This window comes from Schistocerca cancellata, chromosome 8 (genome assembly GCF_023864275.1).
Source record: "Schistocerca cancellata isolate TAMUIC-IGC-003103 chromosome 8, iqSchCanc2.1, whole genome shotgun sequence".
NCBI lineage: Eukaryota > Metazoa > Arthropoda > Insecta > Orthoptera > Acrididae > Schistocerca > Schistocerca cancellata.
The window spans coordinates 322,202,471-322,346,649 of NC_064633.1; positions in this window are offsets into that span (position 1 = coordinate 322,202,471).

Consider the following 144,179-nt stretch of genomic DNA (forward strand, 5'->3'; position numbering starts at 1 on the left):
TCAAGAAAAACACACAAGTGACCTTCAAACGCACTTCACCCTAACACAGATCTCTTACCAGTCAGGATTTCTAGTATGTACGATTCCCGATATTCGATCTTTCTTGATCTATATTGCTTGTGCTATTACGCCACCAGCATAGTCGGCTATTTCATTAACATTATTAATTTAACCCTTGCCTGTGAGTGTAATTAAATAAAATTCACTTTTGTAAACGGTACGCTAAAACCAAGTTTACAATCCGGTCCAAAATTTTCCCTTTCAAGCACAGTAGTTTTGTAGCCAAAAGGGCAGACGAAGAGATTAAACCGATGGCATAACAAGGCTAGTCAATGAAGACCAAAAACTGTTGGATACGGGAAATAATTCATGCACTCGCTAATTTTCGTGTAATATTAATAGGGAATCAGATTAACAACGTACTAGAAATAATAACCGGTGGGAGCCGAGTGTGGAAGTGGGTGCACGTTTGAAGGCCACTTCTGTACGTTTATCTTGAATGAATCGAAAACTACTGCCTACAGGGAAAACGTAATCCAGTATTTAATTTAACTATACTAAATTTCCTGCAAAAGGTCCTGCTCATTTTTTCTGTGGGTATAACAGCTGCAAGTAGCGAGCGATAGAATATAAAAGTCCAGCGCGTGGTTCATGAAGACCAGATATGACATTGTGGGCTGCATAAAACGATATCGGAAGGAGCACCTGAATAACCCTGTTCGAAGCCCGTACAGTCCATAATTGGTATGCCAATCAGAGAGAATCGCCGTGAGGATTCAGGCAATAGTCCCACTGACACAGCAGGTGGAATATACCCGATTTGTAAAACGCCGTGTCCTGGTGCATGAAGTAGTCCGTAACTGCCTGCTGCACATGCTCCTCCGACAGGAATCGTTGATGCTCCGTGGCCTTTTTTAAAGGACCGAAGACGTGATAATCCTACGGGGAGTGATCAGGACTATAGGGTGGGTTCTCGAGTGCCTCCCACTTGATTTGGCTTCTGCGTTACAACATTAGCGATCATGAAGCTGCAGTATCCCTTGTCGCCGTTTCCGGAACGTTTCGCCTTGAATGTATGCCTAATTTCTCCAGTACTGGGAAGTAACTTTCCCCAGTGATGAAGATACCAGGTTCTTGGAAATAAATAAGCGTATTGGTCCCGTTTCGAAGCATTTGGTAATAAGGCGCCTAGTTAACGATCCGCCTTAACTACACGCACGTTGGAAAGACACGAAACTCACACGACGTTGCTTATACGATATAGCAACACCATCAAATAGAAACGTTTTGATCGCTCCTTATATATATGTATGTATATGATTGTGTATGTGTTTTTCTATATGTATGTATGTATGTGTGTATGTGTGTGTGATAGAAGATGAGTGAATATGCGCGTATGCTCTGGAATGGCATCAGGGAGCACGTTACCATTCCACCTTTGTTGTAACTATCACTTTTTACTGTTTGAATATAGTCTTGGAAAATAATGGTGACGACACTGTATTACCCTTTAGACAGGTAGCTCTTTGTCATTGTAGTCGAACTGGAAGCAGAGGTGTGCCGACGTGAGGCTGATGTGCTACTGCGCATCCTGCCTCGTGTAGCGCTGATATCTTGGTTGTACACGCACGTTCTGTAACGCAAGACTCGGATCGCGTACCATTAACTGTACTTGATAACACTTCGTTATTCATATTCACACTTCTGTGGTGATGCTGTGCAGAATGGCAGGGATTATGTAAACCTCTTACCCTGGAAAATTTGCCTTTGGTGACGGAAAATGGTGTTACCGGCGTAGTCTATTATTTACCACCACTAGCCTAGTGGTTGGTAGTCGCTATTGGTTTTGGGCCCTGTCCCGTTAGGTAATGGATCATTTCCTGACTGGGCTTTACGTGGCCAAGGATTAGACGCTCGCAGGTGCGCGAACCACGTTGATGGACTCTTCATCCCGTTTCACTGTTGTCCTAGTCTTTCTGCCTTGTACTCAGTTTCTAGTTCAGGAGCTGGACCTAACTTGTTATCCTTTGTTCTGTGATCTTTAGGACTTTCGTCAGGTCCCATTTACGTAACCATTAGAAAGCTGCACAACTTAGCCTAATGTCTACAGTGTGGATTCCGAGTATTACAAGTAAAGCATTGGTTGGCGCGGTATCAAAGCCACCTGTTGAGTCTGAAAAGCACACATCACTATGTGCATCGCAGGATCTGTCAGACGTGCACCGAAATTTGTGCGCCCGACACTTGCTGCGAAGCCCGTGACACGTGTGAAAATGACATCGTGGTAGGTCTTCGCAGCATGCAGCGATAGTTTGTAGTTATCTCGTGAGGCACAGGCGCTTTTGTTCATAAAGTTGCTTGCTTTGTGTGCGATTGACTGAACTGTCTGTTGATGGAAATGTTTTATTATTTAACTGTAGGATTGCTAAGCAACGAAAGTTGACCTTTTAGGAGTATGTATCTGGTTTTCTGTTGGTATGTGGTTAATTTGTTGGCTGCATGTCATTGCTGCCTCTGGGAGTGGACCTATCTGTCATTTTCTGCCGCTCAGCTCTTGAATTCCCCGACAACAAAGCAAGACGTCATCGGCATGCACCACGAGAATATCCACTTCGTTATCTTCTTCCATATGACACAAGGGAGGTGAGGTTACCAAAACTCAAAATAACGGTCTACAAATTGATCCCTCGGGCACCTTTTAGTAGTTCTTTTTATTGAATTTATCGACACTATGGTGCCCTCCCATAAGAAAAGTTGTTCTTATTTCTTTTCGTGTGTCTGATGTCCGTTTCACAATTCTACTCCTCATAGTAATTGATGATGCCGTAGTGTAATAGGGCACCTGTAGTTCACACGTTCGAGGAAACAACAGGGGCCACTGTAAACTGTAAAATGCGCCTACAGTGTTAATTAACATTGTAATTACGTATTTTTCCTTACATGTGTCTATTCTTTCGATCGTAATGTTAAATGCATTTTCAATTTATTTCCCTTTCTTAAAGCTCACTGATTAAGTCCGTTCCTGTGTGAATGTAACCTTTCACAAAGGAGCCTTGCCTGAACCTTGAGCAATCATGCCTTTATCAAACAAATTGGTTCGTAGCTTTTAGGATTAGCCGGATCTTTATCCTCAAATTATTTTATTATTACAGGTTCTACTAGTGTCAAAGTGGCAGGCATCCCACCCAGTATTAAATAATTGTTCTTAAGTCTGGTTATAAATGGAACAATTTGTACTTTCGTTTTTATTTGAAAACATGAATGTTATCCGGTCCTGGATCCTATCAGTTATTCAATTTAGTTATGGCTAGGACTACTTAATATTGAGCGAACGGTGTAGTCATCAAAGTATTTGTGTATTCAGTGTAGCGCGTACCTAAGTTATCAGTGGAGTTGGTTATCATCTTGATCGTCGTCCTGGAGGAGTTTACCAAGCAGGTACTCTGTTGATTGTCTCCATCCACGATTCATGGATCAATCTTCAGATTTCGCTATGGATAGAACGACTGGAGTTTTAATTTTCTCTATCAGTATACTGTACGCTTTACCCTACACATCCATCTGTAGGTGTTTCTCAGGTAGCTTTTTCACTGAGCTTGTCTGTGCTGATGACGCAGTCGAGCTACTCCGCTGGCTGCCTTGGGAGACCTCTGGTAACCGTCCTACCTCGTCTTGTCGCCGTCTAATATCCGTCAGCTCAGGTGGCCACCGCATCCTCTTCAATGATGTGATGGCAATATTGGGAATACACTCGAGTTGCGTTTTTTGTATTATTTCTTGTAGAACCCGAAACCTTAAATCTATCCTGCCTTTTGTTCTGTTGACAATGAACACTATTTTATTTCTTAAACCTCGCAAGTTCCGCCTTAGCCTCGGGCAGCGCCGAAACTAAAGGCCCCTACTTCGGAACACTGATCATGGCCTACAGAATTCCCATCGACTGCACCAGAAAATGCTCAGTCAATTTCCCCAGTTGGTGGAGTGGTAATGGCACACATAACGTGATGTCACAGAGACCGAAAATCCTAAGTTACGGAACAGTAATAGCGAATTCCATTTAACTGTAACAGTTGTTCAAAATGGCGTCCTCCAGCATCAATGCAGGCAAGGTATCGTCGCACAAAGTTTTGTGGTAATTGTAACATTTACGGAATCATGTGAACTGTGTCACAAACGGCGAGAACTGTTTGACAGAAGATCCTCTTCAGGCTCGGTAGGCATGTCTTGCACAAGAATTTTCAAATGGCCCCACCAAAAGAAATCAAGTGGGGTGAGATCAGATGATCGTACTGTCTACGGAACAGGACTTCCTCTGGCTATCAAGTTTCCAGCGAATGTCTGATCCAGGTGGTCATGAAACTTCAGTCCAAACTGAGGTGGGGCTCCATCATGCTGCATCCGCATCTGTTGACGAATAATAAGTGGGTTATGTTACAGAAACGTGGGTAGTATGTCAGTATACACTGGTGCATTTAAGCGGGGAGGAAACAGAAACGGGCCTAGTATGTAATCGTTAACTGTAATCTGTATTGACAGTTCTTCACAGCTGTAGCGGGGGATTCTCATCGGGCCAAACATGACTATTACGACTATTTAGCATTCCGTCTCTGAAATGGTCTTCGTTCGTGAAATGTAAGTACACAAAGAAGTGAGGATCGATTGTAAGGCGCTGTGAGAACCAATGGCTGAACACGATATGACGTCTGAAGTCAGCAGGAGCCAAAGGAGTGTATTTGCCCTAATACTTGCCACACACTGCTTTGAGAAACATTTATTTCACTTGTAACTGATCGGGTGCTGATTGCAGGCGCCACTCGAGAAAGCACTGCATCTTCTAAGTGTCGTCGTACTGTCATATTAATTGCCCTGTATCACTTAATCGATGAAACAGTCTCGGAAACATGGTGTGATCCGAATGTCTTCTACGTGGATATTTGTTCCAGCAGAATCTCTCCGCTTCTCTCCTACTTCCATTTGCTTGTCCATACACGAAAGTCTTTATTATAGTAGAGACATTAAACAACAGGACTGCTCAGATTGGTACACAGTAAGGCACCTGCATTGGATTAGTTGAGTTATTATACCAGTCTCTTCACCGAAGTGCTCGTCAGGATTACCTACCCTACAATCTCAGCAACAATAGTACCGGTATACGTATTCCACTATCAGAGGTATGAAGTTCAAACACTTACCCCTGTCCATGAAAGCTTGTAACATCACAAGGGAATCACTCTACATGTTAGTGGCTGCACCAGCTCTGTTGCCGCTGTGTCTCGGGTTCTCAGACGATTCCCCACTAGCAGGTTGAGTTACTGAATAAGGAACAAAACCTTCTGGCCCGGTAGCCTCTGTATCTCTGCTGAACCAGACTATTTCCGCATATACATTCACTGTTATCAACAAGTTTTGTCATGAGCGTGGTTTTCCCCTGAAGTTTTCAACATTTGGCTCTACATGGTCAGAGTATCGTGCATATTTTTGTGACGATCGATTCGGTATTTTAGTATCGAAATGCAATGGAAACAGAATGTCCGCTATAAGATTCAGAAATTTTGATGGCCGTTATACATTGCTGCAAGGCTAAAGGTACGTGACATGACAGTGCCGTTCTGCACGTCTGAGCGAATAATGTCTGTCGTATCGAGTTCCAGTCACTCGCTTGCAAAACACTCGTTCGACCTATACTTGAGTATTGCGCATCAGTGTGGGATCCGTACCAGATCGGGTTGACGGAGGAGATAGAGAAGATCCAAAGAAGAGCGGCGCGTTTCGTCACAGGGTTATTTCGTAACCGTGATAGCGTTACGGAGATGTTTAACAAACTCAAGTGGCAGACTCTGCAAGAGAGGCGCTCTGCATCGTGGTGTAGCTTGCTCGCCAGGTTTCGAGAGGGTGCGTTTCTGGATGAGGTATCGAATATATTGCTTCCCCCTACTTATACCTCCCGAGGAGATCACGAATGTAAAATTAGAGAGATTCGAGCGCGCACGGAGGCTTTCAGACAGTCGTTCTTCCCGCGAACCATTCGCGACTGGAACAGGAAAGGGAGGTAATGACAGTGGCACGTGAAGTGCCCTCCGCCACACACCGTTGGGTGGCTTGCGGAGTATAAATGTAGATGTAGTTGTAGTATGACTGACATCCTTCACAGCGCTGAGTATGGCCCTGGTAAACCCGTTGACTTTAGCGTTCCTGGGCAATGTGAATAGCAGAACTGGAGGATGTTAAACCGTAGCTTCAATATGTCATGATCCTGCAGGTGTCGAATACCTTTTTTATAAAAGAGGCATAACGCATGACAGTCTTACAAACAGCCAACATTTAACTGTGCTTTTTTGAACGAGATACTCGCTGTGTAATAGCCCCTTATACACTGGTGTCCAAAATTAAAATAACACACGGAATTTTGCAAAGTCGCGTTTATTTTGCTACAAAACAGTATAAACAGGTGATAGTAAAGCAGAAACAATGTAAAGAATAAGAAACGTAATGAACTGCAACATGCATAACGGTAAACATAAATGTTATGCTATGACTATTTTCATCAATCTCATGTTGAAGCAATAACGCGCATTTTTTCTGCGGAGTTGCTCACAAGTATTCGAGAGTGATCGGTGGATGCCGGCCGGTGTGGCCGAGCGGTTCTAGGCGCTTCAGTCTCGAACCGCGCGACCACTGCGGCCGCAGGTTCGAATCCTGCCTCGCGTATGGATGTGTGTGATGTCCTTAGCTTAGTTAGGTTTAAGTAGTTCTAAGTTCTAGGGGACTGATGATCTAAGATGTTAAGTCCCATAGTGCTCAGAGCCATTTGAACCATTTTGGTCGGTGGATGCTGACGAGATGCAACCCGTCTCCCTAGTGCATGCCCGACATGCTCTATTCGATTCAAATTGGGAGAGCGCGCAGGCCACGCCATGCGTATAATGTCTTCCATTTAAAAAAAAAAAAATCATGAACCACCCGTACTCTGAGGTCTAGCATTATCGTCCATCAATACGAAGTCTTGGTCCACAGCACCTCGCAACAACAGCGCATGAGAACCCAACATCTCATATCCGATAGCAGTTAAATCTTGCTGATTCACCCAAACAATTTGATTAAGAGGTGTTAGAGTGGTCAACATAATCCCTTCCTAAATCATTAGGGATCCTCCACGACATCGATCTATTTCCACAGTGTTTGGGTCCCGAAATCGTGTTCCACATGCCCTCCAGATGCGAATCCTTCGAAAATCACTCTCCGAACAAAATAGGGACTCATCTGTGAAAAAGAACATTGGCTCACTGTTGGACCGTCCAGGCGGCATTTTCACCGTTTCACTCTAAACATTCCCTTCTGTGAAGTCACGCCAGAGGTAAACAGACAGAAAGACTCCAGCAATAGAGACCACTCTGCTGAAGCCTTTTGTACAGCGTTTGCCACGATACAACACGTCCAGGGGGTGCTGCGAAGTCAGATGCCTGTTGCAGTGTAGTACTAAGGCTGTACTGTTGTGCCCTTACAGACAAATAACGGTCCATTCTTTCTGGTGTCATACGTGGTCGGCCCTGTAATGGTCTCCGGGATACAGTTTCAGTCTCTATAAACTGCCTCCTCATTCGAGAAACGACAGAACGATTCTCATTAAGTCATCGGGCCTCATCAGTTTGCGACCCTCCTACTTCCATTGTTCCTATGGAACTCCACAGCAGATATTACGTAGCTGTCTTCTCTGTGCCGTCTGTGTACACAGCGATTGTGGATATGGGGCTACCCTGCAAATACTGCTCCACTTGATAGGTCCCGTGACGTCATTGCTGGCGTGGTTGTCTGTTGATCGGAAAACCATCTTCCGTGCAGAACACAATCGTGACGATATGTGTTGACAGTTTGTATAATTATATCGTGAATTAAACACAGGACGGGGAAAGAGCAATTTGTTGCTTTAATTTTGGGCACCAGTGTACACTGTTCAATAGAGGTGAAGGATCACTTTTCCGAAACCATATTATATTGTTTCCCATTTTGACGCATAAGTTTGAAATGTGTCTCATGAGGGCCTAGAACTTTTCTCTGTAATGGGGCAAAAGCACTGCGTCCGTCGACACTGTTCTCGGTCCGAGAAACGCTTCAAACAAGGTGATGCCACATGCGAAAGAAAGGCCAGGGGTCAGAAGTTCCTGTGAGGTGTAAGGTAGGTTAATGATGCCACATTGGTACCAAATTTCACCCCAACTCCACCCAATGCCACCGTGGACCTGTTACAGGATGGAACGATCGTCTCACCCCCTCTTATTCGTGTTTCGCCATTTCTTTTGACGTCTATGTTATGGATGTGAGAACCACGACTTGCAGCACTCAGATGCACACGAAGAGGCCTCAGGAAGTGTCATAAAGGGCTTAAATGGCTCCATCTCTTCTCTTGAACCCTTGATTCACAGACATTTTGCAGTCGAAGACGAGAGTTCCCAGTGCGATGAGCAATAGGGCGACGTTATTCACAACGCTCGACGCTTTTTGACACATCCCAGCCGATTCACACTTCTCTAAGGATATCGTGATGTGACACATTTGGACTATAGTGTAACGGTTTGCTCTGGCAGACAGGGAGAAACCACTAGGGCAATAGAAAACCATTCAACGAAATTTGAAAGTGATAGGATATTTATGCTTTCTCAGCCATCATGTGGCGTGATGATGGGTGGGGAATTGCAACACTGCCATGTGCACGAATTAAATGGGAAAGGGTCCCTCTAAGCCCCACGGTTTGCAACACCCTCAGTGCCATACACGAACCATTGTTGAACACTTCAGAAATGGTCTGTACAGAGACTTAGACACCCACTCATTTGACAGGCGCTCCACATGTGGAATCTAGGAGGTGTCAGAGGGGTTGCCTGCTCTCAGGCGCATGACCACCAGTGCAGTGCCACTCAGATGAATGGGTGTCTATGTCTGTGTGCAGATACATTTTTGAAGTGCTCAACAACCTTGGATGACACCGTGGGTTCTTAGAGGGGGTCTTAGAGGGACCATCTGCAATTTTATTCAATTTATTTTTATTGCTTTGAACGGTCTCTAGTGGTACACCATGTGTGGCAGAGCAAAAGTTTGCATTTGCGCTACACTCCAAAGCCTCAATCACGTCCAGTGGGGTTGCAGACTCATAGTTTTCTTAAGGAAGGGTTGAACTGCGTGGGAGGGCTGGGAGAGGTGTCATAAGTGTCGAACGTTGTCAAAAATGTCGTCCTCTTGCACCGTGGATTGTGTCGTTTTCGACTGCGATTTGCGTGGGAATCAACGCCCCAAGGGAAGTGGTGTTTCATTGACGCCCTTTATGCCGCCTCCTGACGCCTTTTCGTGTACATTCTGAGCGGCAGTGTGCCTGAAATATTCCCTCCGTAAGTAAGAAAATCGCGTGATTTCGACGCAGGGCGTGGTGGTTCTGAGCTCCATCTCCGAGACGTCAAAGAAAGTGGTGATGGTTTCCCATCATGTGATACTTCCACGGTGGCGTTCAGCGAAATAGTGGTGAAACTTGTTGCCAATGTGGCAGCGTCCACTCACCTTCCACCTCACATGAACGTCTAAGCTCTGGCCTTTCTTTCGCATGTGTCCACACCTTGCTGTATGAAGCGTCGTCGAGTCCGAGGGTAACATCGCAGAGCACCATGTCTTTCCACCAATGTAGAAAATATGTAGGCACCTCTGAGCCAAATTTCAAACTTCTGCATCGGAGTGGGAGACAATTACAGGGTTTCAGAGAAGTGACCCTTTACCTGTGTTGTGGAACGCAGTTCTATTCATTAGGCACTTTACTTTGGAATGCCGGCCGGTGTGGCCGTGCGGTTAAAGGCGCTTCAGTCTGGAACCGCGTGCCCGCTGCGGTCGCAGGTTCGAATCCTGCCTCGGGCATGGATGTATGTGATGTCCTTAGGTTAGTTAGGTTTAATTAGTTCTAAGTTCTAGGCGACTGATGACCTCAGAAGTTGAGTCGCATAGTGCTCAGAGCCATTTGACCCATTTTACTTTGGAATCCCAGCAAAATTATTTGAATGGAATCTCTGATAGGTATATTTTACGGACGAATACGCAGCTTCTGAAGGGGCTGTAGAAATAACAACTCTACTTTGTACTGTATGTACTTGGACTGTCGACGCACATACGTTACAAAGTGTTCGTGAAGGCGGACAACAACTCGCCGCTGAGGGCCCAAAATTCGCAAACTCAAATCAACGTGTTCTTTACTTAAGGGGGGATGTTGATGAAATTGACCAAAAATGTCAACTTTCGATTTATTTTTTATTTGATAGTACAACTCATGGACAATAAGTTGCCAAGTTTCAGTGTTGAAATCGCATCTGAAGTGCCTGAAAATTAATTAAAAGTGTGACGCGTTCACATTAGCTGGTGTAAATATCTACAAGCTCAGAAGGATAACAACCCCTACATTCACAAGGAGAGGCTTCCAAATTGTATCCTGGATCTTATCAAGCCCACTTACAGGTTTCTGGCCGATCCTGCACTTCTCAAAAAGTGTGTTCATGGCAAAACCCAAAATCCAAATGAATCTCTAAATTTACTCATATGGAAATGATGCCCTAAAAACACATTTGTATCTGCTACACATGTCAGAATTGCAACTTATGATGCAGTTATTGCATTCAATGATGGGAACGTCGGGAGGATGAAGGTATTAGAATGGGCTTCGAGATAGGATGGCTCAAATGGCTCTGAGCACTATGCGACTTAACTTCCGAGGTCATCAGTCGCCTAGAACTAATTAAACATAACTAACCTAAGGACATCACACACATCCATACCCGAGGCAGGATTCTAACCTGCGACCGTTGCGGTCGCTCGGCTCCGGACTGCAGCGCCCAGAACCGCTCGGCCACTCCGGCCGGCTCGAGATAGGAAATTTTACTCAAGACCTCCTCAGAGAACTAGATTTACAGTACGTGTTTGCAGCTGAAAAGTCAGTTGAAGACTTGGTAAAGGAAAGAAGACAGACAATAAGAAACCAAAAGAGAAGCCTTGAAGGGACAGACGACCCAAAGTACAAATGTGGTGCCTTCTGAAGAAGTGACGTAAGGAAAAATGTTAGGCTGAACTTTAAATTGCGTTTCCTGAAAAGTTTGTTTTGTTACAGTTTATGTAGCTTTTCCTCAGATTCTATGAATGCTAGAATTATGAAATTTTGAACACATCTTTCTGTAAACCTAATAAACGTTGTCTCAAGAGCAAATTTTGAAATTTTGGTTGTAAACAGAGATATGGGGCAAAGTGCTTGGAATTTTGCGTGAATTTAAAATTGTACGTGTGGAATTATAATTAAAAATTATGAAAATTCTCCTATTTGACCTATAAGAAAAACGTCATGAGAGAAGCTTACAGCATGTAAAGAGATGAAACAGAAATTTTTGTAGAAATCTCTCGAATTCTTTCTGAGAAAAAGGAACATACATTATTTTTTGAAAATAAAAGTTCAAATTTCATTAAAAAGAAGTTTAATATATGTAATCAAAGGATTTTATACGTAAATGTGTTACTTTCATGTAAAGCGTGGTACAAAATTTCATTGCCATATCTCCAAAACTGTGGATTTGGTGCATTTTTGAAATAGTGTATGTTTTTCATCAACGTCCCCCCTTGATCATTACTGATGAAGCCATTATACGTAAATACACTGTCGAGTCACATTAATGTGACCACCTGTCAGAAGCCTGAATGACCACATTTTGCAGCACAGACGCGAGACGTGCAGGAAGAGAGTCAGTGAGGTTCTGGAAGGTACCGACAGGGATGCGAAGCCACGCCGACTCAGTGCCGTGGCCAGCTACGTTACGTTCCTCGGATGAGGATACTTGGCGCGAACAGCCCGATCGGAGTGGTCCCACAGGTTGTAGACTGGTTTTGAATTCAGAGCGTTTGGTGAGCAGGCAAGAATAGTAAACTCATCTTGGCGCTTTCCATCTACACGCGTACACAGCGAGCTGTATGGCACGTGGCATTGTCCTGCTGGCAGATGTCATTGTGCCGAGGAAAAAAAGAAACTGCATATAGGGATAGCCATGGTCCCCGAGGATAGATGTATACTTGTGTAAATGGACTGTCTCTTCCACAAGGAAGCGCTCACCTAGGAAATGCCACGAAAACATTCCCCAGACTGTAACGCTCCCTCCTCCGTACTGGAGCATTCCGACGATTGTTACAGAGTGTTTGCTTCCAGAAGTTTCAGGGCGGGGGTCATCCGAAAACGCCACCTGTCGCCACTCGGTGTATATCCAGTTGCGTTCATCGCTGATGAACAGCAGTCAGCACTTGTGCATGAAACAGGCGCCTGCTGCGGAGGCCAATATGCCGCGACGTTCGCTGGACGGTTGTAGGGATGACACTATTGGTAGCCGCTTGGCTGACGTGAGCGATCAGTTGCTCCAACATTTGCAGGTCTATTCGCCGTACACATTTCCGCATCCATCGTGCACCCGTGCCACCAATGCCTCTACGCCGGTTTTGGATAGTGCCATTTTGCCATTCATGGTATACTTTAATCGCAGTGGCACATGTACAATTTCCAGACTTAACCGTTTCGAAAAAGCTTCCAACCTTGACCCGAAAGCCAATGATCATGGACTTCCGGACATTAGATAAATCGCTCCGTTTCCGCATTGAGACAACATCTGTACAGTTTTACGCGTTCTTCCGACTTGCTTTATATACCCTCCATTGCTATTACTGCGACCGGCCATCTGTGAGTGGTTATTGCACATTTACGTCGAACATAGGCGGCGGTCACATAGATGTGATTGGACCGTGTACTTGCTTGTCAATCTGGCATGAAGCTCATATAACTCTGCTCATAAATATGGTATTTGACCGGTAACTCCTTCCTGAACAGATTTTTCTCTTCTAAATGTAAATGCCGTACGACATTGTTGACTGGGATATCGGACAGAGTGGGTCCAGGGGCCTGTCGGAAAGTGTTCTTCGCACAATGGCCCCTTTCCTTGCGGAGAGTAAGAACACTGTGATAAGCGCATATGTAGCGTAATGTGAGTGTTATGGATGCTGGTGTAGGGCACTGTTGCGTTCGTGTTGTATGATGATGTTGAAAGCAGATAGGTGATACCCAGTACCTGTGCTTATCCTGCTCCTCTGGAATAGCATCAATGGCTCTGCTGAGTTGAAAATTACTATCCGACGAAAGCATCATCTTCGACAGCATCAACGGCCTCACGTCAAGAGACGTTTCGGAGATGTTTGGGATATAATACGGAACTTTGGCCCCGATTTATCAACAGCTTTACGCCACCATCTCTCCTCCCCTTGTCTGTCAAATACTGCAGTGAAAATTTCAACCATCATCAGGGTCCGAAGCGGCTTACATCCAAGTCATGTGCTACCACACTTGAGTGCGTTAGCGATCGCGGCTACGGAGGCGCGTTTTCTCTGCTACATACTGATGAACAGTGAACATGAAATGTACTGGCATTAAAGCTAACAGCTGAAGTGGCAAGAATTGAACTCCTTGCCATATCAGAGCAATTCCTAATTGAACTGCCCCGCTACATCCTCATCTAGGCCACTATGGGTCTCTGCAGTGGCTGGGAGAATCGTCGCCGGACGTAAGTTAACTGTATTCCTGCCAGTTGCTGTAGGCCCGTGAAAGTCCCTGTTTCTAGGCTGTGAGCTATAGAAAAAGTAAGCGATTTACCTTAAGACTGAATTCGCAGCGGGTGAAAAACCGGACACTAACGACAAGCTATTTACGGCTCTAATCCTGATACTGAACAGTCACTGTTGGTTCGGTGGATATCGGTAAGTATCAAAACGATTCTGAAGGTAGGAACTGCAGTGCTTTCTAAGTGACGGAATCCGCAGCGTGTGAAAAGAAGAAATTGGAGCGCTGCGAATACTGCAGACTCCGCCCGATTCGGGCACAAATTGCTTACGGTGAAAGAAAACACGGCGAGTGGCAAAATTTATTCGATGTCCTGTTCATTAACGGTTTGCTCCGCTCAGAATAAGAAACTGGAGGAATATGAAAACTACGAAGTCGGCACGAACGTGGGAGAAAGGAGGCAGGTGAGTAACGATACGTTTCCGTTACTCAGTCCTCTGAGCGTAACGAATTTGAGGAATATGAAGCGGGGTAAGAACTGCATGCGAGGGAGGAAACATTCGAGTTACGACATGTTTCAGACGGTAACGAATCAGTACTCAGTCTCGTGGAATACTAGCTGTTCAGTAACGAATACGTGCGATATGCAACAGTCCTATTGTGAAGCTAGTGCGTTACGGCCAGAGACACGTAGAGACGAGAGAAGCGCGAGCAAGCCCCGCGCTACGCACCAGCCGTCACGGCCCCGGCACTGCTGCTCGCCCGAAGGCGGACGTGCGTCATCTCAGCGAGCCATCTCCTCTACTTAACCTCTGCGTGGGCAGCTGCTGCCAATGGAACAACAGTCGAGACGCCCAGCGCCTATCTGCCCAAGGACACACAGAGCCCACAACAGTTATCTGAGAAAAATAGTCCACTCGACGAATGAAAATTAGGGAAAAAATTCGTGTAGTCGAAAATTTTTCAACCTCCGGAAGCGTAATGTGAGCATGGGGGAATGTTTAACGGTTAATTTTTACGCCTTTCTTGAAGCACGGCCTCAAGCGAAAATGTTTCCCACTACAAAATTAAACTACAGTGCTGGCCATTAAAATTGCTACACCAAGAACAAATGCAGATGATAAACGGGTATTCATTGGACAAATATATTATACTAGAACTGACATGTGATTACATTTTCACGCCAATTTGGTGTATAGATCCTGAGAAATCAGCACCCAGAACAGACACCTCTGGCCGTAATAACGGACTTGATACGCCTGGACATTGACTCAAACAGAGCTTGGATGGCGTGTACGGGTACAGCTGCCCATGCAGCTTCAACACGATACCACAGTTTATCAAGAGTAGTGACTGGCGTATTGTGACGAGCCAGTTGCTCGGCCACCATTGACCAGACGTTTTCAATTGGTGAGAGATCTGGAGAATGTGCTGGTCTGGTCAGCAGTCGAACATTTTCTGTATCCAGAAAGGCGGTACAGGACCTGCAACATGCGGTCGTGCATGATTCCGCTGAAATGTAGGGTTTCGCAGGGATCGAATGAAGGGTAGATCCACGGGCCGTAACACATCTGAAATGTAACGTCCACTGTTCAAAGTGCCGTCAATGCGAGCAAGAGGTGACAGAGACGTGTAAACCAATGGCACCCCATATCATCACGCCGGTTCATACGCCAGTATGGCGATGACGAATACATGCTTCCAATGTGTGTTCACCGCGATGTCGCTAAACACGGATGCGACGATCATGATGCTGTAAACAGAACCTGGATTCATCCGAAAAATTCACGTTTAGCCATTCGTGCACCCAGGTTCGTCGTTGAGTACACCACCACAGGCGCTCCTGTCTGTGATGCAGCGTCAAGGGTAACCGCAGCCATGGTCTCCGAGCTGATAGTCCATGCTGCTGCAAACGTCGTCGAACTGTTCGTGCAGATGGTTGTTTTGCAAACGTCCCCATCTGTTAACTCAGGGATCGAGACGTGGCTGCACGATCCGTTACAGCCATGCGGATAAGATGCCTGTCATCTCGACTGCTAGTGATACGAGGCCGTTGGGATCCAGCACGGCTTTCCGTATTACCCTCCTGAACCCACCGATTCCATATTCTGCTAAGAGTCATTGGATCTCGACCAACGCGAGAAGCAATGTCACGATACGATAAACCGCAACCGCGATAGGCTACAATCCGACCTTTATCAAAGCCGGGAACGTGATGGTACGCATTTCTCCTCCTTACACGAGGCACCACAATAACGTTTCACCAGGTAACGCCGGTCAACTGCTATTTGTGTAAGAGAAATTGGTTGGAAACTTTTCTCATGTCAGCACGTTGTAGGTGTCGCCACCGGCGCCAACCTTGTGTGAATGCTCTGAAAAGCTAAACATTTGCATATCACAGCGTCTTCTACCCGTCGGTTAAATTTGGCGTCTGTAGCACGTCACCTTCATGGTGTAGCAATTTTAATGGCCAGTAGTGTATATTAACTTTCTTAGAAAAAAATTCCTTTCTTTCTTTTTGACTCACAGTTTCCCCGTTGTAGAAGATGCACAAATCTCAGAATATTAAGAATAGTGTTTTATTGGTATAAAAGTATTGTTTACTGTTAAATGAAGTGGATTAAGATCGATTATTAAATGTGTATACCGCATCTAAATGCTGTAGAACCGTTTGAAGGGATAACGTGTGTTCTATGGTTGTTATCTACCCCACTACGTCACAAGAAGCAACTACAGGGTGTTTCGCGAAGTTATACTAATACTTTCCAGTGCGCCTTATGAATAATTGGCAACACAGTGCGAAGACATGCCCAGGGGTGTCTATTTCACATAATGTGCGTTAACACTATGTGGAATACAGATATGAGTTACTGATATTAATGCAAGAAACATATATCACAGAATCTATGTAGATCTGTGCACACCAGTCTATACTGCTAGAGGGGAAACTGATTCTCAGTCATCCTTGACAGCAGCTCTAGCATTCCTGTGGGAAAGGCAACTTTCCCCACCAAGAGTGCTTCCTCTTGCTATACAATATCGCGTGCGCGCGTATGTGTGCGTGTGAGTATGCGTGTGTGCGTGCGTTCGTGCCTTTCCAGCGTAACAATGGAACAGTTGGAGTAATTTCAACCACACAAGGAACATATATGGTCCACTATCTAGAAAAAAAAAAAAAAACCAGTGTGGTCTAGATCACACCTAACACTGCTAAAGATGGGTATGGGTGTTGGGAAACAAAAAGTGTGATGTGTAAGCATAAATACGAAACGTGTGGAGAAATTTAAAAGAAAGTTAGTGGACTTCAAGGGAAAAATATACCTCTGTGTTAAGATACGTCTAGCAATGCTACGAATGTAGGGAGGATGTGGAAGCCTGTGAGTAGTACACCACCGTACTATGTAGTGCACCTTGTTCACAACTGTGATGTCACTTGAGTAGGTCAGTGCCATACTCATGACGCCATCAACATGGCGTCGCAAGCCACGCCACATTAACATGTCAGTAGGTGGGAAAATAAAAATACTGGCAATTATCAGGAAGCAGCTAATCAGTATGTAGGTGACATATTATGTAACTGCATCAAACTATATAATTACATAATAAAATCTGTAATTTTTTCTTATGGACACTGTAATTTTAAATATCGATTGTATGGTTATCAATAGTGACTGGCAAATGAAACCGATGAAACTGTGTTACTACAGTGGTTATAGATATCTGAAAGCTTTATGAATATGTTTGAATAAATTATTGTTAAACTTGTGAAACTAATTTAGTAATTGTAAACGACTGTTCAGCTCACTGCAGACCTTTGTTATGTGTAGCTAGCGTTTACAGTAGTGAACCGACTAAGCTGGGGAACTTTCTTTTCTCCTGATACGTCTGTTTGGATTCCTTGGAGTGCTTTTAGTGGCAGAGGCAGAATGGAGCAGAGGTTACTGGATATTCTGCTATTGTGATGATTGTATAAAAGAAATCCAAGTTATACGTGAGTTTATCGTAACTTTCTAGTGAAAATTTTGCAATATGTTTGGAATCAAGTTCACAAATTGAGGTCACGTGGCTAGGTCACTAGTGCAAGCACTGCATGTTGGCCAGTGGAAAAGCGAAATTGTTTGTTAAATGTTAATAATACTGCTTCAGTGTCAATTCCTTAACAAGTTCTGATGACGGAAAGTATTTTAAAAGTGATTTTCAGTTTCAGAGAGGCTAGATTTCGAGAAATGAAGTCGTGTTAATGCACTCTCTAGTGTGTAGCAAAGATGTGCAATTACGTGCGGTGAAATCGAAATAAAAAAACTTACAGAATGATGTGGCAACAATTTACACAAGCGTAAGTCGTCTCCTAAATTTGATAATTGCAGGTGCAAGAACTTCCGGACGAGTGTGGTGGTCAAGGAATTTCACAACCGTCACAGCAAGAACAATGGATCTGGTTGACAACTTGAGGAGCCATTATGAAACCACAATATTTGAGACATGAAGGAATTGTGTAACTTACTCACCACCATCAACAACATCCTCTCTACTGCTACAACGAAAGAACCTTTACGTATTTAACATTTAGTTATGCGTAAGGGAGAAAAAGTTGCCTCAGTATACGTATTCTATAATTGAATTTTGAACAACAGACATCTAAATTTTTGCAGCTATGTTTTAATGTTACCTAAGAACATTTAAAAGCATTTTTCTTTTGTCGGTTTGAAAAGAGTTAATTCCTGCGTAATATACGTTTTCACAAAATGTATAAATACGAACTGACAATGTCTGATCATAATTTATTAAATTATTAGGGGATTGAACGGCCACTTACTCAAACGTTGACGTAAAATTCCTCACCTTTTTAGCTTATTACGTTTAAATTTCCTTTGGGTCAAAATAATAGAAAACATTAATTATTTTCAATAATTAAATCAAAGTTCATTTTAAGATTATAGCGCGAATGCTACATTTCAAAATACCTGCTAGCATCCATCTTGGTTTCAAACAACTTAGCAATATTAAGAGAAAGCTCGCACAAAATAAATTCAGTTCATACCAAATGAATATTCAGAATTTGTCCCATCAGGACTTGTGACCAATTTAATTATTTGTTTCAGAGGGATACGCCAACGGTAAACTATTTGCGGCTATTATCCTAACACTGCTCATTCACTTCTGGTTTGATGGAGATCGCTAATTATCAAAACTAAGCTGAAAGCAAGAATTATAGGGCTTTCTTTTTATTTGTGTGTGGTAGGTAGAATGGCCGAACCCCATATCCCCACCCTATGCTTTGGAATTACAGACGATTGCTTTTAGTAATAAATTCAGTACAGACTTACGCCCAGTCATAAATAGTCAGAATTGCTACCAGTGAAGTATTTTCCCAGTGAAGATACAATTCTTAAACCCAAACTCGGTTACAGTGACGAAAATAGATTTTCTCTAGATATTCTGTTACGGTGATAATTGTATAAAAGCAAGCCATGTTATACGTTTTCCTGTCACTTGTTAATATAAATTTTATGACATTTGGAAGTGAAGATCACAAAGTAGGGCCACACACCGGGGTAGGAGCAGTTTACAGAAAATTTGTTTCAGATACGTTACTTAATATTTAACGGTAGAAAGAGGGCAGGCTTATACATATATAGCTTTCCAGTGACAGGACTTTACAGTCCGGAGACGGTCATAAAAGACATTTCCAGATTTTGGTAAAGTCCATGACATGTACTAGCAAAACAGTGATAAGAAAACCATTCAGACGTTACGTAAATATCTTTTGGCTTGAATCTACGTGAAAGCAAGACAGAAAAGCGAGCACCGTAATTTAAACTGCAACAAGAAATTTCACTAGTTATCAAGATGAAACCAAATAGTGATACTGTAGCCGGAAGCGGTGTACGTGTGAACGTGGAAGGTTTAGGTAGTGACGCACAGGTGATGCTAGCAACAAAGTGCATAGGCGCTAATGGTGGAGCGGAATTAATAAGCGAAGACAATCTGCTTTAAATTACTGATAGAACAAAACGAGTCACTCAACTTCCAGTTGATATAACTGAACTTGTGAAAAATGAAGTCGATAATCAAGAACTGGATCATAGTGTAGTTGAAGTACAGCTACCATTTGCGTCTGAAATCATGCCAATACTAAAAATGTTGAGTGCCAAAATGCACACTATGAATGGTGATATAAACACTTGAATAATATTGTGAGTATCCCGCACGTGATTTTAAAAACCGTATAGAGGAATTAGAAGTTAGCCGTACCAACATGGAAGGAATTGAAAATTAGCTATTGCCATTGGGGGTCCAATATTACTAACAAGAGAAAAACTGCCTTATGTATTACGAGGAAATAAAGTGAAATAATTATTGAGCTCGGTAAATAGCTAGGTGCCGTAAAGAAATTCAAACTCAGGTTGCTGATCTTAACAGTAGGTTCGATTCCGTAGTAGCACAAATCGAAAAGTCCGCAGCTCATGGTCTAGTGGCTAGCGTTGCTACCTCTGGATCATAGGGTCCCGGGTTCGATTCTCGGCCGTGTTGGGGATTTTCTATTCCCGGAGACTGGGTGTTTGTGTTGTTCTCATAATACCAACATCATTAGTGAAAGGTGCTAGATTGGACTGTATACAGATTGGGAATTTGTACAGGCGCTGATGACCGCGTAGTTGAGCGCCCCACAAAACAAACATCATCATCATCATCATCATCATCATCATCACAAAGCAAAAAGAGTGATGGACCAACTATTGATATTGAAGTGCATGAATGTGCTTCAGTATTACAATCAGAAGTAAAAGTTTGAGTAGGTTTATGCAACCAGCAGCATGAAATGATCAGAACTGCTGCTTTAGATATTCGTAATGAACCTACATCGTTGCCACAAGTACAAAAAAGAGCAACTTTTCTATCCTCAATAGTACACAAGGACAAACTGCTAGGTAAAGAACACAGTTTGTATTCTTTAAAGGAGCAAGGGGGCTAGCATCCATCAGATATCATAAAGAACTGTGATCGAGTCTTAGCGAATGTGATGAGCGACAAGCAGAAAATTAACGTAGTGATTGATGCAAGTGATGCTAAACGAGGTGACTTGAATTTATACTTGACGAATCTGACTTTTACTGAATTCAAAGAAAAGTTCTGGAAACAAAACACAAAACAAGATAATTGTTTTCACAAGAATAACGGATATCCATGGGAGGAATTCCATGAAAGATTTCTGTGAAAGCTAGTGTAGGGGACTGAAGACATAAAAAGGGAAGTCGATCATAATCAGAAATAATACGGGAATTATGGAAAAAACTGCCACACAATTCGAAGAGGTGTGTCTGCTTCCTTGAGAATATGGAGAATGAGAGTTGTTGACATGAAACACTTGACTAACGGAATTACCCGACAGAGGTGGCAGGTACAAACAACAAATCAGTATTATGAGAGGATGTTGTAAAGCCAGTTTTGCTAACCGTGATCAGGGTAGCTACAATAATAACAAACACAGAATGCTGTGGGAAACGAGCAGTCAAGCAACTCAACGGTTAATTAAATGTGGAAAAAAGTTTATGGCTCGTGAGTAACGAAAAGAATGAGTACTCTCAGGTTAGAGTAAGGAGCAAGAGATAAAAACGTTGATATAATGAAATTATATTTCAAACTAGAAACTATCAAATGAACATCACAGGAGTAAAAACTGTCGAAACAAGAACGGAAACGATCATAAGTGAAGAGGATAATGAAACTGATTATCCATCTGAAATATTTGTAGCTCACAAGGAAGACTATGAAGTTGAGGGCCAGTGTATAGATAGGTCGAGACTGCCAATGAAGGGTCATGTTACCAAGGATGATGAAAATAGCTACCAACAAATTGAAGAGATATAAGATGTCAATAAGTACATGGTGAAATGTATGAGTGGTTTAGAGAGGCGAAGATGAGAAACCTGAAGAAGGTAGTGACCAGAACAAGGTTCTGCCGGAAAGAAGGGAAAGTAAGGTTGAGGGAGAGGTAGTGCAAGGTGCAAAGGTGTAGGCAAAAGACGTAGGTGTACAAACAGGACCTCAGTTCAGTGAAGATTGTGATCTGAACATGAGATTAGTGAAAAGCCATCTCCATTTCAGTGTTTACAAAGTCAATGAAGAGGTATATAACTAAGAGTGCAATTCAGGTAATAGTGATAGTGAAAACGTGTCTCTAACGAATAAAAGTGAAACAGTTTTACCTGAAAGTACAGTGGCAGAAGCCACAATTGCTTCCGAAAATTCAGCAGTAATGAAAAGGGAGAGTTAAGAAAGATAAATCAGTGATTGCTAGGTGTGTTACCAACCTGAAGAAAAGGCTAAAAAAGGGCTTAAGGTCAGAAAGAGGAGAAAACCTCCAGACAAAGAGGAAATTTTCGAATTAGGACAGACTTCTTGGAACGATCTTGATGTAGAGAAAGACTCATTATAAAAAAGTAATGAGAATAAACATATAAATCATCGAAAATAGACAATAATTCCAGTATAGGCTTACCAGAACAATTTAGTTGTTCTCCTAGACATTGGTGCTCAGATTAGTGTGGTATCCACTGAATTTTTTGAAATTATTGGGGACAAACCTGGTGTAGAAATTATGCCAGTAAGGAAGGTCAAAGTGATGGGGCATCTAGGAGTGTGAGCAAAATTATTAAGAATCAGATTTTGATTGACTGCAGAATTCAAGGATAGCTTTTTTGCCATGAGCTTTTAATAGTACAGGAACTGAGTGCAGCTGTCACATTAAGCACGTGTACCTCATATAGCAAAACGTTATTATTGATTGTTTTGACAGAGTACTAGATAAATTGTTACAAGTGTATTTTGAAGCAGTCAGTGAGACAGGCAAGTGTCAAGTGGCATGACTAAAAATTATTATGACTGACGAAAATATCTCTTTGGGAAATAATTCAGAATTGTACTGTGTTGGAAAAGAAAGAATCAGGAGAAGACAAACACGATCTTGGAACAATTGTAGAACAAACTGATAAGTTATCAGAAAAGAAAATGGAATAACTATATCGACTGCTGAAAGAAAATGAAAAATACTCTTGGATGTGCTAGGAAGAGTCATAAGTTATGGACATTGATTAGATGTCATTGAATATGAAACATTTTTTTCAGCACCATATACAGTTCTGTTAGTTAAGAAAACTGTGGGACAAAAGGAGATAGGATGGTTGATTGGAACACAATGGAAAGAAGCAATAGTCCTTACAGTAATCCATTGATAATTTTAGGTTACAAAGGTGTTCAAGTGGTTACTGACCCTTGTTTGCTGAATGAGACAGTAAAAAGGGAATCATATCCCAAAAATATCGATAAATACTTCAGAAATTTCATAATGTTCGATGCATCACTACCCTACATTTAATTGGTGGCTCTTGTCAGGCGCAACTGGCATCTGAATCACAGAAAGTTACTGCATCTTGAGTTTCAGGCAAATGTTATCGATGTAAAAGTACAGTCCTTTAGGATAAATACTTCCAAATCAACCGCCTCCGCCAACCGTGTGTAGCCTATCCTTTTGGAACACCGTTAGGTTCTTCGCAAAAATTTCGGCTGAGCTTATATCCGGCTTTAGCCAGCTTTCAGTGCCTATAACAATTTGAGCATCAGTGCTTTCTATTAGCGCTTGGAGCTCTGGTACTTTCCAAAGACAGATTCCAGAATTTACAACTTTTATACCAATGGTTCCTTTATCTACGTTCTTCCTATGTTCAGCCTGAACCCTTTGTGACTGAAGCCCTTCTTGTGTTTTTCCTAGACCCTCTAACCTAAAAAACCGTCCAGTCCACGTCACACAGCCCCTGCTACCCGTGTAGTCCCCTCCTGCGTATAGTGGACACCTGACCTGTTCAGCGGAACCCGAAACCCAACTACCCTTTGGCGCAAGTCGAGGAATCTGCAGCCTACATGGTCGCAGAACCGTCTGAGCCTCTGATTCAGACCCTCCACTCGGCTCTGTACCAGAGGTCCGCAATCGGTCCTGTCGACTATGCTGCAAATGGTCAGATCTGCTTTCATCTTGCAAGCAAGACTGGCAGCCTTTACCACTTCTGTTAGCTGCTCGAAACCAGAGAGCATCTCTTCTGATCCAAAGTGACACACATCATTGGTACCGACGTCAGCCACCACCTGCAGTTGGCTGCACCCTGTGCTCTTCATGGCATCCGGGAGGACCCTTTCCACATCTGGAATGACTCCATCCGGTATGCAGACGGACTGCACATTTGATTTCTTACCCTTCTTGCCAGCCAAGTCCCTATAGGGCCCCATAACGTTGGAGTTCCCAACTACCAAACATCCCACCCTCTGTGATTGCCCGGATCTTGCAGGCTGAGTGGTTTCCTCTGAAATAGGACAGGCGACAGCATCTGGCTCAGTGAAAGTGTCAGCCACAGACTTCACCTGGAACCTGTTTGTCAGACAAACCGGGGAGGCCATATGTGCGGCCGCCTTGGAAGTCTTTCGCCACCTGCTTCGCCCTGGGGCGACCTCCCACTCGACCACAGGTGAGGGGTCAGCCACGGCCAGCCAAGAACAGTGGTGCCCATCCACTGCAGCCTCAAACTGTGTAACCGAAGCCATCAAAGCCTGAAGCTGAAAGCTAAGTGTCACCAACTCAGCTCGCATGCGCACGCAACAATCGCAGTCCCTGTCCATACCAAAGGTTGTGGAAAACTAAACTATATATTTCTGTTGTTTTAATTTGTCTGATAGTGTTGATGGTTTCTATAGTGGTGATACTGGCATACACGGACATTGCTAAATTATGTGAGTCTGGTTGTTGTTGTTGCTATGTTGATGTGTTAAATCTTTTCCATAATCTCTTCAGTTGCATGTACTTATGTTGTTTGTGTACATGTAATGTTACAGTAAGTATATGTGCATTTCTTTGGCTAGGTGATATGTGGGCATACTTCTGTAAGTTATTAATAGGTGTATTCAGGTATCCTGTTTGTGGGTCTTTGGTGGGTGCCTTAGGTTCTTATGTTTTAGCGATTTTGCTCTCACTTTTCTGATTATAAGTGACATGTTTTTTAGAAGTGCTAGTGTATCTTTCTGGTATTTTTGTGTTGGGTCATTAGTTAGTTTTATTGTGTGCTTCTCATTTATAAATTTTATGGTTTGGTTTTTGCACTCATCCTTTATTACTATCATGGTGTTGCTGTTGTCAGGTTTTGCGATGAGATCCCTGTTTTTTTTATTATTTATTATTCTGGATTTTTTATTCCTCATATTTTTATCCTGTCAGTATGTTACTTTTGTTTTCCTTTATTATGCATCTGATTTTTCTGCTGTTAGCTCTCTTGTTAGCCCCGAATTGAAATTAGAGTTATTGTTGCACACTTGTAGTTTTATTGTGTATTCACTTTGTTACTAGCTTCTCAATTGACCTGTGTGAAACCTGTGTGTTGAGAGGTATTTAGATCCTCTTTCTATTAGGTTTAGTTCTTGTCTTTTTGAACTATATGTCAGTAAAGTTGACCAGTAGAATATGGAACGTGTGGTTTGTTTACCTATTGTTTCTAACAAATGCTGGTATGTTAGATTCCATAGGTGCATGTAGTTTTTGTTGTTTTCCCCACTCCATTTCCAGTAGAATTTCTGTGTGGTGTTTGACTCTATTTGTGATGTCGATTAATATTTCTGATATTTTCAGATGGTTTACTAGTTCATGATGAGTCTGAACAGTTCAAGGTTGAGCATGTCCTTCTTGGAATGCAGATATTTAAATTCCTGTTTCAGCTAACCTACTTCATTGTGCTTCTCATGTTGTGTTGCAGGTGATACACTGTTTACAGTAACATGTACGTTCTTAGGTATTATTTTATGAGAGAGACAGATTTTTGTTGAATTTTATGTTGAGTATCATCTAATACAGTTTTTCTGATGTGCTTCTGAATCTGTTGTAGAGCCTACACACAAATGTTTGGCATGGAGTTGAGATAATCATTTAGCGATCAAAGCTCTTTCTCTGGACATGTTTCCTTCCTAATATGTAATAAGGAAATGTGATTCTGTCATGTGCAAACACAATTATCTTTTGCTTGACCATGCATACATGTTTTGGGAAGTTTCTCAGTCTTCAGTGGGTTTCATTTATTATCTGTTAAACAATATACAAAGAATTATTTATATGTTATGAGATTGATCAGTTTTTTTAGACTATAGTATTTACATCACTACACAGGTTGACAGAAATATTAACATGAAGAATTAATATGCATCTTATTATTACATATTGATGTTCATGGGTCTGTTTGGTATATGCAGCACAGCTACAATTATTGCCTCTCAGTATGTCATCTGCAATTAATAAGCATTTATCACTGTTTTGCTACCTAATTTCCCATGATCATTTATGCCAAATATATTACTCATATTATAGTTTTTTCTTTCTATGACACTACTGTCGTTATATTATGTTGTTTTATAAACAAAGGTTCACTATCTTACTGTTTGACTAGCATTTTTGGGTTACTACACTGTTTTTCGAATAATATGTTGAAATCTATACTGTCTGTGATTAGGCTTTATGAAGTGTTGATGGAGAAAGAGGAGCAGACTATGCTTGTACACATGTGTGCTTTGAAGAGCTCGACTTTTCGTGCTTCAACAGGGTGTTTGAGTAGACTTCAGACACTGTTACACTCTTTGTAAGATGTTCACTTGTTCCGCCATCTTGTTCTGTGTGTTCTGGGTGGGTACTACGAAATTTGCAGTGAGATTGGGCTATGGGCGCGTTTCTTTTTTCTGTGTATGCCTGAAATACCAGACCTTAACAATAACTCAACAATGATGTAAACACAGTGCACCTACAGAAAAAATTAACCTTAGAATCAGAATAACACAGAAAATTAAATTTATTGGGCATTACAATACACAAACACAATAACCAACACCAATTTTCCCTATTCAGAAACCCCACAAGCATCACTACAATAATACATCGACAATCAAACTAACCCATTACCCACAAGGAAACTCGATCCTGAAACACACTACACAGCCTGAATAAAGCTCCTCTCAGTCGGGACAGTTACAAAAATGTGCAACAAATAATCAAACACACGGCAGTTGAAAATGGAATCAAAACAATGATACACAAACTAAACCACAAGATTGTAAAAAAATTAAAAGTGCACCCAACAAAGACCAGGAAACAGATCAACACTAACACAATCACAGGCAAATAGAACATAAACACACAGAACACAAACACACAAACAGTAAATCTGAAATAGAAACATCCTTAACAACAAAGTAATGGCATACACTCACCTACAACAAATCACCTGACAGAATAGGCAATTTATTCAAAAAACAGAGACTGAAGATTGTCTGCAGAACGGACAATTCCATACAAAAGAACCTGAGGCCAACTAACACAGACAAACACAACACATCTGGGATCTACCAGTTCATGTGTCGAAACTGTAACCCAGTTTATATTGGACCAACAAGTAGAAATTTCAACAACAGATACACTAAGTGTAGAAGGGCACTTTCTCCATAGAAATTTATAACAGAAGAATATTACAATACACAAAAACCGTCAGTGGAAGGAAAAGAAGTGATGAATGAATACACAGCAGTGTGCAATGGAACCCTGTTCTTAGCTTCAAACGAACGATCAGAAAACCAAGACACACAAAACACACACATACAAACAAACAAACAAACAAACAATCAATCAAACAAAGGCACACAGCCCTACGGCCTAATGTTGCAGCAAAAATAAAATCTCCTTCTTAGAACACAGATCTAGATGGCAGAATACACGTGAACATCACACACAGTGAAACGCTGTATGTTAAGAAGGTTCTCTCAAACACCCTGTACAAGCACAAAGACGCAAGATCTACAAAAAGTAATACATGCATAGCCTGTTCCCCGGCCCCAATCAACATTTCATAAAGCCTAACCACAATTAACATATATCTCAACACATTTTTCGAAAAATAGTAGTGTAGCCTAAAAATTTTAGTCATAGAGGAATCAGGGAGGCAACTAGCGAATCTTTGTTTACAACACCACATAATATAATGACATTAGTGCTACAGAAGGAAGGAAACGATAAAGCCTTATTAGACCTAAAAAATTGTGAGAAGTTATGTAACAAAACACTGCTAAATGCTTAGTAATTGCGTATGTCGTACTGGAAGCTGTGCTACAAACACACATCAAACCTGCGAACACCTGTATGTAATAGTAGGCTATATATTTATCCTTAATGTTAATATTTTTGTCTATACTTCTAGTATATAAATGTAAATACTATAGTCTCAAAAATGTGGTAAATACTATATTGCATAAATTCTTTGTATATTATTCAACAGATAACTAGTAGACCTACTGAAGATGGAGAAACTTCTCCAATTCATGTATGGGTAGTAAAACGAAAGAAAATCATGTTTACTCAAGGAAAGTACTTGTCTGAATTATTTAAAGAATTAGCAGGCAAAGGTGGAATATTGTTACCTGTATAAACGCATATGGTATCAAAGCACAGATAATTGTCTGAAGTTGGCACAAACAAAATTTAATAGCACAAAAACGATAAAATTATGTTGGATTATTAATTTTATAAAGGGGTATAATAATTGAGAAAGAAAAAAGAATCTGAAATCTGGAAAATGTGTTGGCTTTGTCATTACATTAATGAAGTAATCGACTACTTCCATTCAACTTATAGGCATTTTAAGCAAAAAGCCGAAAGTTAAAATCTGTGATTGCATCATGTTTAGCAATTCATTGATTAAGATACCAGAAAGAAGAAAAAATCTTATAAGCTATACCAAATAGTGAAAGTTACAAATGTTATTAACCAAAACAACTGGAAATTTTTCCAGCATATTAGTGATGTTAGAAGTGCTTACAAAATTTATTAAATTTCAACCTTTGCAGGGAGCTACTGCGAAAGCAGGGTATAATAAAATGGCTAGTGATTACTCAATTAATGTGAGGAAACGAAAAAGGATTTCACCAGGCAGTGAGCTACAGTTTTGTGAAAAGTATGCAAAGAGTGGATGGCAGAAAACTAGTTTCAGATCAAACACATATCAGCATATCTTTGACCAGTTATCCTGCAGAGGGCTATATGCAAGTGACAGGAAGGTTATGTCATACATACTGCCATAAGAGTCCCAGGTATTGGGGCATTACATAAAGGAATTTGAGAAGCCATGAATTTGCTTCATCATGAAAGCACAGGCCTTACTCCTAAGGAAATCTTGCTAAATTCAAAACCTAAGAGTATCGGTCAGAGATTTGATAGTTTATTCTCCACGTGAAGTTGTTACCACTGATGAAAAGAAAAAAACTACTTAAAGATAAGATGACGAAACAAGCAACAGCTTGAATTCATTGACATTATAAGAACTTAAAAGATACCAAATTTAAAGCTGAGGACTTCGTACTCATTAACATGTACTTATGAGAACTCAAGTGAAAGAAACCACAAAATTAGGAAATTTATATTTTTATGTCATGGACAATTTAGACTTCCGAATTTTCTGCATATCAATGCTTATTACATGGAATTTCTCAATTCAAAGAAAAGATTACCAGTACAAAATACTACTGACCTAGTTTGCATATAATACAAACAAGGGAGAAGACGATCTACATATGCATGTGCTTGTTTACTCTGCAATTCACAGTTGCCTGGCAGAGGATTCATTGAGCTACCATCAAGCAATTTTTCTGCTGTTTCACTCTTGAACAGTGCATGGGAAAAACTAACACTGAAATCTTTCTGCGAGAGATCTGATTACTCTCATTTTATCATCACGATTATTCCTCCTTATGTATGTGGGCGCCAATAAAATATTTTCACACTTTGAGCAGTAAGTTGATGATTGAAATTTCATGTGAAGAGACTGCCGCAACGAAAAGCGCCTTTGCTTTAATGACTGCCACCCCAATTCATGTATCATATCTGTGGCGCTCTCTCCCCTACTTCAGGATAGCTCAATACGAGTTTCCCTTCTTTGAACTGTTTTTAAGTCCTCTGTCGATCCTAACTGATGCAGATCCCACACTGCACAACAATACTCCAGAAGAAGACATACAAGCATATTGTAGGCCGTGCCTTTAGTAGATATGTTGCATTTTCTCTGTGTTCTACCAATAAATCATAATCATTGCTTTGCTTTACCCTCAACATTATCTAGTTACCATTCCAAATTAAGTTATTTGTAATTGTAATCCCCAAGTATTTAGTTGTATTTACAGTCTTAGATTTGTTAGATTTATTGTGTAACCGAAATATAGCAGATTTCTTTTAGTTCTCATGTGCATGGCTTTATAATTTTCATTGTTTGAGTCAATTGTCACCTTTCACTTGTACAGATATCTTGTCTAAACCGTTTTGCAATTTGTTTTGATCATCTTAAGAGTTTATAAGACGATAAATGACAGCGGCAAACATGAAGAATAGTCTTCTTACAATGTGTGTGTATATGTCATGTTAGAAAAGTTTAATAGCTATATGTGAAATGTGATGGTTTTCCATGTACATCAGATTCAGTAGATATCAAATACTAATAATGAAACTGGAAGTTTCAGAGGAAATTGCTAAAATGTGAATGAAAAGGATAATGAAAGAATTATAAAAGAATGGCAAAAGTTTTTGAACTTCGATTTCTGATTACTAAAAAGACGTTGCTAGAGGTTATGTTACTGTGATAATTGAGTTAAATAACTCTAGTTTACATATGATTTTCCCCTAACTTTCCAGTGTAAATGTTGTGATACATACAGAAGTCACAATCATGAAAGAGGAGCAGGTGGGAGGTTCAGAAGCACCATCGTTGGCCATAATGTATCTCCAACGTTGTGTTTACACAAGATTTGTTACAGGTATACCTTATGGCAGGTACGTTAATTAATATATGACCATCGAACGAAGGTGAGGTTAGAAGCATGTTCAAAAGCATTCAAAAGATCTGAATTTTCTCGCAACATGTTAAAAAGTATATGAATGTCTTGCATTACTTATGAAAATAGGTAAGTTTTAGCTAAATTGCAAAACTTGGCGTCATGTTCAAAACTATATGAATTTTTCAATAGTATCCAAACAATTTTCATTTTACATAGAGAAACCTAAAGAGCGCGCGCACGCGCGCGCGCGTGCATACACGCGCGCGCGCGTGCATACACGCGCACGCACGCGCACGCACGCGCACGCACGCGCACGCACGCGCACGCACGCACACAATACTGGGCACTACACATTGAAGTTTGAATAGTTTGGCTTGAGCCCCCATGTGCTATGGCGCGAAAATATATATATATATGTTTGTTACACTCAGTTTTATTGAGTGGCCCAGAGATGGGGCTAGTCTCAATGTTTGGATACGTTTTTCGTCATAGGGTGCCAGCTCATACCTGTTGTAAACTTAATTTTTAAGCTGAAATACAATATAAAAAAATTAATGCAGGCAGGTTTTGCGGTGAAATTTAAAATATTGAGTGACTCACGTTGATTAATAATTTGCACAAGTAGTTTATTTTCCTTCACTATATTCACTAAACACTTAAAATGCAGTCTGAGGGGCTTTTACGTAAGGACGACAATCAATAACTGACGCTATAACAGTTCACTATAAAATTCATATGTCGCGATCGTGACAATCGAAAGTCTGTTCACAGTTCACAAAATTTACTGTTGTCTGCTGTCCTAAACTACTATATTGCGCTCCTCTTGATCGCTTTCCAACGTCGCTACATACATACTTGTCCCCGAACATGGCTACTAACCCACTACTACCCCCAGATGCGCGGCAAGTCCGGCTCTTAGCGTCGCTCGGCACCCAACTCTCAAAGATGGCCGCCCTCTAGAAACTACTGCCTAACTCAAAACAATGTTTGACAAAATTACGAATATTCTAAAACTAAACACAAAAACATATATGACGTATTGAAAAATATGGAAATTTCCCAGGCAATAACAACTGAACGTCCAGTTTTCTGTATCTGCCACCGTTTTTTCACAAATAATGTTCTTGTACACTGATATTGCTTTTTCTGCATTTTTAATATTAAAAATAAATAAATAAATAAATAAACAAATAAAACTACATACTTAATTACTCATCTACCCCTTTAAACTTCAGAATGCTGCCGCTAGTTTCGTCTCTTTACATTTATTTATTACCAAAAACAGTTTCTCTCTGTCGAATCCCATATTCCGACCTCTCATTCACAAATGTGCACACTATGCTAATTCGGCTATGATTGCTCGATGCAGCTCTACTAGCTACATCCGTAAGCACTTTGTTCATATTAATCGGCCATAGCATTGCCGGGCTTTTAGCTTTTGAAATTTCATAAATTTACATTTTTAAGACAACAATAACTATTAAACTATCATATATTTTTCTGACGCGTCTATATAATTTAGTTTTACATATCTTTCTGCCCATGAGTGCCAACTCGCACCTCCGTGTAACTCTTAGTTTTGTTTTTATCAAATTTTCTCTGGCATATAAATTTCTCCAAGCGTGCAAACACGGCCTTATGCAACCCTTCCTAGCTCGGGTTTTTCCAAGGCCACGTAACACACACACACACACACACACACACACACACACACACACACACACACACACACACAGGTACCTCATCAGTTAACTTCACCTCTCTCTGCTTTATACTTCACAAAAAAAAAAAAATTATGACAACTACCATATCGTCTTGTTAGAAAATTTTTACCGTATGTGCACACACAGCAACAAAAATTATGTAACGGGTGTAATTTACAATATTTCGACAACAGTTTTATTAGGAGGGTGTACACATTTCTGGAACGGAAAACTTAGCAATGAGCATTATAATACTAAAAAATAAAAAAAATACCTTCCTAAGCTAGAGAGGAGTTTATTTCGCCTTCAGTAGCTTGTCTGCCCCGTGCAATGCATACACAACTGCAGCGAGAAGAGAAGAAATGATACAGGTCATTTAGATACTTTTTACACATGACGCCAATTTACGCAGTTTACATGAAACATAACTATTTTAAAAAGCAATACAAGGCGTTCAGATACCTTTGAAAATGGTACAAAAAACTCAGGTCTCTCAGATACTTTTGATCATGCTGGATACATTTTAACAGGCTGTTCCAGTTTAATGTCGGATATTTTAAATACACCACCAACGTGACGTTATATAGAGAGGACGTGGCTTTTGATGTCATGCTTATTGTGCCATAGAAAATGGGATATAAAGGGTGACAGTTTTTGAACTATATGAAAAAAGTAAATTAGTTACAAACTACCGCATGCACACACTTCATTCATGTAAACATCGCTACAGATATTCGGATTTAGATTATGACATGTTCGATATGCCTGTCGTCATTGGCGGTGATGTGGCGCAGACGAATAACGAAATTCTGCACGACCCACTGAAGTGTCGGAACATCGGAACATCGATGCTGTCGATGACCTCCTGAATGGCTGTTTAGGAGAATATGATGGTCAGTCAAGGCCATTGCCCGTGGCGTCTGGGTACTCCAGAGCCTGAATGCGGTCCCCCTCCCCCCCCCCCCCCCAAAAAAATGGCTCTGTGCACTGTGGGACTTAACATCTATGGTCATCAGTCCCCTAGAACTACTTAAACCTAACTAACCGAAGGACATCACACAACACCCAATGCGGTCCCCAGAGTCCTCCCCCAGGATATCAAACGCCCTCCTATTTCGATGGCGTCGAGCTCCGTCTTGCATGAACCATATCTTTTGAAATCCAGATCACTTAAGATAATGGGAATGAAATCATATACCAAAATCTTCACGTACCATTCGGTAGTCACTGTGCCATCAGGGAATATCGCACCGATTATTCCGTGACTGGACATTGCATACCACACAGTCACCCGTTGAGGGTGAAGAGACTTCTCGATAGCGAAATGCGGATTCTCTGTCTCACAAATACACCAATTTTGGTTATTGAAGAACGCATCCAAATCAAAGTGGGCTTCGTCGCTTAACCAAACCATACCAACCATACAAATTTCCATCACGTCTTGCGGCCAATCGTGCGCTTTGAATGTCATAATGCAAACCGTTAAGAATTTATGACGATTTTATTTCATGTAGTTGAGTAACTATCACCCTATACCCTAAAAGACCATGATTATGTCATAGATACGGGGATATGGCTTGTGACATCATGAGTAGGGGACTGAATTGCACAAGAGGCTTCAGAAATGTAAATAAAGCGTGCCGTGTTTACATTGCTGCACTACAGTGGTGTCATACAACAATAATCTGAAACTTCTAGTACTAGTATGTCTGGTATCGTGTAGGATGAAGTTATGTGTTGTATTAAAAAGAATTTTTAATATATTTTACTACATAATTTATATGTTGTATTTACAATTTTTTAATTAGGCCTAAATAAACTACAGTTTTTACATTTTGTAAGTAGGCTGTTTAGGTTTTCTTACTGGTAACGCCACGTAGCGCTCAGTATGAAAATCACTGGCTGTGCTGTGTGCAGTCTGTGGATAGTTTGCATTGTTGTCTGCCATTGTAGTGTTGGGCAGCTGGATGTGAACAGTGCGTAGCGTTGCACAGTTGGAGGTGAGCCGCCAGCAGTGGTGGATGTGGGGAGAGAAATGGTGGAGTTTTGAAATTTGTAAAAATGGATGTCATGAACTGCTGTATATATTATGACTTTTGATGACTATTAAGGTAAATACATTGTTTGTTCTCTATTAAAATCTTTCATTTGCTAACTATGCCTACTAGTAGTTAGTGCCTTCCATAGTTTGAATCTGTTATTTAACTGGCAGTAGTGGCGCTCGCTGTATTGCTGTAGCTTGAGTAACGAAGATTTTTGTGAGGTAAGTGATTTGTGAAAGGTATAGGTTAATGTTAGTCAGGGCCATTCTTTTGTAGGGATTTTTGAAAGTCAGATTGCGTTGCGCTAAAAGTATTGTGTGTCACTTTAGTGAATGTTTGAGTATGTTCAGTTTTGCTCAGCTGTTTGAAAAGCATATAATGTAAGAGGTTTATCAGCACAGTAATTCTAAAATTGTTCTAAGTGGACGTTTCATATGGCGACCCTGTCAGGATACCTCACTGGAATCTCCCGATTTTTTCTTGTAGTTTGTGTAATTAGTGTAGATTTTGTTTAGTGCTAGTGCGTAATTGTAGAGAGAATCTCCTTTGTAGTTGCAGCCTTTCATTGTTGTACAGTAAAACAGGTGTGGCATGCATGTAAATTTGCACCAAGTATTTTGCAGCACCGCTCGCAATTAACTAGATATTATTTTCAGTGCTATGTTAATGTGTTTTTCTGTGTTGTCATGTGAAATATTGTGACAATAATGGCGTGTGAAAAACGTAATACTGGCTCCGAAGTTAACTGAGAAATAACAGTGAAGACGAAAGCAGTGTGTTAACGCTACCATGTAATGAATTAACAAATATTCAAAGTAGTAATTTGGTAATTGTGCATGGGGAAATGGAGCGGGCGGCAAATAATGGTGTAGGCAGTGAAACAATTTGTGAACAGGGAAGCATTATCGATCGATCGGTTGGCAACACCTCGCCTCAGGATTCCGAAATGACAGGACACAATCTTGCAAATACTGTAGATTCAGGTTTTGTTTCCTCACCGTTTTCTCAAATAAGTCAAGACACATTTTCTGCTTTTCAAAATGGGAATATTGCCGGTTCAAATGCACTGCCAAAGAGCACTGAGGAACATGTTTCAGACACCAGTGCACTGTTATTACAGTTAATGCAACAATTCGGACAAAGGCTACAAAAGTTAGACACAATGGAACAACACCAGAGACACACAGCAACAGTTAGACGCAATGGAACAAAATCTTCACACCACACTTGAACAAACACGTGAAGATTAAACTACTGAGTTACATAACATTGAATCGAAATGTCAGAAAGTCTGTAATGACGTAAAAACACAAATTTGTGAGCATTTCCAACCTATTTTTTCGCGGCATGAAAATGCATTACAGAATCACGAAGCAGCCATAAAAGAACTGAAAACTATTGTTCATGAAAATCATGAGACCTTGCAAGCTAAAATTGACTCAGTTGCATCTACCGATTCGGTTATGCAACTTGCAAAAACTCAGGAAAACTTAAAGGACACAGTAGATATTCTGAAAATTGGTTCAGAAAGACACATGGAGGAAATTAGTTCATTATCAGAGAAAGTAGTTGAACTTTTGGATCAGCTAAATAATTTATCTACAAAGGTAGATGATGATCTGAATGACACAAGACCTGTAGCCTTTACTGAAACTGAAGAGTATACACAAATTAGAAAATTTGAGATCAGTTGGCACAAGTAATACAAGAATTACATATTTCAGAGGACACTCGCACTCCAGTACGGGAAGAGGGACGGAGCAACCACAAAATAATAACACAGGGCACTTCGGAAATTATGAAAGAAATTGGCAAGGTACACCGAATTTTGAGATGGAACCGCCGAAACGACGTAACAATGACCGACATGTGACTCGCCGACATGATGATTTTGACTATAAGCGTTCATTACTACACGTAAATTCAAAACATTTAAGAATCTCACAACGACATTCATCCACAAGCATGACTTCATCAATTCTCTCATTGTTTTCCTCCCAACTGGTCATTAGAACACAGATTAGAATTTATGTGTGGCTACTTAGAGAATGAACCAGCTGTAAGAATGCGATCGATCATTCACGATTGCCACAGTGAAAGAGAATTTTACCATGCCTTCCTCTCAGCATATTGGTCTCAAGACCGAGTAAAACATGGCATCATAATGATGAAACATTTCGAACAATCAAACCCATACAGTCCCTCAGAACTCATCCGCATTTGCTTAACCAAATTGCCTGAACGTTTACGACATATTATTTTGGCAGGACGTTGCAAAGACGACATCGAAGCTTTTCAGGGACTCTTACAAGAATTAGAAATTGACACTGACAATCGCGGAACGTGAAAACAGGAACACAACAATTACAGGTCACATCTGTCGCAATTCCGCAATGAAAGAAATAATAACTGGACGCGACAAGGCTATTCTCACAACACAAATCGTGACCAAAATAGACACCACCCGTATGACAATTGTTGGCAGAGTAGTAATAATTACAGGGAAAGATCACCTCTCCGCGGTAGTGACTATCACAGAGACAATCAGAGAAACAGACAATATGGGAACCAAAATTATTTTTATCCAGGGAGACACAATAACTTTAGATGCAACGGTCCAGCACACAGTTACGATTCAGGGAGAAATTCTCCACGACGTGACCGACAAGAAAGAAACCATGGAATCTACCAACATGACGACAGACGATATGATCGTAACGACAGACCTGAATTGCATCAGAACTGGCGGGATTCAAACAGAGGAGGGCACTCTCGGCAAGGAGAATTTGTAGATGTTAGGTCTCCTAATCCCAATAACGACGCGCATGAACAAAGAGACAAACAATGACTCGCACCGCAGGCAGCCACGTACGCCTGCTGGCTCAGACAAAAATAATAGAGGCTAACCTTGAGAAAAATTCCAGTATTCTTTACCGACGTATACCGCGTGATAATTGCGTTGAAGTTGACGCTCTGCGTACTAGGAAGAGTAAAGGTTTACACCAAATTTCACATGTAAAACCGTTTATTGAAAGATAATCTGCTTTTTAACTTTCTTTGCCATAAAATTTTTCACTTCACGCTACTAGTACAATTTGTCACACTGAGAAACTGTTAACATGCAACAATGTTTTGAAGTTCACTATCCAGTCTAGAACCTAGGGAACATATTTAGACAGTATTTACGAGTGCATTGTTATAGTGAACAGACGACACAGTGTTATTGTGTGTGTACATTCTTGCTTGTTAGTTGCACGTAACGACCATAAGGCTGACATACTTAGAGCATGTATCTGTACTGCTAACGAGATTTTAATGCAACATTTCGGTTTACTTGAAAATACATTCTGGATTTAAAGTACTTTCTGAGAGATACCAGATGACACAGTGGTTAGTTTATGTGACAGCTACACGATTATATCACGACGTTACTAATGAGTGACAATTTACAATGTTGCTTTTGCGGTGTATCTGTTTTATATCTGCACAGTTTTTCTGAATTCTTCTGTAAAGTGAAACATGTTTCAGTAGTAACTTTTGTGGTATAGCTACAAGGAGACAGCCTTTTCCGTAGCACAACAATACGTTACAGCACAGTACTTTCTTCATCACAGCAATAAGCGTAATAACTAAGATATCTATACGCAAAGCATTTCACTTTTGTTTATCATGAGGTAAGTACATTGTCTTCTGCAGAACTTAGCTTTCGGAGGACAATAACTACGACACTTCTACAGAGATTATCTTACAGCAAGACGCACATTTAGCGCTACAGGACACGTATTTGAGTGATTAATTTTGCACTTAAATCATTTATTTTTAAAGATATTTGAAGTACAATGATACAAAGGTTTTCTGTGATACATTTCATTCCATTGTTGTAATCTGTAACACCTGAGGGTATAATTACATTAATCATCAGGGGGGTACACATCTACTTTGTGTACCATGTGTTTGGCAAGCACAAGGAGCCCTAGCTGATGGTATTTGCCCGCATCTCGTGGTCGTGCGGTAGCGTTCTCGCTTCCCACGCCCGGGTTCCCGGGTTCGATTCCCGGCGGGGTCAGGGATTTTCTCTGCCTCGTGATGGCTGGGTGTTGTGTGCTGTTCTTAGGTTAGTTAGGTTTAAGTAGTTCTAAGTTCTAGGGGACTGATGACCATAGATGTTAAGTCCCGTAGTGCTCAGAGCCATTTTGATATGGTATTTGCTTATACAACTTCACACATCAGTACCATATTTCTCTAACACACAAATTACACAGTTGTCTGGTCATTTAACTGAGAGATAAACATTATTTTTACTACGTCAGTGACACATGTTTACGCAGTTACAGAGTTGGATTACTTCACACTTACGAAATTGTATTTTGTCTGTACTTTGTGAACTGTTCATATTTTTTCGGAACCATTGTGATACTATGAGAGCTTTCAATTATGTATTTGGTATGAGATCATGATTTTTAAAGTACGTTTGAGGTAGATGACACTACTGAAATGAGCAGAGAATTTTCTTTAGGTTTTGAAATTATTGCAGAAAACGACGACGTTTTTGAGATTTGACTGAAATGTTATGATATTATTACGATGACGATGTGTATTATGCTGTTGAGGTATGTTTATGATCAATAAGCTGATGCTATATGAGGAATTTGATTATGCTACATATTTATAATGATGAAATATTGAAGAATGTCGACGAATATGTGTATGTGTAACAAGGTAAGGAATAAGGAGTAGTGGTTAGGCACTCTGATTTGTGGAAAAGGATGTTGGTAACCAAGAATCGTTCTTTAAGAGTTATGAAATGTGTGTAAATGTGCGAATGTATCACAATGCGGACGAAAATTTTTTGGACACTGTTATATCAATAGGATTTTGTTTCTACAGATTTGTAACGGAAATTCTTGACCTGTGAAATATTTTTATATGAGACTGTCACTGTAGCGGAAACTGCTGTCGTAAATATTTCCATAAGAAAGTGACCACCTGCACGTATTGCGTCCTGGGCACCCAGCTGTGTCAGACACCTGGAGAAAAAGCCAATAGTGTGTGCCTTTTCAGAGGCACAGGTAGAGAAAAAAAAGTGGGGAGGCCATTATCCTCACTATTGACATTCCTTTGTAGAAAGCATCGCAAATATGACACACTCAAACTTGAAAACATGTGATGACACTGTGGAGCTCTTAATTTATGATATTTACTGAAATTCCTAATGAAATGATGAGAAACATTTTACATTTATTGTCTTTCTAGTTGAGAGATTCTTTTGCCTTTGGAGACGACACTTGCCCAGTGACTGACGTTTCATGCATTGCTCTGTATAGGCTATATATATTTGCTCATTTGTTTAATATCTAGTTTCAAGCTGCACTGCAGCAATGGTTAAAATAAAATTTTATAGATGTACTAATATAAATATTTTATGCCTACAGACCCAGTAAAGACTAACTTTATGATGTACTTCAAAAAAACGAAGGAGCACAAAAAGACATTTCCCTTCACAGGAATTGCATACAGAATTTTGTTTTCAAGTACTTGGTAATTTCTTTTGTAGAATAAATTGTGATGCATCACTCTAGTATTAAGATATGACATTGGTATTAGACATGGCCATCTTTAGTGTAATATTTTTTTTGCGTGAGCTTTGTCATGTTTAGATATAAGTTATTACATTTGCTGCTGCTGTGTGCCAGGCATAGTGCTACTAAATTTCACTTCGTATTACTCTGTTAAGCTAGTTTTACTACTGATTTATTTTTGTTGTTGCGGCACATTGGCTCATATTAGTTGTAATGTTGCATTGTTTGGTAATTTAGATTTATTGCAGCTTGCTTTGACAATTTCCATTTTTTCATTGCTGTTTGTATTAATTGTTTTGTGCTGCTGCATTGCCTCGTCCCTTAGTTTAGCATCTGAGCTCAGTAGATTTAAGTTAGCTTAAGATGGGGTAGGCTATATAAGTGAATGAGTTGTGATGAATTGGAAGAAATACACTGAGAAGCTACAAGAAAATGATTTGACCAAAAAAGTATTTTGAAAGAGGATATGAACAAAAAAGTAGGGTTTAGGGACAACAGGTTTAGGTAGGATTTTCTTGGAAATAAATAATGAGGTAAGAAATATGTGAAATAAATACAGAAAGCATGCTTGGATATGATTTTTTGGTGGAAGCAAAGGTTGAAATAAGACGAAAGATCTATGGAATGAAGTTTTGGGTTGGACTGCAGTACCAAATGTGGCACTGAAAACAAACCCTGTCCTTTCCTTTTGTGTTATCCCACTATGTGATTGTGTACCCTTGTGTATTTATGTTCTTCCTGTCTTTATATGTTTATCTGATAAGACTTACATTGTAGAATTTTTCTAATACTCAGCTACATGAACTATGATGAGGAATACTGTTATCCTCAAATATAATTTGCATTAATAATATGTTATTTACTTTGTAAAGATGTTAGACATGATTAATTCTGTTCTGTTTTAATGCTCATGTGTGAAGTTGATGTTTCAATAATTATTCTGAACTTTTATGTATTTACTTATGTCATAATTCCTGTAACACTGATGTATATGTCTATTTCTATTCTTTTGTAAAGCCTGTATTACTACAAATGTTATCTGTTTAATTATGTATTTTGTACATTTTTAATTGTATTCTTATGTTATAAAATTGTAATTGACACCAGTTCATCATATTATTAACTTGTAAGTTCCATTTCACTGCACATGTTTCTGTTGGTCATAGTATATGGACAATATCTGAGAAGTAGGGACTGTTAGTGTTTGCACATGTGTTAATAAATCAGCAAGGGACTGGATAACAGCATTGCTGGTTCTAAGGACAATTCCAAAAAGTTTGTGAGTGCACAAGTGGTGGTTATGGACTTGCACTATTATCCGCAAGACTCTTCAATGGTGATTGTGCACCTGCACAGTCACAACAGATTGCTGCTGGCCATCTCTACAAGGACTGCAGTGGGTCTGCACCTCTGGTGCCCACCAATACCGTAATATCTACCAGGACTACAGTGGGTCTGCTCTGTGATGACCTACCTACCAATATTCTTCAAAACTTCGACTGACTCTGCTGTGGGTTTGCTCTGTTGTGGCCCATTACCTGTCTGCATGTCAAGAGTCAATACTGTCTTTCCGTTGGAAGGACAACACTACTTCTTCAAGACTGCATGGAATTCCACTACTTCCGTATGCATTCTCTTTTACTGTTCAGACTTTGAGAGAAAAAAAAAAAACACTGCAATGTTACTGTGATGAATGATCAGGACTGTCTTTATGGACTGTGAGAAAATTTTAGCTTTTGACCAACATTGTATCAATAAGTGTATGCATTTGATATCTTTGTTACTGTAATTTTGAAAAATTTTATCAAATCATTGTTGGCCACTGCCCAAAACAATTTGTAAAATTTTTTGTGGGGAGCATGGGGGCTATGTAAGTAGGCTGTTTAGGTTTTCTTATTGGTAACGCCACGTAGCGCTCTGTATGAAAATCACTGGTTGTGCTGTGTGCAGTGTGCAGTCTGTGGCTAGTTTGCATTGTTGTCTGCCATTGTAGTTTTGGGCAACTGGATGTGAACAGCGCGTAGCGTTGCGCAGTTGGAGGTGAGCCGCCAGCAGTGGTGGATGTGGGGAGAGAAGTGGCGGAGTTTTGAAATTAGTAAAAATGGATGTCATGAACTACTGTATATATTATGACTTTTGATGACTATTAAGGTAAATACATTGTTTGTTCTCTATTAAAATCTTTCATTTGCTAACTATGGCTACTAGTAGTTAGTGCCTTCCATAGTTTGAATCTGTTATTTAGCTGGCAGTAGTGGCGCTCGTTGTATTGCTGTAGCTTGAGTAACGAAGATTTTTGTGAGGTAAGTGATTTGTGAAAGGTATAGGTTAATGTTAGTCCGGGCCATTCTTTTGAAGGGGTTTTTGAAAGTCAGATTGCGTTGCGCTAGAAGTATTGTGTGTCACTTTAGTGAATGTTTGAGTACGTTCAGTTTTGCTCAGCTGTTTGAAAGGCATATAATGTAAGAGGTTTATCAGCACAGTAATTCGAAAATTGTTCTAATGGGACGTTTCAACTTTTTACTCTATGGCACAAGACTGGGCTGAATAAGTTAGGTAGTAACAGCAGGTAAATAGCTTGTACAAAGATAACTCTGCAGCTAATGCTACCAGTAAGAAAATTACGCAGTTTTATCGTTAAAAATGAAATTCTGTTCAAAGAAATAATAGTTAAACGAAACCCTCAGCTGGCAACAGGTGATGTTGATATACCTCAATGGGGACAGCTGAAAATGTTCTCCGACCGGGACTCGAACCCTGGATCTCTTGCTTACATGGCAGACGCTCTATTCATCTGAGGATAGCGCGACTACAGAGACTTATCCCTTCCACACTTCCCGTAAGACCCACATTCCCAACTGTTCACAACCTACATTCATAATCCAGAATGAAATTTTCACTCTGCAGCGGAGTGTGCGCTGATATGAAACTTCCTGGCTGTACCAGGCGTGAGTCGTGCTTCGGTAGCTCAGATGGTAGAGCACTTGCCCGCGAAAGGCGAAGGTCCCGAGTTCGGGTCTCGGTCGGGCACACAGTTTTAATCTGCCAGGAAGTTTTACATTCATAATGTTCCTAAAGGATATTTGCCCATTCACTCATTACTCGCGCAAACAAAGGTGACGATTCCCGTAAGAGTTCGGGCAAGGTGTGTGCATTCGCACATTATGAATGTTTGTTGTGAACAGTTGCGAATATGGGTCTTACGGGAAGCGTGCAAGGGACAAGTCCCTGCAGTCGCACTATCCTCTGTGCCATCGGCGAGAGAGATGGATAGTGTGTCTGCCATGTAAGCAGGAGGTCCCGGTCGGGGCACACATTTTCAACATGTCCCCATTGAGGTATATCAACAACACCTGTTGGCAGCTTAGGGTTTCGTTTAATTATCATTTCTTTCTAGAGAAGCTGCATGGTCATCATTCGTATCTGTTCTTTCGGAACAGTTACTATCTTCATAAAATTCTGTTCAGTTGTCTGTGATATTTTGAACATGTTGAATTGATATTTAGCGTAATATGGTATAGAAAAACCATTGGCATTCAAAATCGTTTCCAGTCGTATCAGAATGGGTAAATACGGGTCCCGTGTGATTTTCAAGGGAATATTGAATCATTTTTCCAGCGAAATAGTGGCAATTCCAGTAAGGATGGTGAAGATGGATTGCGATCATGCACCTTTCTCTCCAAAGTAGACCATCAAGGTTCAATAATTCTGAGATCTGGTGACTGGTAGCCACTAGAGATGTGAAAACTGATCCTCGTGCTCTCATAACCAGTCCTGGAATCTGCGAGCTGTGTGTACAGGGACAATGTCGTATTGGAACACAGCATCACCACTGAGGAACGAACATTATTCTAAGGGATGGGCCTGATGAGCCAAAATGGTCGCACAGTCTTTGGCAGTCATGCGACCTCTCAGATTAACCACAGGACCCATGGAAAACCGTTATATGGCTGCCCAAACCACTACCGAACCCTCGCCATGTTTGACTCTTGCGATGTGAACTGGACCATAAGTCGGAAGCAGTGTGAACGAAGACTGGTCCAACCAAATGGCTTTCTTCGTATGCTCCATACCCCAGGTTGTACGGTTTCGGCACCGCGTTTCCCTGGTACGGGCATTTGTATGACTGATGTGTGGTTTTGGTATTCCAGTCCGCCTTGCAATTCCTAGCGCCTCCCTCGATGTTGTTTCGGAGCTGACGGGGTTCGCGAGTGCCACGTTGAGTTCTGCAGTGAATTTGCAGCTGTAACCCTTTTTTTTTCCTCCAATTTTCGTCAGCGACCGTCTGTCACAGTCGCTCACGACATACTTTCGCCCGCGTTGTGACTTATCGGATGATTATTTTCCGCTTTCCATGTATGCGATGCAAATCTTTGATACTAGTGTCCATTCAAACATTTCGCCTGACTGGGCTACAGAATGATCCATCATATGAGCTCGAACAATTTGGCCTCGTTAGATGTCATTTATCAGAGAATCACAACTACACATTACACCGTTCCGGCCGCGACTGACTCTTGCAACGTATTGAGGACACCGCGCAGGAGCAACACCACCTGGACTACAGGCCTGCGCGCACACTTGTGACGTCACATACTGATGGCCGGGTATGTATCGGAACGCTCCTGTTAAGAACTCTGCAGCTATACGAACTTCATGAGTTTTAGAGCTGAGACCACATAGGGATTCTCGTGCTCTCCCCTTCTGCATGTCCTTATAATGAAAGTATGGAAATTTATATCATTGCTTAAAGTAACTGAACAAAACTGCCCTATGTTATTTCAAGATGTAAAATTATTTTGACGATTTCCCTTAAATACGCGTTTCTAGGCTTCTTAAATTCTGTTTTTTACCTCAGGAGCTACGTTTTCTTGCAGTGAAAAATCGGTAAATTGCAACAGCAAGCAGACGTTTTCGGTTTTAAATAAAGTAGCTGGAGCTCCTACTGAATTTAAGAATTTGTTTCCCCGCTTATTTTCGTAAATTTTCCTCTCCACTTGAAAATTTTCTGACCTCACACGAAACTCAAATCATTCGACGAAATTGAGCACCTCCTGAGATAATGTTTAATAAATCAAAAATCTCAAAAAAATATTTTATTTCCCTTTAGAACCTTAAACACGAAAAGATTGTTTCTCCTATATCCTTGACTGAAATTCGTGTCACATAGTGCTGTTAATTTAATCACAATGCACTTACCTCGAAATTCTGCTTTCTATACTGCTTAATTGTCGAACACTGAATTTTTTAAGGCAAGTTTCTTGGGTAGTTTACTAAAATTGAAATTATTTCCGAATAGCTGTATATGTAAAACTGAACAAAATCATTCTGTAGCTCTTTCAAATAAAAATACTGGAAACTTAATAATCTGGTAGGAATGATATGGAATACTAAACATTTTCGAGCCACACTAATTAATATAACTATTCTGTATGACAATAGTTGCAAAAATGAGACATTTCACAGCCAGCTTCGTATTAACCTCGCAGCAATGGTCCAGAATTAAGAAAAAAATTGTACTGGTACATGATAGTAACTGATTTTAAAAACAATTGGCAAATGTGGTACAACGGAAACAAATAACACGATATAATTTTTTTGTCATTTACTTACCCTTGGATGATGCGTAGACACAAATTCCTGTCTGGGAATAGCTGCAATCTAGGGAAATCGAAACATATGCTCTTTCATGCCTTTTTGGGATTTATAAAACAGTGCAATCTACAGGTTTGGCTAGCATCCGCATTTATGTTCGAGCATGCATTTGTCGCGGTGATTCCATTTTTTTGTCCAATCACTGTATTTTGCTACGGACAGGAATAAGAGATTAAGGCATAAACGTAGACATACAAACAGTAATTTTCCTCGTCATTAATTGAGAAACGAAGTAGGGAAGGGAATAGCATATACTACCAGGGGTCTTTGAGAGTATGTGTAAATGTAGATGCAGCTTGTGAAACGTGAACTTCTCTTATGTTAACTGATGGTAACGCAGCCGGGTAACGTGCTGTCCATGGAGTAAATGTATCGTCTCTTGCGGAAATTGGGTTAGCTTCGCAGTAGAAAGATTCAGACTGTATTGTACACTTTTATTTTAGGTTGCTGCCATAGCTGTTTCTCGTTTCATTAGGTCGTCGAAAATTCCGTGATGTTTACATGTTGAAACGTAGAGATCGTTACGCAGCTGCATTCCCGTAAGCTATTTGAAGTGTGGATGTAGACTAGTGGTGGAAAGGAAAGAATAGCGAATAACAACTGGAAGAGAAATAAATCGTACTTCCCCGTGAACACGACAGTGCTACGATAGACAAGAGCCGCATGTCGCAGTTAATAAGTCGTTTTGACGAAGGCAAAATTTTAATGAAGGTCAGAGAGCAGGCTGAGAAGGGAGCGAATGCGCTGAATTTCCAGAACACGAAAAGTATGGAATGGTTTATTTTGAAACAGTATGACGCTGATTACGGTCTAGTGTTACGGTCATGTTGCCCCCAGAAAAAAATGATAGTCTGTTAGCCAGGAACGCAGTGAGGTAATGGAGAACTCTTGTTGGAAACTTCTTAGTCGCTCACGAGAAGGCCGGGCCGAAAGGAGGTTTTCTTTTAATTTTGTGACGGCGTACGAAGCTTGAGTGGCTGGTGGCTACCGGAAAATTCTGCATGGCTTCGTAACCACAGAAAGACTTGATAGTAATCCATTTGGAATGCTAGAACGAGTTCGTTCATAAAATGGTTCTCAGTACATGACTGATTTTTATTTAAAGATGTGTAGTACTAAACGACAAAGTAAAGCACGCTAAATTCAGTTGAAACTGTAGATGTCATTTTACTCGACGGAATATACAAATCGTTATAAACTGGATTATGAGTTACTGTTTAAAAATGACGGAAGTGCTGCAAATTTTCTTGCATTTTGTAAAACATTTACGATTAATCAAACAGTGTTCCATGCTTCCCTATAGTTATCTCGTTGCATTTTCGCATATACAAGAGATTTATTGACCTCTACAAGTTGCCGTTACGTGTACAGATTTCTTCATAAACATAAAAGAATGGTTGTTCTTTGGAACACACTGAGAACCTGCCTCAATCCTACTTAGCATGTCTAAAGTATATTCTACGTTGCTATGCTTGACATTTGGTTGAAGCCTTAGAAGTGAAAGTACATACGCAGCATTAGTATTGATATCCTGATAACTACGGCTGGGGAAACGATAGTCGAGCTCGAACAGCAGCCACGTGACATTTTACTGGTGCGGCGCGAGTACAGGCGACACCCGATTGACTACGAACTAACAAGTTATAACTCTGCTTGAAATATCACAATTGCGTGCAACACAGGAGGAAACAGCGTTAAGTCCTACCACCATACAAACTTTTGCTGTAATCCAACAAATGAACAGTAAAAGTTTTCAAGTATTATCTATGGACACACAAACATAAATGGTGATTTTTTAGTAAAGCTAACAGCCAAAGGCGAAAAACTTGTCATTAAAATATTACTTGATTCCTATCCCGCTACACAATGTAGTAGTATTTTTTCTGGTTATTAGAGACTATAGTAATTTAACAAATGCTGCTCAAATGGACATTTAGATAGCTGCTCGCATATTAAAACTGTAGTGTCTACTTCTTCTATATGTGCCGCTGATGTCAGTGTCATTGGGGCGCTACTCCTAACTTCACATCAGACATGCCTTCGAAAAGCATGACTTTCAAAATGATTACAATTCAGTGTTCTCAGAACACGATTTATTATAAATACTCCACTTCAAGTCCAGTACGGTGCTAGTTCATAAAAGTTCTGTCAGATACTAAGTCCAATCTCAGAATAAAATCTTTGCCCTGTTGCAATCGCAGTCTGACACTGTCATTGCCGCTTTGGTCTAGTTTGCGATGAGACTGGAGCTGTAAGGACTACAGTTGAGGACACACCGGAAGACTGTGCTGGATAGCACATACGGTGAAGTCTTGAACACTGAAATAACTCCTGAAATCCGGAACAACTCCAGAACAACTTCTAACAGCTTCTGAACTGCTAAATAAGGTGCAGGGCGGCATTTATGAAATAATGTAGAATGTTATCACATTGGCCGGCCGGAGTGGCCGAGAGGTTCTAGGCGCTTCAGTCTGGAACTGCGCGACCTCTACGGTCGCAGGTTCGAATCCTGCCACACGCATGGATGTGTGTGATGTCCTTAGGTTACTTAGGTTCAAGTAGTTCTAAGTTCTAGGGGACTGATGACCTCAGATGTTAAGTCCCATAGTGCTCAGAGCCATTTTGTTATCACATTTCTGCACTATTGGCCACTACCATGGAATGATATCACTTCTTCGCAGTAGTCGCCGCACGTCTCAATTGGCATGCAACCTAGTTGCCCGTCGTTCGTAACATGAGTGGCGAACCACCGGAATATTGTGGTACTAGCTACGCCTATTCTATGTATATACCCTGTAGCTTTAGGATAGACTATGCGACAGGTTTTCTGACGTAGGTCACAACAAAAATAGCATGTAGAAACGTTATCAGTTTGGAAAACAGATGGTAACATTAAAATCAAACAAGAAACGAAATTAATTGTACCCAATAAAAGTATTGTTTATTTATACGAAATTAATTGCACCCAATAAAAGTATTGTTTATTTATCTGTTCCTGTTTTTACACATGATCTGTACGTAGAAGATATTGCAGCCTGTCTTTCACAGTTTTTATCATTAAAACCCATAGCACATTAATAAACTAGGAAAAGCCGTGGAAATAGTACCAGCAGAAGTCACTAGATAGCGGAGCAGTCGAAATTTCTAGGAAAGCCAAAGATTTCCGGAGCGTTGATGTAAACTAATAGAGCTGTTCGATCAACGTTAAAGCACGGCACCACTCACAACTATTGGCACTTCTCTTCAGCTCCCACCATAGAAGTTAAATACGCATAATGACTCCTCTTGTCCAAAAATAATTGCTCTACCTACCATTCCGAAGAGAGAACGACGCAACGTTGTAAAACGTGAACATAACCGTTGAAACAAATGAGACTAGCTCTTTTAGCGAGTGACCTCGTCTCCTCCACGCTCTCTCGTTTCTTCTGTGTTGTGGTAGACGCACGCTTTGATTAGAAGGTGCGGTATTTTATTCTTGTCTCTACATTTTAGGACTATACATATGTTTGTAATTATCTTGTCCTAATCCATTTCTAATCTGTTTCAGCTTTAGCATGAGACGAGACAACGTGCAAGTCTAAATTTGGTGATGCGATTGATCGACCGCCCTTACTGCCGCATATGTTCAAACTTTCGTGATTAATCAAAGAACCTCTCTTCATTACCTTTTCATGATTAACGAAGTCCGATTACGATTTTTTGAATGCATTTTTATGCACCTCAGGATTGGCGATTCAAACCTTTGTTACTGATACATTCTGTAGCATCACATTATTAATGACTCTCCACCAAAACCAGCTACGCCGACCATTTACTTTTGTTTTCAAAAACGGTTCAAATGGCTCTGAGCACTATGGGACTTAACTTCTGAGGTCATCAGCCCCCTAGAACTTAGAACTACTTAAACCTAACTAACCTAAGGACATCACAAACATCCATGCCCAAGACAGGATTCGAACCTGCGACCGTAGCGGTCGCGCGGTCCCACACTGTAGCGCCTAGAACCGCTCGGCCACCTGGCCGGCTCTTTTGTTTTGTTTCAATGTCTCGTCGTTATAGTAATACTTCTCTCTGAAGGACATAGAGAAGTTTTTTTACTATAAATCAGAGAAGCGTTGTTATAACCTATAGATAACAGTGAACATGTATCTTGTTGTGGTAGTCGCCTGTGAAATGAATCTCTCTTATTGCGAAAATAGTTATGACGAAACTCTATCTATTGTAAATTTCATGGTATTGTGCGTTTTTTGAGTAGTAGAATAGTAATTTGATACAGTGCCACTTAGTGTCGTGCTCTGGAGATTTTCAGGTGCTTCCTTTTACTTTTAATTTGATATTAAAAAGTTAATCAGATTTTTAAAAACAAATGTTTTACTGAGAAACACCAATCACATTCGTACGGAAAAAACAGTGAGAAGCCCAAGTAGGTGAGCAATAACCATTTCATACACTTTTTAACCTGTAGGTACATGTATTTCTGTTTCAGGAACGAAATATAATGAAGTGTTGGGTCATACGAAATGTATATGACAAATGATTGCGTTATCTCCTGTAGTGATCATGTTTGTCGTAGAAACGACCGTTGCGCAATATTTCTCTATATCATAGGCTTTTATCAACTATGTTTTTAACAGGTGTTGCTACTGCTTCTTGTAATTATACTTTAAGCGCTTTAATGGCTTGTTCCTAAGGTAGATATATTAGGAGGGATTCACTCCTCTTATTACGTTTCTCTTGCGGCCACAGAATCTTTATATTGTCTCATCATACATTCTTCCAAAGCATTGTGCAATTTTTATATTTGCTTTTAACACAATTATTCGCACTCATTTAAACTCACATAAAATATTTTCTCATATCCAACTTGATGCACAATGTATTAATGACTAATATGGTATAAAATATTTCATCATAAATTAAATCAAAATAAGTCCAAGTGCATTTATAGTTTAGTTACATTGTTACAAGAAGGGATGTCCTATAATGGAACCAGTTTTCCTTGACCTATTGGCTCCTAGCTCTGAGTTGAGAATGTTTTCCGTCACTATCGACCTTAACGATAAGACAATGCCATCTGCAGTAGCATTGCTTCATTAATTTTGTATGTTGCATTATGCTGTAATTCTTGTTTCTATTAAAAAGCGATGTACTAGTTCCTCGTTTACTGCGGGCGGTATCTACGTTTCATTCTTGGAAATGAATAGGCAAAATTACTGTCTTTGCTTTCACAGAAGCACGTTCAAAAATAAATTGGCACATAGAAACTGCGAAGCTGCATCAGAATACCCCGTGTTTCATATTTCAACTTGCCCGACGTCCTAACACATATTCCGTGGAACGTATAGGCCTCCTTCATATACAGTACAGATTATCAGGTCATTAATAAGTACTTCACGATGGCACAATTTTTTAGTGTAAAGAAATCGGTCGTGTACTTACGTTGGTGATTGTCGAAGATATTTTCGTGTCGCTACTGCAGTGCAGGCTTTCTGGGAGAACCTAACGAACTGAGTCGTACTTCTGTCCTGCGTACACGAGCTATTAAGACGGTCTCACTCTTTTAATGAGCAAGTGGAAAAACCAGCCGGTGCGACAAGAGACGGTTGCTTCGAGCTTCGTTCATGAGTCATGCCACGTACTTGACAGAAGGAACATTTCAGTCAAGTGAAATACTCTTTGAAAGCAGTGATATTCTTATAGACTGATCACTGCTTTTGAGGCAGTTAACTGACTGAAATGCGAGTATGAAAAGGATTACACGTATTAAATACAGAAAATGTGAGTAAGTGCACCAGCCACAAGGAATGAGTATGAAGATATTTTATCTAGTCAAAAGTATACATACACTCATCAAGGGACAGTAATGTGGGTGTGTCTAGGGCTGCCATACATCCTCGTTTCCCCACACTTGTCCTAGTTTCGAGGGCGTCATGGGACGTTTATATACAACTTTCGGCGTTAAATCCGGTCCTTTCTTATGTTTGGAGAGATTCGACTGACTGGAAATAGCTAGATTTTATAAAATCTTAGATTACTCTGAGGTGACAAAAGTCATGGGATAGCAATGTGCACATATATGGTGGCGGTAATATCGCTTACACAAGGGGTAAAAAGGCAATGAATTGGCGGAGTTGTCTTTTGTACTCCTGAAACGGTTTCCGGTGTGATTATGACTGCACGACGGGAATTAACAGACTGTGAACGCGTACTTGTAGTTGGAGCTAGACTCATGGGACATACCATTTCGGAAATCGTTAGGGAATTCAATATTCCGCAGTCTACAGTGTCAAGAGTGTGCCTGGAATACCGAATTTCATTCGTTCCTCTCACCACGGAAAACGCAGTGGCCGATGGCCTTCACTTAACGACCGAGGGCAGTTGCGTTTGCGTCGAGTTTTCAGTCCTACCAGAGAAGCAACACTGCGGGAAATAACCGCAGAATCAATGTGGGTCGTACGATGAACGTATACGTTAAGACAGTGTGGCGAAATTCGGCGGTAATGGGCAGCACAATCGACGTGAGTACCATTGCTAGCAGCCAAACCCGGATCTACGATATTTCCGAACCGAGGCAAAAACTTGATACTGGCGCCCGCTCCTCCTCTCCCCCCTCGAGCGATTGAGATAGGACTTCAAAAATTTAAAAAAAATCAAAAATATGCTCATTTTGTAGCGCACACATCTTTCTGAAGAGTTTGATATATAAAACACTTATGTTCGAGGAAATGTAAGGCATGGTACTTGGTCGTAAGAGTGCCAAAGTCCAGTGCCACGCCTCTTCACGCAACATTCTTCTATCGCACGTCACTGTATTCTGCTCTGTGGAAATAAAATGTGTATATTTTTTTAATGCAAGCCATCAAGCCTTTATTCAGGACAGTGGAAATTAAAATGTCCTGCACTGCCTCTCCTACTACCAGTAGGCCGGTTTGACATCCTAGCCCCCTTACAAAAAAGCCCACAATTTATTCTGGATGGGATTATTTCTGACAGGAAGAATAAGAAAATTTGCACTCTCTATTGCCAGTCAGCTAATAACTTTCTCTTTTGTATGACATAAAATGAAATATAGGAAACACAAAATCAGTAAAGGCAAAAGATGAGCAAGACGGTACACATTTTTTCAGTCGTTAGGTCCCAGCATTTTTTCCTCTCTAATCTTGCTACAGCTTTACACAGCGTGCTTTCCTTTCTGTGAATGAATCTATTATCTCATCGAAGTTCGTCAAACATTTTGCTGCATGAAAAATCTAAATATCGATGCCTAATACTGGAAAAGAAGTTAATACGAATAGCAATCAAGGCTGGTATGGTTTCTCGCTTTGATCACATCTGTTTTGTCACTGTCTGCTAGATAAAAAGGAATAGGCATTTCTAATATTGCAGCAGTTGTAACACATGCTAAATAAGCGCGACTGATTTGTCACAAATGGTCATTTTTATCTACCTCATTTACAGAAATAACACGACAGAACATAATTCACGAAGCACCAATATCAAATGCCTATTATACCAACTACAAGCTAAAAGTTTTATGTTACGAAATAGCTTTACATTTCATTCATACGCTCCCGTTTCTCAAGCATGAGATTTAACAGTGGTATTTGTTACGAAATTTTTATATATACTTAGAATCGTCATACTCCTCTGTGTAATTTGTGTGGTGTCCCCGTTTCTTATTCTTCCTCGTTCTAACAAACAATCTTGTTATCACTGATTCTGTAACTATTCCTGCCATTGTCAACACTTATTTTCCGGTCAACTTAATAACACTACCTTATTCACCGGTTCAGTTATAAGTTATACCGCCATTATTCACCAGTTAGGCGTTATTACATGTTCTTGTAACGCGTTTTCCGCGCTATTCCCAATAGATTTAAGCGGCTGCTAACCGGGGACTGTACAACCGGTCCTTAGCAGAGTAGCGACCTAGCAAAAATTTTCTATCAAAATTGCATTTTCTTGGGTGCAACGAGAAGATAATATGTGATCTTTCCTACCTGTTATTCTTGTTTAACGTTTACTCACACTCTAGGAGTGTGAATCTGTGGATTTCGCTAATAATTAGAACAACGCTTATCATTCGCACACTCAATCAATCACATAAACAAACAGCAATTGGTATTCATCCGATCGGGTTAATTCAGCTCAGGTCGTATAGGGCTGTCCCCTTTTTCCTGCGGGAAACTTTTTTTATTTCTAGATGCGACAGGGATTCACCTGGCAGAGACATCCCGTAGCTATGCATGCATTCAAAAATCAACGTATGATTCGCTCAGAAATCAACTTAGAATGTGTTAAAAATGTTCAAAAACCGACAGGGATGCCTTTCAAAACCCTATGAACAATTGATAGATCAACGTGCGCTGGATGCTAGGCGCTTTCTTTGAGAATATGAATTTGGCGCCCACTGAAATGGCCGCCCAGGGCAGATACCCCACTCTGCTACCCAGCCACTCCCCCCCTGCTCCGGGCCTGCTAACGGCACGGCATCACCTGCAGCGCCATTCGCGGGATCGTGACCATATCGGTGGTACCCTAGACGACTAGAAAGCCGTGGTCGTGTTAGATGAGTCCCAATTTGATTTGGAAAAAACTGATGGTAGGGTTCGAGTGTGTCACAAATACCTCAAGAAGTCCTGACCCAGCTTGTTAACAATGGCTCGGCTCTGAGTACTATGGGACTTAACATCTATGATCATCAGTCCCCTAGAACTTAGAACTACTTAAACCTAACTAACCTAAGGACAGCACACAACACCCAGCCATCACGAGGCAGAGAAAATCTCTGACCCCGCCGGGAATCGAACCCGGGAACCCGGGCGTGGGAAGCGAGAACGCTACCGCACGACCACGAGATGCGGGCTGTTAACAATGCACTATGAAACTTGGTGGTGGCTTCATAATGGAGTGGGCTGTGTTTACATGGCATTGATTTGGTTCTCTGGTTCAACTGAACAATCATTGATTGAAAATAGTTATGTTCGAATACTAGGAGAACATATCCAGCCATTCATAAACCTCATGTTCCCAAACAACGATGGAATTTTTATTGATAACAATGCACCAATTCATAGGGCCACAGTTGTTCACGATTGGTTTGAAGAACATTCTGGAAAGTTTGAACGTGTGGTTTGGCCACCCAGATCGCCCAGCACGAATACCATCGAACATTTATTAGACATAATCGAGAGGTTAGTTCGTGTAGAAAATCTGCACCAGCAACACTTCCGCAATTATGGACGGCTATACGTAGGAGCAGCATGCTTCAGTATGCCTGCGGGGAATTTCCAACGAGTTGTTGAGTTATGCCACTACTCCTGGCGAAAGAGGTCTGATGTGATATTAGGTATCACCGACTTTTGTCACCTCAGTGTAAATTCAGTAAATTAAGAATGACGCAAAGGAAGTTTCGTCCATTTTACGTTAAAAAAATCAGCTGCAACCAGGCTTAGATGCTCTCCTACACACATACTTTTTTACCTCTTTGATAAGAACAATGAGGAAGCTGTTGACAATCTACGATTGAGTGCATAGTGCCATTTATGTCATACTGCTTAAAAATAGTAAACAGGGTAATTATTCATTCAAAAACTTGGAGATGTTGAAAGAACCATGCAATCAGTTGCAAACGTAAATTTATTGACTTAGGCTTCGTCAGTTTCAAAATTCTCTTCTTCAGAAGATATAATTGATCTTGTTACATCACATGCTAATGCAGTACATTGAATAAAGCCAAACGGCAAGTAAGAGCTTTCTTGACGGCTTTAAGCCGCTGGTCATTGTATAGCGTGTGTTCACCGCTCTCCGCTTATTTTGGTGAGCATGTCGTTATCCTCAAAACACTTTCTCTGTATATTAATTTAAAACCGTTTTCCATTGATGTAGCAATATTTACACGTAAAGAGTTTATTCTTAGCATTTCGGCACATCCTTGTAATGTTTTGAACCCAATCTGAATTTTGTAATTTGTTACCTGTTCTGCCTCAGTTGATATTCGTACACTTCTCTAACGCTAAGCGAAAGTTTCTCCGTCAGAGCAATTAGCTTTTAACAACTTTTAGTTCATGTTCCCCATCCCCCCTCTTCCTCTAAGCGTTTGGTTCATTTTAATAGAACTACATAGTACATGCGCAGCGAAATGTCGTTGCTGTGTTACTCTCTCACAAACATTGTTCGTAAACTGTTTAGTGGTAAGCGGAAGCTTCTCCATTTTAGCTATAAGGTTATAATAAATTTTAGTTCATGCAGTCTCAGGGCGTTTCTTAAGCACACATGTTTAGCGGCTTCTTTCCTCAGTGTTAGAGCCTGTTCATTTGGGCAGTTGACTTCTGCTATATGCCATAAGCATATGCATATCTTTATAATCCAAATGCCATCATTGCGTTGTGTTAAACATTATATATATATATATATATATATATATATATATATATATATATATATATATATATATATATATATATCCTCCCCCGTGAACCATGGACCTTGCCGTTGGTGGGGAGGCTTGCGTGCCTCAGCGATACAAATGGCCGTACCGTAGGTGAACCACAACGGAGGGGTATCTGTTGAGAGGCCAGACAAACGTGTGGTTCCTGAAGAGGGGCAGCAGCCTTCTCAGTAGTTGCAGGGGCAACAGTCTGGATGATTGAACGATCTGGTCTTGTAACACTAACCAAAACGGCCTGCTGTGCTGGTACTGCGAATGGCTGAAGGCAAGGGGAAACTACAGCCGTAATTTTTCCCGAGGACATTCAGCTTTACTGTATGGTTTACTCATGATGGCGTCATCTTGGGTAAAATATCCGGAGGTAAAATAGTCCCCCATTCGGAACTCCAGGTGGGGACTACTCAGGAGGACGTAGTTATCAGGAGAAAGAAAACTGGCGTTCTACGGATCGGAGCGTGGAATCTCAGACCCCTTAATGGGGCAGACAGGTTAGAAAATTTAAAAAGGGAAATGGATAGGTTAAAGTTGGGTATAATGGGAATTAGTGAAGTTGGGTGGCAGGAGGAACAAGACTTTTGGTCAGGTGAATACGGGGTTATAAATACAAAATCAAATAGGGGTAATGCAGGAATAGGTTTAATAACGAATAAAAAAATAGGAAGGCGGTTTGTAAGTAGGCTGTTTAGGTTTTTATATTGGTAACGCCACGTAGCGCTCTGTACGAAAATCCCTGGCTGTGCTGTGTGCAATCTGTGGCTGGTTGGCATTGTTGTAATATTCGCTATTGTAGTGTTGGGCAGTTGGATGTGAACAGCGCGTAGTGTTGCGCAGTTGGAGGTGAGCCGCCAGCAGTGGTGGATGTGGGGAAAGAGATGACGGAGTTATGAGAGCGGATGATCTGGACGTGTGTCTATCAGAGACAGTAAATTTGTAAGACTGGATGTCATGAGCTGATTTTATATATATATATAACGACTTTTGAACACTATTAAGGTAAATACATTGTTTGTTCTCTATCAAAATCTTTCATTTGCTAACTATGCCTATCAGTAGTTAGTGACTTCAGTAGTTAGAATCTTTTATTTAGCTGGCAGTATTGGCGCTCGCTTTATTGCTGTAGTTCGAGTAACGTAAATTTTTGCGAAGTGAGTGATCATGAAAGGTATAGGTTATTGTTAGTCAGGGCCATTCTTTTGTAGGGACTATTGAAAGTCAGATTCCGTTGGGTTAAAAATATTGTGTGTCAGTTTAGTGTTAATCAGAATAAGTAAAGAGCGAAATGTCTGAGTACGTTCAGTTCTCCTCAGCTGTTTGAAAATAAAATAACGTAAGGGGTTTATCAGCACAATCATTCATAAATTTTTCTAAGGGGAGGTCTCATAGGGTAAGCTACTACAAACAGCATAGTGAACACGTTATTGTGGCCGAGATAGAAACGAAACCCACGCCTACCACAGTAGTACAAGTTTGTCAACCAGCTCCGCAGAGGACGAAGAGATCGATGAAATGTTTGATGAGATAAAAGAAATTATTCAGATAGTGAAGGGAGGCGAAACTTTAATAATCATGGGTGTCTGGAATTCGATAGTAGAAAAAGGAAGAGAAGGAAACGTAGCAGGTGAATATGGAATGGGGGTAAGGAATGAAAGAGGAAGCCGTCTGGTAAAATTTTGCACTGAGCATAACTTAATCATAGCTAACACTTTGTTCAAGAATCATGTAAGAAGGTTGTATACATGGAAGATGCTTGGAGACACTGGAAGATTTCAGATAGATTATATAATGCTAAGACAGAGATTTAGGAACCAGGTTTTAAATTGTAAGACATTTCCAGGGGCAGATGTGGACTCTCACCACAATCTACTGGTTATGAATTGTAGATTAAAACTGAAGAAACTTAAAAAGGGAGGAAATTTAAGGAAATGGGACCTGGATAAACTGACAGAACCAGAGGTTGTAGAGAGATTCAGTGAGAGCATTAGGGAACGATTGACAAAAGTAGGGGAAAGAAATATATAAAAGAAATATAAGAATGCAGTAAATGAAATAGGCAAAAAGGAATACAAACGTCGCAAAAATGAAATCGACAGGAAGTGCAAAATGGTTAAGCAGAGATGGCTAAAGTACAAGTGTAAGGATGTAGAGACATATATCACTAGGGGTGAGATAGATACTGCCTACAGGAAAATTAAAGAGACCTTTGGAGAAAAGAGAATCACTTGAATGAATATCAAGAGCTCAGATGGAAGACCAGTTCCAAGCAAAGAAGAAAAATCAGAGAGGTGGAAGGAGTATACATAGTGTCTATACATGGGAATTGTACTTGAGCACAATATTATCGAAATCGAAGAGGATGTAGATGAAGATGAAATGGGAGATATGGTACTGCGTGAAGAGTTTGACAGAGCACTGAAAGACATAAGTGGAAACAAGCCCCAGGAGTAGACAACATTCCATTAGAACTATGACAGCCTTGGGAGAGCCAGTCCTGACGAAGCTCTACCATCTGGTGAGCAAGATGTATGAGACAGGCGAAATACCCTCAGACTTCAAGAAGAATATTATAATTCCAATCCCAAAGAAAGCAGATGTTAACAGGTGTGCAAATTACCGAACTACCAGTTCAATAAGTCACAGCTGCAAAATACTAACACGAATTGTTTATCGACGAATGGAAAAACTGGTAGAAGCCGACCTCGGGGAAGATCAGTTTGGATTCCGTAGAAATGTTGGAACACGTGAGGCAATACTGACCCTACAACTTATCTTCTAAGATAGATTAAGGAAGGGCAAACCTACGTTTCTAGCGTTTGTAGACTTAGAGAAAGCTTTTGACAATGTTGACTGGAATACTCTCTTTCAAATTCTGAAGATGGCAGGGGTAAAATACACGGAGCGAAAGGCTATTTGGAATTTGTACAGAAAATATATGGCAGTTATAAGAGTCCAGGGACTTGAAAGGGAAGAAGGATTGGGAAGGGAGTGAGACAGGGTTGTAGCCTCTCCCCGATGTTATTCAATCTGTATATTGAACAAGCAGTAATGGAATCAAAAGAAAAATTCGGAGTAGGAATTAAAATCCATGGAGAAGAAATAAAATCTTTGAGTTTTGCAGATGACATTGTAATTGTGTCAGAGGCAACAAAGAACCTGGAAGAGCAGTTGAACGGAATGGACATTGTCTCGAAAGGAAGATATAAGATGAACGTCAACAAAACAAAAACGAGAATAATGGAATGTAGTCGAATTAAATCGGTAGATGCTGAGGGAATTAGAGTAGGAAATGACAAGCTTAAAGTAGTAAATGAGTTTTGCTGTTTGGTAACCAAAATAACTGATGATGGTCGAAGTAAAGAGGATATAAAATGTAGACTGGCAATGGCAAGGATAGCGTTTCTGAAATTATTTGTATGCAGTGTAGCCGTGTTGGTAGTTTAACGTGGACCATATATAGTTTAGACAAGAAGAGAATAGAAGTTTTCACAATGTGGTGTTACAGAAGAATGCTGAAGATTAGATGGGTAGATCACATAATTAATGAGGAGGTATTGAATAGAATTGGGGAGAAGAGCAATTTGTGGCACAACTTGGATAGAAGAAGGGATCGGTTGGTAGGACATGTTCTGAGGCATCAAGGGATCACCAGTTTAGTATTGGAGGGCAGCGTGGAGGGTAAAAATCGTAGTGGGAGACCAAGAGATGAATACACTAAGCAGATTCAGAATGATGTAGGTTGCAGTAAGTACTGGGAGATGAAGGAGCTAGCACAGGATAGAGTAGCATGGAGAGATGCATCAAACCAGTCTCAGGACTGAAGACCACAACAACTATATAGGGTGTCCCATTTATCTTGACCCCTCTAAATAACTGTTTGTCCAGATGTCAATTACAAAATGTTCCATGCAAATGTTCTTTAGCCGTGAGGGGGACATCAATCAGCATGATTGCCTTCGTTATAGCTTAGTTTTTTACAAAGATATGAACAGTGGTACGACTTTTTTAAATGGCACCCTGTATTTTTTATTCGGTAATTCATTTCGTCTCCGAAAGACCTATTCAAAAATGTATCACAGTGTACCATTCACTGAAACACAACGTTATTAATCGCATAACACAACATTGACTTTGAGCCCGGGAGCACAAACTCGTCCACTTTCTGGAGTTGTCAGAAAACACATGAAAACCAAGTAAAAACATATCACAAAATTGACTTTTACTTTCCTGTACCATTGCCCAGGAGTAGTACATTCAAAGGTGCTCAAAGTGGTGACCGTGGATACCGATTCACTGTTGCACTCTTTGAATGAAAGAATTATTTAGTGCTTCCAGTGTTGCCTGCTGAAGAGAATTACAAACAAGCACGATACGTTCTTGCATGTCCTCTGGAGTTGTTGGAATATTGCCATAGACAATGTCTTTAATGCATCATCAAAGAAAAAAGTTCAGAGGATTTAAATCAGGAGACCTAGCAGGCCAAGTAACTGTTCCTCCTCGACCAATCCATTTGGCAGGATACCTTCGGTTCAGAACACAACGCGCGCGCAAGGTATTATGTGCTGGACATCCATCGTGCTAATACCACATAAGAATTCTGGTTCTTAGTGGCACTTCCTCCAGAAGAGGAGGAAGAATTCGACTGAGGAAGTTGGCATACGCTATGCCGTTTAGACTACCATTGATGAAATAACGGCCAATAATTGTAGTACCAAGCATCCCAGACAAAACTCTCCATTGACGCTGATGTTTCACCTGTCTCAGCCATTGTGGGTTGTCACTGGACCAATAATGCATGTTCCTTGTATTTACGTGTCCTTTGTTTGAGAAGGAACATTCATCAGTAAATAGAACATTGAAGAAGAAGAAGAAGAAGAAGAAGTTCGGGTTGGCGAGGATTTACTGCTGTGCACACTGACAGAACTGTACACGATTCTGGAAATTGTTCCCGTGCAATTCTTGATGTAGGTGTACATGCTAAGGATGGAACCGGTGACGTGCAAGAATACGATGTAAACTGGTTTTAGGAATGGTAATCTCGTGTTCAAGCTGTCGTGTGCTCACATGTGGATCCATAGCAACGGAAGCGAGAACAGTAACTTCGGCAGCTTCGTCTGTGCGAGTGCTACGACGATTGTGTTGTGGTGGGTTGAAACATCCCGTTTCCTGAAGCATCGCAAAAAGACGAGAAAACATCCGTCGGGAAGGTGGGTTCTTGTCAGGAAATCGCTCTCTGTACAGTTGTTGGTTCAAATGGCTATGAGCACTATGCAACTCAACTTCTGAGGTCATCAGTCGCCTAGAACTTAGAACTAATGAAACCTAACTAACCTAAGGACATCACATACATCCATGCCCGAGGCAGGATTCGAACCTGCGACTTAGTGATCGCTCGGCTCCAGACTGTAGCGCCTAGAACCGCACGGCCACTCCGGACGGCTGTACAGTTGTGCTGTATGCGTACCATTTCGCCTACCTTCAACAACAACAACAACAACAATAAAAGAAACGTTATGTCGATGCAGTTTGTAGGAAGGAAAGCCTTTACTGTATGCCTACTCTACACAACTGTATTTAAAAGGACTAAACTTCTGTACTAAATTATCCCGAACATAAGAAAACAGTACTGCAATTATTGTTCTGCTGATTACATTCCCCATAGATGAGTAGTATTCCTACCTTCTCTTCGTTGGTGTACATTCTACTCACACAACTCTTCAACTGACGATGGTTGACGGAATGACGGGTGTGCATTCTACTTAGGTTTGCATTTGTCCTCTGTCAACGTCAGCACGTGGATGTGTTCCATTACCCCGAGTACCTGCAATAAGCGCTGCGAGCGTCAACGTCAATGTTGTGTTATGTAATTAATAACGTTGTGTTTCAGTGAATGATACACTGTGATACATTTTTGAATGGGTCTTTAGGAGACGAAATGAATTACCGAATAAAAAATACAGGGTGCCATTTAAAAAAAGTCATGCCACTGTTCATATTTTTGTAAAAAACTAAGCCACAACGAAGGCAATCATGCTGATTGACGTCCCACTTACGGCTAAAGAATATTTACTTGAAACATTTTGTAATTTGCATCTGGACAAACAGTTATTTAGGGTGGTCAAGAGAAATGGGACACCCTTACATCCTTTCACCTCTACGAGAGCTTTATGGTACAGGCCACTACATTTGGCATTTAATCTTCAAATCTGACATTGCGTGTTGCTGCCGTCTTAAGTCACAGCTTGTGATCTGTGTTCGTCAGCTGAATGATTTATGTGACAACAGCCATTTGGCTTAATTAAATGTACTTTATCGGTATGTCATGTAACAAGTGATTACGCTTACCTTACAATTTTTTTCTACATATCTTATTTCATTGTTTTGTTACAAATATGTTTGGTAACAACCAATGTAACTTTTACGGTTCATTACATCTTCTGAAACTGGCAATTCTAAAATTGTCGAAACCTAGGTCAAGGGTTCCAGTAAACCTTTATTCGAAACTGGTTGGCTGATTCGTTCAACCTCTGCTCTAATTGTTTTGTTTTCTTTATTGTCGCACTTGTTTTTTTTTTCTCTCTAGATTCGTATATAAATAGTAAACTATTCGGCTTCCCTATGGCAACTATTTGTTTTTTCTTGGATGTCATACATTTTGCACCAGTACACACTACAGACAATGTTTTACTGTGTGAAGACATCAAGGTACCTTGATTGTTGTTAAATGTTACCTCCCTTCTCAAGACCTTTGTCATAACTGCAGTTCCAGAACATTTCTCTTTTCTAAGAAAATATTGATCGTCATCTAGCTGATATTCCCTTTTATTTAGAGCTATGCTTTTCCCCACAGTTTTGCTCTTGTACTCCCCTACCACATATAATTCACCCATCTTCTCCTCCCGCACTCTACGCCCACCTCGTCCTTTCCCACCATCTGTCTGTAGGACGTTATCCATTCCAGCTTATAACTATTTTCAGTGAAATAATGTGAACTGCCTTTGCAGTGCCAAATCTAAACAATGTAATTCACATGTAACTGAAACCACATCGTAGAAATTACGAACTATTCACAGAAGGAATTATGCAAATTGAAGAGCACATCTGTAAGTGCACCATCCACATTAAAGGAAGTAGTGTGCAATATACGCAATTGACTTTAATATTTAACTCAAGACCGGATTGAGTACAATTATTTTTGTTACAGCTGTTGGAGTTCTCCACTCCTGGGCTGTAATTCTTACTGTTTTATCGGGACACGTGGACTGAGAACCCGTGGGACATTGTCAGAGGACAATAAAACAATATTAATTATTACACATTTTTCTGTGCAATATACATCTCATAGCTGTGGCCTCAGCGACTGCCCGTTGTTATGTAGACTGTAGCGGAATCTGCTTGAGTGGCAGATTCAGGGCTGCTGGAGGTCATCATGTCAGCAGAAGCATCGGCGGGCGATTCGTGGTGTGGAGGGTTGCGTGTATGACGAACCATAGGTACTTCCAAAACGGGAGTTCGCTGTGAAGAAAGCGTGACCACGATACATGTATAACTGATACACACGCTGCCCTGAGAGTGCTTGGTTTCCCTCTGGTCACCGCTCACGTTGTCCTATCAGATGGACCACAGCGCCGGCCGTTGTGGCCGAGCGGTTCTAAGTGCTTCAATCGGGAACCACTCTGCTGCTACAGTCGCAGGTTCGAATCCTGCCTCAGGCATGGATGTGTGTGATGTCCTTAGGTTAGTTAGGTTTAAGTAGTTCTAAGTCTAGGGGACTTATGATCTCAGATGTTAAGTCCCATGGTGCTCAGAGCCATTTGTAGTATTTTTGGACCACAGCATCAGATACCATGAAGTATGATGCTGTGATGTACGCTGATCCTCACTCTACTATTGGGTTGGTTCTCTGATCTGTACGAATCTGAAGTATCAGGGCAGCTCGTGCCCTGTACCGAAACGGCGATTGTGGACCCATTGACGAATCATCAGTGGTAGCTACACCCCGAGATTCTGGCGTCAGTTATCCGCGGTTAAGGAACTGCTGTCATTGCACCAGGCAGCTACAGTGTATCTGGTACAATGTGACAATACTGGAACAATCTTATTCAAGGTGTTACAATATAATAATCAGAGAACCGAGTACAAGGGACTTCGTCTCCATCAGTCCTTCTGATCGGCTGCTTCTAAGCTAGCTGGTTGGGGTTTTTATATTTAACTGAGGAGAGGCTTTGCTGTGATAGGTCATTCATAATGATTGAATCGGTCCCGCTTTTTATGATTGGTCAGTGGCCTCTGGGTCTGCTACATTTGGTCAGCTGATTTGTTTCAGTACTGTAACAGCTCCATCAGGTTCCTAATAGGTGTTGTTGCATCCTGTCTAGTTCGATTACTCAATGTTACTAGAGCAACAGAAGCAGCTCGGTGTGGGATTGTCTTAAACTTTTCTTCTCAGCTCACTCACACTCACACACAGAATTGTCAGCGTAACACTCTTGGTGGACGACTAATTTTGTCGAAATATTTACGCCTTGTGCCTGGCTTGTGTTGACATATCACAGAGCTGGAGCAATACTGGGCTGTGGGGATGTAGAAAAGCTTTACTCTTCAACTCTCATACTGCGTCAGTGCGTAATGCACCTCCAGGTCCTGGGACATAAAGTCTGGGGAGAACCCACCCTAGAGCAAGCCGTGGCAGAAACACGGAAATGACAAGTCCACGCCACAGTATGTACTAGATTGCCCCTTTGCCTTATTTATACGTAGTAATCGAAAATGCGAGCCCACAGGAAATTGCAGTCCCTAGGAAGTGCAGGGAAGATCTGTTAGAATAAGTACTATTCTTGTGATATGCATTATTTCACCCTCTCCGTTACCTGTTAAGATGGCCGCCTCAGTCACATTGGTCAGTGTTCTTGTAACACATAGCTGTGTTCCATTTTAAAGGTTCAGCGTTCTAGATTTCGAAGTAAAGTAATTGACGCTGTCATTTTGGGTAAAAGGCAGTGCGGCAGCAGACCAGCAGACCAAGCGAGCTTAGGAACTCCATTGGAAAATAAGCAGCGGCATCAGCGTCTACCACAGTATCTGCAGATTTGTACTCAGTAACTGCACCTCCTTCTGCTCCTATCCCTTCTCTATCTTTCCACCATATCCTCCCCTTTCCTAACCACCCATCTCTGCCTGTCCATTTTCCCTGCCCTATCTCTTCTGTCCGCCTCATCCTCCCAGCTCCATTTGCCCATCTCTTCCTCCCCATTATATGTCAGTTTGATCCTTCCCTCTCCCTCTCTGTCCATCTCCTACTCCCCCTATCTCTAACCATATCCTCCTGCGCTTATCTCTGTCCATCCCCTCCTCACCCCTTCCTTTTTCCATCTCTTCTGCTTCTTTTCGTACATCTCATCTTGCTCCACATTGTCTGTTTCCTCCTCTCCTCTCTCTCTCTTTATCCAACTCCTCCCCACTCCCTCCAAATCATTCTCCCCTTTTTCTCTATCCATGCCATCTACACCATCATTCTCTGTCCATCACGTCCTCCCCTCCCTCTGTGTCTTTTTCTGCCTCCCCCGCTCTGTCTGCCTATCTCCTCCTGCTCCCTTCTCTGTCCACTTGACACTCCTCTCTATCTCATTATAGATCTCCTCCCTTCCTCTCTCTGATCAGGCTATATGTAAGAGATTGGAAAGCCATTTTCATCTTATCACCTCTCCTATGTGAGTTGAGAGTTTCTAACCTCCACAGGTGGCAAGCAGTATGTGCACCCATTTGTTTGAAGTCGGTCCAGTGACATACATACACTGCGTTATATATAGGATTAGGTTACTTTGCTCATGACCTGTCAAGCTGCTTGTACTCTGCTTCTAGAATTGATTTTTCCCTTGCTGCTGTGGTACTGTGTAGATGATATTGTGTGGAAAGTCGCCAGCCTGACAGATAGTAGACACCAACTTGCGTACTTGTTTCATTGCCACTTTCTCAAATGGTTTTAGAAATTCTGAAGGAATATTATCTATCCCTTTTTTTGTGTTTGATCAGAAATCTTCTAAAGATTTCCCAGACTATATCCGCAAAACCAGTGACTGTTTGTTCTTCTACCTTAGCTGGCAGCTCCATCCCCTCTTCGAGACCCCTCTTTCTACCATATTTCTTTCTCCTCTAAGTTTAGCAGTGGGTTTTCTTTTCACTCATAATGCTGATGCCTTTGCCTTTAAATTCTCCTAAAGCCTTTTTTACTTTTCTACATCCTTCAGATAACGAATTTATCCTCGATTTCTTCATATTTTCCCTGTAACTATTCTGCTGTAGCTTCCTTACACTTCCCATTGAATTCATTTCTAACTTATATTACTGAATTCCCTTTTTTTTCTAAACACTTTTATGTTTAGTTCTTTCTTTGTTCATATGAAGTATTTTTGTATGATCAAAATTTCTTCACAGTGATCTTTCTTATATACCTACTCACGCTGAGGGGCTAAAACACTGTAACCACCTGTCGCGTAGCGTGTTGGTGCATCTCTGGAATTCAATACAGTTATGATTCTCTAACATATTGATTAGAGAAGTTCTTGGTCGCTATCCACAGGTATTTGGTACCAGATGTCTACACATGGTCACACAGTTCCTGTAAATTATAGACCAATGATTTATGGATGGGGAACTGGCGCCCCATAGCATCCCAAATGTGTTCCATTGGATTCTTATCAGCCGAGATAGGTGGCCTAGAGGAGGAGGCGGAGATTAGTGTTCAACGTCCCATCGACAACGAGGTCATTATAAACGGAGTACAAGCTCGGATTAGGGAAGGATGGGGAAGGAAATCGGCCGTGCCCTTTCAAAGTAACCATCCCAGCATTCGCCTGAAGTGATCTAGCGAACTCACGGAAAACCTAAATCAGGATGGCCGGACGCGGGAGTGAACCGTCGTCCTCCCGAATGCGAGTCCAGTGTGATAACCACTGCGCCACCTCGCTCGGTCAGGTAGCCAAGACATCAATTCACTCTTGTGCTACTAAAATTACTGTACCACCATTCTGGCCTCATGAGTTGGGCAGTTATCTTACTGGAAGATGCTATCACCTTCTTTGAAGACGTCAAGCATGGAAGGATGCAGATGGCTCGCACTAATATTTACGTAGTCTACTGGTGAGGTGTCATGGCACTTTCCATTACTGCCATAGGTTTCACGAATAGCAAGGCGAAAGTCCCCCACAACATTATATTGACCATACCAGCTGCGTCAGTGACGCAGTGCATGTTTCGAGCAGCCATTTACAGGATAATGGCGTATGCGTACACTACCATCGAAACTTGGAATAACAAGAAACGTGATCCTTCAGACCAGGAGATGTATTTCTCGGTGATCCCGTCCCTACTGCACTCGTAATTGACGACGTTGTTGGGTCAACGTGTGAAGATATAGGAGTCGTCTGTTGTACAGACTCATGTACAACAATGTGTGCCGCACCACGCTGATAATCTGTTGCCAGGTCTGCCACACATCAGAACCTATCCTGCTCTGCAGTGTGGGCAACCTTACGACGTCCACATTCTGTGATGTGACATGGACATTCAATGCCCTGTCACCTGTTCATGAGTTTATCGCCTTTCAACAACTTTCCATAATATTATTGTCACATATCTACGTGATACTGTTTCGTTGTTGCCACCATTTTGTGTTTAACTTCTTTTTAGATTGTATTGGGCACATTTGCTAGGAGGAAAGCTTTGCGTTTTGCTCACTGGGAAGGTGTATACTGGTGAGGTCCCTTGGTCGTCTTTGGAGGCAGGAAGTGGGAGTGAATTTCATTAGGAAGGCTGAAGGTTTCCCGAGAGCTGGTTAGTTTCCACGAAAGTGGTGCTGCAGCCTGCTTCGTGCTTTTGGCAGCAGAGCCGGAGCCTCCCCTAGCTCTGAGCGGAAGCCGCCATGCTACTGCTGCCGGACGCAAAGAATAAATGAACATTTCAGTTTTGTCTATTCAGTTCGATCATCAATGGACGAGACACCGAGGTGCTGCCCTACGAGATTGGAGAAATCCGTTGCTTTCACTTTAAAGTATGGTGTATACAGCTGACTTCAGTCATCTGGCTACTGTGCTTGCCTCTTGTATGCCAGGAGTAGGACGTTTATGAAGTGTTCACCTGTTATTTTTTAATTAAATAAGCACTATTATTGTCCGTCAAATTGGCAACTGCTCTGAGTCGCGACCTTCGTATAGAGTTTACTTTTTTTTAAAAAATGTTGATAGTTATGGAAAGAGATCTTTGTTTTGTGGTCATCCAGTAGCTATGCGCTATGAGAGTCACTCGTCTCCCGGCTGCTGTTTGTTGCACAGTTTACTGATTTTGAGGAAATCTAAGAGTCGCAACTGCAGTAGCGTGATACTTCTTCTGAGATTCTGAATTTACTTTGCCACGCAAATTGTGTTGCATGATTTGCTTCTAATTTGCGGCATCTGGTTGTATCACTAACTTTGATTTTGCGAACTGCCCAAATAACTATACGTTACCGCGCTCTCTCCATATGATCTTCCAAACTTTTTTGGTACCTCCACATGATGTTAGCGTCATTTTGTAATTTGACTTCAATTGTAGAGAACGTTTTTCTTCGTTAATTTTTATTGTGATTTTTGTCGGTCATTAGAGCACTCTCTGTGTGGACTTCGTTCTTTTACATTGTCCTACGCCTTTTCCATGGTTAGGCGATCCACTAATAATAAATACAACCTGGTACACATCTAAGCTTGTTGTTCTCATGTGATGGCGTTATCACTGTGCACAGTGGCCAAGTTCAACGATCAGTTGTATTAAAAAATCAGAGATAAAACCGAACTCCACACTCGCTCAACTTGTCTGATCAAAAATTCATTTTATTATGAGCATTGCGCTTACGCTCATCGATTCCGATCCAGAACTGGGACGCAGGTTTCAGATAATTACGCAACTAGAGGGTGAACAGCTCACCCGCTTCCCCGTTTCCGAGATGCTCATTCCCAGGTACCGAGCCATAACGATCTGCCCTCTGTCGAAGTGGCTTATGTCAGTGGACTTCCCATTTGTGGCGCTTATCGTCGCTAGAATTATTATCCATTCATCTGTACATATACGCTTTCCTGACCGCATCACGCGTTCCTAACGTCACCAGTTTCCATTCATTCTCAAGGTAGGTGGTGGCCACAATTACATAAATGTCCCTCTGATATGCAAACAACTGCTTCTTCATTTAAATCCAAATGTGTTTCATTACCTTTGTCCACATTCATTGGGTATTCCTTATTCAGATCTAAATTTTTCTGCATTACTAAATTATGTAAGATCCACTGTACATTATCGGATATTGGTGGCTTGTCATCTGCAAATGAAGCTTTCGAAAATTCTTTCTCGTCTGCATTCCCATAAATTGTTGAGGAGTACAACGCTCTACACATTTTTTGAGAACTTTTCCTCTTAACCAAACATAATGTTGCTGTTGCGCCTACAGTCTCAATTGAATGCCAGTCATTATCGATGTTTTCGACATCCCTTCTGTGAAATTCACACTACATCCCCCTCTCCCCTGTATATGTGGCGTACACGAACAGACAAACAATTCCAATTTCAGTTTCACAAAAATCGGATGATTTATTCCAGAGAAAGAGTTTCACAAATTGCGAACTGAGGAATTCAATAACGCGTTGGTCCAACTCTGGCCATTATGCAAGGAGATATTCGCCTTTCAGTTGATTTCTCTTGAATAAATCATCCAGTTTTTCTGAAACTGTATCAGTCGTTTGTGTGTAGATTTACGTCACATCTACCCATTTCGTTCCATTCGGATAACCCCTTCCTGGTGTGTCTTTTTTTTTTTCTTCTTAGAATGTATTCAGTTTTCATATTTCCGCTGAACGAAATCTCAGGAATCAGCATTAATTATGGTTCTAGTTTCTCAGTTAATCCCAAAGTGGAGTGGCCATGACAATTTGGCACACGAAATTGCATGAAACAACAAAGAAATCTTAACGGAAAACATTTCAACTTCACACTTCCCATAACATGTGTTACCTATTATTCTCAGTATTAATCGCCGTATGTTATCAGCTAATACCAAGAAATCTATATGTATATGTATACTCCTTCAGCCCCTTCAAAGAGCGTGTCAGATAGTCTTTTATGTAAAACAGATGTTTCTTTCTGTTCCACTCAAACATGGAGTGTGGGACGTGTAGACATGGGCCTACGACTCAGTTTAAGAATTCGATCCAATAAATTACTGCTAAGGAAATTAATTTGCTCCATGGTAGGTTAGAAACTCCAGAAATTTGAGTGAAGGATCGTGCGTGTTACAGTGAGTTAGTCTTTAGACTGAATGACCCACTGTCTAATTGGGGCGATTCTTCATCAAAATGTCCATCAACGCTAGACATTCATATTCTTTCAGTTATGTGGTGAAGTTGTTTACCTATACGATGAATTGCATAAAAAATTTTCTACAATGTGGAAACAACTAAACTGTGGAGGAGGAAATTAGTGTTTAACGTCCGTCGACAACTGGATCATTAGAAACGGAGCACAAGCTCAGATTAGGGAAGGATGGAGAAGAAAAGTGACCGTGTCCTTTCGAAGGAACCATCCCAGCATTTGCCTTAAGCGATTTAGGGGAAACACCGAAAACCTAAATCAGGATGGCCGGACGCGGGTTTGAATCGTCGTCCTCCAAAATGCGGTGCCAGTGTGCTAATCACTGCGCTACCGCACTCTGTAACTAAACCGTTGTCTAAATACGCAAAGAAAGATTCTACTTCGGGAACACGATTTCGAAAGATTTTTTTTTTTCAAAATATTTCACACGTTATGGACTGATTTCAGGAGTCTTCAATACACTAAGATTGCAGCCAACCGGTTGGATAAGTTTAGTGTAAAAACCTTAATCAGGTTTCGATACCACTAACGGTATCTTCTTCATAAGTAAGGCACATAAACTGCGGAACGATAAAAATGTAAATATAAATGATGAGCTAAAGAGCTGAAGTAAAACAGAAAAAAGTATGAAATAAAATCCTCCATGGGAACAGTAAAAAATGCTACAATAGGTTCAGCTTGTTGAAAGAGCAGACATTAGAGTGACTTTGTTGTATGATACGTATTTAGATGTTCTAAACGAAATAATTGTATGTGGCATAATATACGGTCTTTTAACAAGCTGTACCTGTTGTAAAAAATTTTTACTGTTCGCATGGAGGATTTTATTTCATATTTTCTGCTATTTGGCTTGAAGTCCTTAGCTGAACGTGTATGTTTACATTATTAGCGCCGAGTAATTTATGTGACTTCTTTCTGAAGAAGATACCCTTAGTGGTATCGAAAACTGGTTAAGGTCTTTACATTAAACTTACGCAACTGGTTGGCTGTAAACTTCACATATTGAAAATATATATACGGTTGCTGCTGTCAGCCATGTTTAAAATCGTGACTATAGGAGGATAGGGCGAGCGCATTGTGTGTCTGTAGAACTTGCTATCTCACAAGAAGAATAATGGAGGTTAACGCTTATCAAAACGCTTTAACTCTGTCTTTGCCGAAATGAGCCTCGCAGTGTGATAGAGACTTGTAGTGGCACCATGGTGAAGAGGAACATGATTTTAAATTTGAATCTGTGATCATTTTGTTCACATAATGTCTCAGAGCAGTTCACAATGTGTACGAAACTTTCAGCACCATGAGAACAATGACTCACGACTGATAACACAAGAAGTTTTAAACATCGAATTTCTCCGAGAAAACCTGCCTTCCCAAATAGCTGTAATTATTTTTCAGTTTATTCTGACAAAAATTAAAAAAAATTGATTTTGACTTAATTCATTAAGACATTATGCTATTTTTACTGGATTGTATCACTTTACTCCAACTACAGATGAAAGACGACACTACTGGTGGGTGACACTAATTATAAGCTTCATCATTTATTTTCTCCATTGTCTACTTAAGCTTTAATTCCACTCCAACTAAAAGTTTCATGGTATCGATTCCGCGTTATATATTTTCTGTTTATCTTTTGATTTGTCTCATAAGCTTTAGATATTCGCGAAGTTGAATGAACGCCAGTTTTATATGACTCCCTGCTCTGGCGAAATACGACTCTAAAAGTTTTTACACATGAGCTGTAACCAGGCTCAGTTGCAAGAGGGCTAATTTGGTAATTATGACGTCGAGAGCGAACTTTCGAAACCTAAAACCTAGTCGTGCTTGATTTCGGTGTAATTCAGGGAGTGCCAGTATTTTACGGAAGGAAGGTTTATTTTACCTTGCTTCCAGCAATACGCAACATAAAACGAGCCTAAAGTAATTCAGTTACCAGTCAGGGAGATGCCAGAGGTTACATGCCTAAAGCTAACGTGATGCGAATTAACGCTCTGTATTTCAGCAGAATTTCATATTATGTGTGCTCTTCAGAGCAGCTAATCAACTTAGAATATCTTTATTCGGAAGTATATGAGAATCTGGTGCCAAAACGTACTTTCTTTTCAGGCATGCGTATAAAAAAGTAAAAGTAAAAAAAAATTCATAACAGGGAATAAAACAAAATTAGTCTCTGTTGAAACTGAATTTAAAACTGCGATTTAATTAAAGACACATTTATCAAAACTGTTTAAAGAAAGCGGAATGGTGGCTGATAAAGCTAAAGGAAGCAAAACCCGTAACGTCCAGTCGGCGTTGAATTCTTTCCTGGTGGAAATGATAATAACAATAATAATATTTTCCAGTAAATAAAGTATACAGCCAACCGGTTGCCGCTATCAGCCATGTTTAAAATAGTGAATAACAATGACAATAATAGCAATAATAATAGAAATAATAACGTATTTTCATCAGTGATAAGTACATTGCCATAGAAAAACGAAAACAATACTTTTGAAGTACATGTTTAATGCAATTCACTTAAGAGCTGTAGTACGCGGTCCAATCATATCAATGTGACGACCACCTACTTTCGACGCCAATCTGCAATAACTTCTCACAGATGACGTGTGGTAGCACCAGCAGTGGATGGTATACAAAGCGTGTCGGGGATACGTGAAAAACAATACTACAGTCGTCGTAAAGCGGAAACGTAGCGATTTATGTGATAATCAAAAGAGCATTATCATTGGCTTTCGAGCCAAGGGTGGAAGCATTTTCGAAACTATGCTTGTAAATTGGTCGCGTGCCGCCGTCATAGAATGATTCCGTGTATGACAAAATGACGTAATACAAAACCTGCGCCGAGGCAACTCGTGTGTACCACCGGCCACAGGTGAAAGGGTTGAACGATGGCTGCAGAGATGTCTGCGAGAGGAAAGACGTTCAGCGGCTGAGTGACTGACCGCCCATATGAACCATTGAGCTTCCAATAGTGCTTCCTCAATGACCGTTCAGTGAACGTTACTGCTTAAGGGCCTACACAGAAGGCTCTTGGTTCATTGACCCATGCTGACTGCTGTTCACCGGCGACGAAGGGCTGGAATTTGCGTGTCAGTACTGCAACTTGACGTCCACTGACTGGCAACAACAGGACTTTTCAGATGAATCACGTTTTGTGGTCCACCGGGCAGATGGCCAGTGGCGTGTACGTTGTGGCACGTCTGAAAGCAAATACCCCACAAGCAGGTGAGAACGCTATGGTCTAGGGAATGTTTTCGTGGCATTTCCTGCATGATCCCAGCGTTCTGGTAGGCACAATGGTCAACACAACTATGCTTCTATCCCTGGGAACCATGTTCACTCCTACACGCAGTTTGTATTTCCTCGGCACTATGGCCTCTATCAGCAGGACCACTGCTTAAATTTTGAATAAAAATCGGAATCAATGGTAGTCGAAAACTACTGGCATAAGAAGTCACCCTCGTTGTGCCTATTATCTTGTCAAAAAGGGTGCAAGAGTCGACTGAGGTTCAGGGTACACTCTTACCCTTGGGGTGGAAAACTGTCCCTGACCAGCAACGATCAACGGCATGCGGATGTAGAAGGCAATGGAAACCACTGCATTAAGGGCACATAAGGGCATGTGGACTGTAATTGAAAAAGTGTCATGATGATCTCTCCTTTGGCAAACGATGCCGTACTAATCCCCCATTCGGATCTTCCGGAGGGCCAACCAAGGGAGAGGTGACCATGAGAAAAAGATTTAATAACCAATGATAGGATAATGTTCTCCGAGCCGGGGCAAGGAATTTCAGAAGTTTGAACGTGGTAGGGAAGCTGTAAAATCTGAAATGTGACATGTTAAGGTTACATCTGAATGTAGAGGGGGTCAGAGTAGTGAAATGGAAAGAAGACATGGATTTCTGGTCAAATGAGTATAGGGTAATATCAACAGCAGCAGAAAGTGGAATAATAGGAGCAGATGAATAGAAAAGTAGGACAGAGTGTTAGTTACTGTGAACAGTTCACTGATAGGATGGTTCTCATCAGAATCGACAGCAAGAACACCGCAAGCCGAAGATGAGGAGACAGAGAAAGTATATGAGGATATTGAACGGGTAATTTCAGTATGTAAAGAGATATGAAAATCTGATAGTCGTGGGGGACTGCGATGCGGTTGTAGGGGTAGGAGTAGAAGGAAGAGCTAGGAGAGGCTACGAGATTGGTGGTAGGAATGAGAGAGGAGAAACACTAATTGTGTTCTGCACTAAATTTCAAATGTAATAACGAATACTCTATTCAAGAATCACAAGAGGAGGACGTATACCTGGAAAAGACCGGAAGATACAGAAACATTTGAGTCAGATTACATCACAGTCAGGGAGAGATTCCGAGGGGCAGATACAGACTTAAATCACAATTTAGTAGTTGTAAAAAGTAAGCTGGAGTTTAAGACACTAGTGAGGAAGAATCAGTACGCAAAAGAATTTGGCTTCGGCAGTACTAAGGAATGAAGAGTTACTCTTTAAGTTCTCTGAGGCTATAAATAATGCGATAACGAATAGCTCAGTATGCATTTTAGATGAAGAGGAACATTTGTAAACAGGATTAATCACAGGTGCACGGAAGATAACTCCGAAGAAACCATGTGTAACAAAAGACATACTTCAGATGATTGTCGAAGTAAGTAAGTTCAGAAATGTTCACAGAAATTCAGGAATGCAGAAATACAATTGACTTACTGTTAGAAATGAAATAAATAGAAAGTGGAGGGAAAGTAAGGCGAAATGGTTACATGAAAAATGTGGAAAAATCGAAAAAGAAATGATAGTGCGTAGGACTGACTCAGTATATAGAAAAGGCAAAATAATCTTCGGTGAAATTAAAAGCAAGGGCAGTAACATTAACACTGCAATGGGGATTCCATAGTTAAACGCAGAGGAGAGAGCCCAGAGATGGAAAGAGTACATTTAGGACCTCTATGAGGAGGAGGGCTTACGTGATAGAAGAAGAAACAGGAGTTGATACGGAAAAGGTACGAGATCCACTATTAGAATCAGAATTTAGTCGAGCCTTGGAAGACGTTAAATCAAATAAAGCAGAAGAGATAGATAACATTCCATCGGAATTCCTGAAATCATTTGTGGAAGTAGCATCAACAAAATTATTCAGGTTGGTGTCTAGAATGTATGAGCCTGGTGATTTACCATCAGACTTTCGGAAGAAACATCATCTACACAATTCCCAAGATTGCAAGACTTGACAAGTGCGAGAATTATCGCATAATCAGCTTAACAGCTCACGTATCCAAGTTGCTGACGAGAATAATATACAAAAGAATGGAAAAGAATTGATCTGTTACATGACGATCAGTTTGGCTTTACGAAACGTAAAGGCACGAGAGAGGCACATCTGAGGTTGAGGTTGATAATGGAAACAAGACTGAAGAAAAATCAAAATATGTTAGTAATATCTGTCGACCTCGAAAAAGAGTTACACAAAGTAAAATGGTCAAAGATATTCGAAATTCTGAGAAAAATAGGGGTAAGCTATAGGGAAAGGCGGGTAATATATAAAATGTTCAAGAATCAAGAGGGAAAATGAGAATGGAAGACCAAGAACTAAAGATGTACATATTAAAAATGTTGTAAGTCAGGGATGTAGCCTTTCACCAGTGCTGTTCAGTCTGTATGTCGAAGACGCAGGGACGTGAATTAAAGAAATATTCAAGTGTGGGATTAAAATTCAATGTGAAAGGATATCAATGATGAGATTCGTTCATGACTTTGCTATCCTCGGTGAAAGTGAACAAGAGTTACAAAGTCTATTGAACGGAATGAACAGTCTAATAAGTTTAAAATATGGCCTCAGAGTAATTCGAAGAAAGAGTAAGGTAATGGGAAGTAACAGAAATGAGAACAGCGAAAACCTTAACAACATAATTGATCACGAAGTAGATGACGTTAGCGAATTCTGCTTCCTATGCAGGAAAAATAACGTATGACGGACGAAGCAAGGAGGACATAAAAAGCAGACTAGCACTAGAAAAAGTCAATCCTGGGCAAGAGAAATCCATTAGTACCGAAGGTAGGTCTTTCCAAAGAAGAGCGACGCGTTTCGTCACAGGGTTATTTGGTAAGCGTGATAGCGTTACGGAGATGTTTAGCAAACTCAAGTGGCAGGTTCTGCAAGAAAGGCGCTCTGCATCGCGGTATAGCTTGCTGTCCAGGTTTCGAGAGGGTGCGTTTCTGGATGAGGTATCGAATATATTGCTTACCCCTACTTATACCTCCCGAGGAGATCACGAATGTAAAATTAGAGAGATTCGTGCGCGCACGGAGGCTTTCCGGCAGTCGTTCTTCCCGCGAACCATTCGCGGCTGGAACAGGAAAGGGAGGTAATGACAGTGGCACGTAAAGTGCCCTCCGCCACACACCGTTGGGTAGCTCGCGGAGTATAAATGTAGATGTAGATGTTAATCTGAGGAAGAAATTTCTGAGAGAGAACGTTTGGAAGCACGGAATTGTATGACAGTGAGACATGGAAAATGGTTCGAATGGTTCTGAGCACTATGCGACTTAACTACTGAGGTCATCAGTCGTCTAGAACTTAGAACTAATTACACCTAACTAACCTAAGGACATCACACACATCCATGCCCGAGGCAGAATTCAAACCTGCGACCGTAGCGGCCGCTCGGTTCCAGATTGCAGCGCCTAGAACCGCACGGCCACTCCGGCCGGCTGAGACATGGACTGGGGGAAAACCGGAACAGAAGAGAACAGAAGCGTCTGAGATGTGCTCCTACAGAATAATGTTTGAAAACTTCCATAGTTCTAGGGGAAAATGTAGAGGGTGAAAACTGTAGAGGAAGACAGAGATTGGGATACATCCAACAAATAATTGAGGGCCGGCCGCGGTGGTCTCGCGGTTATAGGCGCTCAGTTCGGAGCCGCGCGACTGCTACGGTCGCAGGTTCGAATCCTGCCTCGGGCATGGATGTGTGTGATGTCCTTAGGTTAGTTAGGTTTAATTAGTTCTAAGTTCTAGGGGACTGATGACCACAGATGTTAAGTCCCATAGTGCTCAGAGCCATTTGAGCCAAATAATTGAGGATGAAGGAGGCAAAGTGCTAATCTGAGATGAAATAGTCGGCACAGGAGAGAATTTGTTGTGGGTGGCATCAGATCAGTCAGAAGATTGATGACTCAAAAATATAAAAAAAAAAAACAATTATACGTTGTAACTCGTGATTCTCTCTGCGTAGCCTGAGTTTCCCTTTCCTCACCTCTCCATAATTCTTGTGACGTTCTGCACTTCCTGTTTCAGTGTCCGACAGTCACTGAGCAGTTGCAGATGGTTTTCTTATATGGAACATAGTGGAGATACTCGCAAACTAATCTCAACCGAGGCGGGCTGTAGACGTTATGGTGTGGCACACTTCCGGTGATGCTGAGTACCGATTCTCCACTACTGGTTTGCTAGAGATTCTTCGTGTCAGATTAGGGAAGAGATGAAAGCAACAGAAAAAAAAATCCGCGCTGAAGGCTGTTTCTCGAACATCTGCCACTACAAACTGTCATTGGAATTTCTCATGCAGACCAAGGCCCACAGTGTGTGACAGTTCGATAAAGTCTGATATGAGAATCGTTAGCAGAGCGTAGTTGAACGGCCTGTATGATAAACTCAATTAGTAAATTCTCCCTGGAAATGACGCTCATTGCGGAGCTGCTTCCGATCAGGAAGTATTGATCTGTTGACTGTGTAGCCTGTAGACTCCAACACAATCATTAAGAGCTTGGACGAAACTAGGTTGGCCCACGAGTTGAGTGCAGCAATGCAGAACGCTATTATACACTGCGATTTGTGTTTGAGAGATTGCATGCCTGGAGCAATTTTGTGCTTTGCCGCTGAAGCGAGTGTGGTACTAACATAACCAGAGTCGTGTCGGCTTGCCTGTCAGCAAAATATTTTGTCTGCTGGGGGCACGACTGTCGTGACCAGCCGAAGGTCGCCGCCCTCGCGATGGGGTATAGTGACGTTATTCCCATGAGTGTACGGAACCGCTCGGGTTGCGTGGGCTGCTCAAGGCTGTGGGCAATGTCGTACTTCCGGAATGTACTGGAGGCGATTATTCTTGCTTGTCCGGTACCTGTATGTATTGCCGATGCTGTAGAATAGCAGAAGGTCTGTTGAAACGTCCCCTTAGAAAAATTAATGAATTACTGTGCTGATAAAACTCTTACATTATTTGCTTTTCAAACAGCTGAGCAAAACTGAACGTACTCAAACATTCACTAAAGTGACACACAATACTTTTAGCGCAACGCAATCTGACTTTCAAAAATCCCTCAAAAGAATGGCCCTGACTAACATTAACCTATACCTTTCACAAATCACTTACCTCACCAAAATCTTCGTTACTCGAACTACTGCAATACAGCGAGCGCCACTACTGCCAGCTAAATAAAAGATTCAAACTACAGAAGGCACTAACTACTGATAGGCATAGTTAGCAAATGAAAAATTTTAATAGAGAACAAACAATGTATTTACCTTGATAATCATAATATATATAGTAGTTCATGACATCCAGTTGGAAGGACAACACTACTTCTTCGAGACTGCATGGAAATCCACTACCTCCGCGTGCATTTTCTTTTACTGCTCAGACTTTGAGAAAAATACTACAATTTTACTGTGATGAATGATCATGACTGTCTTTATGGACTGTGAGAAAATTTTAGCTTTTGACCAACATTGTATCAATAAGTGTGTGCATTTGATATCTTTGTTATTGTAATTATGAAACATTTTATCAAATCATTATTGGGCACTGCCCAAAACAATTTGTAAAATTTTTTGTGGGAGCATGGGGGCTATGTAAGTAGGCTGTTTATGTTTTCTTATTGGCAACGTTACGTAGCGCTCTGTATGAAAATCACTGGTTGTGCTGTGTGCAGTCTGTGGCTAGATTGCATTGTTGTCTGCCATTGTAGTGTTGGGCAGTTGGACGTTAACAGCGCGTAGCGCTGTGCAGTTGGAGGTGAGCCGCCAGCAGTGGTGGATGTGGGGAGAGAGATGGCGGAGTTTTGAAATTTGTAAGACTGGATGTCATGAACTGCTATATACATTATGACTTTTGAACACTATTGAGGTAAATACATTGTCTGTTCTCTATCAAAATCTTTCATTTGCTAACTATGCCTATTAGTAGTTAGTGCCTTCAGTAGTTTAAATCTTTTATTTAGCTGGCAGTATTGGCGCTCGCTGTATTGCAGTAGTTCGAGTAACCAAGATTTTTGTGAGGTAAGTGATTTGTGAAAGGTATAGGTTAATGTTAGTCAGGGTCATTCTTTTGAGGGATTTTTGAAAGTCAGATTGCGTTGCGCTAAAAATATTGTGTGTCAGTTTAAACACAGTCATGTATAATTTTTCTAAGGGGACGTTACACTGTCAGCCAGAACTAAAATGCGTTCCTCTGATCCATTTGCGTGTGAGATCTTTGCCGACTGTATCTGTGTTACTTTGATGAACCATAGCGTCCATAGCGCGTTGTCCCGGCATTAAAGTCAAATTGTTTAATGTATGAAAACATCTTCAAAGCTGAGATGGAGTCTAGTTCATCTTTAATTGTGAAGTACTTGAGGTGCTCTTGCTCCGGTATCTTGGCGAGCTGGTGGAGTAACGCTGCTTTGGTGGCTTAGAATTTGCTGTCAGCTGGAGGTGTTTGTAGGCATCACTGATGACGCGGGCGTGCTCTCTACATGTGATGGATCTTTCATTAGAATAGGATCTTGTGTAGATTCTCCAAATGGTTCGAGATCGTCCCTGCTATCGTTACTCTTCAGAGAGAGATTGTAATCAGAATCAGTCTTCTCAGCGGCAGACCACATCAAACCAGTCAGAAGAGAGATGTCTGAAAAAAGAATATATTGTCACGTCATATATCCATTACAGTACTGTCTCCTAAGCGCCAGATACTTCGAAAGTCTCTATTTCGATATACGTGTTACCACTCCCCATCAGTGTAATATAAATCCGCAGGTAAACTGAACACTGTTAGTGGGCATAAGGGACTATGAAGACTAAATGCATGGGCAAATAGTTATTTAGCTCTTAGAAACAGCTAAGAGAGAGAGAGAGAGAGAGAGAGAGAGAGAGAGAGATCACAAAAGATATATAAAACGTAAAACAATATTTATATATAATATATATTATTTTACGTTCTATATGTCTTTTGTGATCTCTCTCTCTCTCTCTCTCTCTCAGCTGTTTCTAAAAGCTAAATAACTATTTGGCCATGCATTTAGTCTTCACAGTCCCTTATGCTCACGAACAGTTATCAGTTTACCTGCGGATTTATATGTAAATATGCGAGGATATTGAATTTCAGTAGCTATCCAGATGGAAAGTTTGCGAAATAATGAAAGCAAGAGAGGAATGAGAATCCTACGCGCTGCATAAGCAGGTACTATGCAACTCTCATATAATTATAGCGAAATTTTCATTGCAATGAATACAGTTGGAAGGTATCGTAGAGTTTAGAGTTGAAATAATAAGGCCACCATAAATGTGATTATGAAATATTCAGTACTGTTAGCGTTCATGGATTATAATTACAATTTGTGAAGTCGCACAGAGCGAGGTTAGATCAGTGTTTAACACACTGGACTCGCATTCGGGAGGACACGGTTCAAACCTGCGTCCGACCATTCTGATTTATGTGTTCCGTGATTTCCCTAGAACACTTTAGGCAAATGCCGGGATGGTTCTTTTGAAAGAGCATGGTCGATTTCCTTCCCCATTCTTCCCTAATCCGAGCTTCTCCTCCGTCTGTAATGACCTAGTTGTCGACGGGACGTTAAACACCAATCTCCTCCTCCTTCCCCAAACAATAACTTTCCAAATACTTAATAGTCTGACTTGGCCTGCTGAGAGAACTGCTTATTTTAGTAGTGTTTAAGTGAGGTCGTTGTGTCATAAAAGTGTCAGTTTGCCAAGAAAGATGATACACTTTTCCTGTACAGAGTTTTCATTCCAGACACTACTGTTCTTTAGTTTTTTACCCTAGAACACTAAAGTGGGTGAAATGTACATTGCTACCAAGCCTTCGTAAAAATTACTACTCCTAATTTTATTCAGTTTCATTCAGAGGAAGACGTAATTTATAGGTTACCCACTAGTTAGCTACAGTTATTGTATCTCTAATGGTATGTTACATATCAAATTAAGCACTGAATGTCCTGTTTTATACACTACAGCAATCCTACATATTGCGAGGATTTAGTAATGTAAGGTCAAAGTGAGTGAATGTTATTGAACGCATAAATATTAAGGTAGAGAGACCTGGTGGGGCATTACGAGCTCAAAGGAGAACTGCTCAAAAGCAACTAAACTGTTTGCCCAACAGTCGTGTGGACAGAGCTACACGGCGGCTGAGAGGCTCGTCCTGAGGTGTTTATTTACTTCTGCCGGCGCGGCGTATGTGGCTGGGGCCCGACAGCCCGACGCCGCCGGATCTACTGGGCTGGCCCATTAGCGGGAGCCGGCAGGCCGGCTTGTGTGCGGCGGTAATGTAATAACAGCGACGCGACGCTGGCTCGCCAGCCCTTTGTGTGCGCTGCGGCCAGCCGGGGAAACATTTAGCCCGGCACCGGCCGGTGACACGGTCAAACACCCGCCACCCCTGCAGCAGCTGCTTTGGTCAGCGCGGCGGTCGACCACGGGCACTGGCATGACTCGGCGGATTACCTACCGCAGAGTAGCCACACTGCGGACGCCTACTCCTGTCTGTGTATGTGGAGATACTGTGAAATGTCAAACATAAAGGTTTTTTGAAAAAATATTGCGTTGACTAATAGAGTAAAGTGGGAGCAAGATTGTGCACTTAAGGTTTAAATAGCGATAAACTAAAGGAAACGTCGCAAATTATATTTTAACTGGCATTTCATCTGAATTTTGCCTGTTATATGACAGATTCCGAAAGTCACAGAAACAATTTAAACTGTAATTCGCACTTAGTAAAAAAGTAATGCAAATGCGCAGTCTTACCCGGCGTGGGGTAAGAGTGAGTTTCTAGTGGGGTAAATGTGCACATTATTATCAAATGAGAAAAACACATGCGTCATTTGATTCTTCGACTTTTATTTAATTTATAACGTACATAAACGTAATATACCTTGTTTCTCAGCATATAACAGTTACTGTCGATACAATATTTGACCTAATGAACAAATCTGGGCCTGTCATCAAAAACATGCAAAAATATTCCTGTCGGACGAAAATATTTTTAACAGATACCACAAATGACCACCCCCCCCCCCCCCCCCATGAACCATGGACCTTGCAGTTGGTGGGGAGGCTCGCGTGCCTCAGCGATACAGATGGCCGTACCGTAGGTGCGACCACAACGGAGCGGTATCTGTTGAGAGACCAGACAAACGTGTGGTTCCTGAAGAGGAGCAGCAGCCTTTTCAGTAGTTGCAGGGGCAACAGTCTGGATGATTGACTGATGTGGCCTTATAACACTTACCAAAACGGCCTGCTGTGCTGGTACTGCGAACGGCTGAAAGCAAGGGGAAACTACAGCAGTAATTTTTCCCGATGGCATGAAGCTTTACTGTATGGTTAAATGATGATGGCGTCCTCTTGGGTAAAATATTCCGGAGGTAAAATAGTCCCCCATTCGGATCTCCGGGCGGGGACTACTCAAGAGGACGTCGTTATCAGGAGAAAGAAAACTGGCGTTCTACGGATATGAGCGTGGAATGTCAAAAACCTTAATCGGACAGGTAGGTTAGAAAACTTAAAAAGGGAAATGGATAGGTTAAAGTTAGATATAGTGGGAATTAGTGAAGTTCGGTGGCAGGAGGAATAAGACTTTTGGTCAGGAGAATACAGGGTTATAAATACAAAATCAAATAGGGGTAATGCAGGAGTAGGTTTAATAATGAATAAAAAAATAGGAGTGCGAGTAAGCTACTACAAACAGCATAGTGAACGCATTATTGTGGCCAAGATAGACACGAAGCCCACGCCTAATACAGTAGAACAAGTTTAAATGCCAACTAGTTCTGCAGATGATGAAGAAATTAATGAAATGTATGAGATAAAAAGAAATTATTCAGGTAGTGAAGGGAGACGAAAATTTAATAGTCATGGGTGACTGGAATTCGAGAGTAGGAAAAGGGAGAGAAGGAAATATAGTAGGTGAATATGGATTGGGGCTAAGAAATGAGAGGAAGCCGCCTGGTAGAGTTTTGCACAGAGCATAACTTAATCATAGCTAACACTTGGTTCAAGAATCATGAAAGAAGGTTGTATACATGGAAGAATCCTGGAGATACTAGAAGGTATCAGATAGATTATATAATGGTAAGACAGAGATTTAGGAACCAGGTTTTAAATTGTAAGACATTTCCAGGGGCAGATGTGGACTCTGACCACAATCTATTGGTGATGACCTGTAGATTAAAACTGAAGAAACTGCAAAAAGGTGGGAATGTAAGGAGATGGGACCTGGATAAACCTGACTAAACCAGAGGTTGTACAGAGTTTCAGGGAGAGCATAAGGGAACAATTGACAGGAATGGGGGAAAGAAGTACAGTAGAAGAAGAATGAGTAGCTCTGAGGGATGAAGTAGGTAAAAAGACGAGGGCTAGTAGAAATCCTTGGGTAACAGAAGAAATATTGAATTTAATTGATGAAAGGAAAAAATACAAAAATACAGTGAATGAAGCAGGTAAAAAGGAATACAAACGTCTCAAAAATGAGATCGACAGGAAGTGCAAAATGGCTAAGCAGGGACGGCTAGAGGACAAATGCAAGGATGTAGAGGCTTATCTCACTAGGGGTAAGATAGATACTGCCTACAGGAAAATTAAAGAGACCTTTGGAGAAAAGACAACTACTTGTATGAATATCAAGAGCTCAGATGGAAACCCAGTTTCTAAGCAAAGAAGGGAAAGCAGAAAGATGTAAGGAGTATGTAGAGGGTATATACAAGGGCAATGTACTTGAGGACAATATTATGGAAATGGAAAAAGATGAAGATGAAATGGGAGATAAGATACTGCGTGAAGAGATTAACAGAGCACTGAAAGACCTGTGTCGAAACAAGGCCCCGGGAGTAGACAACATTCTCTTAGAACTACTGACGTCCTTGGGAGAGCCAGTCCTGACAAAGATCTACCATCTGGTGAGCAAGATGTATGAGACAGGCAAAATACCCTCAGACTTCAAGAAGAATATAATAATTCCAATCCCAAAGAAAGCAGGTGTTGACAGATGTGAAAATTACCGAACTATCAGTTTAATAAATCACAGAGCTGCAAAATACTAACGCGAATGCCTTACAGAGGAGTGGAAAAACTGGTAGAAGCCGACCTCGGGGAAGATCAGTTTGGATTCCGTATAAATATTGGAACACGTGAGGCAATACTGACCTTACGACTTATCTTAGAAGAAAGATTAAGGAAAGGCAAACCTACGTTTCTAGCACTTGTAGACTTAGAGAAAGCTTTTGAGAATGTTGACTGGAATACTCTCTTTCAAATTCTAAAGGTGGCAGGGCTAAAATACAGGGAGCGAAAGGCTATTTACAATTTGTGCAGAAACAAGATGGCAGTTATAGAGGGACATGAAAGGGAAGCAGTGGTTGGGAAGGGAGTGAGACAGGGTTGTAGCCTCTCCCCGATGTAATTCAATCTGTATATTGAGCAAGCAGTAAAGGAAACAAAAGGAAAATTCGGAGTATGTATTAAAATACATGGAGAAGAAATAAAAACTTTGAGTTTTGTCGATGACAATGTAATTCTATCAGAGACAGCAAAGGACTTGGAAGAGCAGTTGAACGGAATGGACAGTGTCTTGAAAGGAGGATATGAGATGAACATCAACAAAAGCAAAACGAGGATGATGGAATGTAGTCAAATTAAGTCGGGTGATGCTGAGGGAATTTGATTAGGAAATGAGACACTTAAAGTAGTTTTGCTATTTGGGGAGCAAAATAACTGATGATGGTCCAAGTAGAGAGGATATAAAATGTAGACTGGCAATGGCAAGGAAAGCGTTTCTGAAGAAGAGAAATTTGTTAACATCGAGTATAGATTTAAGTGTCAGGACGTCGTTTCTGAAAGTATTTGTATGGAGTGTAGCCATGCATGGAAGTGAAACATGGACGATAAGAAGCTTTCGAAATGTTTTGCAACTGAATAATACTGAAGATTAGATGGATAGATCACATAACTAAAGATCAAATATTGAATAGAATTGGGGAGAAGAGGAGTTTGTGGCACAACTTGACAAAAAGAAGGGACCGGTTAGTAGGACATGTTCTGAGGCATTAAGGGATCACAAATTTAGCATTGGAGGGCAGCGTGGAGGGTAAAAATCGTAGAGGGTGACCAAGAGATGAATACACCTAGCAGATTCAGAAGGATGTAGGTTGCAGTAAGTAGTGGGAGATGAAGAAGCTTGCACAGGATAGGGTAGCATGGAGAGCTGCATCAAACCAGTCTCAGGACTGAACACCACAACAACAACCACCACAAATGATGTATCCAGAACCTTCATAACAAGAGCAGGATTCGTGCCACCTCTCCTCGCACTTGAGGCATTGAATCCAGTCTTCTGTTGGTGGATTATTGCATTTTCCAGTACAACCTGGACAGTGAAAAGTTTGTGAATTTTTCCTAGACGTATTTAAGTTTTGTTTTGCTTTCTTTTTGTTTAATTGATCAGAATCAAACAGTTTCCTCTTTGGTTTCTTTATTTCTTGTTCTGTTGATTGGGATTCCAGTTGCTTCTTGAATGTGGTCCCAGATACTATTTGTGACTTCTTCCCTTTCATCTGTCTTTTTTGGCAGTCTTCTTGGCAAAGGAATTCTTTCTTTTGGGGAAACGTAGGTACTTGGACTTGGTTGTGATTGTAGATGTGTCTGAACTTTTGGTCTGGAGAGATCCAGTTCAAACTGTGGATGCATCATTAAATTTGTCACTTTGGTCTGTATTCTCCTCGGTGAATATGTGGCGATCGATTGGATAAATGCCACATATGTTGAACGCCTTTGTTGCCTTCGTCATTGTGGCCGTCCTTTGATAAGCGTTTCCAAACAAGTCAGCGATACATTCTTGCTTAATTACATATTCGGGGTGGGTAATGAACCACTGGTCACATTCCTGTGAATAAAAGTCCTTCAGGGGCTTGAAAAAGCTGCATTTTGTGGCTGCTGTGTGGAGGAATGTTAAGCACGTGAATGTTATGGTCCCCGCAGTAAAGAACGGCGTTAAGACTCAAATGTGACGAGTGATTGTCCAAAATTAATAAGACTGGATTATCTTCTGTTGCCTGTGTATGTTTTTCAAAATGTTGTAGTCATCTGAGATACAAATCTGAGTTGATGTATCCAGTGTCCGAACACATCATTAGTGACCCAGGAGGGGCACCGTTCTTCAAACTCTCCTTCATCCTTTTCCGAGGAAATATTATTCCTGGAGGGATGTAACTCTTCCCCCCCCCCCCACCCCACCAGCTCCCACAAAACATACAACCATTATCAGCTGACCACTTTCTGCAGATGTTATTTTGTCTATGTGCTTCTTGCCGCATGTTGCAATGACTTTCGGAACTTTGTTAGGAACAGTTGTAATTCCTGGCTCATCCATGTTATATATGCGATGAGTTTCAAATTTATATCTCTCCATCAGCGACGAAAGATTATGAAAGAAGATGCTCGTTTGCTATTTGTTGAACCCCATGACACGTCCGAGACTAGTTTTCTGTGGGATCCGAAGGCTAAGATTTCGTCTCTGCAGGAAATCATAAGCCCAGTCCTTTCCGGCCATCTTGGTGTTTTTGTCAAATTTTGTTTTTATGTTGTTCCTCTCAGAGTAGTCCCGAACTAATCTTCTGAAATCTTACACTGTCATACCATAATAACATTTGTCCAAAGATCTGCAGTGTTCGGCGAGTTCCAGTTCCTGTTCATCATTAAAAGTTCTTCCGAATCTTCTCAGTTTGTTTACCCCAAAACCCTGAAAAAGCGGGGGTGGGAGTATTAATTTTAAGCTTATCCCTACGTAGGCAAAAGTTTCCAAAATAAAAAATATAGAGATAAAAGTATACTTGCAAGAGCCTCGTACCTCTTTAAGGCGATTTCTGAGGGCAGCTTCACTTGTTCCAAGCTCCCTCGCTATTTGTCGTTATACTTGCCATTTTTAAAGCCCTCTTTTGCAGCTTCCAGCATTTCTGGAGTGCATGGTTTCCGTTCGGTTTTCCTTTTGTAGACGCTAAAATATAAAAAAGGATTCTTAGAGGACTACTGTCGATGTATAATATCCACCTCAACGTTCATAAATATTTCTAGGTCTTTGAAAAAGCTGATAATTATAATGCATGGGGTAAGATTACGCACTGCGCAGTTTTGCCCCACCTGCAACGCGTAAATTTGCCCCGCACTACGACACTGCAGCTTTTGACTGCACATTGTAATATTTCTGGCTTATTCAGCCTTCATATTAGGCTCGAGGAAGCTATTCCCAGGGCAGTGGAGATGCAAGAAGCATAGGCATGACGCAATGTGGGATGAGGTACCGGTGACAGATGTTAGATTCGGTACCATTCCCGTGAGAAAGACCGCCTGTATGATGCTGCTGCTCTGTGATTGGCTGCTGTGTTCGGAGTAGGGCGCCAAAACGTTAAACATTAGTTGCTACTATTAATTAAACCTGTCATCCAAATTACTTCATTTTTAAATAAACATCTCTCAACAGCTACCTATCAATCAGTCATTTCAAAATTATTAAAATCAAAGAATTACTAAAATAAAGGACTGACGATATTACTGCCGATGCACTTCGGTGGCGTTCGGGTCACGCCTTGCTGACTTGGCGCGCGAAGTGTCTCGGGCAGTCCGGCTCTCAAGTTCTGACCGTTCCAGTAGACAGACATGTGATATGTTATAGCAGTATTTGTTTCATGCAATTTTATTTACTACAGTTCTGACCGTCGCTAGGTACAGACGTGTTGTCCGTAATAGTAGTATTTGATTCCTGTAATTTTATTCTCCAATTCTGACGGTTCCAGTAGACAGACATGTTGTCTGTGGCAGGATGTATTTCATGTTATTTTAGCCAGATATAATGACTGTGGAAAGATATGTTCAATACGTTGTGATCAAGAATAGTTTCTCTTGTCTATATCAATAAAAACGCGAGTGGCATCCTAAGTGAGTTATAGTTTATTCGTAGCAGCAGTTCCTTTCGAAGTTAATTTCAGCCTCAAGAAAAAGAGTCCACGACCTTCGTGCTGTTTTCTGCGCTGGGGACATATCATCATCAAGACAGCAGGTTAGCGAAATGTACAAGAACTTAATATGTATTCCACACAGGGCAGTGGAAACAACTAGGCACCTCACGTGTACTGCTTGAACAGTACAAATGTGCTCAGGGACACGTCATCTGCAGTAATGCAGAGGAGGTAAAGAAGGATGAAAGTATTAACACTATCTCACTTTTATTCCCTTTTTTTTCTTGCCGTAACATGGGAACGCTTTGCAGGAATACAGGATACCACAAGACTGACAATGCATCGTAGTACACAATGGAATAAAGTAAAAATTGATAATCCCATTATTGCATGAGTTATAGCTTATTTCCAGAACATGAAATGTTATATGAAAATAACGTAAAACAGTTCTTGCCGCATTGCGCAGCCCATTAACACCAGGACAACAATCAAACTATGGCAATAAAGGGTCAGCCACAGAGGCTATTTCCTGCCCTGCAGAGTAGCCAACTGCTGCATTACTAAAACTGAGGTACAAGCCTTGCGCAGTCTTACCCGCCGCGCAATCTTACCCCACTCTACTCTATAGTCAAAACGCTTCGAAAAATGAAACCCTCCGTCTGTTCATAAGAAAACCATACCTGTCATAAATGTTCCTGCTGTTGTTATGCTGTCATTGTTGAGAAATAGTTAGTCGTAATTTGTTTTTCCATTAGAAACTTCACTTTGAACGTAAAAATTAGTTTTCAAGTATAGCACCTTCAGACAGAAAATCAATGTGCAGACAGCTCTAGAACATCTGCCACACTTCCACAAATTTTGACTATGTGTCCACCATACTTGTGTGACTTAGATAGAACATTGTCCTCTACCTGCTGAGTTATTCACTATTGTCATATTTATTATATGGAGATAATTATTAAGCAGTCAATATAATCCTTAGATATGTTACACTCCACTTTTAAGTATGATATACGACGGATATTCGGAAAAAAGGTCGGGTCGATTATGAAATGGAAAACACAATAAAAATCCAATGAGGATGCTCCTGCAGCGTTTTCGATGGGACGTGTTTGATCATCAACCATACAGGACGGACTTGGCTCCCACTGTTGTTTATCTCTGCTCAAATGCACAGCTGACTACGTAGAAAGCATTCTGGGACAGTCAACGAACTGCAGACTGGCGTAGGGAAGTGGCGGAATGCACAGGCGGCTGCATTCTATGACGAGGGTATTGGAAAGCTGGTACAACACTACGACTAATATCTAAGTCGGAGCGGCAAATACGTAGAGGAGTAATTGAAAGGCGTAGCAATCTGCTGCAAACAAAACATTTTTGATTTTCAGTGTGGTTATCATTTCGCGACCGATACTGAAAAAAAAAAAAAAAAAAACAGAGAGATCACTGCCCCCTGAAGCCCAGCTACCAGTGAAACAACGGTGTACTGCGGTTTGCCGCGCTTCCCATACGACAGCGACAAAACTGCGGGAGACCACACCTCCAGTAGTATCTCGTTGGTGAAGACGAATTGCCTCCAAATAAAAAAGGAGTAGGCCAAATTAAGAAGAGCCAGAAAAAGTTACGTCTATGGTCAACGGCGTGGCAAGAGAGAAAAAAAGAAAGCAAACTGAGGAGGCTCATTCTCATTCCGACAGCTCATTGAACGATGACCACAGCATGGATGATATCGATCATTTTGTAGAATCCACTCTAGATCCTATTGTAATGACAGATCCAGCACACGTAGGTGGAAGAGACTATATCCTGAATAAATTTAGAGGACGAAAGATGAATTCATACAGCTACAGATATGTCTTCACCATACAAAAAGTATTGAAAAATGATCTAGAGGTTATGCCTCTAAATCCTTTGTGTGAGAAAGAAAAAAGAAAACAGTTCTCAGAGATCGCATCTGCGCAGTTTTGATAGAGAATTTTTGTTATTTAAGCTCGAAAGGACCCGCTTGTTTCTAAATTTAACAAAAGGAACGACTTCAGAGCTTGGTAACGAGCAACAAAAGGAAGAAAACACACACACACACACACACACACACACACACACACACACACACACACACACACAAAAGGAAATACCACAAATAATTTCGTAAACGACGATGGAACAGGCTGCAATCTGGTTCAATTATAAAGGAACAGTCAAACAAACTAGCACTTGGTCATGAGTATGCCGTAATATGACGTCCTCAGTATATACAGTTTACGTAGCTGACAGCTGTCAGATTCAAAGTTTCCACCTAAAGCGTGGTCGGCACCAATAGCGAACGGGCAGCCTTGCTATGATTGGTGGACGCCACAACTTACATGGAACGCCAGATACCACAGCAAAATACCTAAATACACATGACAAAACACTGCGCACGATCATAAAAACACACCGCTCCAAAAGAACCGTTAAAACACATGCAATAACAGCTACAATAAAATAAAAGAGGGATATGATAAGAAAATTACCAATTCCTCACGTTGCTACTGGGGTGGGAGGTATCAAACAAAGAATCTGCCTTGTGTTTAACGATCCTGTTGGTGTAAGATAGTGATTATCTTCTATTATTTTTGCGTTAGTGTCACTATATTAATTATGATTGTAAATAGTTACTAACCATTCTTGTTTGACATTATAGTGTTAAAAACAGCTAAAACAAATAAAGCAACTTCTGTAGTTCATTCTGACGTTCGGTTTAGGCCATAAATATCCCAGGAAAATCCACCACAGAAAAATCCCAGTAGTAAAAATGTATCATTTTGTGCTTTCTCCATCTCATTTTTAAAACGTCAACTTTCTGTCTTCAGTTTACGTAATAACGCATGTGCATCATCTTTTTGGACGATCCGTATCATCTTTACGAATTTCGGTACAAAACATGATATACTGATTATATTTTTTCTAGTCTACATTCATAACTTAAAGGACTGAACATGGCGACATTTTAAAGCAGCTTATACTCTCTAACATTTACAGTTCCTTCCTAGCGGCTACTCTTTTTCTTAAAAAAGATTACAGGTCGCTTTTATGATTTTGTATCATATTTAGGTTACGTTATCTTAAACTTCATTTGTCTAGATCACGAGTTTATAAAATGACATAACGGTTTTCGATTGTGATAACATCTTCAGATATGAAATAGACAGAAAAAATATTGGTCATAAAAAGTTCTATCTACTTACAATATGTAAATTATAAAACAGCACAGAAAATGACAAAGAACATACCATAAAACATCATTACAGAACCTAACGCATCACGCGTTGTACAATCAAGCACTGAATCTTTAAAATTGCTGTGTGTTTCGCGTTTAGGTCCAATTTTATGCTGGAGGCGTAACCACAAAGTATTGTTTGTTCGAAAACCTATTGTAACATTTGATTTTTTTTAAACAACGCACTATTTTCTGTGATTTTTGCAGTTATATGTCTTTGCAATGTAATTGGTTTTATTTTTCCTGGCCTTGATCGTGACTGGTTTACCTACATGTGATTCATATAATTTCTTGATTTTTCTGTAAGTGTTGGTAACAACGGTGGTTTTATAGCCGTTTGCCACTGCAGTCTGTTTTACCATACTCAGTTCATTATTTTTTTAGTTTCTTGCAATTGTAGGCATACTAGGCGAACAATGAATTAAATGAAGCTTTTTTCTAACGCTCAGGATGGCATAAATTGGCGTTCATTATCAAGACTGTGTAAGTTTTTTTAATATAAATTCCGAAAGCACGTTTATCATGTTTTCTGGTTATATGAGGCTTGACATAGTTAACAGCCTGCAAAAGCGACCTTACTTTTCAGTGTACGGGTAACCTCTATTTCTCAGATCGTGAGTTAGGTTTTCTATTTTTTATTTTCTTTACAAAATACATTTTCATGCAGTCTGTGATCGCTAAAACAGTTGAAATGTATCACAATTATCTTTACTCAGGATCGGTTTCGTATGTTCAGACGGCCTTCTTCAGACATACGCTTTTTCTTTTTTTTTCCATCCTCCGCTAATACCGAAATAGGAAGTATATGACTAGAGAACATGCAACATCAGGCAAAAATACCGTAAATAAATTGCGTGCCCGAGACATAGGCATACGGTGCCATACTTCCAGAATGACCATAGAAGATGCTTCATAAATAAAAGCGAAATGCGTCTGGTGGAAAAATACTCTTCAGTTGCAAGAGGCTTAGGATCCAAAAAAATTATAATAATTGAAAGATTAAAACTTTTGCATAGTTTCAGATGCCACACATAAAAACAATTAGGATTATAAAATACGGGAAAAAATTTCTGAGTCATTGCAAAGAACATAGTAAGTCGTCTGTTGTAAACAGTTTTTGATGTTACATATCAGTATGTGAGTTGCGAAGCATTCACGCCACTCCTAATGTCTGTAATCATTGTATTTCATCTGCTATAGTAAATTCGGAATGAGTAGTGTAATGCGTGTCCTATTTCGAACGTGGAGTCTAGGCAACCAATCGTATTGCTTGGCGCCGAGGTTTTGAGTTCAGTAGGCTTGCGTGGTCGGCTAGATATTCTATTGTTTTCACTCTCTGAATTTCCGCCTTACGCACCGAAAACCGTACTGTCTGCCATCGACTTGTAAAACACAGGCAGCTGTACTGTGATTTCAAGATCCAGGATTGTTGATGAGACTGTTGCTTGCTCGTAAGCTGTTACACGATTTTCATGTTCATTTATGCGACATATTTTTGCAGCTGGGTATTTGTATCTTTAAATATCTACACTGAAGCACCAAAGAAACTGGTATTGGCATTCGTATTCTAATACAGAAGTATGTAAACAGGCAGAATACGGCGCTGCGGTCGGCAACGCCTATAACAACGACGTGGTGTTCTTGGTGCGGTTGGACGACGAAATCCAAGGGACGTTTCAGCGGTTATGTCGCTATGGCGCGGTATCAGGCAGCATCGTCAACATGCACAAGACGACGTACATGTATGTCGGGAGAGGCCTTCTCCACCCTGAGGCGTAGCGCCGTATACCGATCCTGCCTTGGAGGCGGTTAAGTGGGAGATGTGTCTCAGAGCTGGAGAGTGACAGATGGTGACGCGAGACTGAACGCGCACGAAGATTATGTATCAGCCGATATAGGACGGTATTGGATAGGGGACTGTGATTTAGTTTCGATTGTGCCTACTGGAGTGCACTAAAGTAATAGAATGTTTTTCATAAAGTGTTATTATGTCTTTTTGTGTATGTAAAATGTTATAAATGTGTTTTAGCAGTATCAGTGAAGTGTGAGTGTGGTTTAAGGTTAGTATGAAGATAATTGTTTAACGAGCTATGTAGTGGGATTTAGTGTGGGAACATTTGGAAGAAGTATGAATGTGGACAACGGGGATTTTTGTAGACAGATTTGTAAAGTAAGTTTTTGGTAAAAGGAAAGTTAATTCAGGTATAAATAACAATAGTAAATTACTTTATGCGTAAACAAAACTTCAGCATATCAGATAATTACGTCGGTAAAAAGTGCAGTCGTTATGTTTATTATTTTGCGATTGGTTATTGATGAAAAGCGCGGACTGACGAGAAAGAATTTTGTTTTGCTAATGGCTGTTGAATAAACTGACTAATGGTAAAGCAATATTCTCCGCGCGCCTTTCTCTGCTGGTAGAGAAGACGTAGAGTATTCTAGAGAGGAGTCGGAGCCTAGCCATGAAACAGTTCGGACGTGTGTAGTAGTAGTTCCGAAGGAAATGATAAGTTGCCGGATCTAGCAGTGTTTCATACATCAAAAGTGTTGTAAAGTGACGGCATAATTATTCCGATGGGTGTGTAGATATTTCGGAATTTTTAAGTGAATTTTGTGACGAGAAAAGACATAAATTCTGCGTGGCGTATTGAGCAGGTCGGTGGCTAAAAACTGTGACTGCATTAGGTACCGACAGACTTAATATTTGGCGAGCATTGTCAATCAAAAACAATCCGTATTTTTGTAGCCATTACGTTTTCGGGAAATGCAACACCATAAACTTGCTAACGTGAGTGAAAGGGATTGTGAGTGGCTGTATTGAGATTACTACCGGCTTGGCAGTGATACTTGTTCACCTAGGTTTCAGAATATATTAATTAAGGACAAAATTTCCAACCTTTCATTTCATGTGCAAACTTTTCCCGAAACTTAGATTAGTGATTTTAATTGCAGCCTGGTTCACGTCGAAGCACAGTAGGTTTCGCTCGGCTTCCCTACTGAATATATGCTGAGACAATGTTCACAGGTAGGCGCAGGTACGTCGTAAAAGGGACGGAAAGAACCGCGCCGCCACAACCCGTCAGCGATTCCGTTCCAAAAGTTTCCCTCGCTGAACACTTTGGGGGCGCAGTTCTCCAGTAAAGTTCGCCAACTGCGACAGCCACGTATTGCCAGCTACTACATCAGCCACGGGCTCTGCTCTGTGATAGCAGATTCCGCAGTATGGATATGCTTCTCCGAACGCGTTACGTCAACACTTACATATCGGCTAAACTTAATTATTTTGCGCACATTATTCCCCTAACAGTCATTATAACCCACAATTTTCAAGCAGCGCAGGGCACATATTCAAAGTCCTCTACACTACTGTAACTAGACCTCCACTGGCAGCGGGCCTGGGGTTGACTTACGTCCACAACCTCGCGCGGATGTTATGCCTACTGAAAATTCTTTATTAAATTTCGACTTAAGCTGAAATAACTGGGAAGGTGAACCTTCTTAATTTAATTTTGAAACTGCTGAGTGAAATTGAACGTACTATCACTTTTCTATATTTTTATGCTTTCAGCACTGATCTACAGAATTCTCCCTGACAAGTACAGCTCAAAGTTTTTCTCTTCATTTATTACCCATAATATACAAGCGCAACGCAATCTGACTGCAAATAGTTAACACAAAAGAATGTCCCTGAATTAGAAGAAATCCTAACAATAACCCATACATTTCATAAGTCACTTACCTCAGAGAACTACAGCGATACAGCACAAACCAATACAGCCACCTAAATAAAAGAAGCCGGCCGGAGTGGCCGAGCGGTTCTAGGCGCTGCAGTCTGGAACCGCGCGACCGCTACGTCGCAGGTTCGAATCCTGCCTTGGGCATGGATGTGTGTGATGTCCTTAGGTTAGTTAGGTTTAAGTAGTTCTAAGTTCTAGGGGACTTATGACCTCAGCAGTTGAGTCCCATAGTGCTCAGAGCCATTTGAACCATTTTTTAAATAAAATAATCTAACTACTGTAGGCTCTAACTATTAATAGGCATGTGATTATCTAAGAAAAGATTTTGTTGCAGAGCAATCAATGTATTTAGCAAATTTCACCTTAATAATGTGACATCCAGTTCAAAAAATTATATAATCGTCCGTGACATCCAGTTTCAAAAATTATTTAATCATCAACAATCGTACATTTCCATGACGGACACATCCAGACCGTCCGCTCGGGCTAACACTCAGACCTCTAACCTCCATCACTGCTAACTATTAACATCCAACCTCCAGCACTGCTGGCTGCTCACTCACAACTCACATCACTGCTGGCTATTCACCTCCAACTGCGAGTCCGACCAGCCACAGTGTCTCTTACAGACGGCGCACTGTCCGCAGCTTGTGGTCGTGCGGTAGCGTTCTCGCTTCCCGCGCCCGGGTTCCCGGGTTCGATTCCCGACGGGGTCAGGGATTTTCTCTGCCTCGTGATGACTGGGTGTCTTGTGATGTCCTTAGGTTAGTTAGGTTTAAGTAGTTCTAAGTTCTAGGTGACTGATGACCATAGAATTTAAGTCCCATAGTGCTCAGAGACATTTTTAGAGGGCACACAGCGCTGTTAGAATTATTAATGCGGCTCGCATGAATCGCGGCCAACACCAGCTTGACTGAGACGGTGCTGCAGGTCCTCACGCCCGAGATCTTCAACCCCTGGTCGCCGTGGGCCACATAGCTCCGTCTCTTGCCACCATCCGAGATTTTCTGGTCGACCTGAGCTATATGACCGAAGATCTACCGGCGACGAAGGCGCCGAGCACGAAGGACTACTACCGCATCTGTCAGGTACGACAGCCCCATAGCAGCGTCGAACAACAACACCCGACCATCCGCTGGACGTGCCCGCACTGCTCAGTTCTTGATTCGAACGCCCACCGCTTCAGATATGCTATGACTGGCAGCTGTTGGGATCTTATACAAGGTATGCTGGCATCCCTGTTGCCACTACAGTCAGAGTCTATCACGCTGGAGGAACTCCTACACCCTTATACCGTTTACTTTCCCACTACCAGAACGAACGCCGTCAACTGGCTGAAGGGCATGGTGCTGTATTACATTTTGCAAGCTGCGCCTGAAAGCGCTCTCGACTTGTGGTTCCCCTGACGACGGCTCATGAGGCGTTCCACCGCCATGCATTGTACCGAAGACGGCTATCGAATTATTTAGACACTGTTCGAGAATTCTCAGATTACTAGAAAGCAGACTTGGAGGTGATTCACGGTACATGATTGATCCTCCAGTATGCGAAGACGACTCGGAAGCTTTTGATGACGGTAGTAGGATCCAGTTTAAAAAAATAAAAATAAATAAATGGAAAAAGAATATATACACAGGGTGAGTCACCTAACATTACCGCTGGATATATTTCGTAAACCACATCAAATACTGACGAATCGATTCCACAGACCGAACGTGAGGAGAGGGGCTAGTGTAATTGTTTAATACAAACCATACAAAAAATGCACGGAAGTATGTTTCTTAACACAAACCTACGTTTTTTTAAATGGGACCCCGTTAGTTTTGTTAGCACATCTGAACATATAAACAAATACGTAATCAGTGCCGTTCGTTGCATTGTAAAATGTTAATTACATCCGGAGATATTGTAACCTAAAATTGACGCTTGAGTACCACTCCTCCGCTGTTAGATCGTGTGTATCGCAGAGCACCGAATTACGTAGGGATCCAAAGGCAACGGTGATGGACCTTAGGTACAGAAGAGACTGGAACAGCACATTACGTCCACATGCTAACACCTTTTTATTGGTCTTTTTCACTGACGCACATGTACATTACCATGAGGGATGAGGTACACGTACACACGTGGTTTCCGTTTTCAATTACGGAGTGGAATAGAGTGTGTCCTGACATGTCAGGCCAACAGATGTTCAATGTGGTGGCCATCATTTGCTGCACAAAATGGCAATCTCTGGCGTAATGAATGTCGTACACGCCGCAGTACATCTGGTGTAATGTCGCCGCAGGCTGCCACAATACGTTGTTTCATATCCTCTGGGTTGTAGGCACATCATGGTACACATTCTCCATTAACGTACCCCACAGAAAGAAGTCCAGAGGTGTAAGATCAGGAGAACAGGTTGGCCAATTTATGCGTCCTTCACGTCCTATGAAACGCCCGTCGAACATCCTGTCAAGGGTCAGCCTAGTGTTAGTTGCGGAATGTGCAGGTGCACCATCATGCTGATACCACATACGTCGACGCGTTTCCAGTGGTACATTTTCGAGCAACGTTGGCAGATCATTCTGTAGAAACGCGATTTATGTTGCAGCTGTTTGGGCCCCTGCAATGAAGTGAGGACCAATGAGGTGGTCGCCAATGATTCCGCACCATACATTTACAGTCCACGGTCGCTGTCACTCTACCTGTCTGAGCCAGCGAGGATTGTCCACGGACCAGTAATGCATGTTCCGTAGATTCACTGCCCCGTGGTTTGTGAAACCCGCTTCATCGGTAAACAGGTAGAACTGCAACGCATTCTCTGTTAACGCCCCTTGACAGAATTGCACTCGATAATTAAAGTCATCACCATGTAATGGCTGATGTAGCGACACATGAAACGGTTGAAAGCGGTGAGGATGCAGTATGCGCATGACACTACTTTGACTCAGTCCACCGGCTCTCGGAATGTCCCGTGTACTCATGTGTGGGTTCATGGCAACAGCAGCTAACACACCAACTGCACCCGCTTCTCCTGTGACGGGCCTGTTACGGACCCGTTTGCGTGCTACGACCATACCTGTTGCATACAGTTGGCGGTAGATGTTTTGCAATGTGTGGCACGTCGGATGCTCTCTGTCCGGGTGCCGTTCTGCATACACCCTGCTGGCTTCAGCTGCATTTTGCCGACACTCGCCATAGATGAGTATCATCTCCGCCTTTTCAGAGTTCGAATACACCATGGTCACAGTTCCTACAACACTACACTATCTCCAGACGTATGGTAACACGGTGTACTACAGTTGGTTTGCCTGCGGAGACGAATGCAGAATAACAATAGCAGCAAGCGCTGCATGCGGACACTGCGACAGCTAGACCAAACCACAACAGTGCACTACAGCCACACTCGTAAACACGGTCGTCATCATAAACATGTCCCTGCAGATGCTGCTCGACGACCGTGGCCCGTGTTTGTTACAACACAGAACTGAACGTCGGAGGTTTCAAGCGTCAACTTTAGGTTACAATATCTCCGGATGTAATTAACCATATATATATATATATATATATATATATATATATATATATATATATATATGGTCATGAATAAATTAAATGAAGTTGATCAAATAAAGTTCTCTTGATCCTGTCAGACCCTTTCCTTACTTGGCTCTGGGAGAGCGGGAATGAGACACTGAGGCCCGGCCTCGGAAGACGACCCCTGCCCTGTTTGCCCCCGACCCTTCTCACAGGTCATTAAAAAAAAGCGCTGTAGAACACTTGCCCGCGAAGGTAAAGGTTACGAGTTCGAGATTCGGTCCGACATACAGTTTTAAACTGCCAGCAAATTTCACGTTTCTCACAAGAAAGCAATGAAATTTAAGATACACAGTTTATGCTTCCCATTTTAACGTAACAGTTTAACACAAGTACTGTACAGGGTTATTACAAATGATTGAAGTGATTTCACAGCTCTACAATAACTTTATTATTTGAGATATTTTCAAAATGCTTAGCACACACATACAAAAACTCAAAGTTTTTTAGGCATTCACAAATGTTCGATATGTGCCCCTTTAGTGATTCGGCAGACATCAAGCCGATAATCAAGTTCCTCCTACACTCGGCGCAGCATGTCCCCATCAGAGTTCGAAAGCATCGTTGATGCGAGCTCGCAGTTCTGGCACGTTTCTTGATAGAAGAGGTTTAAACACTGAATCTTTCACATAACCCCACAGAAAGAAATCGCATGGGGTTAAGTCGGGAGAGCGTGGAGGCCATGACATGAACTGCTGATCATGATCTCCACCACGACCGATCCATCGGTTTTCCCATCTCCTGTTTAAGAAATGCCGAACATCATCATGGAAGTGCGGTGGAGCACCATCCTGTTGATAGATAAAGTCGGCGCTGTCCGTCTCCAGTTGTGGCATGAGCCAATTATCCGCGGGCTACGCGTGAACCTTGCCCGCACCCGTTCAACCGTTTCTTCGCTCACTGCAGGCCGACCCGTTGATTTCCCGTTAGAGAGGCATCCAGAAGCTTTAAACTGCGCATACCATCGCCGAATGGAGTTAGCAGTTGGTGGATCTTTGTTGAACTTCGGCATGAAGTGTCGTTGCACTGTTACGACTGACTGATGTGAGTGCATTTCAAGCACGACATACGCTTTCTCAGCTCCTGTCGCCATTTTGTCTCACTGCGCTCTCGAGCGCTCTGACGGCAGAAACCTGAAGTGCGGCTTCAGCCGAACCAAACTTTATGAGTTTTTCTACGTATCTGTAGTGTGTCGTGACCATATGTCAATGAATGGAGCTACAGTGAATTTATGAAATCGCTTCAATCATTTGTAATAGCCCTGTATTTTTCTAACCTTAGTAACAATCACCAGATGTCGACAGTGGATAGATTTCTATTTTATTTTGTAAATATGTGAACGTCTTATGATAATGTTGCCTGGGATATCCCAAGGTGTGGGTTTAGCCGCCTGTTAGAAAGGATATTCTGTCTCTGTAAACATTCTTGTGGATACATGAGAGGGTTGGACAAAAATGTGGTAACTCCTCGAGAAATGCATGCTTGAACATAAATGCAGATTCCAGCGAAGCGTGCAAGTGGCGCTGTTGTATCCGACAAGGAACGACACCTGCGCAGTCTTCTCATTACGATACAAGTGTCAGTCACGGTCAAAACAGTGTCCTGTGTAGTTGCGAGTGCATCATATCGAGGCTAAGTGACTTAGAAGGTGGGAAAATCGTTACTGCTCCTATGGTAGGTGCTTATGCAACCAGCGTAGCCGAAAAGTTTGGTATTCCAAGACGCACCGTGTCGAAGATTCGTACCACATATAGCGAAAGCCAAAAATAATTATCCGCTATGTCACAATGCGGGCAAAAGTGTGTTAAGTTCCAGACGTTCTTTGAAGAGGATTGTGACGAAAAATACGAGAGCGACAGCTCCAAAAGTCACTACAGAACTGATTGTCGCACTCACTGTCGGTCATCACCAAAACAAGCAGGCAACTGCAGGACGAGCTAGGCTTCCGAAACTACGCTTCAGTAACGCAAATGCCCAAAACCTGATGCCATAGTCATAAAACATGGACTATGGAGCAATGGAAGAACGTCATTTGGATGGACGATTCCTGTTTCACACTCTTTCCACCACCTCGTCAATTTTACCTCCAAAGAGTGAAGCTTGGTGAGGTCCGGTGATTGTTTAGGCAACCGTATCGTGGTATTTCAAGGACACCATAGTTACTCCACTAGGTCGCATTACTTCCAAAAATTATGTGACTATTTAGACTGATCAGGTCCATTCCAAGGCACGTTATTTGCTCCCCAGTGGTGATTCTGTGTTCCAAGACGACATGACCCTTTTCACAGTCCTCACATCGTCCAAGACTCATTTTGTGAGCACGAGGATGAATTGTCGCATTTCCCCTGGCCACTACGATCACCAGATCTCAGTATTGTTGAGCCTTTGTGATCTGATTTGGAGACAAGGGTGCCTGATCGCTGTCAACTTCCATCACCACTATTTTGTAGGGAGAATGCTCTGAGATTCTATTGAAAACGATACAGGACTTGTATTTATCCATTCCGAGACGACTATAACCTGTGTTGAATGCCAACGCTTTCGCTACGCCGTGGTAGGTACGGTAATATGTTGTGTTTTTGGTGTTTCTATATTTTTATCCAGTCCCTGTATTTTTAGCTGTAGGCGACTGTAATGGGAGCGTGGGTAGTGTAGTGTTCTATTTGTGTTGTACGATAACGATGCGAGAAATGAGATGGTAAAGTCTGCTGGCAGCACAGAGCCTACTCCTCTTTAATCGCTCCAAAAGGGCCGCTGAGTTCCGAGTCCCCACAAGACGGGCGGATCACAACCAACAGTGTCACATGACCTCACATCATGACACACTGGAATTTAACCCAAGTAACTGACAGAAAGACTGGTGATCAGGAACTTGACGCCACCGTGTCTGCTCCCCTCAGTGGCCGAATACTGGCTAGAGCCACCGCACAAGCGTACGTTAGCGACCCCGGCTACGAAGTAGGATTATTTTAGTTTGTTTTTAGTTTCTGTTGTATAAAATATGGCAAAACACGTTTAAGATAGTGACAACTCATGGTTCGTACGTTCAGCAACTGCGTATGGAGATTTGATTATTTGATTATTTACTGTATTTTACACGTAACGTATCAAATCATGTAGAAGTATTAATTTTTATTTATGTACACTGATGCTCATAAATTAAGGATAATGGCAGAACGTGGTGCCACACAACGTGGCACTACACAAAACTGGCGCTAATAGCATAGGCACATAGGGAACACTCAATACACAAATCTGAAAGTCCACAGTATTGGTGATAAGTTGAGAAAACCATCCCGAAACACGTGTGCTACAAAACGCCACAGTCTCCTGCGCATGTACCCCGACATCAATATGGGATATGATCACCATGCACACCTACACAGGCCGCACAACGGGTTGGCATACTCTGGATCAGGTGGTGGAGCAGCTGCTGCGGTATAGCCTCCCATTCTTGTACCAGTGCCTGTCGGAGCTCCTGAAGTGTCGTAGGGGTTTGAAGACGTGCACCGATACGTCGACCGAGAGCGTCCCAGACGTGCTTGATGGGGTTTAGGTCTGGAAAACTGGAAAACAGGCAGGCCATTCCATTCACCTGATACCTTCTGCCTCAAGGTACTCCTCCACGATGGCAGCTCGGTGGGGCCGTGCGTTTCATCCATCAGGAGGAAGGTGGAACCCACTGCACCCCTGAAAAGGCGGACATACTGGTGCAAATTAACGTCCCGATACACCTGACGTGTTACAGTTCGTCTGTCAAAGACATGGTGTACGTGCACCAGTCATAATCCCGCCCCACACCACGAAACCATGACCTCCATACAGGTCCCTTTCAAGGACATTAAGGGGTTGGCACCTGGTTATTGGTTCACGCCAGAAGAAAAACCCGGCGAGAATCACTGTTCAGACTAAACCTGGACTCGTCCTTGAACATAACCTGAGACCACTGTTCCAGTGGCCATGTACTGTGTTCTTGACACCAGGCTTTACTGGCTCTCCTGTGACGAGGGGTCAGTGGAATGCACCTTGCAGGTTACGGGCGAATAAACCATATCTGTTCAGTCGTCTGTAGACTGTGTGTCTGGAGAAAACTGTTTCAGTGGCTGCAGTAAGGTTCCGAGCGAGGCTACCTGTAGTACTCCGTGGCCGTCTGCGGGCACTGATGGTGAGATATCGGTCTTCTAGTGGTGTTGTACACTGTGGACGTCCGGTACTGTAGTGCCTGGAAACGTTTCCTGTCTGCTGGAATCGTTGCCATAATCTTGAGATCACACTTTGTGGCACACGGAGGGCCCGTGCTACGACCTGCTGTGTTTGAGTAGCCTCCCGTCGGCCTGGAATTCTACCCCTCATAATGTCATCAATATGTGTTCTTTGAGCCGTTTTCAACACACAGTATCCATTAGCACGTTTGAAAACGTCTGCACACTTATTCGCTGCATTGTACTCTGACATGCACCATCACACCTCTGCGTATGTGGACTGCTGCCAGTGCCACTGTGCGACGACTGCAGGTCAAATGCACCGCATGGTCATACCACGAGGTAATTTAAACCCTCAAACCGCCCACCAGAGCGTTTTGTCATTATGTATCAGCATTATCCTTAATTTATGAGCATGAGTGTTTATGTAGACGGTCGATTTAGATGATGGAAACTGAGCGTCTGTAAATATAATTATGAATCTGCTGGAAATTAAAAGTCTTTTTACGACATGAAGATCACTAGTGATGATGGAAGTAATGAAGCAGTTTCATTGATTTAAACATTTTCGCTGTAGAGGCCCCGGGTAGATGACCTCTTACAGCAGCAGAGTTGAGACAGAGTGCTGTTGTCAGGATGATGACCGATGGTTGCTCGAGGAAAGATCAACATTTTATTGGAGAATAATCTACAACACTCGTAGCTACGCTCTGCGGTGGCAGCGCCCCCCCCCCCCCCCCCCCGGCCGCAGGCGTATCGTGACGACAGTGAGTCCAGCTGATGCAACAGGTGGCCAGCAGCACGGTTTATATATGCGGATGGTCAGGAATGCTGAGCCGTGGAGTCAGTGGCATCATATATACCATCGCGGAACGGCTCTGCAGCTAAAGGCAGAACATGGCGGTAGGCACAGGAACACACCGTGATTCTTGCAGTGAAAGACAGCTCCCAGCAGTCGTGTCCACCCTTGCACACCAGTATGTCCAGCTAGGTATAACTGGTTGAGTGGTTCCCTCCAAGAAAGAAGGCCGACTGTGGCTGGTATGAGGAGGGGTGACCCGCTTGCTGTAAGGCGCTAAGTTCACAGCAGCGAACACAGTTGTTGAGACAGATTTATATTGGTGCCGTTAGTGAAAGGCTGTGGGCCTGAGGTTGGTGGATGCCTGGTCTCGTTGCGGCTGCTTGCACGACCATGTCGCACCATCGACCAGTGTATTCACTCCGTGATGGGTATTTAAACTGATTCTGTGCCTGCTTGTTTTGCCGAAACACCACTTAAAGCTAAACACACCAAAACAAGCTCATAGCTTGGAGGTGTAGTAAACTGGCCTGCTATTGATGTAGACGCGCTACCTTTCTGCTGTATCTATATTATTGCATTGCTTCCCCTGGCTCAGCTTGCCATGTGGAAGTCGACTGGTGGTGTCGCTGAACCTGACGTAACAGTGTTTTGGGCCAATCATGGACTTTCGCAACAGCCGCGACAGCGTCGCTACTTCACTCAGGAGCGCTTACATCTGCATCTGTACTCCGTATGTGCGGAGAAGGGTACATCTGGGACTATTACCTTTCACGGTCTTCCCTATTCCACTCAGGAATGTTACTTGGGAAGAACGTTTGGTGATACCATCAAATGTGACAGTCCCATCACTTTCCTTGTTTTACAAGTGTTCAAATGTGTGTGGATTTCTAAGGGTCCAAACTGCTGAGGTCATCGGTCCCTACGCTTACACACTACTAAAATTAGCTTATGATAAGAACACACACACACACACACACACACACACACACACACACACACACTCACACACCCATGCCCGAGGGAGGACTCTAACCTCCGGCGGGAGGAGCCGTGCAGTCCGTGGTAGCGTTCTCGCTTCCCGAGCACGGGGCCCCGGGTTCGATTCCCGGCGGGGTCAGGGATTTTCACCTGCCTCGAGATGACTGGGTGTTTGTGTTGTCCTCATCATTTTCATCATCATCCAGGAAAGTGGCGAAACTGGACTGAGCAAAGGTTGGGAAATTGTACGGGCGCTGATAACCACGCAGTTGAGCGCCCCACAAACCAAACATCATCATACATCATCATCCGTGCAGTCCGTGACATGGCGCCCCAGACCGTGCGGCTACTCCGCGCGGCTCTTCGTTTTTGGAAACGACTATACAGGGAGAATCAACTACCCCTATCTATGGATTGTATGCAACTTCAAAAATGGTTCAAATGGCTCTGAGAACTATTGAACTTAACAGCTGAGGTCATTAATCCCCTAGAACTTAGAACTACTTAAACCTAACTAACCTAAGCACATCACACACATCCATGCCCGAGGCAGGATTCGAACCTGCGACCGTAGTGGTCGAGCGGTTCCAGACTGAAGCGCCTAGAACCGCTCGGCCACCCCGGCAGGCTATGCAACTTCGAACGCCTTGAATTACCATGTGCAATATTTTCACATTCTCTCGCTCGTTACACGCGAACTGTTAGTCTTACAGTCTTACAGAAAAAAAAACTAATTGGACCTTTCTGTAGGAAACAAAATGTAGTTACATTCTGTACTGGAGGCCACGGTTTTTGAGTTACTCAAGAAAGTCTCGTTTAAAGCTCATTTTTGCACGTTTTTCTTGAATAATTTGAAAACTACGGCCTCTAGCGCAAACCTGTCCCAGCATAAAATTTCACTGTGTTAATTTCATACAGAAAGGTCCTATTCATTTTTTTCTGTGGGGGTAATAGTTGGCGTATAGCGTGTGAGAAAATACGAAATATTCGAACGTGGTTTTTGAAAGCGCAGCTGAATCACCTTGTGTTTCGCGTTCTGGCAAATTCCTCATCTAATCAAAAAAGTAACCACTGTTTTCATCACACGCAGTCACTTTGCACATTTTGAGCATTGTCACGTGTATACAGGCCGTTAAGAGTGTTTTTGCTTTCATCTTGGAGGAGTTGGTTTCTGACAGTCTACGAAAGTGTCTGCCCTCCTCATTCATTCATATCTAAGTGAAAACTACATGTTTTGCTACATAACAAAAACATAACTGAGGACCTTGATGTAAAAAAATAAAATAAAATAAAATGGTAACGGACAATTTAGTAGTGCGAAAAGTCGCACAATGAAGTGTCATTAAAATCTCATATGTATTTTAAACACGTCCACCGTCTGGTGCCGAACAGTAGACCTCCAGGGTAGAAAGGTGACTGTGGTTAAAGTGAATCCAGCGCTGGTCTGCTGGCTGGAAGGCGCTAAGTCCATAGGGGTGGACAAAGGCGATGAGGCAGAGATGTCACTGTTTCCAATTATTTCTAGAGTAACGATGTATTTTTCAAATCGTAAATTATATCCGAATTTTTTTTAGAGTATGTCAACGGGACTTACCATCGTATACTTGCAAACTGAGTGCCTTAACATATTACCATTGTCTCATCACTGTTTACTTGACGGGCAACTTAACGAAAGTTTGCTGTAAAACCTGTCATAAATAGAAATTTTAAAGGTCCGAACTGTTTTACTTTATAATTCAATAATTTACGGTACCATGTCATATAATAATAAAGTATAGCAACCTCAATTAAACTATCGTGTAAATTCACTTAAACAATGATGGGGAATGCAGCACAACGTTGCTCTCAGTGGTTCACAACCCCACAACAGGCTACAGCAGTCCACAGTCCACTCGCCCCACCGCCGCCCCGCACCGATCCCAGGGTTATTGTGTGTCGCCCCCCCCTCCTCCGTCCCCCCCCCCCCTCCTTCATGGGAACGTCTCACACCAGACTACTGTAACCCAAATGTTTGTGTGGTAGGGTAATTATGGTGCACGCGTACGTGGAGATAGTGTTTGCGGAGTAATCGCCGACATAGTGTAACTGAGGCGGAATAAGGGGAAACAGCCCGTATTCGCCTTAAAAACCATCCACAGGCTGGCCGTCACCCCGGACCTCGACAGTAATCCGCCGGGCGGATTCGTGCCGGGTACCGGCGCGCCTTCGCGCCCGGAAAGCAGAGCGTTAGACCGCACAGATAACCGGGCGGGCTATCCACATCATACCCAGATCTGTACAAATCGATCCTGAAAAGCGTTTTTCTGGCACAAACACGGCACACGTTATTACTACCAGCAGCCATATTTTTGACACTTACCGCTGTTCACGTGCATACATCCTCAAAAAGTTTCCATTAGTGAGAATCAGCAGTTAGAGGTATCGGGGATCCTGACACTAATAAAAATAACATAGGTTACTTACCAAGTTTTACATGCAATAACTGTTCCTCATCGACTGTCCTTTGCCATTTTTTACAGTGGAGGTTTTCAATTGTCTTTCAAGACCACTTTTAGGTGTAAATATTATTTTGAATTTAGATTTCGTAAGACTGCTTGGCAGTGTTGTGCCGGAAAGTGTTGTGGAAACGGGACCAGTTTGGCAACCAAGTATTTTGCAGTTTCCTTAAGTTTCCGTAATAGTTTTGAAATCGAAGGTCCTCCGTTTAGTTTCACGTGTTTTTAAAATGTCGACATGCATTACCATCAAGTTGGAAGGTCACAGGTATCAAAATTATGACGATATTAATCGGCCACTTGCTATCTCTGCAATAACAACGGAAACGCATAATATTACGTTTAGAGCCACTACCAATATAGTGTTTCCATTCAAAGATGCCGGGACGCCAGGCTATATTGAGCAATGACGATGAAGGAGAGAGCCTCAGACAAGTCCTTTTTGAACAACTAGTACAGATAAACAGCTACATCCCAAGCACGCGTGGTGAAAGTTTACCTTTTCTGATGAAATAATTTTTCATCGACTTCGGAAGTATGTGGATTAAAAAAGGTTTAGATGGTTATTTTTATATATTTAATTTCACAGGAATAGATTAGGCCCTCTTTTACGCCAGACCGTGGTTTCACGCATAGAGTAGTATTTACGTGTTGGTTACTAATGAAATGACAATTTTAATGCGATAAATAGTAACACAGTGTTGTTAACAGAATTAAGAGTGATTAGAAACAATATCTGAATGCATCTAATGACAACGAGATTAATAGTACTGACTAAGAACTAATAACATTAATACTAGCGGCAGTAATACTACCTGCTGCTGCCACTTCTGATGCTGGTTATAATAATCAATAATAATAATAATAATAATAATAATAATAATAATAATAATAATAAACCCCGTGGAGGCCCGGGAAAAGAATAGGCCTCCGGTATGTTCTGCCAGTCGTAAAAGGCGACGAAAAGAACAAACCACTAATAGGGCTAACCCCCCTTTTAGTGTGATTACTTGGTTCAGGACAGAACTAAAGAAGCCTCGGACAAGCGCCGTCATGGTCGGGGACGACGCTTGAACCCTATGCCCGCCCACAATGGTAACGACACTGCTAGCCAACTGGAAAATGATTTAAATCCAAATAGAGGTGTTTTGCAGGATATGCTTCCTGCAACCACCCTAGAAGGAAAACAAAGACAGAGGATGAGATGGTCAGATGAAGTCAATCGACACCTCATGTTCTGTTATTACCAAGCAACAAACCTAGGAACCAACACAACTGGATACAGATCACAAGTATACACAACATTTATTACCAGATACCCGGAATTAAAATTTTTAACAGAACAACGACTAGCTGATCAGATCCGTGTAATAATAAAAAATAACAGGATACCCCAGTCAGAATTAGAAAACATCAAACAACAAGTACAACAAATACTGAAACAAAATAATGTGCAATCAGAAGAAGAAGAAAACACAGTAATGGACTCAAACATCCCAGAGCAAACAAACAAAGACCAACACGCATCAATTAAACAATCAGAGGAAAACGAAATCTTAACACAGCCACCAGAACAAGCACAAATAGAACACGAAGAGACACATGTGTTAGATATAGAAGAGAAATTTCAGCTGACATATATAGAATACAAAGACACAAATACAGACATTAGACCATTACTGCATAGACCGCCAAATAACCCCCAAGTCGAAACAACAATAAAAACTATCAACACAATCATACACAACAAAATAAATGAAAACACAACTATGGAAGAGTTACAACTACTGGTTTATATAGGAGCACTCACTACACTAAATATACACACTAGGCAGAGATCAGAACAAACCAACACACAGAAGAAACGCACAAAACCAGCATGGCAACACAGGTTACAGATCAGAATAGAAAAACTGAGAAAAGATATTGGACAGCTAACACAATTTATAAGAAATGAAATATCAGACAAAAAACGAAAAAGGTTAGGTAAAATCTCACAACAAGAAGCAATAGAGCAATTAGATGAAAAAAAGCAGAAATTGCAAGCATTGGCCAAACGACTTAGAAGATACAAAAAAAGTGAAAATAGAAGGAAACAAAACCAAACATTCAACACAAACCAAAAGAGATTTTACCAAACAATGGATAACACACACATTAAAATAGACAATCCACCAAACATAACAGACATGGAACACTTCTGGAGCAGCATATGGTCAAACCCGGTACAACATAACAGGCATGCACGGTGGATACAAGCAGAAACGGACACATACAAGATGATTCCACAAATGCCTGAAGTGATAATTTTGCAACATGAAGTCACCCGAGCAATTAATTCTACACACAATTGGAAAGCCCCTGGAAATGATAAAATAGCAAATTACTGGCTAAAGAAGTTCACCTCAACACATTCACATCTAACTAAATTATTTAACAGTTACATTGCAGACCCATACACATTCCCTGATACACTTGCACATGGAATAACCTATCTGAAACCTAAAGATCAAGCAGACACAGCAAACCCAGCTAAATATCGCCCCATAACATGCCTACCAACAATATACAAAATATTAACTTCAGTCATCACACAGAAATTAATGACACATACAACACAGAACAAAATTATAAATGAAGAACAAAAAGGCTGCTGCAAAGGAGCACGAGGATGTAAAGAGCAACTGATAATAGATACAGAGGTGACATATCAAGCGAAAACTAAACAAAGGTCCCTACACTACGCATACATTGATTACCAAAAAGCCTTTGATAGTGTACCCCACTCATGGTTACTACAGATTTTGGAAATATACAAAGTAGATCCTAAATTGATACAGTTTCTAAACACAGTAATGAAAAACTGGAAAACCACACTTAATATCCAAACAAATTCAGATAACATCACATCACAGCCAATACAGATTAAGCGTGGAATATACCAAGGAGACTCATTAAGTCCTTTCTGGTTCTGTCTTGCTCTGAACCCACTATCCAACATGCTAAATAATACAAATTATGGATACAATATTACTGGAACATACCCACACAAAATCACACATTTGCTATACATGGATGATCTAAAACTACTGGCAGCAACAAATCAACAACTCAACCAATTACTAAAGATAACAGAAGTATTCAGCAATGATATAAATATGGCTTTTGGAACAGACAAATGTAAGAAAAATAGCATAGTCAAGGGCAAACACACTAAACAAGAAGATTACATATTGGATAACCACAGCGACTGCATAGAAGCGATGGAAAAAACAGATTCCTATAAATACCTAGGATACAGACAAAAAATAGGAATAGATAATACAAATATTAAAGAAGAACTAAAAGAAAAATATAGACAAAGACTAACAAAAATACTGAAAACAGAATTGACAGCAAGAAACAAGACAAAAGCTATAAATACTTACGCTATACCAGTATTGACCTACTCATTTGGAGTAGTGAAATGGAGTGACACAGACCTAGAAGCACTCAATACACTTACACGATCACAATGCCACAAATATAGAATACATCACATACATTCAGCAACAGAAAGATTCACATTAAGCAGAAAGGAAGGTGGAAGGGGATTTATAGATATAAAAAACCTACATTATGGACAGGTAGACAATTTAAGAAAATTCTTTCTAGAACGAGCAGAAACTAGCAAAATACACAAAGCAATCACTCATATAAATACATCAGCTACACCATTGCAATTTCATAACCACTTCTACAACCCTTTAGATCACATAACATCAACAGATACAAAGAAAGTAAATTGGAAAAAGAAAACACTACACGGCAAGCACCCGTATCATCTAACACAGCCACACATAGATCGAGACGCATCCAACACATGGCTAAGAAAAGGCAATATATACAGTGAGACGGAAGGATTCATGATCGCAATACAGGATCAAACAATAAACACCAGATATTACAGCAAGCATATTATTAAAGATCCCAATACCACAACAGATAAATGCAGACTTTGCAAACAACAAATAGAAACAGTAGATCACATCACAAGCGGATGTACAATACTAGCAAATACAGAATACCCCAGAAGACATGACAATGTAGCAAAAATAATACATCAACAACTTGCCATAAAACATAAACTAATAAAACAACACGTTCCCACATACAAGTACACACCACAAAATATACTGGAGAATGATGAATACAAATTATACTGGAACAGAACGATTATAACAGATAAAACAACACCACATAACAAACCTGACATCATACTCACCAATAAAAAGAAGAAATTAACACAACTAATTGAAATATCCATACCCAACACAACAAATATACAGAAGAAAACAGGAGAAAAAATTGAAAAATACATCCAACTGGCTGAGGAAGTCAAGGACATGTGGCATCAGGATAAAGTCGACATTATCCCAATTATACTATCAACTACAGGAGTCATACCTCACAATATTCACCAGTACATCAATGCAATACAGCTACATCCAAACATATATATACAACTACAAAAATCTGTAATTATTGATACATGTTCAATTACCCGAAAGTTCCTAAATGCAATATAACATATACCATACAGTTACAAGGAAGTCACGCTTGACCGAGGTCCGCGTCACGTTCCATTTTTAACCAGACTTAAGTCGGAGAAAAAAAAAGTCAATAATAATAATAATAGTGACAGTAACAGATACAAAACGTATTTATGGATGTACAAACGTGATTTTTTCGTAAATAATGGGTCGAGCATGAGTGAAATTCAAGTAGACTGCACGATCTGAAAGCATTAGTAAATGAGCAATGTCTAAGTGTATATGAATATAGCTTTTCAGTAAAGACGTTTCCTAGTCTTAGTTTGAAGAATATTTTGTCTTGTGTTTTTGTAATGACTTACTCTTGTTTCAACACAGCTGACAAAGTTGCCCCGTTTCTAATATAATTTTACCATCGACGAACGCAGTTTTTAATTTGTTATGTTTCCACAAACTGTGAAATTAGGGATCAAGATTTATAATCATTTTGAGAAGTGTTTCGCACATATCACTCAATACAATAGCTGAAAGATAGGAATAAAGAGCATAGTTGTCCTTGTTGACAGTACATTCCATGTATTCCGTGCATCGCGTGGTGATGGCTCTGCGGTGTCGAAAGAAGTCAGGCACGCTCCTTTGCATTTCAGGGCAGTGGAACTAAATGACTTATCAAATATAGTTGTATTACAGTGCTAATGTGAAAAACATTAAAAAATAACGGAAAACATTTGAGTTCGTTTTAAGAATAAAAGTTCGTCGAGTGTCTATCTTTCTGTTATTATTTTCTATACCTACTTCGAAGCAGAAGTCCCATAATCACCACAGGCTTCATTATAGTCATTCTGGGTGTGTGACCACGTCATATGTGATAAGACTACCAACAATTCGACTGCCTGAAACGTTAGAAGTTAGATGACATATGACGCGGTGCCACATACAGAACGCTTTTATTGTAATGGGTGTGCAAATTCCATCCTCCTTATATTCCACTTGCAGCTTGACATTAGCCTGGTGAAGGCTTCACACCTGAGGAAGCTTACGTTGCTAGTAAAACACAAATAAATAAATAATAATTCCATTCCATACTGGCACTATGGTACAGCCGCGTATTATTGATACTATTTCAAAACAAGTAGTAGGTGGCACGGCGGTCTACATTAACTCAAGAACTACGCGTTTCCGGCCTCCCACCACAGAGAAAAAAAATCGACAGTATAGTGAAATGAAACCAGGTCCTCTACATGACACTCGGACAGGCCTCAGACACCCATTTACATAGGTGGACAGAGTAAAAGTGATGGAATAATTGTTCGTTGCAAGAATTCGACAGACAAGTGGAAAAATATGTGGTTTATAGTTACTGGCGAGCATTTGTCTGCGCCAATGTGCGGGGGAAAATCTCTAATTTAAACACCATTCTTCAAATGGTTCAAATGGCTGTGAGCACTATGGGACTTAACTTCTAAGGTCATTAGTCCCCTAGAACTTAGAACTAATTAAATCTAACTAACCTAAGGACATCACACACATCCATGCCCGAGGCAGGATTCGAATCTGCGACCGTAGCGGTCGCTCGGATACACCATTCTGTTTAGTGAGGGTATGTGATTGCAATTTTTGTAGATGTGACCGTCGATTCGTCCCGTTAAACTCGGTGGTGCACTTGTTGCTACGTATTCGAGATGCCGACATACATGTACATACGTTTGGGATACCCTTGCAAGCCGGCCGGAGTGGCCGAGCGTTTCTAGGCGCTAGAGTCTGGAGCTGCGCGGCCGCTACGGTCGCAGGTTCGCATCCTGCCTCGGGCATGGATGTGTGTGATGTCCTTAGGTTAGTTAGGTTTAAGTAGTTCTAAGTTCTAGGGGACTGATGACCTCAGAAGTTAAGTCCCATAGTGCTCAGAGCCATTTGAACCATACCCTTGCAAAACAACTCTACGCAAAATCGTCAAGATCATCTATATCGAAGAAATGTATCACCAGACGTAGTTTCTCTTCTTTCTTTTGCACGTGATCACAGCTCTTTCTCTTCTTCACCTTGGTTTCACTAAACCATGTACTTCCAAAAACTTCTTACACATGTAGAAGTACCTATCCAGAAATGTGACTGTAGAAATAATCTGTAAAATAATTTCAGATTACTTTACAGTATCTAAATAAGCACATAACTTGTAGCTAAATAATTTTGACAGGTCATCAACTACAGTTGGCAGAGAACAAAAACAGTGTGAATTTCTGGGAGCTTGGGGGACATAAGAGTACACAGACATGAGCAGGAGATATTAAGCCCAAGGCAAATACCACCGCTAAAACATTGGATTTGGTAACCGGTTGGGTCGAGACAGTTCCTAACGAAATGTTTGAGACTATAGAATTGTAGCTTTCTGCGGCTGAAGTGAACTGCAGGAGATTTATACTGAAATTCTAGAGCGTTGTCGTCAAACCAGCGGAGTTACTCATCAAGTAGCTCTGTCTGAAACCAGGCAAAAGAATCAAGATATTTAAGTGTAGAGAATACGCATAGCTCATCTGCGTAATGGAGAGTGAATAGATGTATCACATGTGAATTAAAGATCCAAGAGAGATGAAAATCTGTCGCCTGCAACAATTTCACTTGATAGCTTCACGAATAGTTTTACTCTGGTCACAGCAGCTATGTTTACAGTTGAAACTGCCAGCTTCTCCGTGAGACGGTCTCGCGTGCCCTGTCTGCGTCTGGAAAAATCGAACCTTCAAAGCCCATGTAGCGCCTTACAGTGAGCTGACAGAAAGTCACAGCCTAGCGATACGCAGGTATACACATGGCGACAATATCACGCACCAAGGGCTAGAAGGGCACTGCATTGATAAGCTGTCATTTGTACTCAGGTGACTGATGTGAAACGGTTTCCGACGTGATTGTGGCCGCACGATGGGAATTAACAGACTTTGAACGCGGAGTTGTAGTTGGGACATTCCGTTTCGGAAACAGTTAGAGAATTCAGTTTTCCGATATCCACAGGGTCAAGAGTGTACCAATAATACAAAATTTCGGACATTACGTCTCATTATCGACAACGCAGTGACCGGTAGCCTTCACTTAACTATCGAGAGCAGCGGCGTTTGCATAGCGTTGTACATGCTAACACATAAGCAACTCTGTATGCAATAACTGCAGAAACCGATGTGGCATGTACGACGAACGTATTCATTAGGACAGTGCGACAAAATCTGGCATTAATGGGTTATGGAAGCAGATGACAGACTCGCGTGCCTTTGCTAAGAGCACGGCGTCGCCTGCAGTGCCTCTACATCTACCTCTACGTCTACGTGATTACTCTGCTATTCGCAATTAAGTGCCTGGCATAGGGTTCAATGAACCACCTTCAAGCTGTCTCGCTACCGTTCCACTCTCGAACGGCGCGCGGGAAAAACGAGCATTTAAATTTTTCTGTGCCAGCCCTGATTTCTCTTATTTTATCGCGATGATCATTTCTCCCTATGTAGGTGGGAGTCAACAGAATGTTTTCGCGATCGGTGATTGAAATTTCATGAAAAGTTCCCGTCGCAACGAAAAACGCCTTTGTTTTAATGATTGCCACTTCAATTCATGTACCATATCTGAGGCACTATCTCCCATATTTCGCGATAATACAAAACGAGCCCCTCAAGGGGCTCGTGACTACATCGGTTGGATCCTACACGATTGGAAAACCGTGGACTGGTCAGATGACTCTCCCGATTTCAGTTGGTACGAGCTGATGTTAGGGTCAGAGTGTGGCGCATACCTCACGAAGCCATGAATCCAAGTTGTCAACATGACACTGTGCAAGTTGGTAGTGGCTCCATAAAGGTGTGGGCTGTGATTACGTAGAATGGCCTGGGTCCTTTGATACAGCTGAACCGATCTTTGACTGGAAATGCTTATGTTCGGCTACTTGGAGGCTATTTTTATTCATGGACTTCATGTCCCAAATAGCAATGTCACTGGGTCACAGTTCTTAGAGTTTTGTTAGAATAACTTTCCTGACAGTTCGAGTGACTAATTTGGCCAGCCAGATCGCCCGACATGGATCCCGTCGAACATTTATGGGATATAATCGAGAGGTCAGTTCTTGCACAGAATCATGCAACGGCAACGCTTTCGCAGTTATGGACGGCTGTGGAGGAAGCATGGTTCAATGTTTCTATGGGGGACTTCCAACGACTTGTTGACTCCATGCCACTTCGGGTTGTTGCACTATCGAGCAAAAGGTGTGACACGATATTAGGACGTACCCCATGACGTCTATCATCTCAGTGTAAACCTCTGAGGCATTGAGGCCACAGCCGGGCGTCCAACAGCTAGTTTGTTTTGTGCTGAACCACACCGACGCAACGATTGTGACGACCATGGCAAAATTGTTGTACTATACGCTGATAACGATGCATACTGTCACACCAGACTCCGCATGACTACCGCATAAAGAAAGTTGAGAACGTACCTAAGAATCCTAGAGAGTTAGATGAGTAAATAGACAATTAATGCAAATTCCATTAAGAATCGAACAGTATCTTCAAGCAAAGTAACTTAACTAGGAAACGACAAGAAAATGACTCAGGCATACAAATGATACTCTGAGGCATGTTCTAGGTGTATTTTTCTTCCTTGCCATTGATACAATTGTCATCGTGCTGCATATCCTTATTACGACGTAAAATTTAATTCACAACACACACATGAAATTCATGCAAATTGACACCATTCACACCCAGTAACAATAGTTCTGCTAATAGAGTTGTACTGCTGCACCAGTTAGTTCATTGATGATTACTGAAAAGAATAGCCCATTTACAGTCAGGTACAGGGGATTAGTTCTGCTTTCTGTTTATCACATGTGGTCCAGAAGGACCAAGCCAATGTAGCGTTGTATAATTTCACGTGTGAGAATGCTTCTAAATATATACTTCCGTTCACTAAATAAAAGTAGGAAGTCTGTAAAATATAAGTTCGTAGAAAATATTAATGCTTGCTGTTCTCCGAAAGTATATCTGACAATTTATTCCGGTTCTCTTCTACTGACCATTTTCGGCGAGCATATACGTATAGGCGTCCGCAGAAATTTTTCCAAGAGGGGGAAAGATTCAAAACACGCAGATTTTTATGTAACTGATCCACTGAGTTCGAAAATGCATTGTGCCTCAATAACTAAACTTGACAAGGAGTACACAAAACTTATAGAGTCTCAGAAGATTGGTAGTTATATACTTAGTTTTTAAGGAATATTACTTAGGTACGTAAGCGGTAAGCACATTTCAATAATATACGCAATGCACATTTTGTATGTTATTTATAGGAAGATGGATCTTATCTATTTTATTCAATGACGTGGCATTGCATCCTCGGGTGATAAGATCCAGGGTATCCAATAAGTTATAAAAAACCTGGAGAGTATTTACAAAAATAATTTGTACATGCTTCCATAATGATAGGTTGAAGCTAAAAACTGGAAATGTGTAACAGAAAAACAAGTCAGAATTATAGAGAAAACCCAGCTGGATATAGAAAAAATGCCACGTCAATGTACACCGAACAGGAGAAACAGGGTATAAACTTCAAAAAAGGGTTATTCGACTTTGATGCCGTCTATACCACTTTATTTGCGTATAAAACTTCGCACCTGTTAAATTTAATGGATTTGTTGATTTAATTTCGTGAATTTTATTTTTTAGTATTGATTGGAATTACTGATAGCATGCAATAATTATAACCTTCTGAGAACGTTGCTTTCAAAGTTTTTCGGGCACCGATTGCTTGTTGCTTGCTCTGCTCTTCTGTAAATGAAGAAACGAATTAACGTTTCATTAAAGAAATAGCGCTGCGATATTTAATTATTAGCATCGCTGTTGTGCGTTATTTTCTATGAATTTTAAAATTAACGCTGTTAAAGTGATGTATAATTGCAGGAGATGCGCTATTCTGCATTGTGATTCGCAAGAGTAAATTGTAAATCTAAAATCATTAATTTCGTTTCAAAATAATTGTTCAGGTACTTAGATGTATTAATTTTGATTCTGAGGCGTATGTATCTTTGCAAAATATCAGTACGACATTGTCGTTAAAATAACACCGAACGTACGAGTATATGTGCGTGAGGTTGCTATACCGGACGGTTGTAATTGAAGTGGAGCGACTCACACGTGTCCACTGTAAGCTGCAGTTATCGTGTGGCAGCGAAGCTTAGTAGATATTCTAATGCGTTACTGAGGAAGAGGTTTATGTTGTAAAAAAAAAGTAGTTCAAGGTTTGGTTGCCAGGAGCAAATCTGGCGCTGTACAGCATCTCGTCGACGCCTCTGATGATCATATTGATCAAAGTGCGTAAGCGGCGGTCAATTATAACTCAGCATTATACTTTTCTCACTTGTTTGGCCTTTTATGCTCACATCCCATTCTTAATCCATTACATTTGGAAACATTAAAACATTTCTATATGTTATTCTCGCATTCACAGCGCCAGATTTGCACCTTGTGGTCAACGATGGAACTAATTTTTTTGCAGTTTAAGCGTACTGAAATATCTACCAGGTTTCGCTGTAATATGATAATTACAGCCCGCAATGGACCTCTGTGAGTAGCTGCAATTAGATTATAGCCACCCGGTTTTGACGCAGAATAACATTTGTTCTCGAAGAGGGTTTCAAAACACATTGGTAGATGTGTCCACCTCCATCCTACTCTTCCCTCGTCTTCAAAGTAGCTCGCATGGGAGAACTCTGGTTGTCATTCTGCTGTACAGGACTTCGCGCTCGGGCATTAGGCGACTGTAATGGGGCGGAGAGAGTCACAAACAGCTCGCGCCAGCGAAAGTTTAAAAACCGTACTTTCAGAAAGTCAAAACTGTGTACCATCACAATTATGGCCCAAATATGCCCGCGGGATCCATTCCTGGAGGTGATACCTTGCAAGCGTGATTTTTTTTTCTCCTTTGTTCTCCTGCTGAGATTGATGATGTTCCCTTGTCTGTCCTGGAGGGCACAATTTTTCGGCCTTGAAAATGATATTTCCTTTTTTGCGTCTGATGTGTTTGGGATTAAGTGTTAATGTAGACTACTACAATATAACACTTCCGATTGTACTGTAAAAGCTCTGCTATTTGTTACTGTAAAAATACTGCTATTACTGCAAAGTTAATTTTGCGTTTCTTCAGTTTCACCATCAAAATTTTACTCACCCATGAAGTTCTTTCCACATAAGTGACGTTCCGTGCTGTAGCAGGGAACCAGTGGAAAAATGCTCCTAAAATAAGGGGGGGGGGGCGGAAGGGCGAATAGGTTCCTGTATAAAAAAATCCTGAGTTTAAAAGTGGGGTACCACTGCTGCCTCATTCTACTTCAGAAAATTTTAAATTTTTCCCAAAAAAATTTGGCATACGAACATATTGGCGCTTTTTTATGCTGAGAGAAGAGACGGGAAATAATAAATAATAGAAGACAGTAAGCAGTGGTTGTGAGAAAGAGCGAAGTTGGCAATGGCAGTGTGAGAGAAAGAGAGGGGGATTGTGGCAGTGGAACATAACTGATAGTCACAGAACAGTGCTAGGAAATGACTGAAAGAGACAGTGCCAGCGGGAGAGGAATAAAGAGATTGACAAAGTGGAATTTTGTGAGAGCCAGCGATAGTGAGAGGGAGACCCTATAACAATGAGAACGAAGAAGAGAGAGAGATGATGACAGTGAGAGGAGACAGCAGCAGTGGGAAGAAGTGAATGAGATAGTATCAGTAATCGAGAGCAAGAGGGAGACAACGACAGCGAGAGGAGAGAGTATTAGTAGAACAGAACGGAGAAGACTGAGACTGAGAGACAGGAGATAGTGACATTTAGAGAGACAAAAAGAGATAATGGCGATCAGTTGGGCTGAATCAGCGAATGAGAATGGGCAAGACGGAGTGGATAAGTATGAGCGACTTACAGTGACGGACAAGTGGGTGTGAACGAGTTACAGTTTGGGGAGCTTTTGAGAGTGAGAGGTGCATTGCACGTTAAAACGAGCGGGAATCTGCTCTTACAGGTCGGAATTTTTGTGAAATTTTTTAAAGGTACTGAGGAAGGTAGAATGACGCAACTGATACCCACTTTTCAGTCGGTCTTATAAAGAGGAGGATATAACTTTTTCGTGGTCCGCTAAAAGTATTTTTCCACAGGCTGTGTAATGAGTAAAAACGCTGTAGCTACATTCCAGGAAGGTAGATGTGTGCAAGGAAACCGCTCTTACCTGATGCTTGGAGGTGACGCCTGATGCTGCCATCGCCGCTCCCGTGATCCAACAAGGCAACTCGTTCCCCTTGAATATCACAAAATTCACCGTGAAAATTATTGCTGCTTGGTAAATGAGCGATGAATCCCTTTCATTTGTCAGTTCATGAAAACTAATTCTACGTAATTTAATTAATGGCAGAATGTTCAGTGTGGGCGGATATTAAATTAACACAAACACCAGTTTCATTAAGCGTAGATAGCACATTGTTTTTTTCTGCAAGAAAATGGGCAGTCGTTTGTTGATTATTAATTATTATGAATTCATCGAACCACAGCCTCACAATATAATCACTTGCATATTTCCCCCCATACACAACGCTGTTTGAATAAATTGTATAATGATTGCATTCCGCCTTTAACCGTGAGTTTTGCAGTGTATCACAGCTGTAGACCGAAGTTCAATAAAAATTATTGTTCATATAAAGCAGTAGCCGTCAAACACTCTTACTCAATAGAGACTGACGTTGTGGGGCAGCACGTGGGGCAGTACGTTATTAGTAAGTTATTAGTAAGTAAGTTATTAGTAAGAGGCAACATATATAAATTAGTATGTTACGAGCTCTCAACAGACTAGCTATAGTAAGAGTACGGTAAGTTGGCCTGCGGTGCTAAAGTACTGATCGTTGCATGTCGCCACCATTAGAAACACTGTGTCAACTGTGATCTGTTTCACATTACTGCCAACCTCAGCGATCTAACAGTTGTGACACTATAGTTGACTAGTGAAGAGTTATTGGTTTTACTACTCGTGCGAGTGACTATGATAATAATGTCTGTACTAACATTTAAATGCACTGTTGAGTGCAAAAGTGTAAAGAATGTAGTAAATGAAAATTTTCTTCTGCACATTGTACTGTATTAAATAGCCTTAATTTAATGTTCCCTGCTACAAATAAATATTGCATTTTAAGATGACCTTCCCTGTAACGAGCATTCACAAATCCATGTCATTTCCAAGTTAAAATTTATACAAAATAGTAGCTGATCGGTACGAGTTATGCACTGAAAGGTAAACAGGAAAACATTCTACCTCATCTAACTCCGAATACGCCGCGTCACTTACATCCCTTTCCTTGACATAAGCGGCCAACTTTACGTTGCCAATGGTCGAATTCACCAACCTCAATTAAAATTAAGAACATCTAAGAATAAAACTGTCTCTGCAATTATTTTTGTGTGTTAGTGAGCAAGAAAACTGCACTGCTAGAAGAATTTTAAGAAATACAGCTGAGAACTGCGCGCTACATCAATACTTGGTTCCGCCCACATGCGGTCCGCGTGCTGCAGTTTGACGAACACTGGTGTAAATGGTTTCTCAGACAAAATTTTCGCTTGTTTAAGAATAGCATACAAAATACACAGATCTTTAGTAGTTTATTTTAAACGTCACTCTTCGAATGCTGACAACCTAGGCTAGCATTAAACGACTTTAAACACAGATGATTAATTTTTAAAATCTTCTGTTGTAATTTTAGATACTGAATATCTTCTTCAATACGTCGCGTGCCAATCTCATGTATGAAATTAGTCCTGTCCCCACCACAGTTTATTTAACATCCACACTTAAAAAACGGTTCAAATGGCTCTGAGCACTATAGGACTTAACGTCTGAGGTCATCAGTCCCCTAGAACTTAGAACTACTTAAACCTAACTATCCTAAGGACATCACACACATCCATGCCCGTCGCAGGATTCGAACCTGCGACCGTAGCGGTCGCGCGGTTCCAGACTGTAGCGCCTAGAACCCCTCGGCCACACCGGCCGGCTCCACGCTTAAAAATAATTGTTTTTGTCTTTTACAGAACTGTTTAGTCTCGCGTATTATGTGACCAACCAGCCCAACAAACGGCATTACTCACCTCACGTGCAACAATTCATCACTTCCCTTCTTCAGCTGCCTCCATCTCGCTGGTCCTATAATTTTGCATTGATATCAATTTTTCTGGGTGTAATACTTAAGATATTGCCTGCCAACAATTGTAGCAACATGTTCGGCAACAATGGTGGCCACTGTGGCATGGCAATGTTTGCAGCAGTACATTTCCTGGTCAGAAATGTCAGAATTTGCAAGTGCCACGCTATAGACTACAAATGGACAAAAGCGAGGTAGTGAATGTGAGAGTAACTCTTTTGCGTTTCAATTGCACAGGGATAAAAGTTAGTAAGTAAAAGAGGAATTGAGCTATATGGTTGGTTTATTTATTAAGTAAGCAATTGCTTTAGAAACGTTAACTGCTGAACTGTTTTTGGTTGCATATGTTTTATAGAACGCTACAGCACTATTTTCTATATATCATTGAAAAGCAATTTGTCTGAGAATTGATGTAACCAGTACCAATATGACTAAGTGCCAGGCCAGCCGTTGTGGCCGAGCGGTTCTAGGTGCTTCAGTCAGGAACCGCGCGACCGCTACGGTCGCAGGTTCGAATCCTGCCTCGGGCATGGATGTATGTGATGTCCTTAGGTTAGTTAGGTTTAAGTAGTTCTAAGTTCTATGGGACTGATAACCTCAGATCTTAAGTCCTATAGTCCGCAGCTCGTGGTCGTGTGGTAGCGTTCTCGCTTCCCGGGTTCGATTCCCGGCGGGGTCAGGGATTTTCTCTGCCTCGTGATGACTGGGTGTTGTGTGCTGTCCTTAGGTTAGTTAGGTTTAAGTAGTTTTATGTTCTAGGGGACTGATGACCATAGATGTTAAGTCTCATAGTGCTTAGAGCCATTTGAACCATTTATTAAGCCCCAATATTGGCTATTGGTGAATGTGACAGAAATTTGATTTACCTCTTTACAGCGTTCTCATCAATACCCCTCTTGGTACAAGGTGTTTGATGCGCTTTGGCTATAGGACTCAGAAACTTATTAAAATAACAAGTAAATGTTTGTATTAATATTTTATTCTGGTTCACCAGTGCAGTCACACCGCTATATACTTCACAAATGCGACACATATGCGACCAGAGTTATGGAGAATGAAAAGTAATGCATTATTATTTTTCCCTAGCTTCTGACTAGAAGTGACTTATTTAGTTTTACGTGTGTGTTTGTAGTTAGATTCTTAAATTTCTTACGTGTTTGTGTATTTACTAGGCCAAGTCCCACGTTTTAATAATAGTGTAATGTAGAAATCAGCTATCTGTATGTCAATGTTGTCTGTTTTGATTTTATCAGACAGTGAAGGTTTAAGACACCTCAATTAGACGGCGGCTTCCGTCCCTACAACATCACTGGAGAGTACATCGTATTTTTGTGTAGTTTTGTGAACTTCTGACTAGAAGTGACTTATTCAGTTCTTGTGTGTTTGTCGTATTTACTAGGCATACTCTCGCGTTAAATGGCAGTGTAGTTTAGAGTTGGGCTATATTTAGTAGTGATATGGACCGTGACTGCTATGTTCAGATGCGAGATGAGATGGCGACCCTTGACTCACAGGTATAGGCATTGCTGGCTTTGGTCAGGCATCTTGAGGCTGTTGCCAGAGGGCATCACTGTGAGGGACTGGGCATGGGGAAACAAGGGACACCCAACATGTCCCACGTGTGCCTCAATCAGCCCATTACTGTGGTCTGCCCAGTTACTGAGATTGTCGCCTCATCCTTGGTCAAATGGGATGTCGTTTAAACATGTGGCAGGCAGCAGAAGACTTACCTGGGAGCCGATCAACTGGCCTCCTCAAATCGTCTATAAGATTTCAGGCGCCACATGTGGCTTATAAATACTCTGAGCGAATTGCGGTTGTTAGCCCTGTCTCAGAGGACTCGCCTTGGCCTCAAGATCAGGGAATTTACAAAGGGTGGGATTATTGGTAATTGGGAACTCCAGTGTCAGGCACGCAATGGGACCCTTTAGAGATGTTGTTGCCAAGGAGGAGAAGTCCAGTGTGTGATCTGTGCATACTGGGGGAGTCTTTTCAGATAAGGAACGCTCCTTCCGAATGCCATGGAGAACACAGGGCGCAGCTGACAGCAGGTGGTGGCTCATATAGTACTAATGTGTGTTGCTTTGGATCAGAAGAGATTCTATCCTGTGTCCAGCAGCTAAATGAAGTGGTAAAGGGAGCCAGTGGCTTGTGAGATGAACGCACAACTCACCATCTGCAGCATCGTTGATAAGACCTATTGTAGACCTTTGATACAGAGCTGACTGGAGGGTGTGAATCAAAATGCACTCGCCCCCACGACAGTATCAGCTACAGATTCTTTGACTTGCACCATGATGTGGAGGAGTTTCGGGTCCTGCTCAATAAGGTCAGGGCTATGTGGATAGTGAAGGCTATGTGGAGTGGATTTGGCAGTTTTTGCTGGGGGCTTCTTACTTAGTGACCAATACAGCAATTGTGTTCCTATTAACGTGTGACTTTGTCATAGTTACAAGCAGTTTTTTTAGGTACAGTGTCTCAGGCAAGGGCAAAAAGGGTACAGGGCAAACACAAGATGAGGGCAGACCTAGGAACAATCGGTACTATGGTTGAAAATTGTAGTAACTTAATGGGAAAGAACCACAGCTCCATGCATTAATAAAAAGCACTGACGCTCAAATCGTTAGGTACCAAAAGTTGGCCTAAGCTGAAGACAAGTTCATGCGAAATATTTGCGAAGAGAATTAAGAGTATTTAGTCAGGATGGGAAAAATAAAATTGTGAAAAGGACAGGTTGCTTTCCACCATAAAAATAAGACGTTGAGTTTAAGCCAGGCACAGAGTCAGGTATACTAATGTTCACACAATCAGGCACATCTCATGCACACATGACAGCCATCTCAGGCCGCCTCTAATAATTCCTGGAGCAGAGGACAAAAAAATGGTTCAAATGGCTCTGAGCACTATGGGACTTAACATCTGAGGTCATCAGTCCCTTAGAACTTAGAACTACTTACACCTAACTAACCTAAGGACATCACACACATCCATTCCCGAGGCAGGATTCGAACCTGTGACCGTAGCAGTCGCACGGATCTAGACTGCAGCGCCTAGAACCGCATGACCACCGCGGTCGGCGCAGAGGACATGTTGTAAGGATAATTCCTCTCTGTAAGGATCAGAAAAGTTGATCATGGAAGGAGGGAGTATCAAACATGTTATGTCACAGGATGATCCATTTTCCTCTTAGCCACAGTTTGGCAGTGGCCATTCTTCCTGGTCGACAGAAAGTTGATATTCATACCAATATAAAAAGCTGTGCAATGATTACAGCAGAGCTAATGTGTGATGTGGCTGCTTTCACATGTGACTCAGCTACCGATGGGGTAGGATAGGTCTTTGACATGACTGGAATAGGAAGTGCTGGTTGGACAGATTGGACAGGTCTTGCACCTAGGTCTTTCAGAGAGTATGCTCTCTTTGGCAAGAGACGGGTTGGGAGTGTCATAGTGTTGTGGAGGTTGAGTGGGAGACAGAACACCACTTTAGGAGGGGTGGGGAGGATTTGGGTAGGATGGACCTTCATTTCAAGGCCTGTTGGTAGATAATCAAAGACCTGACATAGGATATGGCTCAGTTGTCCCAATAGGGCGTGGTATTCGTTGATGAAGCGGCCACTCTTTTGTAGCTGTTTCTTGAGGGTGGTGGGAGGATGAGGTGTGTGATGGTATGGCACAGGAAATATGTTTGTGGACTAGGTGTTGGGTGCAGCATCTTTAACTGAAGGTGTCTATGAGACCTTCAACACACTTGAACAAGGGTGCTTTGGTCACTGTAAGTACGCTGTCCCTGGGTGGTCAGGCTGTATTGCAGGGATTTTTTTGCGTGGAAGGGATGGCACCTATCGAAACGCAAGTATTGTTGGTAGGCGGTAGGTCTGAAGTGAATAGTGGTGTGGAGGTAAAGTTGCAGGAAGGTGGCACAGTGGATTGAGGGGGACCGGGTGAAGCAGATGGAAGATATGGTGTTGAGGTTGTGAAGGAATGAGGACAGGGTGTTGTGGCCCTCCGTACAGGTGTTGAAGATATCTTCAATGAATCTGAATCAGGTCGAGGGTTTGGGGTTTTGGAAGGCTTGGAGGGTATCCTTTAGATGGCCTGTAAACAGGTTGACATAGCGGGCTGCTTTGTAGATGCTCATAGCTGTGCCATGGATTTGTTTGCATACCTTTCCTTCAAAGCAGAAATAGTTGTGGGTTCGAATAAAGTTAGTAAGGTGTATGAGGAATTAGGTAGTAAGCGTGGAGTCAGAGGGACGCTGGGAGAGGTAGTGTTCAATAGTGCCAAGACCATGGGCATGAACATTGTTGGTGTATAGGGAGGTGATGTTAACAGTGATGAGCAGGGATCCGATCCAGGAGGTAAAGGGGTGGAGATGCTGGAGAGTCAGTGAAGGAAGTGATTGATATGCTTGATGTGTGAGGCCATATTTTGGCAAGATTTTGGCAACAGGTTACAGGTGTTTGTCAATGAGACAAAATTCTTTCAGTGTCGGTACAATAACCTGCTAAAATGAGGCATCCAAGATGTCTTGGGGCACCCCAATCTAAGCCCCTGTCCTACCCACAGTGTTCCTTCTCATCAACTTCTCATCGCACCTAGACCCTGCCTAGCTAACCTTTACAACTTGCCACATCTCCTGGAACTCACTTTCAACACTGCACCAAATCCAGACCCAAAACAATCCTTGTACACTGGTGTTAACCTTTCCACCAAAATCCTTAGCCTCACAGGAGTTTCAGTCCTTTCCAAAGGTGTCACCATCGGCCCTATATCCAACTTTAACCATGATGAACTTGTCAAAGATCTACGCCCTTTCTCCAAATCCCTGCAATGGAAATACTTCTTTGCCATCAATCTCTCTAATCAGAGCCAATCTAATCTCAAAATTGACTCCTCCCTCTCTCAGTTGATATCACAATCCAACTGTGATCGTCTCCACTCCCACATAACTACCCTGTAGTCACCTTACAGGAATTCCTTAACTCCAATTTGACCTGACCATCCTTTCCCAAGCCCTCTCCTAAGAATAGCAAACATACAGCAGATGAAAGGAAAGCCATTTTTTTGTCATCAGCCTTCTCACTGATTTGATGCAGCCTGCCCCTAATTTCTCTCACAACCTCTTCATCTCGGAGTAGCACTTGCAACCTACATCGCCAATTATCTGTTGGATGTATATCAATCTCTGTCTTCCTCAACAGTTTTTGCCCTCTGCAGCTCCCTCTAGTACCATGGAAGTCAGTTCCTGATATCTTAACAGATATCCTATCATCCTGTCTTGTCAGTACTTTCCACATATTCCTTTCCTCTCCAATTCTGTGCAGAACGTCCTCATTTCTTACCTTATCAGTCCATCTAATTTTAAACATTTGCCTGCATCACCACATCTCAAATGCTTCGATTCTCTTCTGCTCCTGTTCTCCTACATCCATGTTTCACTGCCATACAATGCTGTATTCCAAACGTATATTCCCAGAAATTTTTTCCTCAAATAAGGGCCTATGTTTGATACTAGCAGGCATCACTTCGCCAGGAATGCCCTTTTAGCCAGCGCTAGTTTGCTTTTGATGTTCACCTTGCTCTGTCCGTCATTGGTTATTTTGCTGCCTAGGTGGCAGAATTCCTTAACTTCATCTACTTCGTGACTATCAATCTTGATAAGTTTCTCACTGTTCCCACTTTTGCTACTTCTCATTACTTCGTCTTTCTTCGATTTACTTCCATATTCTGTACTCATTAGACAGTCCATTCCATTCAGCAGATCATGTAATTCTTATTCACTTCACTTCAGGATAGGAGTGTCATCTGCGAATCGTATCGTTGATATCCAATCATCTGTCCTGCACCTTTCATTTATTTCCATAATTGCTTCTTCAATGCACAGACTGAACAGAAGGGGGAAAGACTACATCCCTGCCTTATATCCTTTTTAATCCGAGCAATTTTTTCTTGGTCGTCCATTCTTATTATTCCCTCTTGGTTCTTGTACATGTTGTATATTACCCGTGTATCCCTATAGGTTACCCCTACTTTTCTCAGAAATTAGAACACCTTGCACTGTTTTATTTTGTCGAACGCTTTTTCTAGGTCGACCAATCCAATGAACGTGTCTTGATTTTTCTTTAGTCTTACTTCCATTATCAACCGCAACGTCGCAATTGCCTCTATGGTGCCTTTACCATTCCTAAAGCCAAACTGATCGTCATCGAACACATCCTCAGTTTTCCTTTCTATTCTTCTGTATATTATTCTTGTGAGCAACTTGGATGAACGAGATATTAAGCTGGCTGTGCAAGAATTTTCGCACTTGTCAACTCCTACAGTCTTCGGAAATGTGTGCATGATGTTTTCCCGAAAGTCAGACAGAATATTGACAAACCCATTTATTCTACACACCAAAATGAATAGTCGTTTTGTTGCCACTTCCACTTATGATTTTAGAAATTCTGATGGACTGTTATCGATCCCTTCTGCCATATTTGAGCTTAAGTCGACCTAATCTGTCTTAAATTCTGATTTATTTGTTTTATTGATTTAAACGTATATTTCCGTAGGACAAAATTGAGGAGCAAATCTCCAAGGTCATGGAACATATCAGAGCATGAAATTAAAATATAAAAGTAATAACAGATAAAAATTAAATGTTCATGAACGCGAAAAAAATCTGTCCATAAGTTTAAGTAAACATAGTCAACAATACAACAAGAATCAGCTTAATTTTTCAAGTAACTCCTCCGCAGAACAGAAAGAGTGACCCATGAGGAATCTCTTCAGTTTCGACTTGAAAGCGCGTGGATTATGGCTAAGATTTTGAATTCGATCGGTAGCGTATTGAAATTGCATGCAGCAGTATACTGCACACCACCTTTCTGCAAAAGAGTTAAGGAAGTCCGATCCAAATGCAGGTTTGATTTCTGCCGAGTATTAACTGAGTGAAAGCTGCTTAGTCTTGGAATAAGCTAATATTGTTAACAAGAAATGACAGTAAAGGATATATATATTGAGAGGCCAATGTCAAAATACCCAGACTCGTGAACAGGGGTCGACAAGAGGTTCGTGAATTTACACCACTTATTGACCGAACCGCCTATTCTGAGCCAAAAATATCCTTTTAGAATGGGAAGAGTTACCCCAAAATACAATACCATATGACATAAGCGAATGAAAACAGGCAGAGTAGACTAATTTTCGTGTCGAATGATCACTCACTTCAGATAGCGTAAAAAAAGGAGTAAAAATGGCAGCATTAAGTCTTTGAACAAGATCCTGAATGTGGGCTTTCCATGACAGTTTACTATCTATCTGAACACCCAGAAATTTGAACTCTTCAGTTTCACTAATCATATGCCCATTCTGTGAAATCAAAACGTCAGATTTTGTTGAATTGTGTGTTAGAAACTGTAAAAAATGAGTCTTACTGTGATTCAGCGTTAGTTTATATTCTACAAGCCAAGTGCACTATTTGAAACTGGGCCAAAGTTACACACAACATCCTTTACTGCCAAACTAGTGTCATCAGCAAACAGAAAGGCTGTCTTTTAGTGCTAGTACCCCGTTTAGAACGTTTTAATGGAAAGTAACTCTCAAAGAGCATGATAAATGTGTTATCATCTGTATTATCGGCACTATAAACATCCCGCCACTCTTGTTCCTTGGCAAGGTTTAAAAAACTCTTAACTGCTGTTGGATTAACTTTCCTACATAATAATATGTGACATTTGTTTGAGTACAAAAGCCTTTTAGTGTTAAAGTTTGTGCATCATAGTCTGAAAGGCCATTCACCCTTTTACTAACAGAATGCCCATCTAATACTGGATTCCCCATCTCTTGTAAATCGATTCCTGTTTCTTCTTCTATGACATCAGAAAAAGCTTCCCCCTCACAGAGGTTTTCAATGTACTCTTTCCACCTATCCGCTCTCTCCTCTGCATTTGCAGCTGCACTCATAATGTTACCACCCTTGCTTTTAATTTCACCGTAGGTTGTTTAGACTTTACTATACCTCGAATCAGTCCTACCGACTATCATCTCTTTTTCAACTACTTCATATTTTTCATAGAGCCATTTCGTCTTAGCTCCACTGTACCTCCTATTTACTTCATTCCTCAGCGTCTTGTAGTTATGCATTCCTGAATTTCCCTGAACGTATTTGTACTTCCTTCCTTCACCGATCAGCTGAAGTATTTCTTCTGTTACTCATGGTTTCCTTACAGTCACCTTGATGGTATCTACTTTTATTCCAGCTTCTATGATTGTCCATTTTAGAGATGTCCTTCCTCTTCATCTGTACCGCCAACTGTATCTATAGCCTAAATGAATTTAAAGTGTTTCTCTTCGTTCTTAGCACTTCCTTATCTCACTTCTTTGCGTATTGATTCTTCCTGACAACTGTCTTAAACTTCAGCCTACTCGTAATCACTACTACATTGTGATCTGAGTATATATCTGGTTATGGGCACACTATACAATCCATGATCTGATTTCAGAATCTCGTCTGACCATAATGTGATCTAACTGAAATCTTCCCGAATCGCCCAGCCTATGCCAAGTACACCTCCTTCTCTCGTGATTCTTGAACAGCGTATTCGCTATTAATACCTGAAATTTGTAATTGAACTCAATTGCCCTTTCTCCTATCTCATTCCTTGTCCCAAGCCCATATTCTCCCGGAACCTTTTCTTCTACTCCTTCCCCCACAACTGCATTCCAGTCTCCCATTACTATCAGATTTTCTTATCCTTTTAAATACTGTACTACACTTTCAATATCGTCACACACTTCCTCTATCTCTTCATCTTCAGCCTGCGATGTGGGCATGTATACCTGAACTACCACTGTCCGCAGCTCGTGGTCTAGTGCTTAGCATTGCTGCCTCTGGATCACGGGGTCCTGGGTTCGATTCCCAGCCAGTTTGGTGATTGTCTCTGCCCGGGGACTGTGTGTTTGTATTGTTTTCATCATTTCATCATCCTCCTTACCATCATCATTCGTGACAGTGGCTAGACTGGACTGTAAAAAAATCGGACTTCGTATGGACGCTGATGACTGCGCAATTGAGCGCCCACAAACTAAACCTGAACTATCGTTGTCGGTGTTGGTTTGCTGTCGATTCTGATAAGAATAACCCTCTCACTGAACTATTTCCAGTAACACACTCTCTCTTTTATCTTCCTTTTCATAACGAATCCTACTCCCGTTATACCATTTTCTGCTGCTGTTGCTATTACCCATTTCTGACGAGAAATCCTATTCCTCTTGCCTTTTCACTTCACTGACCCCTACTACGTCTAGATTGAGACTTTGCATTTCCCTTTTCAGATTTTCTAGCTTCCGTACCACATTCAGGCTTGAGACATTCCATGCCCCGACTCGTAGAACGTTGATTACTTAATCTTTTTCTCATGGTCACCTCCCCCTTGGCAGCCCCTCCCCAAGATCCGAATTGGGGTCTATTCCGAAATCTTTTGCCAATAATGGAGAGATCATCACGACACTTTTTCAGTGACAGGCCACGTGTCCTGCGGATACACGTTAAGTGTCTTTAATGTAATGGTTTCCATTGCCTTTTGAATCCTCATGCCGTTGATCATTGCTGATTCTTCCGCCTTTAGGGGCAGTGTCCCACCCGTAGGGCCAGAGTGTGCCATGAAACTCTGTCCGCTCCTCTGCCCTCGTCGACAAGGCTGATGGCAGAACGAGGGTGTCTTATTATGCCGGAAATCTTCGGCCGCCAGTGCTGATTATTAATCAAAAAGTGGTGGCGGTTTGCGAACCGGGACCGAGAACGTTTTGATTATGAATCAAAGACGCTACCGCCAGACCATGGGTGTACACAGCCTGAAAACATATAATCATATAATCGTCCTACCTGCAGGCAAAGGTACCACCGCCACTGTCGTTATGAACTGCAGTGACTACCTCGCAGAAGGCCTCTGAAAATTGTTTGGCTCCTCCACTTATAAATTCTGCCAGTTTTCCCATCCCAGAAGTCCAACATAACCTCCAGTATCTGCTTAAAGACTCAGGCACTTCCCTGAATCTCTGCTCTGAATCCATTTCCCTTCTCACCCAATGACAATACTCATACTCACCTTCTACATGCTCCCAAAAATCCAAAAGCGCAGTCATGGACTCCGCGTTGTAGCTGGTTATTGTGGCACTATTGCAAGAATTTTGACTCTCATCTACCAATACCTGGAACCAGATGCCCAAAATGTAGCCTCCCATGTCAAAAATTCTTTCGCCAACTCTCCACTATCCCCACCCCTTTACCTCCTGGTTCGCTACTCGTCAGCGCTGACGCCACCTCCTTATACATCAACATACCTCATGCTTATGGTCTTGCCGAAGTTGAACACTATCTTTCCAAACGTCCTTGAGATTACAAATCCACTATCTCGTTCTTCGTACACCTTACTTTGTCCTAACACAAAACTACTTGTCCTTGGAATGGAAAATATACAAACAAACACGCAGCAGCTATTGGCACCTGAATGGCATCCTCCTATGCCAACTGGGTTATGGACCATCTAGAGGAACCTCCTAGCCTCTAAAAATCATAAACTCCCTGATCTGGTTCAGATTCGTTGATGATAGCCTCATGATCTCGATTCGGGACCAAGATACCCAGTCCTCATTCCTTCTGTCAAATGACCTTCTCTCCCATGTGCTTCACCTGGTCCTCCTCGACCCAGCGTACCGCCTTCCTGTATGTTGACTCCTCCTCTCTAGCGGCATACACTTACTGGGTTAACACTACCTGTTCATAAGTGACTGGTCGAATGGACATCTGTTGTTTTCAGTTGCTAGTTCAAGTTGCCGCCGCAGTTATTGCACTGACGTCACTTATATGGCAGGAACAAAATTATTTTTATAACTTTTTAGACGGATGGTGTACAAACACTGCTAATCATTTAAACTGCAATGCCAGGAAGGAGAGTAAATAATGAAATTTTACTAATTGTATACAGCAGAGAGCAAAGAATACATGTTTTAATTAATAGGCAATTTAGGTGTGTACAGGGTGTTAAATTTATTTTACAGCGCAAGAAGACAACCTGGCTGAGCATCAGTTCGAGCTGAACATGGATGACAGTTACAGGAACGTCATACATTCTACATTAACCCTGTGCCACCAGCACGCATATAATTGAAAGTACACGACACTAGAAGTAAAAAATCTAGTAAACATGGGCTCTAAAATGCATACCTGAAGGGCTGCGGGCACTTCTTCATCGCTGTCACTGTGACATCTTCTACCGAAGAAGAGATTTGTTTCACAGTATCGAAGATGAAGAAGTGCTCATAGCTGTTGAGGTATGCACGTTAGAGCCCATGTTTACTAGACTGTTTTTGCCTCTCGTGTCTTGACTTTCAACTGTATGCGTTTATATCAATGATTATAATAAATCCCGTATGAACATTACTACAATCGACATTTTATTAAGTTATAACAAATTGCATACTAAGCACAATTTTGCAGATAAATGCACGAATATTGTAAAAAAAAAATCAAATGGAATCTAATATAACAGGAAAGGGTAAAAAAATCAAATGGCTCTGAGCACTATGGGACTTAACATCTATGGTCATCAGTCCCCTAGAACTTAGAACTACTTAAACCTAACTAATCTAAGGACATCACGCAACACTCAGTCATCACGAGGCAGAGAAAATCCCTGACACCACCGGGAATCGAACCCGGGAACCCGGACGCGGGAAGCGAGAACGCTACCGCACGACCACGAGCTGCGGACGAAGGGTAAAAGCATGCAGGCTTTTCCCACTCCGTACAGAAAATAAATAAATGTAAATGTCGTGTGACTAGGGCCTCCCATCGCGTAGACCGTTCGTGGGTGCTAGTCTTTCGATTTGACGCCACTTCGGCGACTTTCGCGTCGATGGGGATGAAATGATGATGATTAGGACAACACAACACCCAGTCCCTGAGGGGAGAAAATCTCCGACCCAGCCGGGAATCGAACCCGGGCCCTTAGGATTGACATTCTGTCGCACTGACCACTCAGCAAACGTGGGCGGAGGTACAGAAACTGATGTGCGCTAAAAAAGAAATAAAAAGGTCTCGGGCTCTTCTTGCGTCACTGTAGGTATGACTGGCTCAGCAATGCCTCGTTATACACGAAGGTTCGAGTACGTCTTCATTTGTAGGTCTTTGAAGGCTCGTTAATATACGTTTGGAGGACGTTTCTGGCCAGCAACAGGTACTATGAGGGCTTTGTGGCATTAGAGGTTTTCACTATCACTCTTCTACTTTCGTCATACAGTTTGTGATGACAGTACGTGGTTTACTGATATCATACTTGGTGCTTCGTAAGCTGAACACGGTGAACTTACAGCGTTTGCAAAGAACACCACTCTAATACGGGATATGTTTTGTGCACCGGGGACAACAGGATTGTTCTCAAATGTGTGATGTTGAGTTATTTCAATATAACAAACCTTGCCGTCTTCTATAACACAGAAAAGGAGTGTTTTCATTTGGTATTAGGTTTCTTATGTTAGTGTTATACTTACTAGATCTGGAGATTATTATTGTAGCAATGATGTAATTAAAACCGAGAGTAATCTATATAATAAAAAGACAAGTAACGTTGTGAAGATGAGGTGTCAGGTAAAGTGAGTAAAGGAAAGAAAATTTCCTAATCAGGCTACCAAGCAAGCCCTTGTGGTTCAGTAGCCAATAATGTAACACGAGATTTTTTACTGAGTCCGCCTCTTCATCTTCTATAGGTTTCTTAATGCATGAGTTTTCATTTGAAGCATTATCTATGTTTCAACAATAAAATGTGTTAGATTACATAATGCGACAGTTACCTACGAGAAAGGAATCGTCGCTCGCAAGGAAGTTCCTGTTAGATACGAACTTTACTAATTCTTGTGAGCCATCGCGCGAGGAGCTCAATATTGTCCATTCATAGGAAAGACTACTCTCTTTGTGACTCATATCTCCGAATCCGATTCTATCCGATGTAGACCGATTATGTGACCCAATTTCTGCCGTCGTGAGTACTAATATTGGTTTCGTATTTTTTCCGATCCGATGTAGGGCCTTGTGGCCTTTTTTGCATTGCTTTCTGCTACTGAATAACTTTCCCCTTAATAAGAGATTTAAAAAAATATATGAATGTACCAGTTTAACGAAGGCAGTTCAGCAGGGGAGTGTTTTGGAACCTGCCAACCATTACGAAATTACCCAGATAAATTCAAGGTCTGTCACCGTATCGCTACAGCAACGTTTTACCACATTTCCGAAGACATAAGAAACGATGTAACTGATCATCAGAGCAAGTTTAAGGCCCAAGCGGCTGCTTGGAGCGCCAAGCTGAGAGGTCCAAAACTTGTTGTTGAAGGGGGAGGGCTGGCAGCAGCTTAGCATGCCGCTCTTCAGCCTACAGACTTTGTGAGAAAGATGAAGAGAATAAATAATAAAAAACAGGCGATAAAATCGGAGACTTAAAGAGTAACATGGCGAAAAGAAATCGTGGAACTGAAAACAAAGAACAGAGGGATGATGATGCTAATAAAATACATACGAAGCAGACAGGTAAAACAATAGACAGACAATTAAAAAACACGGCGACAGTCTGCATTCTGTTCGCAAAAGATATAAAATTCACACCTAGCGACAGTATGGTTTCTGTTCGCAACACGAGAAAGACGAACAACACTGAATAGTCACTGGAACACTGCACTAAAAAGTTGACAAATGTGACATACCACAGCCAAGAGCAGGTGGGGGGAAACTGGACAGATGATGGGAAAACAAAAAAGGGGGGAAAGGAGAGTAAAAGCGAAGGGGGGAACCGGGAAAGGAGCTGATGGAGGATGAGGACCCATAAAAGGGGTGGGGGGCAGACGCGACAGGGAGTGGGGTAGGCAGAGGAGGAGAATACAAAAGGACGTGGGGGGGGGGAGAAGGGAGGTAGGGAGAGGTTTAGTGGGGAGAAAACAGGACGGAAGGGGGGAAGAGGGAGCCCAGGAACAGCGTAATTTATCTTTGAACTAAGAGGAATCAAAATGCTGGACATTTGAACACATTTTAAAATTCCTTGCAGACGCATATCTCAGGGCCCGAAAAGAGGCTATGTCCCGAAAAATCTGGACTTAACGGTAGCGCTACTCTACCCTCGTGTTTGCTAAGATGATGTATCGTGTGTCATCCTTACATTTGGAAGGAAAACTGCGTTCGTCTCCAGCGACACCCATACGATACTTTGTAAGGGGTGGGGGAAGGGGGTTTATCGAGTGTTTTCAGTATTTTCGCAGACGAATGACGACTTTTTCTTTTTTTAAGTCATCAGTCTACTGACTGGTTTGATACGATCCGCCACGAATTTCTCTCTCGTGCCAACCTCTTCATCCCAGAGTAGCACCTGCAACCTATGTCCTCAGTTATTTGCTGGATGTGTATTTCTGTCTTCCTATACAGTTTCTACCCTCTACAACTCCCTCTAGTACCATGGAAGATATTCCCTGAAGACGTAACAGATTCACTATCGTTCTGTCTCTTCTACTTGTCAGTGTCTGCTATATACCCCTTTTCTCCTTTTTACTTCCATAAGCCCCTTTCCTCTCCGATTCTGCACAGAAGCTCCACATTCCTTACATTGTCAGTCCATTCAATTTTCAACATTCGTCTGTAGCACCACATCTCAAATGCTTCGATTCTCTTCTGTTCGGGTTTTCCGCATTCCATGTCTCTCAACCATACAGCGCTGTGCTCCAAACGTCTTAGAAATTTCTTCCTCAAGGACTATGTCAGATACTAGTAGACTTCTCTTGGCCAGGAATGCCCTTTTTGTCAGTGCTAGTCTGCTTTTGATGTCCTCCTTGTTACGTCCATCGTTGGTTATTTTGCTGCCTAGGTAGCTGAACTTCTTAATTTATCCACTTGGTGACTATCAATCCTCATGTTAAGTTCCTCGCTGTTCTTATTTCCGTTACTTCTCAGTACTTTCGCCTTTCTTCGATTGCACTCAATGCATATTCTGTAATTATTACAGACTGTTCGTCCCATTCAGAAGATCCTGAGGGTAGCAATGTCATCAGTGAATCTTATTATTGATATTCTTCACACAGAATTTTATTCCACTCTTAAACCTTTCTTTTATTTTCAGCATTGCTTCTTCGATATTAAACAGGAGGAGTGAACGACTATATGCCTGTCTTGGACCCTTTTTAGTCCGTGTACTGCGTTCTTGGTTCTCACTCTTGTTATTCCCCTTTTGCTCTTGTGCATGGTGTATATTACCCAACTCTCTCTGTAGCGTACACCTATATTCCTCAGATTTTCGAATATCTTGAACCATTTGACGTTGTGAAACAATTTTTCCAGGTCGGCAAATCCTATGAATGTCTCTAGATGCTTCTTTAGTCTTACTTGCATTATCCACTGCAACGTGAGAACTGCTTCTGTGGTGCCATTACCTTTCCTAACGCCAAACCGATCGTCATCTAATACGTTCTTAATCTTTTTTTCTATCCTTCTGTATATGATTCTTGCACGAATTGTTAAGCTGATTATGCGATAATTCTCGCACTTGTTAGCTCTTGAGGTATTCAAAATTCTTCCGCGTTTAACAATGGTATTTGCATTGCACTCTTGATGTTACCGCTGTTGCTTTTAGTTTCAGCGGAGGTTGTTTTGGCTTTCGTACGTGCTGGGTCAGTTCTTCCCACATTCGTTTTCGATTTCTTCACCTTTTTCATGCAGCCACTTCGTCTTAGATTCCCTGCACTTCCTGTTTACTTTATTCCTGTGAATTATTTCTGTGTTCCTGAATTTCATTGAACATTTTTGTGTATTTCCTTTTTTCATCGATCAATTGGAGTGTTTCTTCTGTTATTCATAGTTTCTTCACAGTTACCTTCTTTGTAGCTACTGTCTTCTTTCAAACTTCTGTGATTATCCTTTTTAGAGATTCCTATTTCTCTTCAACTCTACTGTCTACTGAGCTATTCCTTTTGGCAGTATCTATAGCTTCAGAGGAGTTTTCACGCGTACCTCTTCATTCCTCCGTACTTCCGTATTCCACTTCATTGCACATTGATTATTCCTGACTTCTCTCTTAAACTTCAGCCTACTCTTCATCACTTAATCACTACTAAACTGTGATCTGAGTCTACATCTTCCACTGGGTATGCCTTACAATCCGATACCTGATTTCGGAATCTCTACCTGACCATGATGTTATTAACTGAAATCTTCCCGTAACTACCGGCGTTTTGAAAGTATACCTCCTCCCCTTCTGATTCTTAAACAGAATATTCGCTTTTATTATCTGAAATTTGCTACAGAACTCAATCTTTCTCCTCTCTCGTTCCTGGTACCATGTCCATATTCTCTCGTAGCCTTGTCTTCTACTCTTACCCCAACGATCGCATTCCAATCTCCCCCAACTATTAGATTTTTATCTCTCTTTACGTACTGAATTACTAGTTCAGTATCCTCATATACTTTATCTTTTCATCTTCGGCTTTACGGTGCATACACCTTTCGTCATGATTCGCACTTTATATAAGAGCATATTTTTCCACTAAGAGTTTTTAAAATCTCGGATGTTACCTTAATCGGCACGGAAACTGAAAACGGCCGGGAGAACGGTGTTCTGATCACATGCGCCTGCATATCAGCGTCCAGTAACGGCTAGCGACTGAGGATAAAGCGGCGGTCGATCGGTACCGTTGATCGTTCCGAGTCCTGTTCGGACGGATTTTTTTTTTTGTCGTACATTTGTTTGACACCCTGTGTATTACGCGCTCCCTTGCGAAATTATAAAACACAGATAACAATGAACTTCATCTCAAATAGTTACTTTCTTGGATTAAATGAATACTTAACTACCTTCGCGTAATTATCTTTAATTAACACTTTTACTGACAATTATAATACCGAATTAAGATTTTAATGGTTATTGCAATATGAATTTTAGATGACTTACGTAAAAGCTGCCGCGATGTTATTAGTGCTGCAGTTAGGGTTTGATATACACGTAATGGATTTTTTTACGGTCATTGTGATATAAAATACGAAGAGCTCAACATTTCTTCGTTGCTTTACAGCTTTGAGAAGAGAAATTCTCATAAATTTCTCTAGTGCTCCGTAAAAAAGGAATGTGCCGCAGTAGGAGTAAACCACATTTCGTTGTTTATAAATAATTTCGTAAGTTAAGTTTTCCTGTTATTTACATATCCACAGGCAGCAGCACTTTTTCTCAGGTGTAGTATAAAGGACAGTCAAATGAAAGCGCAAAAGACAGAAAAGAGCTTTATTTGATTCGAAAGTAATTACCGTAACTGTTAACTTTTATCCCCCTGGGAGGCGAGACTGTCAATGACTTCATGAAAAAATATTTCTAGAAGACTATGCATTATTGTACCCAGGCGTACACCTCTTTGCCTGAAGCAAATTGATCGCCACGAATGTCTTTCTTCAGGGTTCCAAAAATATATAAATCACTTGGGAAGAGATCGGCACTGTATTTAGGATGTGTAAGAACTTCCCAGCGAAACTTCTGCAGCACAGGTGAAACAAGATGCCAATAATATCCCCCCCGTCCCCCCGCCCCGTACAAGTTGTTAAGGTTGTTCCGAATTCGACGCAGAAGTTTCGCTGAAAAGTCCTTAAACATCCTCCATACAGTGCCGACCTCTTCTCATGCGATTTCCATGTTTTTGGCGCCCTGAAGAAAGACATTCGTGATCGTCGCTTTCCTTCAGACAAAGAGGTGCACGGCTTGGTACAATCACGGTTCCGTAGGCAAGCGAAAACAGTTTTTCTTGAAGGCGTTCACTGTCTTGTCTCAGAGAGGGGTAAATGTACAGGGTGACACAGAATAATCGGAATGTTTGCAGTGAGTAGTGGCAGCCATGGGCAGGTGGCAGCACTGCGGGTTCGTGACGGCGAATAAACAGTCCACCATTTCGTTAATCATGGATCAGTGGAACGGACAAAAGCATGCGTTAGCCATAAAAACGTATTATAAGAACAGTGATAGTTTGGTAACGGCGCAGAGGGAGTTTCGACGTTTTTATAATTTACGACGTCATGATGCCGTTCCGTCGAAACACGCGATACAGTGTTGGATTAATAACTGAAGAGACTCTAATTGAACTCAAGAAGAAACCAACAGGATGACCAAGAAGTGTGCGTTCTCCAGCGAAGATTTATTTTGTAGCGAGTCTGTCGTATGGAGCCCAATTCGTAAGCAAACTGCAGTGATTGGAATGTCCCGGGAGAGTGTTCGCAGAATTCTTCATCTTGGTTTAAAGTTTCATCCGTACTAACTACAGATGGTGCAATAATTGAAGGACATCAATTACCGCTTATGATTAGGATTCTGTCAACAAATTACAACAAAAATAAACAATGGCGATGAATTCCTAAACAAGTTGTGGATGTCAGATGAGACACATTATCATCTCACATGTTATGTGAATAAACAGAACTACCGTTACTGGGCAAACACAAATCTTAATGACGTTCATGAACGTCATTTATACAATAGTAAAGTGACAGTATGGTGCGGTGTTTCGTCACATGGTATTATTGGACCATATTTTTTCGCAAATTGACAGGTAGACACAACAACTGTCAGTGCCGATCTTTACGTGGAGGTGTTAGAAATTTCGTTACAGCTCCACTGAACAACTTTCCAAACGTTCAAGAAGTCTGGTTTCAATAGGACGGAGCAACATCACACACTGCACGGCAACCATTGGCATATGTGCGAAAATCGTTTGGCAACCGTGTGATCTCACGATGCGGTAACACTGCCTGGCCCCCTAGATCGGCAATTTATCCATTTGTGATTTTTTCTTGCGGGACTACCTCAAGAGCACAGTCTACCTGTATCGACCAAGAACCCTGGGTGAGTTAAAACAGAGAATTCAGAATGAAATTCACAGCATCCAAGCTGAGATGTTGGAGCGGTAAATGAGGAACCTCTACAGCGGATTTCACGAATGTGTTCGTCCAGAGCACGCCATCTAAAGCATGAAATTTTTTTAAAATGATAAATGCCATCATTGTTTAGTAAATGGCAAAATTGTAACGTTTCAATTACTATGAATTTCTTTCCTTCACGAATTCTAGCTTTATTGGATTGTGGAAATGTTCCCGTTTTTCTGTGTCACCCTATATAAACAGTTGTGTCGAATACTTTTGAAATAATCAACAATTTACTTACTTTTTTCAATGGGTCTCGTTTTCCTTCGACTTTACACGTTTTCCTTTACACGTTTCTGTTGTATGGTAAGGAATTCCTTCAGTGTAATTTGTTAATTCGTTAACAGTTTTGTTAAAACATCAGCAGGAGGCGAGACGTTCCGTGACCATCAACATTTTGCTTATGCTTATCCTTACGCTTATACTTATCAACGCTTAAGCTTGCGGAAACTGTAACTGGTTGGAATGAGTTGAATAACCTGCATGTCACCGCATGGTTAGAAATTCTGTCTTATGAATTCCAAAAATTGAAAGCCAGTGAGTGACTAGTTATTGTTTGTCTCTTCCTTCACTGTCAATTGTACTTCCGTAGCTGCGTGATCGACGCGGCTGCCTGACTGACATATGGGGGTTCAAATGGGACTTAACATCTGTGGTCATCAGTCCCCTAGAACTTAGCACTACTTAAACCTAACTAACCTAAGGACATCACACACATCCATGCCCGAGGCAGGATTCGAACCTGCGACCGTAGCAGTCCTGCGGTTCCGGACTGAGCGCCTAGAACCGCTAGACCACCGCGGCCGGCTGACATATGGGGGACCCGGTTTCGATTCCCGCTACTGCCAGAGACTTTTCCTTGGGGGGAGGGGGGGGGGGGACTGATCGAGTACCAAGAGCACCGACAACAGCCGGATGAGCGGTGTGTTGATCACATGTCCCTCCACACCGCTTCCAGAAGATTCCATTGGCTGAGGATGACACGGCGGTCGGTAGGGCAGTCTGTGGCCAAAACGACGGTGCTCTGCCTTTTCCTTTCATAATCAACTGCAAAAAATTCTGATCATCAGAAAACAATAAGATTGTTGGTTGAACTAAAGTATGGTCAAGATACGGTGAAACCAACAAAACACTGCTCGTTGTGTGTAAGCGTGGAATTTCACGACGTGTGGTACTGATGAATCATTTCCACTCCTACGGCGAGTGGCGTTGGACATTGCGAACTTTGTTTTGCAGTGCGATGTGGAGCCTCATTCGCAGCCATAAATCGTAGCTCTCATGTGGTATGTTTTGGAATGAGACTGTACTGGGCATCAATGCTGCAATGTACTGCCATCTAGGTAAACCTTTGTTTAATCAGATTAGAACGGCCACGAAGCCTTTCCCCAGGCCTCACAAACATCATGAGGGATAGGGACTATAAGGAGACTGTGTAAGGGCTTCTAAGCGGAACTTCTGAGAGAAAAGTTGTAATTATTACGCAAGTCAGAAGGCGCGAAATGACTGGTTCTAGAGGTGCAGTCGTTTCTGAGGAAGAGAATGTAGAGCTTTTAGAGGATTCTCTAAAATAAAATGAGAGTAACAATGGTTTTGACTATGACTATTCAAATTAAAATGAAAATTAAAACAGTGAAAATGAACTTGTTTCTTGTGATTCAGCATAAGATTCGTGGTGAAAGTAGAGCGATGATGACAGTGAATTTAAAAATATTTTCTTTTGGCATTTCAAAGTGAGTTTTTATCACTGAAACCGTTTGGTTTCTTTCAGTGGATTTTTAGAGACAATCTATTTCAGCAAATATCAGACAAAGAAGCAGGTATGCCACAGAAAAGCAGGATAAGTGACACCACTTCCACAACATTTAATTGTGCGTGGTGGAACTGCAGAATTGTTACCATGCATGGTATAAAACGCTACCATGGCGTGCTACTAAATATGGCACTAAAGAAGTGTAAGAATTTAATGGAATTTTTCTTTTCAAGAGAATGGTTACTGTCATCTGCCCTTTTTTAAAATTGTTTTGATTGCAGACGATTTATGAAAATTTTCTGGACACCTCATGTTCCTAACCTGGGATGTGCTACACTTGTCAACAATTAGGTTCAGTCACGTGCCTGTATGAGTAAAGTGTTGGACTATTTGTCTTATTTGTCCGGCAAATTTCTCAGAATTTATATATCGTATACAGTGAGGTGATAAAGGTAATAGGATAGCATATACATATGGTATTGCGTACACGAGTTATAAAAGGGCAATGCATTGATGGAACTGCAAGTTGTGATTGATGTAAAAAGGTTTCCCACGTGACTATGGCCGCAAGACAGCAATTAACAGACTTTGAACGTGGAATGGTGGTTGGAGCTAGACCCACTGGACATTCCATTTCGGCAGTCTTTAGAGAATTCAGTACTCCGAGATCCACAGTGTGAAGAGTATACGGGAAAACCACGGGCAACGCAGGGGCCCCAAAGTCATGACTTAACGACCGTGGACAGCGCCATTTCCGCAAAGTGATCAGTCTTAACAGACAAGCAGATTTGTGTGTAACAACCCCACAAATCGATGTGGGACGTACGACGAACGTATCAGTACGGCGAAATTTGGCGTTAATGAGCGGTGGCAAAAGATGACCGACGCGAATGCCTTTGCTGACAGCACGACATCGCCTGCAGCGCCTCCACTAGGTTCGTGAGCATAGCTGTTGGACCCTAGGCGACTGGAAAAAAGCTGTCTGGTCAGATGAGTCCTGATTTCACTTGGTAAGAGCTGATGGTAGGGGTCAGAGTGTGGCGCAGACCCCACGAAGCCATGGATCCAAACGCTGTGACCGCCACGCTGTCTGAGGCGCCTTGCCACGGTTCGCCCTCCCCGGCCCCCGTCAGAGGTTCG